General features: G+C 40.4%; 1 protein-coding gene across 2 annotated transcripts; it reads left to right on the forward strand.

The window, feature by feature from the left end:
* Positions 1–4,734: 4,734 nt before the first annotated feature.
* On the forward strand, positions 4,735–68,114 carry NCEH1 (neutral cholesterol ester hydrolase 1; the record flags this gene model as incomplete). 2 transcript variants are annotated; one of them, XM_079704136.1, is made up of 5 exons in its annotated part: positions 4,735–4,968; positions 49,422–49,650; positions 51,823–51,892; positions 65,401–65,572; positions 67,497–68,114. In XM_079704136.1, the coding sequence occupies 5 exons, from the start codon at positions 4,831–4,833 to the stop codon at positions 68,112–68,114; spliced, it is 1,227 nt and encodes a 408-aa protein (XP_079560262.1). The 2 variants fall into 2 exon arrangements, with proteins under 2 accessions (XP_079560262.1, XP_079560263.1); XM_079704137.1 differs by having other exon boundaries at positions 4,831–4,968; positions 49,422–49,671.
* Positions 68,115–144,179: the final 76,065 nt, after the last annotated feature.

Genomic DNA, 144,179 nt, shown 5'->3' on the forward strand with positions numbered 1-144,179 from the left:
TGATGCTCCCGATCAAGGAGCATCACGGCTGTTTTTGTGAAGTTGCCATAGGCTGGTCCATGCTGGATTTTTTTGTGTGTGTGTGAAGATCTTTGGATGATACCATAATAGGATGGTTGCAAGAAAAAAGAAAAACTTCCTTTTGTTCTTTGAACACAAGGCAAGGTTTTCTGTCTTAAGTGAGTATAATGTCACAATTGGCAAGATCAAGGATGAGCTTCAAACCATAATCAGTAGAGGGATTATGAAAATTAGGCACATACAGTATAAATACAGTAATTCACAAACTAATTTTCTTCAACATATCATGTAGTGGCTTTGACCTTAATCAAATATTTAACACTGAATTTAGATCATATTGATAAGGATGTTGCTGAATATAATTCTTAGTACATCACAGCACTGAACTCATCATCTTACCCTCAAACCTGCTTTGCATTCAATATTTCTTATGTCAGTTGATGACATTACTCAAGCCAGAAACTTTGAAGTCATTATTGACTCCATCCTCTCTCTCCCCTTTCAAGAATCCAGTTAGGAAACTCCATAAATTTAACTTCTGAATGATTTTCTCTCACTTTCACTATCCATCATTACTCAGCTGTCTAGATCAGACAGTCCCCTTTCTGACCACTTCTTCTTGGCCTTTGTTGTCAGCTTGTCCTCTTCCTTCTCCTAATCAGTAAATGTCAAGGCCCTCAGGCCTGGCTTTCTTCCTCACACTTCCCAAGCTCTTAGCTTCTCTCTCTTCCACTGTCAGGGCTTCAGTTATAGGGTGAAGACTCCCACACTTACATCTCTAGCTTGGACCTCTCCATGAGCTCCTGACTTGTTTGTCTAGGAGTCTACTCAATATCTCTTCTTGGATGTTCCACAGAAACCTTAAACCCAAATACTCCCCAGTGAATTTGTCATTTTCCCTCAAATCTTTTACTCTTCCACCATTCTTTATCCAGTTGCTTCAACAAGAAATCTGGGAAATCACCTTTTCCTTCCCTCTCCAAGTCCTTTTGATTCTACCTCTTAGATCTCTTCGGACTCTTCAACCCCATTACCAACACTTCTTACGAGTCTGAACTACAATAGCATCATCTTTCTTGGACACCTTGGAAACAACACACTGTCAGCAGCTTCCCCTGCTCTCCTCCAGACCGCATACCCTCTCCATTGTCACTAGATCTAACGTGAATCATCCAGTGCCTCCCCACTGCCTAGAGGATAATGTTCAGACTCCTTGGCACAACCCACCAGGCCCTGCATCGCATGACCTCTGCCTAACTCTTCAGCTTAATCTCTCCACCTTCCTGCATTTGATGCCCGAGAAGTACCTGAACTGCTTGCATCTCATACCACATTTCGGGACTTTTGTGTATGCTCTCCTCTCTGCTTGGGATGATCTTACCTAATATCCACCTGCACACTCCTGTCCAACCTGCCCAGTCTGCTCAGTCATCACCTTTCTTGTAGGTCTTCTTACTCCTCACTCTTCTAGAACAGATCTACTCCTGATTTCCTCCTCTCTATAGCTCTGGAATTTGTATATTTCAAATAATAAAAAGTTTATCTGACTGTCTCTCTGACTAGGGTGGACATTGTTTTGTGGGAAAGGGACCATTTTTATCACGACAGCACCTACCACAGTGCTTTGTAGACAGCAGGACTCAGTAAGTGTTTGCTGAACTAAAGTTCTGCTTGTCCTTAGGTGAAGAAGCCCACTTCACATGGAGTAGTATATGGCATTTTGGGTAAATTATTTCAAGTAATAAAAGTAAAAATTCTGTTAAGCCATGATATTACTATGTCATATAATTAGGAGATCTTAATAAAAACTAATTTAAGATATTCTGTATAAATAGAAACGTCAATTGCCTAAACATCAAATCACACATTATTTCCTTAGAAGCAGAGCATTTTATTGACTCTTCTCCTTTTATCACCCTTCACCATCTGTGAGTATGTCCTGTCTCCCCTATCTCTAAAATGTATTCTAAATCTGCCCCTTCTCTCTGTCCTACCGTTAACACTGCCCATCCAGGCCACCATCATCTCCAATCTGGATGACTGAAAAAGCCTCCTGTTCTCTACACTGCAGCTGGAGTGCTTCTTTTCAAATACAGATCAAATTCTCTTGCTCCCATGCTGCAAAGTCTTCAATGGCTTCCCATGCCACCTCCTTACCATGACCCACACAGTCCTAGACGATCCACCCTTCTGCATCCGTGCTACCTCTCTGACTGTGCCTGCTCTCCCGCCCCTTGCACATGACCCCTACCCCTCCAGCGCTGTCTCTGTTCCCTGACCTCATAACACCTCAGGGCCTCTGCACTTGTTCCCCACCCTCTAGATTCCTGCATGGCTGTCTCCTTAGTCATTCAGCTGTCAGCTCAAATGGCATCTCCTTAAAGAAGTCCCCTTCATCACCCAGTTTAAAGCAGCCACAAGGTATCACACTACCCTGTTCTTTTTTCTTCCCAATCCTAACCACTTGGCAGCAGAGTTGAGCAGTAAAGCACATGAGCACAAGGGTCAGACTCCATGGGCTCAAGTCCCAGCTGTACTTCCCACTACCTAGGTGACTTGGGGCAAGCACTTCATCCTTCGGTGCCTCTGTTTTCAGAATAAGAAGAGCACATACTTCATAGGAATTGTTGTGAAGACTAAATGAGTTAATACATTCAAAGTGTTAACCACAGAACCTGGCTTGTGGTTAGCATTCCATGCCTGTTAATTGTTATCATTTATCTATTATTTGGCTCTCCTTTCTCTACTTTCCTTACTCTCACCTCACAACTTTCATCACTACCAAGCACACAAAATCAAAAAGAGCAGAGACCTTACTGCCTTGCCCCCACTCCTTTATTTCCTAGTGTGGACCAGGTATATTTGTGGAATGAATGAAGTATTAGAAACAAGTGATGAAGCTGTTTAAATTTATCTCAGATTGGTTTCATTTTATAAAGACTCTCAGATCTACAGAAGGAGCACTGAGAAGCATAGTGGTTTCTTTGTTTTTCCTTGGTTTCTATCTCTTAGTGCACTGCTGAAGGGAAGCTACAGAGCACTGAAAGGCAGGAGAAATGAATATTGGTTCTATCACTTACCAACTAGAAGACTATGAACAAGCTGCTCTGGGCCTCAAAAGACTCATCTATAAACCAAGCTTGTAACTACTGGCTGAAGATGGAAGGATGGGTCAGGTGTGGGGTTGTTGTTGTTTGTTTGTTTTGTCATCAGCTCTGAGATCTATGATTTTATGAATATAATCAAAATCCAGGAAGAAAATATTAAAGTCTACAAGGTAAAGCTTTGAATTATTTTACAGATTACCTGAAAGAAAATTATGTGAATCAATCCAGTTGTCAATTCGGTTGGTAGCTCTGGGATTGTTTGTAATCACCCGTAGAGATTAGCTTCTAACTTTATGCACACATTCACTCACATACGTTCACTCACAAACTTATATATCTCTTTCTGTTTAGACTTATATGCTTAACTAGTAACTGCAAAGAAAGATAAAATGATGATCTCAAACTTGAATGCTTGAAACATCATTGAAGTGTACCCTTCATATAAATGTTTTATTCCAAACTTTGAATAGGAAGCCAACTTTCTCCCAAGAATCTCATTTTCAGTCCCAAATTTATGATTATTTCATTACTTTGGATTAGGTTAAGTTTCAATTACTATATTAAGTTGCAAAAGTATATGTACCAGGTGTTTTAAGGCCTCGATCAATAAGTTTGGAGTTATTCTCTAACCATCTCCTTAAATCAGTTCTTCCAATTTTTTTCTTCTGGATCTCTGGTTGTAATTCTGCTGGTGAAGTTTCTCTCACTCCCTCTCTCTATCTCTCTCTCTCTTTATCTCTCTCATTCTATATCCCCTTCCCTACCCCATCTTTAATAGGAAATCTGGATTCAAATGCCTTTTCTGCTACCACCGACCCACTTGAAAGAATTTTTTTCACGTGGTGTTTCCCTATTTATTTATATTAGTATAGACTCCTAGATATTTATTTTATTCAATGGTTTGTAATCCATTATTATTTATTTTGATGCTAAAATTATCCCAGCTTTAGCCACGGGGAGACCCTTCAAGCTGCCACCTGTGTCCTTTTGACCAGTTCCCATCATTTTTTAGCACTTCCTTATCTTACAGAACAACAGGTTCATCCTGTACTTTACCTGTCCCAGCCCTATAATCAGGCTTTTCTCCACGGTGCCATGGCAAAGAGTCATGGTTCCTTTTATTGGAGAATGAGATCTGGAAACCAAGATTTGAGTGCTAGATATACTACTGGCTTAGCATTGCTTCAGCTATAAGAATTTGTTACCTTCTCTCACCACATAACAGCTAGAATTTACATTCCATTGCAAATCTGGCTGAAGACAGTGGATTTTTATCATTATCATTTTACTATCTTTCTCACATCGGACTCCATTTTGAGTCAGACTGGCCCACGTAGTTTGGACAGACAGAAACTCATCACACCGAAACTATTCCGGGCGTGTTTCCGTTTGGGAACCTTCAGGAGGGAGCCCTTGGTCACAAGGGTGCAATACACACCTGTGTCCTCCGGAGTGCGCTGTTCTGCGCCCAGCGCAGCCCCAGAGCTTTCTCAAACCTGAAGTGTCTGCAACACTTGCAAGGACACAGTGGAGGGGGCACGTCAGCGCTCCGACTTCCTCCCGACGCCGCCTCTGATTGGCTCCTGGACATGTAAGAAACCGGTGAATGAGCGCCTGGCCCTTGCAGAAACTTGCTTGAGGTCTTTGGTGGCATTGCCCTTTCCTCCTCGTCAACCCGGCAGGCCAGCCGATCCGGGGGAGGATGAGGTCGTCGTGTGTCCTGCTTACCGCCCTGGTGGCGCTGGCCGCTTATTACATCTACATCCCCCTTCCAAGCTCCGTGTCCGACCCCTGGAAGCTGATGCTGCTGGACGCCACTTTCCGGAGCGCACAGCAAGTGGTGAGACGTAGCCCAGTGATGATTCTCTCTCCCTTCTCTTAAGCAATGTTTAAAGAGGGAAACAGAATTTCCGGACCTTGTCCCACGAGAATACAAATTTTTCTAACGCAATGAGGCGATCGCTTTTTAAGGTGGTTCAGGCTGACGTTTTCAGGGTGTCGCATTCGCCTCTTTGCTAGCAGAGGGTTAGGTCTATGTGTGTCTCTTAGTCTGTGTTGGTAATGGAGAAGGTGAAGTTCTTGAATAGAATTTGACGACTGTTTAATCCTTCGTCTTTCCTAAATGTCCCCCTCTTTCTTGGTTTGCAGCGCCAGAAACGGATCTTCCAGCCTTTTATAAACCACCCCTCCTCCATTTTTGTTCTCCTATAGAGGGCGGCAGAGAGTGAGTTAAATGTTTTAGGAAGGCTCTGGGAAAAACGGGTTCTGGTTCCTGGGAGTGCAGCCACCTTAAAAGCAGACTGGGGCGCGGGTGACCTCCCAATGTCCCCGACAGTGGAGCCCCCCATTCCCGGGGGCAGCAGGCTGGGCTCCTCCAAGTACTTGGGGAACAGCACAGATCTCGCATTTCATGCGTGGCACTCATCAGCTCAGCCCAAGAAGAGAGTCCAGGAGACCTGGCTGGCTGGAGAGGCAGTGGCAGCCGGTGTTTGCATGATCCATTTCTTTCCTGCCTGCCCTGCAGAATTTAGTTTGTCTTTAACTGCCGCGGAGATAACCTTTGCCTGAGCCAGGATACCCTGGCTTACCCTGGCAGGGTGACAGTTCTCTCTACTGTGTCACGGGTGTGTATTTCTTTAACACCGTAGACAGGAAAATGTAACTTTCTGGTTTATTCTATGTAAGAGGCGTTATTTTCAGTGCCAGACAATCTAATATCTAAACTACAATCTGTAGTCAAGGCTGAGCCCTATGACTGAACAGTATTTCTAAGCATCCTGCTCTATCTAAAATCCTAACCCTCCTCCAAAACCGAGTCTCCTTCCTTCCCCCAATCTTGAGCTTTAATCTCGGATTATTTTGGTAAACTCCTTTCAAGAATGACAACGAGGGAGAAAAAAAAAACCCATGATTTTCCTAGAGGGTCGATGTTCCTTTTCTATGTCCGTTCTAATTGTGTGTAGGATTACACAGTCTCTGAAGCTTTGTCCTATCAAAAAGTCCCTTGGGCTTCCCTGGTGGCGCAGTGGTTGAGAGTCCGCCTGCCCATGCAGGGAACACGGGTTCGTGCCCCGGTCCGCGAAGATCCCACATGCCGTGGAGCGGCTGGGCCCGTGAGCCATGGCCGCTGAGCCTGCGCGTCCGGAGCCTGTGCTCTGCAACGGGAGAGGCCACAACAGTGAGAGGCCCGCGTACCGAAAAAAAAAAAAAAAAAAAATGTCCCTTAACTAGGGTATTGTAGCACATTCCTAGGACTTTGCTTTTCTTGAATCCAGCATCGTTCTCCACCCCTAAGTCCCCTATTGTCTCTTAGGTAGGGTCCATTGAGGCTATAGAGCCTCTTCCTTCCCTCCTGCTTACTTACTACAGTGTTGACGTGGTGAAAGAATTACCATTCCCTTCTCTAGCATTGGCTCCAAGAAAGGCACTTTTTGTACAGGAAGCCCTACAATCACTCTCTTCCTCCAGAAGTTATGTAGCTGAGGAGTAAAACCCTTTAAAGATTCTCGGGTACAATGTATTTACCTGGGTGGCTTAAATGACCCTCTACAATAAAAAGAATAATGACTAATAATAAGAAGAAAAACAGAAAAAAAAAAAGAGTCAAACTACTATGGTGGCCACAGAAATTATTCTTCCTTTTCTGGTCACCAAGGAAATCTTCCCTATCATAAGTAATTTGGGAAAAGCCAGGTTTGGAAAAAAGCTTTTCTTCCCCAACGAAGCAGCCAACCCATTAACGACTTTGGATCTTAGAGTCCTCTGCAGAGTATGCTCTCAGCTGGTGTTTGGGAATGATAATGTTTGTAATGCCAGGTCACAGAGATAGATAAGGTAACAGAGTGTCCTTACTTGACACTGTGGCCGGAGGTGGGTTAGCACAGAAGTGGCTCTCATCACTTGTCCTCTGAATTGTAAAATATCAGAAAGATCATTCAAACCGCAAGGAAGCATATTCTACCCAGGAAAGCAATTTACCAATGTCACTTCAAATTGTCCTGGGGAAAAGGAAACATGGCTTGACGCTTGGTAGTAAATAGAATATCACTGTTAAAGTTAAGAGTCCTGCTTTCCTGAATCCCACCTCAGCCAGGCCACTTGCTGGCTCTGAGGCTAGCCCATTTACTAACCTTCTCTGATCCTCAGCTTTGCTTGTAAAATAGGGCTAATAGCTACTTTGTAAGAGTGCTATAATGTATTTAAATGGCTAGAACTGGTTGTAGTTATTCTTCTAAGAGTTGTCCCAAAGGGCCACTATGGGTTGTGGGGAAAATCTGTGGTACTGCCCAACTTTGTTGAAACAATAAAGCAAATGCAAACTGGAAGTAGTTTACCTCCTGGAATGAAACCTGGAATGCTGTCACTAAATTGCATGGCATAACATTTGTTACCCAAATCATTTTAGTTTGAGTTGATTAGCTTAACTACAAAGGCTATCAATACTTCAAACACAAGGCTTGGCCTACTTCCTAACACAGCAGGCACCTGCCTAGCATCAAGAAATGTGACTGTTTAGGACTTCCCTGGTGGTCCAGTGGTTAAGACTCTGCCCTTCCACTGCAGGGGGTGCGGGTTTGGTCCCTGGTCTGGGAACTAAGATGCCACGCGGCCAAGAAAGTGAATGCTACTCTTATCCTGTTGTCATTGGCAAATGATTCACCCCTAGCTGCCCCTTCTAATCTCCTTTATCTTCTGCAGATGAGTCAGATTATTGAGATTATGTTCCTTGTACTTTTTCTTCCTTGGCATCCTCCAGTATTACATAAGAAGAAACTACTTAGGATCTTTCTTAAGCCATCTCAAACACAGATGCTACATTAGAGTCACCTAGGGAGGCTTCAAAAATCCTAAAGCCTAAGTCACACAATATACCAAATTTATTCAGAATCTTTGGGAGATGAGTCCCAGGCAGCAGTATTTTTAACAGTTCCCAAGGTGATTTCAATGTGCAGCAAAATTGAGAACCACTGCCCTGTAAGTTAAATAAAATGCACTGCTGATGTAGATAATATATTTTTGTTAAACTGCTCGAGTTACATTTCACACATGTGGCTGGAAACAAACCCCTTAACATTAGCATGGATTAGTTTGTCAGATTTGTTGGTTGATACTTTGGCTGTAAGAGTCTAAGGGGATAAAATACTAGCTAGGCAACTTTCAGTGTTATAGCAAAGCCATTGTAAGACTTGAGCAGTGGAAAAGCACAAACAAAAATAGATCTGGGAAGGACAGTGGAGAGAGGTTTAGATGAAGATTGGGCAGCAGGAGACTAGAAGAACAAAAGGAGGGAGTTTGAGGGAGGTTCTGAAGACATTTCAAAATGCTGTGCAAGCAAAGATTTTTTAAAAGTGGTAATCCCAGTACAGGGAGAGATATTGAGAAGTATACACTGCTGGAGAAAATGTAAATTTTAACAACTTTTTTGAGGGCAGTTTGGCAATATCCATCAGAAGCTGTAGAAGCATTTATTCTTTGACCCAGAAATCCTTCTGGATGAATTTATTTTAAATAATTGTACATATAGTCAAAGCTGTAGCTATAAAGATAGAAACATTTCACAGGTACAGAAATCTTTTTAAACTAGTCCAAAAGCACTGCCATTTATGAGAAATATGAGGGAACATTCAGCAACCTTTCTCTTCTTTTTTTTGCAGTTATTTAAAAGAATTTAAGAACAATAAGAGTTTAAGTAAATATGGTAAACCCATATTTTGGAAACTATGCAGTAAAAAAATTTAAGTTGTAAAAATAAAGTTTAATGGTCTACAAATGATTTGTACTGTGTGTTAAGTGGGAAAATGCTACAAAACAGCATATATGCTGTTATCCCATTTAAAATATCTATTTATCAAAACATACAGTTTTATATATCTATATATAGATGTATAGAAAGAGCTAAAGGATATAATTTAAAGTATAGTGTTTTTTTTCTGGGCCATAAGATTATATCTTCAGTTTTCCTATCTGTATAGTCTAGTTTTTCTACAATGAAATGGAATAAGAAATTAATTTAAAACTTTTTTGTAGTAAGTTTTCTACTTCTAAAGCAAAATTAATGTGCAATGCATATCAATGTGATTAATATTTTAGTAATTGTTCTATGAAGAAAATAGATTTCTTTCTTTGTTTTTTTTTTTTTTTTTTTGTGCTGCATGGCTTGTGGGATCTTAGTTCCCTGACCAGGAACTGAACCCCGGCCAAGGCAGTGAAAGCACCGAGTCCTAACCACTGGACTGCCAGGGAATTCCCAAAAATATTGGGGAAAAGTTCCTTAGGTTTTTAAGTAAAACTAAAAGACACATTTTTCATTTTCACCAAGAACTTTATTGAACAATGTATTCACTGTTTTGTTCCACTACCTTCTGTCATTTTTCAGGCAACTTCATAATTCCATCTTCCCAAAACTTTTAATCTTTATTGAGCAAAGAACTGTTCCAGGTGCCTTTTACAGTCTTCCAGGGAATTTTCCATTAAGAGAATTTTGGGGCTTCCCTGGTGGGGCAGTGGTTAAGAATCCGCCTGCCAATGCAGGGGACATGGGTTCGAGCCCTGGTCCGGGAAGATCCCACATGCTGCAGAGCAACTTAGCCCGTGAGCCACAGCTACTGAGCCTGCGTGCCACAACTACTGAAGCCCAAGCACCTAGAGCCTGTGCTCCACAACAAGAGAAGCCACCGCGATGAGAAGCCCACACACCACAATGAAGAATAGCCCCTGCTCGACGCAACTAGAGAAAGCCTGCACGCAGCAACAAAGACCCAATGCAGCCAAAAATAAATAAATAAAAAATAAATTTATTAGAAAAAAGAATTGTGTAAAGACCAAAATAAATGGAAATCCGAAGGTATAATGTCTGGTGAATATGGGGGATGAATCTGAACTTCCCAGCCAAGCTGTAACAGTTTTTGCCTGGTCATAAAAGAAACATACAGTCTTGCTTTATCCTGATGGAAGATTATGTGTTTTCTGTTGACTAATTCTGGATGCTTTTCGTCCAGTGCTGCTTTCAGTTGGTCTAATTGGGAGCAGTACTTGTTGGAATTAATTGTTTGGTTTTCCGTAAGGAGCTCATAATAGAGGACTCCTTTCCAATCCCACCATATACACAACATCACCTTCTTTGGATGAAGACCAGCCTTTGATGTGCTTGGTAGTGGTTCATTTCGCTTGCCCCACGATCTCTTCCATCCCACATTATTGTACAGTATCCACTTTTCATCGCCCATCACAATTTGTTTTAAAAATGGAACGTTTTCATTAGGTTTAAGTAGAGAATTGCACGCAGAAGTATGGTCAAGAAGGTTCTTTTTCACTTAACTTATGTGGAACCCAAACATCAAAGCAATTAAAGCCAAGCTGGTGCAAATGATTTTCAGTGCTTGATTTGGATATTTTGAGTATGTCAGCTGTCTCCCATGTGGTATAACATTGATTGTTTTCAATTAATGTCTCGACTTGATTGTTATCAACTTCAACTGGTCTACCTAACCGTGGAGCATCATCCAGTGAGAAATCTCCACCACGAAACTTTGAAAACCACTTTTGACGTGTTTGATCAGTCACAGCACCTTCTCCATACACTGCACAGATCTTTTTTTGTGTTTCAGTTGCATATTTACCTTTCTTGAAATAATAAAGCATAATATGCTGAAAGTGTTGCTTTTCTTCTTCCATCTTCAATATTAAAATGAAAATTCACCAATCTTGATAAGTTTTTTCAAAATTCACGCTGATATGACAGCTGTCACAATACAGTCTAACAAAATTGTTTCGAGTGAAGTTAAAGACAACTTAGCGCTACTAGAGCCATCTTATGGAAAAGCTGAACAAAAGAACCTTTTGGCCAACCCTATATATACATTTCTTTTAAAAACACATCCTGGATCCTTTGACAGCTATCACGATAGCAGGCTTCACGCTCAGTCACTTAGATGTAACACAGATTGAAAGCTTACTGTTTGAGTCTGACCTACAAGAAATTGCAGCCTAGTACGATGAGAAGCCATGTTAATATACAGCTATTAAAAAGGCAAGGGACTTCCCTGGTAGTCCAGTGGTTAAGAGCCCACCTTCCAATGCAGGGGACTCGGGTTCGATCCCTGGTTGGGGATCTAAGATCCCACATGCTGCGGGGCAACTAAGCTCGTGCGCTGCAACTACTGAGCCCATCCCTCAACTAGAGAGCCTGTGTGCCACAAACTACAGAGCCCATGCGCTCTGGAGCCCTTGCACCACAACTGGAGAGAAGTCCGCGTGCTGCAATGAAAGATCCTGCGTGTTGCATTGAAGATCCCATGTACCACAACTAAGACTCAACACAACCAAAATAAATAAATAAATAAATAAAATGTAAAAAAAAGCAAGAGCTGACAAGTTTTTCAGAAGCTCATAGGAGGGAGTGGTTATGTACAGTTCAGAGGGGTGATAAACATGGTGACTAAATGTAATAATGGTATCTCAAAAGAATTCAGAGCCAGAGTGTGGCTTGTCTTACCTCGATCATTTCCTAGCTTTCTAGTTCTTACCCTACGTATCTTTTTGATGACATAATATAAAAGAGAGATTATTGAACCTAGCATTTCTGCTGACTTTATTTATTTCTTATAAATGGCAGTGCTTTTGGACTAGTTGAGCAAGGTTTTTCATCCTGTAAAATATCTCCAAACTTGTTGAAATCTAATGTGACCTCACCTGAATTCTCTGTGCATGGGCCTTTGGACTGTGTGGGTATGGTTTAAATGACAGCTCAGCTGGATGCCATGCAGAATTCCAACTTGGTAACCTTTTTTATAACCATTCATGAATTGGAATGTTTACTATTGTCACGTAAATTTAACTTTAAAACATTAGTAAATAATAACTTTTGCCTACTGCCTTCTATATTTGCCTTGATACATATTTCTTCATGTAAATTAGAGGTTTCACTAAGCACAATTTTTAGCTGATTTAATGGGATTTTCTTTAAACACCTGGCAGCAGAATGGCTTTAAGAATAGCTTGAGGGCACAGTATTTAATCAGCATTAGTTCTGACAGGTGCTCAGTATGAGTTGGTCTCGGTAGACAGTGCCTGCTGGTGAATCCAATCAAATATCAAGGTCAGATTGAATCAGCTACAAGTGTGTAAGACAATACCTAATTTATAATTCTCCTTTTTATTTTTCCCAGAACTCTACAAATATGGCCCTGAGCACAGAAATGCCATCATTATTACTTTATTTTAATGGGACATCCTATTTGTAACATGTGGCTTGAGCTTGATATGAAAACATTTCTGTGAGGTGTGAAAGTGTAATAATTGTTCTTAAACATTCTATTAATGCACAATTACTTCTTTTAAATTAGTGAGCATATTTTTACTTTTACTGCCAAGTGAAACTATATGGGAACTATCACTTATTTTCTTCTTCATTTATATTTATAAAGAATTAAGACATATAATTAAATTTCCAAGTGGCAAACCTAGCTATATTCCCTACCTAATCTGTCTTATTATGAAATTTTAACAATCTATCTTTCAGTGTTTCCAAAATGAAATTAAAATCCTACTTTAATATCCTATCCTTAACAAAATTAAAATTCAGAAGTCATCATTAATTCAATGAATATTAACTGAACCCTAATGCTAGGAGTTGGTGAAACAGAGTAAGACACACACCTAATCTGGAGAAGTTTATAGTCCAATGAAGGGAGATAAACCTACTGACAGTTACAGATTGTGCACTGGACTGACAGAGGAAGAGTTATGATGGAGGCATTTGGGGGTTGCTATAGGAGCTTTAAAAAGGACATCTAATGTTGACCTGGGCATTAGGAACAGATGTCTCCCTTTCACATTGATATCTACTGTGAATTATCAAGGTTGAGCATTTATGGTAAAAATAACATCTATTAAGGATATAACTCAGCATTTACTCTGTGCCAGATACTGTGCTATGTGCTTTACATGCAATTCATTTAATCTATGCTATAATTCTATGAGATGGACGTTCTTATTTTCCTTATCTTACAAGGGAGGGAACTGAACTGTAAAGAAAAGTAACTTGCTCATGATAACAAAGCTTATAAGAGGTGGAGTCACAATACAACTCGAGCCTGTCATACTGTGAGTTCAAGAGTTCAACCATTGTGCTAGGTTGACTTTCCGTAAGAGCTAGCTGAGTGGAAGAGGTGGGGAAGAGAAGAGGGAGAGAAAGGAGGGTGAAAAAGGCAGTCCAACCAAAGGGATTGTTCCAATGGGAGAGGATGGTACAAGCTAAGTCTCTAAAAGTGGTTCAGAGTTGCTGGAGCATAAAACTCAGAAGTCAGAGAGATAAGGTAGGAAGGAAGCACCAGCCAGGTAATGAAGGGCTTTGTGGGCCAAGAAAGGAGCCACTGAAAAAGATTTTTAGCAGGGAAATCACATGCTCAGATCTGTGTTTGAGAACAGTCTTTCTCAGTGGCAGTATAGAGACTAGAGTTTAAGAAACCAAATGAGGGCAAAAGACCACTTGGAAGCAATTATCCAGGTAAGAGGGGAGGGCATGAACTAATAAAATGGGACTGGTTTGGAGTGAGGCTGACCAGAGTTGCTGATGGAGGGAGTGTGGGAGGCTAATATGGAGTGAAGGAGAGAAAGGAGTCAAAGATGACTCTTGGGACAGACTCTGGAGTAACTGGGTGAATGGTGATGATGACCCTGATTAGGAAAAGGAGCATATCTGAGGGTGAAGGTAATAGAGTTTGGCACCTTGCTTTGAAGTGTCCATGGGACTGGTTTAAGGATAGCTGTTCATAAATAGTTTGCATATACAAGACCAGAGCTTGGGAGTGAGAGAGAGAGAGACAGCTGGGCTCGAAACATGGATTTGGCAGAGGTCAGTGAACGGGTGGTGGTGGGACTGGTGGGAATGAATGTGTGTGGGGTGAGAGGAGGATTGGTGATCCTACCAAGGAAACCCCACAGGCTCACCGGTAAGAGGAGGAGGAGGCTAACCCTAATAGAAATGAGACCCTAAAGAACATAATTTTTTGTTATACCTTATATGTATATAGCACTCCAGGTTTTACAAAGGGTTTCCCTTACATAATCTCATTTTATTTTTACAATGAATAACTGGCTGGCATTCGTTATTTCCATTTGTCAAGTGAGGAAACAGGTTCAGGAAGGGTCGATGATATCCCCAAGGTCAAATGATTAGTTATAGTGGCAAAACAGAACTAGAATAAAAATTCTTGGACTCTTTTTTTCTTTTTGCGGTACGCGGGCCTCTCACTGTTGTGGCCTCTCCCGTTGCGGAGCACAGGCTCCGGACGCACAGGCTCAGTGGCCATGGCTCACGGGCCCAGCCGCTCCGCGGCATGTGGGATCCTCCTGGGCCGGGGCACGAACCCGTGTCCCTGGCATCGGCAGGCGAACTCTCAACCACTACACCACCAGGGAAGCCCAAAAATTCCTAGACTCTTAATTTCATGTTCTCACTGCTGGACCAGGGTGACCTGAAAACAAAGTCCTCCATGATGGATTTGCCCATTTTTGTCCCTGGTGCTTGTTCTCTGACAGGCCCCTCATAGCTGTGGCCATGCACTTGGGAATGCTCATGATAACTTTACCACAACTACACTGTATCTTGACTTTTTTTTGAGCTCCTACCATTAACTTAATCTACACTGGTGTTTCCCAATCTTTTTTCCTGTCAGAGACTTGATGACTTTTGTATGCCAGGAAAAAGTGGAGGAAATACCAGGGGAATCTATAAGGGCTTGAATGACAGAATTCACAAGATTCAGAAAGAAAATTATACAAATGGCTCTCAAAGAGAATGCCAACTCTGATAAATTTTGAATAGTTATAAAAAATGGCTTTAAGTTTTTACCTTTGTGAAACACCTAACCATCAATATCTTATAGCCCACCTGTAACCCATTAGCAGCCTACCTGTTAGGAAGTTCTCTTCCTTAGTTTGTAACTATTTAAATACACGTTTATTATTACTGCTATTAAACACAAAGATATAGTCCCCGAGTTGCATATACCTAGGTAGCCACATAATTTATTGTCCAAACCATGACATTTTTGAGAGTGATAGGGGCTGCTGTTAGTAATCATGCCAGGACAACCGTTTTAAACCAGAACTATTCCCAGACAAATCTGGACATATGCTCAGCCTGCATTTATGTGACTTGCATTGATCAGCATAATCAGCACAAAGTTATGGAGTGATTCCTGTGCTCCCTGTTCTGCCCAGATTCGACTGTTAACCCTCCAGGGAACCAGCTCCCATCCATCACCCCCAGGCGGAATTCCTGTTCCCTAGGATAGTGGCCGAATAAAAGTGCTAAGTTCCTTAGCTGGCACTTAGGGTCTGCTCCAACCTGGTACCACGCTGCTGAATCTAGCCTCACAGTGTTCCCATGATAATCCTGACAGTTTTCCTCCTGTTGTCACCTCTGCCTCACATGCCCTCCCACCCTCTTACTTTAGCCAACATCCCACATGTCCTTCAACACCTACTCAAAAATCATTTCTTTTGGAAACTTCCTCTTTTTCCCCAGTCAACCCTAATTTCTCTCTCCGTTATACTCTGCTAGCGTTTCGTTTTTCTTTTATGGCCCTTGTATGTTTCTTTCCTAATGTTGATATTTCTTTACGTACAAGCTCCCCACCAAATCATAAGCTTTCTCACCTATGATAGACATAATTTTTCTCTTACTATTTTAGGGCTTTTGTTTTTTGGGTTTTTGAGAGGGGAGGCTTGAAGATCATTCATGATAGAGGAAATAGGAATTCATAGTTCTGCTTTCTTTCAATCCTCTGTGTTACTCCATTTGTGCCAAAGGGCAGACCTGGTGCTTTCTTGTGCTTCTGACTCTGAATTTATCCCCAAATGGCTTTTTGTTGTCCTTTGCAACTTTTTTTTTTGCAAGCCTTGCTGTTTTCTGGGTTTCTAACTTCCTCATAATATTTTTGTAGATTTATGGTTGTTTTTGAATTTGTAATGAATCAAGTGTTTCTAGCTAAACATTAGTTATCATTACAGGCCATCTCCTTAAAGATCACTAGCCAATTCCCACATTCATTTGGTATCATTCTACTTTTCTCTTTTCCTCCAGAATGGATAATTGATGATTGCCCCCTGAGAAATTAATTTGACCAACACTCTTCTGTGCTTCCTGTCCCATAATATTTTCTCTGCCCTAGGACACAAATTACCTTTTCCTTGACCATTCTAAAGTCTACTTTTCTAAAATGCAAGATGTTTATTTCACTATTCCTACTTTATGCCATTTCATGGCATAGTTCTTCCCTGTTAGAAGCAAGTCCAGAGCAGCAATAATCCCTGCTTCCTTGACTTTCTTAGCAAGACAAATCAATTTTGCTTTTAAAAGATGATCTGCTTTTAATAGAATAAGATTACTGGCAGATATCTGCATAATAATGGATCCATTTATTGAATAATAAACACAACCATCTTGTGAAATAGCAGTTAATGTCCTCACTTAACGAGAAGGGAAACAAGCTCAGCAAGGTTGGGTGACTGGTTCACAAACACATGACTGACTGCCTGGGAGGCTGGCCGTGAACCAGGTCTGCTGGACTCCACAGCCCTTTCAACTGTATTCCACAGCTTCCTGTTATGACTGTTCAGTCTCCCTTCCTCTCCTTGTCACTTGCCCACTCCATTCTAAAATCTTTTGTGTAATCCACATTGAACAAGCATCACGAAGGCAAAGAGTGTGTTATGTACTACTTACAAATTTTAGTCCTGGAGGGTTTTAGTATATGTTACACATTGAAAAGTGTTCCATGATTAAATAAGACTAGGAAATGCTGAGTTAAAGAAATCAGGATTTCTTTTTTAACTGTGAAACATTTCAGAATTCCTACCATACTAACATGTATTTTGAATTTTAAAGAGAGAATATTTAGTGAGTCCCATATTTAATTGACTATAGATCCTTATTTGAACCTCATGATACTGATGGTATATTTGCTAAATTTGGGGGTCCAGTTTCATAGTGTTTAAGAGCATGGATTTTGGGGTTAAGAAGACCTGTGCTCAAATCCAGGCTTGAGCTATACTAGCTGTGTGCCCTTGAAGAGTATATTTAACCTATGCGTGTTTCCTGATTTAGTAAGTGGTCACGATACTTAGCCCATAAAGTTATGATGAAGATTGCATGTGATAATGTGTACAGAGCTTTATCGTTTGTCATCATCATCACACAGTAGTTAATACGTAAAACACTTGGAACAGTACCTGTCACATAAGAAATATATTTGGTCCAAGTCTGATTTTTGGCAATTGTCTACAGTATACTCCAATAGTAATATGCAGTTTTTTTATTTTTAATTTTCACCATCATTCTTGTCAATCAGCTACTGCTCTCAGGTTCGTGGATTTCTATACAGCTGTAGATCTTTTTCACCTGGACTGCTGTTGGCTATGGCTACTGGGCTTAAATCGTGACTTTAGCACTTCCTAGTCGTGAGACTAATTGGGCAAGTTATTTAAACTCTCTAAGCTTTAGTTTCCTTATCTATAAAAGTGGGATAATGACAGTGCCTCCCTCAACGCTTGCTATATGGATTAAATGTAATTGTGTATATAAAATTCTTAGCACAGTGACTGGTATACAGCAAGAACTAAAAACCTCTTCCTGCAGTTAAAAGTTTGGAGTCCATGGGCTTAGTTTGCTGATGTTCTAACTGGATAGATGAGTCATCGTCATCATAGCTAACTCATACAGTCTAACCATTTCACATATATATTAATTCAATCTTTATAACAACCCTGTGAGGTAAGTACTATTATTCCTATATTAGGAATGAAGAAACTGAGGCACAGAGGGGTTAAGTAACTTGCCCAGATCATACTCCCAGAGCTAGAACGCTAATTCAAGCAGTCTGGCTTTGAAGTTAGTGCTCTAAAAGCTGAAGAAATTGAATGTCTTTTAGACTATCATTGTCTTATGTCAAAGATCTTCATCAGACTCTGCCAAGGTATCAATTCATTTTAGAATAATATGTGTCACCTGAAAAGGGTTCTTTAGACTTTAGGTACCTAAGGTACAGTTGGTGACATGACATTTTGTTATATAAATTAAAGTGCTTTACTTGAATTCTGCCCTGATGGTGAGCTGTATGCCACAATGTGAAGGTAGTAAAGAAGCACTTTACTTAAGGGTTAATACTTTCCTAAACAAAGGGCTTTGGATTTGCTCAAATGATTGCCATCTGTTGGGCCCAGAGATCTGGCCTATAACCTTAGAAAATATGACATTGACCTCTAAGGATACTAAAGGCAGGTGTCTTCAGCTGACCACCATAATAGAAAAAATTCACCATGGCCTCTATCACCTGTTTAATTGAGCAATCATTAGGTGCTGGGCACTGGGGTTATAGCAATTCACACAACAAATAGCACTTGGCCTTCCTGGAGCTACAACACTGAGCCAAAAATATGTGGCAAATAATTATATAATGGAAAGTCCAGGAAATATGGAGAAATTTGTTGGCAGGTCACTGGTAACTGAAATCCCCTAAAGACATGAAAGTCCCCTAAGGAAACAGTGTTGAATAAATTTTAGAGTTGAGGAGAAGAGGCGGAGCCAGCAGAGGAAATGGAGCAATCAGAGAACAAAGGAAAACTGGGGAAACAAGAGTGTCAAAGAAACCAAAAACCACTGAAGAGCTCCCCTAGGAGCGGGTTGTCATCTGTGTCAAATTCTCATGAGAAATGAGGAATCTGAGGATGGAATCAAGCCCATCCGCTCTGCTTCCTGACCTCTCAGTGGATCAGCCACAAAATGTGCTTCCAGGCAACAGTGGCTTTTACATTTCAGTGTCTCAACCTGTAGCCTCTTCATTGGAATGATTTCAAGGATGTCTGCCAAAACTAATGTTTGCCTTTGGCAATGTTGTTATTGAGCTATCACTTATGACAGGAGATAGCCAGAATATCCTTTATAACTTGCGATTAAAAAACCTGAGATGGAAGTTACTGATAGATATTACTGAGGTACTAAATAGGTTTATCTATAAATATATATGATAATTATAAGTATATAACTACTTAGTACATTAAAGAAGTAAATATATATTAAAAAATAAAAATGTATATTTAAAAAATAAAAAACAAGGGGAAAGAAAAAGTCAAGAAACACCCCGTCCCCAAATAACTATGTCTAAATTTGTGTTGTTGGTTCATCTATGTGGAAACATATTTTAAAATCTAGACTCTTACAGGCTAAGTAGCTTTTCCTGTCTGCTTGCCAATGAGGTTCACATCAGATGAATATTAAACTTGCTCCCTTGCAGGTTGATGCCTATTAATCCTATAGTTAGCAGTGTACCTTTTAAATGCATGTGCTATACTTTTGTCAAGGATAGTGGGCCAGTATTTTATGGGACACACGGTGTGCCAGATTCAGGGCTTACTGGCCCACTACTGACCAAAACCAATAACTTCTCAGTCTTATTGCCTCACATAGCTAATCCAAATGGCACCATCCTGCAACTTAAATGAAGATATATCTTGGATGAAACGAAGAACATTGTTATTGATGTCTACAGAAGGAACCTGTTTGGAAGTGATTTTCAGTTACTCTAAAAAGAGTAACATGATTTCCTGACTCCATAAAAGCATATTTTGGGGCAAACCATAGAATTTAAACTGCTTAAAAAGTTGGACTTTCATTTAGGTGTTGTCAGTGGTTAAATGTCTTCTGCCGTTATCTCCCCCACCCTCCTTTTTTGTTTTTGTTTTGTTTCATTTCCATTTTCAGATTTCAGAGAGTGGCAAGCAACCATGGGTAGCATTTTTTTTTTTTTTTTTTTTTTGTGTGTGTGTTACGAGGGCCTCTCACTGTTGTGGCCTCTCCCATTGTGGAGCACAGGCTCCGGACGTGCAGGCTCAGCGGCCATGGCTCACGGGCCCAGCCGCTCCGCGGCATGTGGGATCTTCCCAGACCGGGGCACGAACCCGTATCCCCTGCATCGGCAGGCGGACTCTCAACCACTGTGCCACCAGGGAAGCCCGGTAGCATTTTTTAAGTTCTATACACCTGTGATCCTTAAAGTTGCTGCACTACAGATTGATTCCTGTGTTTTTTGTGCATGTGGGAGAGCCAGGTTTCCTTAGGGTCTTTTTGTAACTATTGAAATTATGCTTAATGTATAGTGTCAGGCTGTTTCACCTCTTTCTTTTTCTGTTCATGGAGGAAAATGGTGCATTGTTCATTCTCTAAAGTGCCAATATACTTTCAGCAATTTATTGAAAGGTGTCAGACACTGCAGAGACATTGAGGTGCTCACATTCTAGTTTGGAAAAGCCAAGGAGACACATCCAACAAAACCTAGTAAGTGCTGTGGTTCATGGTACATAGTGGGTGCTGTGGGAACCCAGCAGAAGAAGCTTCTGTGTGTCTGGGGAACTCAGGTAGAGGATCCCAGAGGAAGTGCTGGCTCAGCTGAGTCTGGAAGGATGAGAAGAAACACATCACACAGGTGTAGAAGGAAGGGCATTGCAGGAAGAGAAGAACAGCAGGTGCATATCCCTGAGGTGGGACAGCATGACACATACAGGGAGTTATTTCTGTTGCATTTCTGAAAGGTATAAAATGTTTGAAGGAGATCTTTGCATAACTGGGCCATGGGTGGAACTAGTCTCAGTCTTGTGTTGTTAAGATACATTTCACTGTTTTAATTATGGTAACTTTAAGTAAGCTAATATGATTATGAAAACACACAACCAATATATGATTCTTCAAGAATAAGTACTACTTGATGAAATAAGCTTTAATCTACATATTAAAAATATTCTCTGTTATAAACCAGTAGAATAGCATTAAATTCTGGTGCCCAAATACATTTTTTTAAATTAATTTATTTTTGGCTGTGTTGGGTCTTCGTTGCTGTGCACGAGCTTTCTTTAGTTGCAGCGAGCGAGGGCTACTCTTGGTTGCGGTCCGAGGGCTTCTCATTGTGGTGGCTTCTCTTGTTGCGGAGCAAGGGCTCTAGGCGCACAGGCTTCAGTAGTTGTGGTGCGTGGGCTCAGTAGTTGTGGCACGTGGGCTCTAGAGCTCAGGCTCAGTAGTTGTGGTGCACGGGCTTAGTTGCTCTGTGGCCTGTGGGATCTTCCCAGGCCAGGGCTCGAACCCGTGTCCCTTGCATTGGCAGGCAGATTCTTAACCACTGCGCCACCAGGGAGCCCCCAAATACATAATTTGATTGGAAATAAATTATCTTTCTACTGTTGTTTGGTTTTAGTAGCTTTTTGTCTTAGACTGACTTAACAAAATTGTTTTTCTTGTGTTTCTACTGTGCTGCTTCAGAAAGTCTTTCTTTGTTTAAAGTTTGAAATAGACACTGCAGTTGTTGGCAGCTATGGTGCCTTAATTGAGACAAAAACTTCTTGCGTGTTCATCAAAGGAGTTAGGTGTCTGGTTAGAGATCTCTTGTTTTAACCACCCAGTCTAGTTTCTGTCTCACCCCTATTTTCCTCTCTCACTCTACCCTGACTTTTCCCTCCATAGACTCTTCCCTCTATTGGTGATTGTTTCTTTAATTACTCCTAAGTAATTTGTCTCTCTAAGTAATCCTGTCTCCGCTGCTAGGTTGGAAGCTCTGTGAGGGGAAGGAGCAGGTCTGTGGGCTTCGCTGCTGTGTACCCAGCTCCTAAAAGTACCTGGCAGAAAGTAAACGCTCCCATAATTGCTGAGTGAATCGATGATGAGTGATTCAAAATCCCTGGACAGCTTCCATAGTAAAGAGGGTTGGTGATAACAACCGGCCAGGAAGTTTTCCCTGTACATCCTACTTCTCAAATAAGGCATCATCATCAGTAGGGCCAAACAGCAAAATGTGTTTGCTTTTACCCTGGATTCCTGTTTCCTTTCCTTGAAGAGCCCAAGTAGGAAATGATAAGGGGTAAGCTGCCTGCTTTTTCAGAAAGCAGGAACTTAGAAGCAACAGTGAAAGAAAGCATAGTCAGCAATATAAGCCATTCATTCAGCAATTATACTGAGCACTAATTATGTACCAGGCAGTGTGATAGACCAAGGAGGACAAAAGTGAAGGAGATAGCTCTACAAATTCATAATGACAATACAGCAAGTATCAAAAAATAGAAACTTGAACCAAGTCCTAGAGAGCACTGAGGCAGGAGCAACTGTCTGAGGAGTGAGTTGGACAGGGTGTCACAGAGGAGGGTGCATTTGAGATGGACACTGAAGGAGGAACTGGAATTTGGTCAAGCGGGAGAAATTCCATTAGCAAATGGAGCCCTGCAGTTCAGCCTTCTGTTATCTTTGAGGAAAGTAAATACTTCATGGGCAAGAAGACAAGGTTTATAGGCAAAGGTGTGTACAGGGAAGTAGTGTGTAGGAATATGAGTAGGTATAGGGTGTGTTTGAGCAGTAGGTGGATGTCAGAGAGTGGAGAGTGTTCTTTAAGTTCTGTAATCTCTGGCTATCAGAGCCACTTAAAAATTTTTTCCCATAGAAGCATATTTCCTTTAGTAAATTAGAGGACTGGATTATTTTATATACTATAACAGGTACATAATTATGCTATAGAAAATTTAGAAAATAGAAAAATTCACCTACTCTAACACAGCCACCATTTGCTTTTTGTTTTATTTCCTTTCAGTCTCTCTTTTTGTGTATATGTTGTCTTTTGGTAGATGCTGTCATATTATACAACTGTATGCACAACTTAATTTACTTGTCATTATACCAGAAGGATATACCACATTATTACTGCATAGCATTCCTTTCTCTTTGTAATGGACGTATCAAACAGCAGGTGCCATTTTTAATATAACTATTTCCCTATTACCAGAAACTTAGACTGTTTAGTTTCTTGCTACTATAAGTAATGTTAGAGTGAACATATTTGTGTCTATAATCTTTTTTGCTTTTAGGATTTTTCCTCAAGAGATTCCCCCAAATTAGAACTACTAGATCAAAGAGTATAAATATTTTTGCAGGTCCTCCTTCTTATTTCCAAGTTATTTTCCTATTTATATGATTAATAGCAATGTGAGAAAATGCCAGTTGTGCTATATTCTTTCCAGCGTGAAGTGTTGTAATTGATTTTTTAAAAAACTTGTTAATTTAATAGCTTGCATGGATACCTTGTTTAATTGTAATTTCTTTGAAAACAGTTGATATTAGAATTTTTGTTCATTCCTTCAATGACTATTTATTGCATATGTATTTTGTATCAGCTCTACTCTGGGGAAAAAGTGGTAAACAAGTGTAATTCCTGCTGTCACCCTATATATTCTTACATTTAAAGAAACTTTCATTTAAAAAAAATACTTGAGAGGTAAAATAGTTTTTAAAAACTCATACAGCTGGTAAGCGACTAAGAAGGAATTTTAACCTAGTCTCTTATTTCAATTCCTTTGTCTTTCCAATCTGCTACGCTACCCTTCAAAGGGAAATATAGTGACTTGTTAGTAGAGTGCCTATTCCTCCAGGTATCTTCCTCTAAGCTTTAATTCAATGATGATGCCATCGCTAATACTCAGAACTTGTCTAAAATATATATGTTTTTAAATTTTATTTTTATTTATTTATTTTTGGCTGCGTTGGGTCTTTGTTGCTTCGTGTGGGCTTTCTCTAGTTGCAGCGAGCGGGGGCTACTCTTCGTTGCAGTGCGGGGGCTTCTCATTGCGGTGGCTTCTCTTGTGGAGCACGGGCTCTAGGCGCGTGGGCTCTAGAGTGCAGGCTCAGTAGTTGTGGCACACGGGCTTAGTTGCTCTGCGACATGTGGGATCATCCCGGACCAGGGCTCAAACCCGTGTCCCCTGCATTGGCAGGTGGATTCTCAACCACTGCACCACCAGGGAAGCCCTAAAATATTTTTAAAGAAATTTCATTCCAAGCCATTTCATGTGGTGCATGTCAACGTCATTCTCATTACTTTATAGTCTCATCTTGTTTATGAACGAAATGTGATCCTCAGCTTCATCACACACCTTGTTATCTAGAGGAACTTTGGCTTTTCCAGAAATCAAATCCAACTTCAGGGAAAGAGGGTTTGTCCCCATTAAGGGTATACAGAGGAGTGAACCAAGGTCTCTGAAAGCAGTTCTAAAAAAATACTTTAGTCAGTATTCTTAGTCAGTTGGATCACACATGTGAACTCCCTACTACTTTGCATGGGTTAACATTTACATGCTATAGAAGCTGCTTTGGTTTTTGGTTTGTGTGAGGACTGTCAGCTTCCACTCCTGCTGGAGTTACAGGGCCCTGCATGTCCAGAGCACCTGTGGGTTATCACCAAGTGTTTAACATGTCTGTCAACTTCAAGGAAAAGGGCCAGTGACTCTTAGCACAGTACTGGGCACCTATCATTGTAACACCCAGTTTTAAATAGCCCACTTCCTCGCATCCTTGGGGTGGAGGAGAGAAGAAGGAGGTAACATTTAGGCAGCTTGGACCTCCTTTCATACTCATATCATATGTCATATCATATTCTAGTCTCTTTAACATATTTTCCTTTTATCTTCTTACTCTAACCCAGCTAATTGTCTCAGAAAAATTAGCCTCTACCCCCCATTTCTTTTGTGATCTCTCAAGAATGACCATAATTACCTCTAACAAGACTATAATCAAATCAAGGAAAAGGAAATCTGTGTGGTTTTAAAGGAAAATATTTTTTTTATTAAAGTATAGTTGATTTACAACACTGTATTAGTTTCAGGTGTACAGCAAAGTGATTCAGTTATATATCTACTATATATATTTTTCAGATTATTTTCCATTATAAGTTATTACAAGAGATTGAATATAGTTCCTTGTGTTATATAGTAAATCCTTGTTGCTTATCTATTTTACATATAGTAGTTTGTATCTGTTATTCCCATATTCCTATTTTATCCTTCCCCCCGCCCTTTCCCCTTTGGTAACCATAAGTTTGTTTGCTATGTCTGTGAGTCTGTTTCTGTTTTGTATATACCTTCATTTGTGTTAGTTTTTGGATTCCATATATAAGGGATATCATATATTTGTCCAACTTACTTCACTTAGTATGATAATCTCTACGTCCCTCCATGTTGCTGCAAATGGCAATATTTCATTCTTTTTTATGGCTGAGTAATATTCCATTGTACGTATGTATTACATCTTCTTAAACCAATCATCTGTTGATGGGCACTTGGGTTGTCTCCATGTCTTGGCTATTATAAACAGTGCTGCTATGAACATTGGGGTGCATGTATCTTTTTGAATTAGAGTTTTTATCTTTTCTGGATATATGCCCAGGAGTGGGATTAGTGGGATCTCAATTCCCTGACTGGGGATTGAACCTGGGCTACGGCAGTGAAAGCCCAGAATCCTAACTGCTAGGCCACTAGGGAACTCCCTATTTTTAGTTTTTTAAGGAACCTTCATACTGTTCTCCATAGTGGCTGCACCAATTTACATTCCCACCAACAGTGTAAGAGGATTCCCTTTTCTCCACACCCTCTCCAGCATTTATTATTTGTAGACATTTTGGTGATAGCCATTCTGATTTGTGTGAGGTGATACCTCATTGTGGTTTTGATTTACATTTCTCTAATAATTAATGACATTGAGCATCTTTTCATGTGCCTGTTGGCAATTTGTATGTCTTCTCTGGAGAAATGTCTATTCAGGTCTTCTGCCTATTTTTTGATTGGGTGGTTTGTTTTTTTGATATTGAGTTGTATGAATGCTTTGTACATTTTAGATATTAACCCCTTGTTGGTTGCATCATTTGCAAATAAATTTCTCCCATTCTGTAGGTTGTCTTTTTGTTTTGTTGATTGTCTCCTCTGTTGTGCAAAAGTGTGTAAGTTTGATTAGGTCCCATTTGTTTCTTGTTTGCTTTTATTTCTTTTTCCTTGGGAGACTCATCTAAGAAAATATTGCTATGATTTATGTCTGAGAATATTTTGTCTATGTTCTCTTCTAGGAGTTTTATGGTGTCATGCCTTATATTCTTGCCTTCTTTGTCATAGATTAACTGACTGTAGGTGTGTGGGTTTATTTCTGGGCTCTCTATTCATTCCATTGATCTATATGTCTGTTTTTGTGCCAATACCATGCTGGTTTTTCTTTTTGTTTTTGTTTTGCGGTATGCGGGCCTCTCACTGATGTGGCCTCTCCTGTTGCAGAGCACAGGCTCTGGACGCACAGGCTCAGCGGCCATGGCTCACGGGCCCAGCCGCTCCATGGCATGTGGGATCTTCCTGGACCGGGGCATGAACCCGTGTCCCCTGCATCGGCAGGTGGACTCTCAACCACTGCGCCACCAGGGAAGCCCCACCATGCTGTTTTGATTACTGTAGCTTTGTAATATTGTCTGAAGTCTGGGAGGGTTGTGCCTCCAGCTTCGTTCTTTTTCCTCAGGATTGCTTTGGCAATTCTGGGTCTTTTGTCGTTCCATATAAATTTTAGGATTATTTGTTCTAGTTCTGTGAAAAATGTCATGGGTATTTTGATAAGGATCACACTTAATCTGTAGGTTGCTTTGGACAGTATGGACATTTTAACAACTTTAATTCTTCCAATGTAAGAGCATGAGATACCTTTAAGGGAAAATAATTTTTAAAAAGAAACAATGCATCAACCTGTGCAGTCCTTGGGAGGACCCATAACTCCCATTCAGAGTCTCTATAATCCCCATTGCCATCACCTTCTAATTAAACTGCTTCTGTGCATCACTGTAATTTAAAATGTAAAATGAAAACAAAAAAAGCCAAATATTTCTAATTTTTTGCCTTAGTTTTGTTATTATTGTCCAGGTTTGGGGATAGAACATTGTCAATTACACACATTATCTGTCTAAAAAAGTGATCTGACTCTCTCAAACAGCAAGCGTGAGAGCTACAGATTGACATGCAGATATTATTTTTGGTCCACAATGCTTATTAAACATTTAAAAATTCATTGCCAACATCTAAAATTCAAAATATCTCACACAATAATCTGGACTTCCTATTTTTTTAAAAATCAGATCATCTGACAGCACTGGGCCAGACTTTCCACATCACAGAATCACCTGGGGAGCCCCACAGCTTCTTCCTTATTCAAGGCATTGTTTTTCCAGTTTGCCGCAAGCCTCCCCACTCCCTGATGTTTACACCTGTTTTACTCATTTGCATGAGCTGCCCTGGCCCCTGAAGGCATGAGTTTATGACCTATGTTCTACAGTTAACACTCATTTAATGTTTCATATAATTAACAAGTATGTTTCATTTTGCACAAGTGTTCCAAAACGTTCCTATGCTTGAATGGTTCAGAATCTATTTGGGGAAACAAGACATAATTGCATAGCCAATAAAGTCATAACAAGAGCATAAACCTAGAGATGTCAGGACTCAGTAAATACATGGGTAATTTTCAAATGGGCAGTGGAGTCAACAAGGGCTGTAAGCTCCAAGAGTGACTGGAATGACCTTGGGAGTGTTAAGATCAAAACTGTACCTTAAAGAGTGGGTCAGAATAGCATTGCAGGGAGGCTAGGGGAAGGGGATGGGGGGAAGAAAAGAATAAAATATGTACAAAAGCAAGTTGGTAAGAATGAGCATTTGGGGGAACTGTAAGCAGGCCTGTGAGTTTAGTTGGATAAAGGAGCTGTTTAGCAGAGTATGGGCTGCCCCTCATCAGTGAATACTATCTGACATCCATCCTTTAATTCTTCCCATCATTATCTATTCACTTTACAGTTGTTCTGGAAATGCCCACACCAAAGGCAGCAAGCAATTTGTGCAAACACTTGGCCCACCACTCTTTATGCAAAGCATGTTATCCACTCTCTTAAAACTCCTCCTTTGTGTTATTACTTCCTAGCTCTCCCTCCCTCAAGAAAATATGGAGAGGAGACCTTGATTCCTGGCCTAGTAAGGTCTCTAGAATCAACTAGGAAAACTTGGAGAAAATGAAAAGGAAGCACAGAGGGGAAGGAAGGGCAGTTTGACACGCACCAGCAACTTTTTGGAGAGGCTCACGTTCACCTAACTCTTTTACCTAGAGACTAAGGCCCCCATCTGGAGAGTCTTACCCTCAAATTGCCTTCCTGACATTTTGCTCGGGACTTGTTCCTCTAATCCCCTAGAAACCCCTGAGAAAGATCCTTAGGATGGCTTTGCGTGCCTGTGTCCCAATGTTTATTGTTGCACAGAAGTTGTATAACTGAGGAAACCCAGCACAGTCCTATGTTGAATGGATGTAGGATCAAGCTGAAATAATATGATCAAGCACCCACCCTTCTCATCTCCCCCCACAGGCATACACTACATGAACATTTGTAGTCCATCCCGGGACAAAGGTTTGGATCCTGAGTGTGCTGAAGACCAGAAAGAATTGGATCCAGCAGAGGGGAAATAATACTTAAAGAGTAGGCCCTGGCCTGAGACTCAGAGCTGGATTGGAGCCCTGGCTCTGGCTCCAAAATAGAGTAGGACCCTGGTCAGTCATTCAAATGTAGATTCAGTTTTGATTGTAAAACAAGGGGAGGTGGACTAGGCAAGGCCTTCCCCAATCAGTTTTAAGGGAATTTAATAGGTGGAAAAGATGAATGACTCAGCAGAGTTAAATAAATGTCTCATTTTCTTTTGGGACTTGTCAGTGTCTTTAAAAACCTGATGTGCACTGTGAATCTCTGAGAAAAGAATTGATATGCAGCATATCCTAAGCTTAGTTGATCACAGGATCACAGAACCCTTCACTCTTTGTCCCCTGTGTAAAATCATCACCTCAAAACTGCTGCTTCATAGAACTCAGTTTGGGGAAACGTGCTCTGTAGTTTTCCTTTCAGATCTCACATGCTAATATTCTAAGTATGTAAAGAGGCAACAAAAGCCTAGAAAGCCAGAGGTATCAAAGAGAGCTCAAGAATCATGTCTTTGGACAGTTCTGTAAAGATTGCAGATGGTGAGGATTTAGGAGGATGCTATTGAAACAGGGATGCTCTAGCTGTAGTTCTGGGAGGCAGATGGAATGGTAAAGTGGGAGGGTGGAATTAAAACAACAAAAATAAGTGTAGAGTTAAGCAATTTTACTAAGAAGAGAAAGCAAAAAAAAGGGTTAGGGTCTCAGAAACTTTGAGGTAAACTGAAACTTTTTTCCGTAGAGATGTAGTGAAAGAACCTGGGACTAGGACTCTGTTGACCTGAGTTGTGGTCCAAACACGTCAGTAACTGGATGATTTGGAACTTGTTACCCCACCTCTCTTGCATCAGTTTCCTCAGTTTTCAAAGAAGACAGTCTGTATGCATAGGCCCTTTAGATTTTAAAATTATATGACTTTATTGGCATCTAGTTTAAGTTAGTAAGGATTAAGCCCTTCAGAAAGGGATTTGTCGAGAAAGATGTATGAGTAAATGAGAGCAGAGACCTAGATTAGAGAGAATTAGGTCAACAGAGGCCCTTTACAAGTTCCACAGGGATGGATCTTTAATGGTACACTGTGAAACAGTGTGTTCCAAGTACTGGCACTTCTCTGCAGCATTGCACATAGACTAGATGGTATCTGTTCTGTTGGCTTTTTAATGTTAATGTGGTTTAATTTCCCAGCTAAACCCACCAGACGTTTGAACTAGATGAGTTGTCATTAACTCTGCTGAAGAATTGATTTACTTGATTAACTTTCACCCTGATTTATTGAGTTGGTCAAAAAGTTCGTTGGGGTTTTCCGTTCGGGAAAAACCCGAACGAACTTTTTGGCCAACCCAATATGTTTTTTCTGTTAGTAGAGTTTCTGGATAATGACAGGTTAGTTGAGCCATTGCCAATTTTCATTGTTTGTAGTCTTGTGACATTTTCTACATTTGATTTTCTTGGGTGTTTGCTAAGGTAAAATTAGTTTTAGTAATTTCATAATTATGAGACATGATAATGCATATCTTGGTAAATAGTTTAGATAAATGAGAAGTACCAGTGTATTTCTTTTTCAAGCATTAAACACATACTTCTAAGTGTGGTTATGGACACCCATTTGTTCCACAAGTGTTTGTTGCACATGTACTGAATGCCACACAATGTACTAGAGATGAAGCAGTGCACAAATGCATTGTTATTATCCTCACAGCCTGTGTTGATAGGTATCTAGCTTCAAAGAACTGTTGCCTATGCAAATATTCACTCCCTAATTCAATTTTATTTAATGATTCTATTCATTTTGTGTTATAAAAGAATGATAAAGTGGCAACTTTCAGCAAAGCATTGATGGAAAGAAAATATGCTTGGTCACCTTATTTATCCAATACTCAGTAAGACAGGAAGAACATGTTTGACAATACTAGGTTTTATTAATACCACAGTGGTAAATAACCTTATGTTTATGTTTTTTTAAAATAAATTTCTGAGTCACTCACAATTCAAAACCCACAAAGAAGCTGAGTCTTTTTTTTTTTTTTTTTTTTTTGCAGTACGCAGGCCTCTCACTGCTGTGGCCTCTCCTGTTGCGGAGCACAGGCTCCGGATGCGCAGGCCCAGCGGCCATGGCTCACGGGCCCAGCCGCTCTGTGGCATGTGGGATCTTCCCGGACCAGGGCATGAACCCGTGTCCCCTGCCATTGGCAGGCGGACTCTCAACCACTGTGCCACCAGGGAAGCCCAGAAGCTGAGTCTTTAAGTTAAATGCACTCTTCCTGAAAGTTCTTAGCTGCTGTGTCTGTCCTTGAACAGTAACATTTTATTATCTACCATTCAGTATCTACACAGCAAAATAATGAGGGCGCAGCTAATGCAAGCAAACTTAAATCTTTTCTGCTTCTGATCTGGGGGCGTGGGCACACACTTGGATTGGTGGTTTTCCTGGACTCGTTAACAATAATGTCCTGATCTCCATCCAACACAACCTTCTTCGAAACCATCACTGTCTTCTGAAGTGTAAAGCTGATGATCTCTGGGTTACAAAAGACAACATTTTTCTTGGATTCTGCTCTTTCTGCACTAGGAAATTTCAGGGCTGAAGGCGTTGAAGAATTAAGCATCAAAAACATGTTCAGTTTTGTCTTGGTGTTCCATGTGTAGCATGCTGTTATGATGAATGGGTTTCAAAATGAAAATCTTTACCTTGTACCTACTTGGCAACCTTTATAAGCCTCAATTTCCAGTCCTCCCAGAAGAGATCACGAAAAGGTCATCTCAAGGGTAAATCTTCTCCCACACCTTTGGATATATTTATTGTGTTCAAATGAAAGTCAAATTTAAAACTAAGGGCCTGGCCAGGATCTGACTGCTTCCATTTCATGTATTTTAGGAATGTCAGACTGGGTTCACATTGTATTTTAATGAAAAACCTGGGCGTTTCTTAAGTTCACCAATATTTTTAAATGCTTTAGTGTTTTTTTTTTTTTTTCCCTTAGTTTTCTTTCTCCTCTTCAAGCTCTGCCCTTTCTTATTTCTCTGGGTCATCAGACACTTCAGAGTGGGGATCCTGACCATTAAATACACCTCGTTATCACCTTCTTCATCTTCCTCCTCCCACCTCTTCGTCCCCTAGTCCTCAGCCTCTAAGGGTTCACCCCTGTCCCTCCATTTCGCCTGTGGGCTCGTGGATCTTGGCAAATGAGACCTTAGAGATGTCATTGTACTTGTTTCCCAGGGACTGAAATTCCTTCAAATATGGCTTCTATCTGATCTTGGCGCTTCTGCAGCTTTTTGAGGGCAAGGACTGGGCTCTTCACAGAGCGCATCAAGCTCTCACGGAAGCCATTTTTAGGCCTGGTACATTCTCCTCCGGGGCCTGGGGCTCCTCTTCCAGGTGACCAGTGCACCCTGAGTCCCCACTGTGCTCCGGCTGTTGTGCCACCGCCTCTTCCACCGTCTGGCTCGGCTCCGGGGGTCCCTTGTTCCCTGAGTCTGGGTTGTTAGAGAAGTGGCAAAGGGGAGGGGTGGCATTTGTGAGGGCCCAGCTGCAGGGAGAGAAACTGGGCCGTGCCTGGGAGGGGCTGGAGGAGGTGGGAGGGGGCAGGCCTGTGACCGGAGCTCCTGCACAAAAGGAGGCTGGGGAGTAGAAGCCTCCCCTGTCCGGCAGCTTTGAGGCACATCTAACTCCGCCTCTGTATCCATTCATCTCGGCACACCAGCTGCTTGGATATGCAGATTTCTTCAAATGGGTTCCTACTCTCGAAGAGTTGACGGGAGAGCAGGACACAAACCAACCCTCACACTGAGAAAGGAGAGGTGCAGAAATGGAGATACGTTCAAGCCACATGTTGACACACAGAGTGTGACATATAGAACACAAAGAGATCCGTTCTGTGCCGAGGAGGGTACAGTCAGGGGGTCCTTTACAGAGGAGGTGTCTTGAAGGATAAGGGGGAGTTCAGAGAAGGGATCATTCAAGCCTGAAGGAAGCCAGTGTGGTCATTCAGACGTTCCACTGCGGCTTGTCATTGCAAGCCCCGCCCTTAGCAGCATTGTCCCAGGACTTTGACCCATTGCTGTTGCAAAGAAAATCAGTCACAACAAAAACTGCCTAATGAGAGACTGTTTCACACTCTGAAGAGTATAGGCCAGTGTTTCTCAACTCTAATGTGCAAAAGAACCACCTGGAGAGATTCCTGGGTCCCACTCCCAGAGATTCTAATTCAGCAGGCAGAGGTAGGGCACAAGAATTTGTACTCAGATGCTGCCAGTCTGGGGAACACCCTTTGAATAATCTTGGACTGGACAACTTGCCAGATTGTGTAATGGGGATAATAGAAATAAGAGACAAAAGAACTAGTTCTCAATGACCTTCTCTTAAAAACAGGTGAAATTTTAAACCGAATAACTTACTAACCTATTGTTTTGCCAAACTCCTTTAGTGTCTTCATTTGGGATTTATATATTTTAGTGGAACCAGACTTTTGCTTCCCTAGGTTTTGTCCCTGGGATTGAAAGGGAGGGGTGCATGGAGAGGAAGAATAGATGTTCTTAAAAAGTATCATGAGGGAGATGATTCAAAGTCATATCATAGATATGGACCATTTTCCTTATGATGGGATATCTAACCTATAAGTTCACCTTAGGACAGCAATACAGTCAGTCCTCGGTTTCCACCGTTCCTCATCTGGATAGATATTCTATGCTTCAAGCCCTGGATGTAGAGAGCCTACTGCATTACGCCACTTTATATAAGGGGCTTGAGCATCCACGGATTTTTGTGTATGCTGGGGGTGGTGGTGCTGGAATCAATCCCCCGCTGGTACCAAGGGACCACTGTATAGTTAGCTCATCTGTTATACAGATATTTTGACTTAATATGTTATGCATTAAACACATTAGATTGTTGTGGATCATGATTAAACGTTTGTGAGCAGTAAATTGTTTCCATTTCCTGGATCTGTTAAATCGAGAAGCCTCTCCTGGGGTAAAAGTAAAACCTCCATCATTGGGGACTCCAGATTCTATCAAAACAGCCCTGCCTTCTGCTTTCCTTCTTGAGCCTGGTGGTCCAGCCTGTCTCCTAATGCCTCAGGCCAAGGAGTGACTGAGCTGTATTAACTTGACACTGCTGGCTGTAGAAATTCTAATTGCTGTAAACACTGGTTTTTGCACTGATGCCAATTTTCTTAGTCATTGTTTACATAGGCAAACTGGTCCTGCAATCCAGCCCAGCAGATCTCCTGGCAAAGAGAGTATGTAGCCGGTAGGGTAGAGTTTGGGATACATTTCATGACCTTCTCCCCCTCTCTACCCTGATTTTACACTTTTTACTCCTAAGTGTTCAAAACCTGTGTGATGGGAGAAACTCAGCTTTAAACAGTGGTTTGGTTGTTGATTTTCTTCTGAACTCTGAGTAATAACATTCAGAGTGATGGGGCAGTCAGTTGGGCTTTTGGGTACCTGTACTCACTTTGTAACTTGGAGCTTTACGATCCTGGGCAAGGCATTTAACTTCTCTAAGCCTCAAATGAGCAAAAACTGCGTGTTATACCTGTTCTTCCTATTTCACAGGTCCTTGTGAAATTCAAACAAGTGAAGGCTCATATGGTCATAAACTGTAAAGCACTGTACAAAAGAGTAATTATTATAAATATTGTAATTTATTATGTATTTTATATAGTATGTATTAATTTATTATAATCACATTCTGAATGTGCCAAAGGGGTCTTAATTTATTATAATTATCATCTGAATGTGTCTCTTCAGACATGAGTAGATATCTATAAAAATCACTTGCCTTTTATCTTTTGGGTTTATATACCATTTAATAAACAGTTTTTCAAAGAGACATCTAATTTGCTGCTTTCTCCACTTTACATAGAGCAGAAGATTAACTCAGCTCCTGGAGTATCCTGTGTAACACACTTGTGAAGTCAGGCAGAGGGCATGAGTGGGCAAGCACTGAAATGCCATATAGCAGAAGGGAGTTAGGAGGTTTTGTTTAGAAGTTTAATTCTTTTGTGCTGCCTTGATTCAGCTTTTATTTGGAACACTCAGATGAAGACAAATGCTGCTTGTCCTGACAGTGGAGGCTTTTTGCAGCTTCAGTAGCCTCATAAAGGACATTTGTTTATGACCATGTACATGGGACACTGGAAAAACATTGGATCTCCAAGCCTCAGACCTTGCCCCAAGGAGCTCACAGTCTAGTTATTGCTATTGTAGGTAACAGAGATGTGAGTACAAAAGAACTCTGATTTTTTTAATCAGCTCTCGTGTGTGTGTGTATGGAAGGTAAAGCGGAGTAAGATAGGAACAGGACTGAGAAAGGTGTTAGCAGAGAAGGCTTGAGAGAGAAATGTGCTGGTGAGGAAGAGCTGGAGGACAGGGGCAGAGAGGAGTGCCTTCTCAGCCCCGAGCAGTCAAGGCTAAGCTGCTGATCCTGGGAGAATCACGTATCCATTCTGGGCCTCAGTTTCCCTTTGTGTAATATGGGAGACTAAAGGGTCATTCCAGATGTAAAAATCTTCCAGTTTTCTGAAGTAGGTTTGAGAATCAATTGACTAGTGAATGGCTATAGAGGATGATGGCTGAAGGTTCTGGAGCCAGAGGGGGTTCAAATCCAGCCCACCACTTTATGCCTATGTGACCTTGGGTGATTTACTGGAGCACTCTTGGTCTGAGGCTCCAGACTAAGAACAGTGACTGGCAGAGAGCAAATGTCAGTACATGTGAGCTCTTATCCCCCTTGAACATAGGAGGCTTTTGGAGCTAAGCAAGTACATTGACAATACAGAAACTGTTGTCTGTGTGATAGTAAAAAAATAAACAAAAATGTTTAGGGACTGGAAAGAGACAAGCCTGTCCTTTTTGTGTTCCCCCAGTTTGAATTGCAGTGAGAGAACAAACCGAAGGCTTTAGGGTGAAGGGGTTAGGGTGTCAGATCCCTTTGAGAGCTCTTGCCTTTCTCTCTTCTAGATTACCTTATTAGTGAGTGGTGGTGAGGTTCTCGTCAGGTTTGCTTTGTAACTTATAATAAAAGCTTCCGTAGAGGACTAAGCAAGTATGAAGTTGTAATAGAGCATTCTCGTCAGAGAGCCCTACTGTTACATAATCATATTTGTGCTTCACAGCTTGGCTTCATAATTCCCTCCAGTGCTTTGCTCTATGGAGAGAGTGCCCTGCACAGAACTCTTTCAGTCCCTGACTATTCTCAGAGTGTGAGCCAAAAGGTTTACTTTACAAAAATAATGCTGACTAAAGGAAATAAGGGAGAAAGGTCAGCTATAGGAAGGGTCCTTAACTGGATGGGGATCTACCAAAGGGCTGAGCAAGAATCCTGCCAATTCTGGGCCTCTGGAGAGAGGGGACAACGATAGATAACATGGATTTACTCCTCACGTGCACTCTTTTTTACTCCTTTATTTGGGAAACTTGGGCCCAGACAACTGGGGAAGCTTGCCCAGGTCACGTAGCTAATAAATGATGGAGCCAGGACTTGGCCTTGGGCTCTGTCCAAATTCTGTGCTCTTGTCTCTCTATCATATTTTGTTAAGCCTTTCTGCCCTTGCTCAAAGAATCTCAAGGCAGGATAATGAAAAGTGATTCTTCACAACCTTTTCTTCTGAGGAAGCCTTGAAGATGGGGTTTACGTCACTTAAAGGGCTCTGCTACCCAGAAGTCCTTATATAGCTCTCAGTTTAGGAACATGCAGCTGATGATTCATCCTGGCTCCAAGCTACTGTGAGACTTTGTGAGTTACCAGAGCTGAGCTAAGGTAGCAAGACTTCATTACAGGACAGACTGAAGCGTATGAAGCCCTGACATAAGCAAATAAAAAGAGGTAACATTATGAGAACTTATGTACTAAGTTCTATGCCAGGTATCCTTTAAAAATCACTATAAAATATAGGTATTATGATCACCCCAATTTTACAGATGAAGAAACTGAGGCATAGAGAAGTTTGTGACTTGCCCAGAACTACCCAACTAGCAAGTATCAGAGCCAGGATTGAACCTTGGCTGACTGCCTTTATCATCCACACCCTAAAGTGCTATGCTATGCTCTGGATGAGTTGGGGATGAAGTAGAGGCAGTGGAGTGCTCTCTGGGGGTGCGGCGTGGGGAAACGCTGATTTGGAGCTATTGCTGATTTCCATGATATAAATACCCACCCTACTCCCATGGTCACTTTCAAGCTACTGACCTGATGTCAACTGACTTGTACATTTAACAGTTGGTTTTCATGACATGGCAAGAGCTGGCTCCAGCACAGAACTGAAGGGTATTGCCAAAGAGAATAGCAGGTACTGAAAAAAATTGCGTTATGCAAGTTATGCCTGGGTACGTTTGACTCTAGAGAACTAGAAAGTACAAGGGGTGGGGTAGTGAGAAATGGAGCTGGAATGTAGAGAGGGACCAGACTGGAATGTCAAGTTCAGATTTTTTTTTTCTGTAGGAAACTGGAAGTCAGTGAAAGTTTTTAAGCAGCCAGGTATTGTGATCAGTCTTTTAGGATAAGAACTCTGACAGCAGTATGGAGCAGGTTATAGAGAAAGAAAGTGCTATCTAGAATTCAAGTTAGTAGGCAAATAATGGAAATAATGAGCATCTAATCAAGGCAACTATGGGAGTTGGGGTAGAGTCTTAGGGTAGAACTAGATTCAGAAAATGTTGGCAGGTAGAGTTGACATGAATGATGATTGATTAGATATCATGTGAGAGAAGGAAGAAGCTGAAGAAAATATTAAGATTTCTAGCTTGGAAGCTAGATTTATGGTCAGTTCATTAATTGAGAATTTAATAGAGTGAGTTGCTGAGTCAGGAGTGGAGAAGCAAGAGTGGAACATGTTCATTTTGAAGAGCATATAGGCTATAATCCTGGAGATGGTTGGAAAAGTGAACCCAGAGCTTAAGAAAGACAGATCATGGATGGGAGATGTGGAAGTCATCAGCATATGGATAGAGATCATAGCCATTTAATTTATCAGGCTGCTAGTAAGCACTTCCTATTTGCCAGGCATTATGGCATGGTGGCACATTGGTCTGCTCAGGGAAAGCAGGAATTATGTAGCTGAATAAAATAAAAAATGGAACCTTGGGGGAAACCATCATTTACAGGGCCAAGGGACAGGAAAGGAAGAAACAAGCAATTAAAAACCCAAAAGAAAAAAAGGAGGAATGAATTATTAGCATGGCAAGAGACTAGAGAAGTTCAGGAGGAAGAGAGCTTCAAGAAAGAGCAAGTTGGGCTTCCCTGGTGGCACAGTGGTTGAGAGTCCGCCTGCCGATGCAGGGGACACGGGTTCATTCCCCGGTCCGGGAAGATCCCACATGCCGTGGAGCGGCTAGGCCCGTGAGCCATGGCCGCTGAGCCTGTGCGTCCGGAGCCTGTGCTCCGCAACGGGAGAGGCCACAGCAGTGAGAGGCCCACGTACCGCCAAAAAAAAAAAAAAAAAAAAAAGAGCAAGTTATTAAATGCTCGCCAAGTAGGTCATTGTTGTTGGCAGTGGGGGTCATGGTGTCATTGGTGAACCTAATAAGTCCAGTTTCATCAGAGATATGGGGCTGGAAGCCAGACTGTAATGGGTTGCCTCCAAAGAGGGTAGTCTTTGAAAAGTCACTGTCTTCTCTAGGGTAAAGGCAGAACTGACTCAACAGAAATCAAGTTCTATTTAGAGGCAGATCTTCTCTGCTTTCCTCCCTGCTTCCTATACACTCCCCTCTTACAGCTTCCTCCAAGTCTAACCCTTCCTTCTGTTTTCTATATCCTATCTCCCCTTCATCCTCCAGGATCTTAATTCACACATCATTTCTTTTCTCCTCTGTAACCTTTGTTTCTCCTTGTTCACAGGCTCTTTCCCTAGAAGTGTGCTTAAGTGTCTCTCATCTTGGGAAAAGAAAAAAAAAGGTTTTTCTTTACTGTTTCCCTCAGGCTGTTGTCCTATTGCCTTCTTTATCTCTACAGTGAAAGTACTGCCTACATTCACCATATCTATTTCTTCACTCCTATGTACTTTGCAACCCGTTACAATCTGGCTTCCAGGCCCACACCTCTGACTAAACTGTACTTGTTGGGTTCACCAAGGTCCCATGACCCCATTGCCAACACCGTTGACCTACTTTTCCTCTCTGCTGGCATTTTTTTTTTTTTTGCGGTACGTGGGCCTCTCACTGTTGTGGCCTCTCCCGTTGCGGAGCACAGGCTCCGGACGCGCAGGCTCAGCGGCCATGGCTCACGGGCCTAGCCGCTCCACGGCATGTGGGATCTTCCCGGACCGGGGCACGAACCCGTGTCCCCTGCATCGGCAGGCGGACTCTCAACAACTGCGCCACCAGGGAAGCCCATGGCATTCAAAAAATAATAATAAAGTTATTTATTTATTTATTTAGGCTGCATTGGGTCTTCGTTGCTGTGCATGGGCTTTCTCTAGTTGCGGTGAGCGGGGTGGGCTACTCTTTGTTTTGGTGCATGTGCTTCTCATTGCGGTGGCTTCTCTTGTTACAGAGCACGGCCTCTAGGTGCATGGGCTTCAGTAGTTGCAGCACGCAGGCTCAGTAGTTGCGGCCAGGAGGCTCTAGGGCGCAGGCTCAGTAGTTGTGGTGCATGGGCTTAGTTGCTCTGCGGCATGTAGGATCTTCCTGGACCAGGGCTGGAACCTGTGTCCCCTGCATTGGCAGGCGGATTCTTAACCACTGCACCACCAGGGAAGTCCCTCTGCTGGCATTTAACAGCTTGCTCTTTCTTGAAACTCTCTGCCCTGCTGAACTTCTCCAGTCTTTTTTTTTTCTTGCCATGATAATAATTACTTCCTCCTCTTTTGAGGGTGGAGGAGAGATCTTTTAATGATCGATTCTTCTCTCCTGCATGCTATCCCTCTAAAGGATGGTGTTCCCTAAGGTTTCTTTTTTTTTTTTTTTTTTTTTTGTGGTATGCGGGCCTCTCACTGTTGTGGCCTCTCCCGTTGCGGAGCACAGGCTCCGGATGCGCAGGCTCAGCAGCCATGGCTCACGGGCCCAGCCGCTCCGCGGCATATGGGATCCTCCCAGACCGGGGCACGAACCTGTATCCCCTGCATCGGCAGGCGGACTCTCAACCACTGCGCCACCAGGGAGGCCCCTAAGGTTTCATTTTTATTTTATTCAACTTTACGATTCCTCCTTTCCCTGAGCAAATGGACTTTCCCTCTTTGGTGCAATTTACCATGTGGCCTAAAGCCTGCCAGCAGAGCCCCATCCTTTCGTCAGAGTTGAGTTAGATTAGAGATCCAACCCCCAGCAAATAAAAGGATGTTTTTATCCTTGTAATCTGGGTGGGACTAGGAAAGAGGACTTTGATGCCTTCTTATCCTTACTGGATGAGGGTGATACTGAACACTTGCAAAGCAAAGTAAGATTGACGGGCAGAAGACTGAAGTGTAGCCCACATGCCCCACAACCACAGACATCTGTGTGCCTTTGCCCACCCTCCTCTCCTTCACCAGCCTACTGATTGCTCATTAAACTCATTTCAATCAGCTGCTACTATCTCCAGGCAACCAGATGAGGCCGACTCTCTCTTCTCTCCTAAGCTGCTCATACTGATACATACCTTTGTACTTTAAGGTACATATCTCTACTTTTTAAGTTTCTACATCATATCATAATCATCTATTATGTCTAGGATGTTCCCATCTATTATGTCTAGGATGTTTATATGTTCCTCAAAAATAGGCCATTGTGCTTTGTTCATCCTTGTACCCCCAATGCGTAGAACAGTCATGACCAAATAGGTTCTTAAATGTTGGTCGAATGAATTTGTTGATTTACATAGTGATTCTCAACTTTGCTATGTATGCAAGGAATTCCTCTAGGAATTTACCTAGAGAGCTGAAAACAATACCCATGCCTTAGGTCACATTCCCAGAGATCATTATTTAATAGGTGTGGAATGGGACTCAGGCACTGGTAATTTTTAAAAGTTTCCAGGTGATTCTAATATGCTTCCAGCTTTGAGAACCACTGGCTTAAAGGAATAAAGTAAGATACACCAATGCCTGCTATGTGCCCGATGTTTTAATTACATTCTCACAATAACCAAATGAAAGGGGATAAGATTTGATTTTGTTAACACATGGGGAAAAAACTGAGGCTGAAAATGACATAATAACTTTGCATAAACCACAAAGTTGGTAAGAGGCAGGGCTAGGACCTGATTCTGTTACCTTGCATTACCTTTCCAGCTTCCCAGGCAGCTTCCCTCCAGTGGTGAGGAATCCATTCAATCTCTTATCCATTCTCTCAGAGGTGGAGCACTGGCCAGCTGGCTGAATTGTGTAACATTAGAAGAAATGTGTGATTAGCTCTATTCGACCTCCAAAAGTGAGGTTGGATTGGAATCAGCCCATGTAAGAACTTGTCTGTGTCACAACTTCATGTCCTTCACATTTGTAGGATAGTTTTGCCTTTTTTTTCTTTTTGCCCTGGGCTGGGCACTCAGTCTTGCCTCTGGGTCTTTTTCTCTGAAGGATGGCCATTCCAGTAGCTTCTTCTTTTTTTTTTTTTTTAAATTAATTAATTAATTAATTTTTTTTTGGCTGTGTTGGGTCTTCGTTTCTATACGAGGGCTTTCTCTAGTTGTGGCAAGCGGGGGCCACTCTTCATCGCGGTGTGCGGGCCTCTCACTATCGCGGCCTCTCCTGCTGCGGAGCACAGGCTCCAGATGCGCAGGCTCAGCAGCTGTGGCTCACGGGCTCAGTTGCTCCGCGGCATGTGGGATCCTCCCAGAGCAGGGCTCGAACCCACGTCCCCCGCATTAGCAGGCAGACTCTCAACCACTGCGCCACCAGGGAAACCCCCCAGTAGCTTCTTGGTCAACCCTTTACACACCCCCTCTTACCCCTTCCATCTCTGAAATGAGCCTATAAATCTAATTTTTCTTTCCAGGTCACTTGCAATTTCTTTAAGGTTCTGATGCTAACAGTGTTTCTCCTTCTACAAGTTCTATATGATATATATTTATTACAAAGAGCACTAAAAAAATCACTTAGAGTTTTTGGAGAACTTTATAATATCTCAAATTCATTAGAAGATATGCTGGGATCTTACAAGTTAACCATAAATTACAAGTTAACATAAAAATTACTGATGGCCAAAAGCAAGTCAAGTTGTTCTAAACATTTAATTTGTAAATTTTAATAAATTAAGTAAACATTCTCTAAATACTCTAGTTAGTCTTAATTAACAGTAAGTTAGACCTAAATATTGTCAAGTTTGTTCTGTGGGATAAAAACTAAGTAACACTTTCACAATGTTAATTATGAGTTGGTAATCATCATCATTAATAGTTACGTAGTGTTTGCTATGTGGCAGGCACTGTTCTAAGTGCTTTCTACATGTTACCTCATTTAATCTTCAGAAAAACTCTGTTAAGTACTATTATTCCCATTTTATTTTTATTCTATAGATGAGGAAATTAAGGCATAGGAACATTAACTAAGACATACAACCAGTATGTAGTAAAAATAAGATTCAAACCTAGGCAGTCAAGCTTCCTAGTCTTTGCTCCTAACCAGTTTTCTAGATTTGCCTAACACAAAGCTTGGGAATTAGACCAGTTTTGCACATGAGTGAGGAAGACTGATACGATGCTGTAATTCCTGAGTATCACTTAGCCTGGCCTGACACTTTTACCACTTGGCTTGAGCAACCATGAACACGGGAATTCTCTGCAGGTTGGAATGGGAGGCATGAGAAGATCTTGACAAAGCCAGAAGGTTGGTACAGCCATTAAATCTTTAAGGGAGCAGTAGTCGGAATGCAGAGCTAGCAATGACGAGGCTGTTGAAATCATTGGATTATGCCTCCGCAATGTGCCTAAAACTTCTCCTGGCTAGTAGTGATGACTTCCTAATTAGGTTAATGGCCATTTTTTTAGTCCTTAGCTCCCTCAAATTGCCAAATAATCAGTCTTTTTAAAAAATTCTTCCAAATTTGACTTTTACTTTCTGATTCACTCTCAGTTTTCCTCTTGCCACTCTCTGGATTTCTCCCTCTAGATTCTTCTTTTCAGCCCGTCAAAGAATGTTTTCCTCCCTGGTCTCTTTCTTTTTCACTGTGTTCTGTCTCTTCACTAAATCTCCTGAGTCTTACTACTGTCTGAGTTGTTAACAGTTACCTCTGAGCTCTTCCTCCAGGCCTGACCTCCTTGAATCTCTGACCCTGCATTTGCTATCTGTCTTTTGGACCTGTCTACCTAGATGTCCCATTGGCTTTAAATGGAATAATTTTAAAATGGAACTTTTCTTACTTTCCCTGACTGTTCTGCCTGTGTTCTCTGTTTCTCATACTTCAAGTGAGGACCCTCCACGATCTTTCATTCCTTTCTCTATGTCCTACCAGCCTGCCTACCTGATCCCATATACTACTCTGTGAGCAGTTACCAAGGCCTACCAACTCCGTCTCAGTGATCTCTCTTGAATATATTCCCTCCTCTATATTCTCCTGGGGCAGACCTTCATTTCTCTCCTGTGGACAATTGCCAAACTATTATAGCTGTTGCCCTCTAGTCTCTTCTCCCACCAGTCTACTGTGTACACCTCAGCTGCATAATTTTTCCCAGAATATAGTCTCATTAAAGAGTGTCCACTGTATAGCACAGGGAATTCTGCTCAGTATTCTGTAACAACCTAATTGAGAAAAGAATTTGAAAAAGAATAAATACATTTATATGTATAACTGAATCACTTTGTTGTACATCTGAAACTAACACAACATTGTTAATCAAATATACTCCAATATAAAATAAAAAGTTAAAAAGAATGTCCAAAATCTTTGTTGTTTAACCATTAACAACTAAGAGCATTTCATCTGCCACCACCTTTCCAGCTGCACCTGCAGTAAGACTGGATCATCCTCTACATCAGAAGTTGCAGCTTGTGGCCCTTAGTCCAGATTTGGCCTGCAGGCAAGTTTTGTTTGGTCTGCAACTTAAAAAAAAATTAATCTGAATCAATGCTTTAAAACCAGAGGATTTCCCTTAAAAGTTAAAGTCTTAGAGAAAGTTCGGAGAACTGTGAAAACTTAAGGACAGATGGAAATTTGCGGGAGTCAGTCAAGATTTAAATTCTTAGCTACTTAAGTTCTCAGTCCATCTTTCACCCATCTTTGTATTCTTGTAACATGTAGCAGAATCTTTACATACAGTAGGTGCCTAATTAACACTTGTTGAATTATAGTTACTTGACTTTTGATAGTTTCTTGGCACAAACATTGAGGTTGTTTGTAGAACAAAAGTGCTGCCTTAGTGAATCACAGGTGATCTGTACAGTGGTCTTAAGTGAAAGTCATATAATTTGTGCACCAATAGAAAAAAAATAAATCTGCATTTTAAGGTATACTCAAACTTTACAATGTTTAAAAAAATGTGACCATAAATTTTCTTACAGGTAAGTGTTCTATGAAATTCTTTTCCTGTAATAGGCAGGAATAGAGCAGAATCTGGAGGGGAGAATTTAAAAGCTGCTTGACAGAATGAAATGGCCGTCACTGGAAAAGTTGGGAAACCACTGGCATGGAATACAAAACTTTGAATGTGAGAAACGAAGCAGGTAGTGAGTTATAATAGATGCTCTAACTATTTAATGTGGTTGGTTCGTGTTGAAATTTGACCACATGCTAAGTTATTGATGTGTATGGAATATCAGTGTACTATGGCTTTTCCCCACCTCTCCCTCCCACTTTGACATGAGCATACAGATGAACGTTTTAGAAATAACTATTTGACATCGTTTTCACCTGTAGTAATTTCAGAGTTTGGTGATCATTGGGGTCCTAATAACAAATGTACACAATGGGAGAAAATGATAGTCTCAGCTTCCCTGGAAACATCGAGCTATCTGTCCCGGGGCTCCCATTTCTTCATGCAGTGATCTTCCAGATCAGAGGTGTGACAGTAACGATAACCAACTCATAGAAGGCTTGCTATGTACCAGGCACTGTTCTAGGGGATTTTACTTTTTTAAGCTTCACAACAGTATTCTGAACCAATTAGTATGTCATTTCTGTTTTATAGATGAGAAATTGAGGCACAGAGAGGGTGAGGAACGTGCCCAAGACCCCACTGCTGGAAAGCGGGGGAGCTGGGCTTTTAACCAGGTATTCAGTCTGCAGTCTGTGCTGCTGACTTTGGCTTCCTACCTGCCTCCTAGACTGAGCCTTTTATTGCCGGCTCTCCCTGCCTACACTTGCCTTACTTAGCTTTTCTTCCCATAGGCATTTGAATTATAACACTTGCCCGACACATTGGCATCTTGGATTCCTATCCTTTTCCTTGCTACTCGCACTTCGTCTTCTATTAAGGCACAATTCAGAATAGATGCCTTATCGGATTTCATCCCAGAACGAACAGACACAAGTAATTCCTTCCTTCTCTGGGCTTGTGCAACCCTTTATCTAGGCTTCTCTTACTAAGCTTGTATTGCTTAACTAACATCAGCTATTCATTTACAAGTCTTGGCTCTCCTCTGTTTCCCTGAGCTCCAGAAGATGGTCTTTTTCTCCCCCTTAAGTTTCCCTGCCCATTGAATAGATTTTCTAATTTGTATGGTGAATGAATTAGCAGAGAACAACCCCGTTCATAAACTAAAAACGAACATATTTTAATAAGCAGAGTATAGATTCTGCTTGGCTGCCTTTGATATTTGCTTGTCCTCTGACCTTTGGTCATCAGACCTGGGTAGGGAGCCAGTGGCCACCTATTTTGCTGTATCTGGTTCTACTGAGGTGTAATGAGTACCCTTCATCCCTTCCACCTCCTCAGGTAGAATTCCCTTCTAGAGCCTGAAATGGTTATGGGGCAAGTTTTAAGACCTCTAGTACTGCCCTGGAGTACTTCCTCTAGCCAAGACTGGGTCATTTCACAACCTGCGAAATTCTTAACACTTGGCTACTGGAGTTTTCCAGCTACTTCTAAATAGGTTTCAGGAAACTTTGTTAACTAGAGAATGTTTCTTGGGTGGATCTGAATCTCATTTCACAAACTCAAGCATGCAATAAATATAACTTGATCTATATTTTGAGCCTTCATTCTTTAGGTAGAACTTAATTCCAGTGAATTTAGGTATTCCCCCATCACTGTTTTCTTTTAGGTTTTGAAATGTCTCATGTGATGTTGATGAATAATGCATGGGGGGGGGCATCTGGGTACTCATCCTTAGCCCACATTCATGTTCCACCTGGTCCATGGTGTTTGGTTCCTACAACTTGCCCTGGAATATCCTTTGTTCTTATTTATAAGAGCCCTTCAGGTCCATTAGTGCTCTCTTCTATTCCTGTTAGACCCTTGAGAACATGTAGTGGGCCATGGATAATGGAGAAGTTATCTCAGACCCATCTGCAAGACACTCATGCAGCCTTCCTATTTTTATGCCTTTTCGGACACATGGAGTCATTCTGCTGCTCCTGCACAAGCTGTAGCCTGAGGGGCTCTCTGAGGCCATTTGAGGCACCACCTTCCTAAACATACCTTGTGGTCACTCTTCCCTAGAGTCTTGCCTTTTTCCACGGTTCTGTCTGGGCATGGGGCACATGTCTGTTGCTCTCCGATTCCATAGATGTATCTGAGGGTTGCTGTGTCCCAAGGACCTTTTTTCATTGGATCTCAGATATCAATCCGTTCATTCCTCATTTCATCTCTAATAATTTCTCCTTCCCTCTTCCACCACCTAGCTCGGAGAATCACTTTCTATTCTAGGAGACTTCTTACTCATGTAATCTCCTAAATCAATGTCTTTTTTAATTCTCCAAAGGATATAGGCTTTTGAAAATCAAAAGCAGGAAGACACTTCTGTTTCTTTGCTATTTGTCCTCATATCCCTTCCCTGAAGTAACAACTACATAAAGGCTTGGCTACTGATTTTACCTGTTGGACAGTAAGGATGGGAGGGGAGTAGTGAGAGGAGCTAAGAGAAACAGATGTTAGGGAAAAAAGTTAGATACCATTCACAGTTTTATCATGCCACATGACAGCACATGCACATATGAATGTCATCCTATCCTGGATAGGACTCAGAGCAGCTTCCTGGGCCCACACTGTTCTCAACCAGCATCTCTAGGGTAGTTCTGTATGTCCTGCAGCCCTCTCGTGGTTCCAGGAATCCAGCTTCTATACTGGTTACTTAGTCTCTAAGCTTCTCATCTCCCTTCTTCACAAGGAGGAAAATAACAGAATTGTAGCCAGAATTCAACAACCTCTCCTCATACTGTAGGCACTCAGGCAGTGATAACTATTATTATTAATAATAGTAACGATAGATTGGTTAATGACAGATTACTGCTTGATTCTCTTCATTTTCAAATTTTGAAACAAAGTCAGTATTGTCTGTAGTATAATGATTTTTCATTCTCTAATTTATCAATACAATTCCAAACATTAGCACAACTTTATTTTAACACCTTTCTGGATTCCTCTTTTCCCACCCATCCAGCCTTTCTTACACCCATCTGCTTATCTTTTTCTCCTTCATAAACAAACTATCCCTCCTCCAATCAGCACTTCTGCTCCCACACCACCCTGTCAATGTTGTGAACAATGCAGATAGTTGTTCAGAAATTCTATTAATGCAAGTGCTCATCAGCTAATATAGCAGAGGTGCTTCTGGAAAGGTATGGGCAGATTGAGGCAAGTCTGCATGCACTCAGAGCATGCAATACACATAGAGGAAACCAGGGGTGGATTCTGTGAAAATGAATACTCTTCTCTAATCTGCCTTATAAAGACAACTCACTTGTTTTACAGCTTTCCTTTAATTGAAGAAACTCATATGATTTGTCTTATATATTCAATGAAGTCTTCATTGAACTAAAAAAAAAAAATGTAGTTCAGAAAGTAACAGAGCCAAGCCTGCCATTTCTTTGTTCATAGTTTATTATTTGATGCCTGTCAAGCTACTTGGCCTGTGAGAAATGGAATAGATCTTGCGTGTACTCTGTTAATTGACAAGGGTTTATTGTGTGAACTCTAGAAATCTTAGTGAATACATTCTCAGCCATGCCCTGGCAGATCTCCATATTCCCCAAGTTAGACTGACGTGCTACCACAAAACTTAAGTGATGATTGCTTTTTCCCAATTTGCCAAAGACCTTAAACCCTTAATTGTGGTTAGATTCCTCTGTATGTGTGTGCGTGCACACACTCACATTTGTTTGTTTCATATCAAGAACGTTAACAGTTGTTTTAACTTTTTCAATAAATTGGTCAATTGTACATAAAGAAATTGAATTATTTTCTTAATATTCATTTGCTTTCCTGTTGCTTATTTTTCCAACAAATGAATATTAGTAGAATTATTGGAAAAGCTGTTCATGGTTAGATAAACTGCCTCTTGTTCTTGTTTTTCATGAACACTCGCTAATGGTTTTATAATGCAGTCTTTCCAACTCTTTTCACAGCAGGGTGTATGTATACAATTTTATATGGGACATAGGGGTAAACAGCTCAGGAACTTGGCTGCCCAGGGGCTGAGGGGATCAGTGTCACAGCACATCTGTATCCTCTTCAAGGCATACCAGTGTGCCCCATGTACATGCTGGGAAGCTGTATTGTGGTGTATTGCAGACTGCATACAGTTCTCATTTCTATTAGTAACACTGTTTTCTTGATCTTATGAAGGCATTAAATATTTCACTAATCATCAGTGTTCTGTTTCATATTCTACAGAAGGGCACTGTTACTCTCCAGCTGCTCCCCTTCAAGGTTTGAGAGCCACTAGGCGATACAGTATCTGAGTTCACGCACCTGTGCCGGGAAGGTTTCTAATCACTCTGTGACACTTCTGGGCCTCTCTGCCTTAACTTGTCACCAGCTTCCAGATGGCTTCTAATTCTCTGACTTTGAAACATGGCCAGTAGGTCTCGCAGGGAGGTCAGTTTTATAAGTGTACTCAATAGGAAGAGCTTGTATAAGAAGTAGAAAGAGGGAATACACTCCACAGGGTCTTTGCTGGGTGGATGGCCTGGGTCTCCTCTCCAACCAGATAACTTCCTGTGAACACTTAATGCAGAGCTCAATGCCCTCAGGGCTCGGAAGGGAAGAGACAACAGTCTGCATGTTCTTTGTACATTTCTGCAAAGCTTCTGCTTGTGTCTGAGCTGGTCTGTCAGGACTGCAGTTCACTCTGCTCCTTCCCTCTCACACACTCATTCCTTTCTCTTACTCTCAAAACAACCACACACACTTAAATATATAAGCTTAAAAACACTTTAAAAATACTTAAGTATAAAACTCTCCTCTCTTCTATTTGTATTCAAATAAAGTATTCTTCCTAGTTCCTAGTATGTTATTGCAACTGTGATGTGCTGATTTAGGGTGGGCAAGGGTAGGGGGAAGGGACTGAATCCTGGAATTCACAGTTTCTAGGTTTGAGTCGCAGAACTGCCATTTATCCAGCGAAATGGGCAAGTTCAGCTAATTTCTAAACCTTCTTGATAAAATGAGACTGATGACACATTTCCCTCTCAGAGACTATCTGAAGATCAAAGGCGATTTACTCTGATATTTTCAGATGAAAATACTCTCTCGAAGCTCTGAAAACGAAGGGTAAATATGATTTGTTATTGTATTAAAAGTAGCCAGTGAGGGCTTCCCTGGTGGCGCAGTGGTTGAGAGTCCGCCTGCTGATGCAGGGGACGCGGGTTCTTGCCCCGGTCCGGGAAGATCCCACATGCCGCAGAGCCATGGCCGCTGAGCCTGCGCGTCCGGAGCCTGTGCTCCGCAACGGGAGAGGCCACAGCAGTGAGAGGCCCGCGTACGGCAAAAAAACACAAAAAACCAAACCAAACAAACAAACAAAAAAAGTAGCCAGTGAGTCCTCAAGGGCAGCGGCAATTGCTTGTAAGAATTGGAATACTGAAGGGTTGGTAAGTGTGGCTCAGGTGATAACTCAGCTGACACACACTCTCCCTCATTCCCCCTCATCCTGCAGAGTAACCTGATACACTACCTGGGCCTCAGCCATCATCTGCTCGCGCTGAACTTCATCATCATTTCTTTTGGCAAGAAAAGCGCATGGTCGTCTGCTCAGGTGAAAGTAACAGACACTGACTTTGACGGTGTGGAAGTCAGAGTGTTTGAAGGCTCTGCAAAGCCAGAAGAGCCGCTGAAACGCAGCGTTGTTTACATTCACGGAGGAGGCTGGGCCTTGGCAAGTGCAAGTATGTCCTGGTCGCGTTCAGGTTGTTTGGGGTTGTAGCTGGCCCACAGAGATGTGTGACTGAATTGACTTTCTTCCTGGGTAAGGAGAAGGGGGCCATTGGACCTGGTTCCCCTGGCAGTCCCGTGTATCCCTATTGTCTCAGCAAAATTATTCATAGTGCCCCCCCTTTCTGTTCTTGAAAGGGTCCTGGTTTGGATGATTGATTATATAGCTACCCTACATGATTATATAGCTACCTTACATCAAGGGTTTTGCCTGTGTGTTTGTTAATTCAGGCAGACTGTTTTGAAAATATTTCCTGTAACCTAAATCCTAGACTAACTTATTGTGAAGTACTGAAGTTGCTTTCTGCACCAAAACAAGGTAAAGTTTCCCTGGGCCAGAATATGAGGCAATTATCTGTAGCTCTGTGCCAACTTGTGTTTTGAAGACACCTTTCTATGAAATAGAACAAGTATTTCTGAATACACGTTAACTCATCAACATTTCATCTGCTTGTGAAAACAAAGATGAAAATATAAAACATATGCCACAGTTAAAAGGAAATGGCCTTGCAAAGTTCAAGAACATTCTCTTTAGTATTGGAAAACTTTCATGAGCAGAACACACATTAAAAATGTCAGCTCCCTGGTGGCGCAGTGGTTGAGAGTCCGCCTGCCGATGCAGGGGATACGGGTTCGTGCCCCGGTCTGGGAGGATCCCATATGCCGCGGAGCAGCTGGGCCCGTGAGCCATGGCTGCTGAGCCTGCGCATCCGGAGCCTGTGCTCCACAACGGGAGAGGCCACAACAGTGAGAGGCCCGCGTACCACAAAAAAAAAAAAAAAAAAAAAAAAAAATGTCAGGCAGCCAAGGGGGGCAGCCTAGTGAAAAGCATACTAAGGAGGAAATAGGGCCTTATCTCTGCTTGTAATTATTATGGCGCTACTTCCTCATCTTCAGCCCAGAGCTTTTGGCATCCCCTAAGTTTAAAGGCGATGGCAACTTGTTCTAGTTTGTCTTTTTTTTTTTTTTTAATGCAGCAAAGGCCAAAAAGTATAACTTTTTCTAGTAATCTCATTTCATTTAACTCCATATTCATCATTTATTCTTTTATTCATTGATTTGTTCACATTTCCATAAGATGATTACTGAATATGTAGGTCTGCCCAGGACTGAGTAGTTTCCCAGGGTGCAGCACTTTCAGTACAAAAACTCAAAGAGTTGTATGCAAACCTGGACCTCTGGTCACCCTAATGTGTGCTTGGTGATGGGGATACAAAAGAGTAAGACAGAGTCTCTGTCCTAGAAAAGGTTGCATCTGTAGCACTGGACACTTGCCAGGTGAGATAGTATCAATACATCAGAGACCAGGAAGTATAAGTGCCAGGAATGGTATGGATTATGAGTCAGCCTGGCCTTTTCCACATAATTTTGACTGATCACTTCTGCCAGAGGAAGAGCCGGAAGTAGGTATGCAGGTGTTTATGTAGTTATTGAACTTCTGGTTCTTAGACTGCCTTGGAAAACCTATAAATAAGGTAGTATTTGGCTTTCTGTTGACGCAATTCAGCTCTTAATATATTATAAAAACATTAATATATTAAAAGAACAGCCCAAGGGATTAAATTTTTACATATTAAAATTGCTTCTGTCACTACAAACCTTTGGATTCTCTTTCTAAGAAATGCTAAGACTTCCTAAAATTCTATTTGTTCTGTGTTGGTTTAAACAGAATACCATATTCTTCAGATTGGTGACTTTTCTGAATCACAGCAAATGATGGTGTTAAGAGAAAAATTTTTTGGTTCTAAGGAGGAAACTGCTTATTTTCTGTGATTTCTGGAAAGGCATACATTTGAAGAACTACAAAATCAGAATGAATCTGATGCACTTCATATAGTCCATTATGAAATAAATTTTTGGTTAGTTAAAAACACATTCAAAGGTAATCTAATATGGATTTCCTGTTATTTTATAGTAATTGCATTTTATGAGAAACCAGATTAATTTTTTACATTTGTACATGTAACTCTGTTAATGAGGTATATGTTCATATTTACTTTTTATTGTTTTTATTATTAATAACTTAAGTCCAAGTCTAAAAACAATCCATAGTTAGCAGAATTTAAGAACGGACAGTATTAAATAAACTGCTTTATAGTGAGTATTTGCTCCTTTGTCTCTTTCAGAAATCAGGTATTATGATGAACTGTGTAAAGCAATGGCTGAGGAATTGAATGCTGTCATTGTCTCCATTGAGTAAGTAATAATAGTCATAGAAAAACATTTAAGAAGGAATCCTAGGTAACCATCTAGTTATTTTATTTTACAAGTGCTAGATTGTAAAATGAAAGTCCAGAGAGGTGAAGTGATTTTCCCAAAGTCACAGAAAATGATTTCTGATGTAACTTAGAATTTCTTGAACTAGCTTTATAATGCCTCAAACTATCTTTTTATTTTAGTTTTGGAACCTTCTGGAAATGGAATTAGCTTAAAATGAGAGAAATATATAATCAGTTATTTATAGTATATAGTTTGATTACTGCCTTTTTTTTTTTTACTTTAGTATAGCTCTGTATTATTAGACTATTGACGTGTAAGAAAGCCATGCAATGCCTTTCAAGAGGAATTAAAGTATAGCTAACTAACTTTAATAAGATATAGTTGAGGGCTCCCCTGGTGGCGCGGTGGTTGAGAGCCCGCCTGCCAATGCAAGGGACACGGGTTCGTGCCCCGGTCCGGGAAGATCCCACATGCCGCGGAGCGGAGTGAGCCATGGCCACTGAGCCTGCGCGTCTGGAGCCTGTGCTCTGCAACGGGAGAGGCCACAACAGTGAGAGGCCCGCGTACCGCAAAAAGAAAAAAAAAAAGTTATAGTTGAATCATTAACCTTGTGAACTGCAAGGTCAGACAGTGCTCATGGAATTTCAGGAGAAAAACCCTAAAGGGAAAGATTATTTTGTTATGCTGTTATGTGGAAATAAACTATGATAAGAGAGAAGGGATTTTTTCCATCAGGTTTTTTCTTAGACAGCCAAGTAAAAGCATATTCTAAAAATTACCACTATAAATTTCAACTAATGTTGAAGTTAAAAAAATTCCTGTATAGTGTGACTGTTTTCTGTGTTAATTCTCTCACTTTACCTTCACAAGTGCTGAGAAAGCAAAGGAAGTTTGGACATACCAGATAATTCCTACTATTCCATCAGATCCACTCATTTAAAATTAAGTGTAAATACAGTTAAGTCCCCTACAGTAAGTCTCAGAACGAACAAGTTCTGTTCTGAGAGCGCATTCCTGAGTCCAATTTGTTCGTAAGTCCAACAAACACAATCGTTATCACTTGGTGCTTCTTAGCAGTGTACCAGCTACTTCACCGCTGCTTTTACACTTGCTTCCGGACACCCTGGGCTTGAAATAAAGATACTGTACTACTGTACTCCAGACAGTACTATACATGATTACTGCCTTTTTAAATCTAAAAACCAATCAGCATTTTAAGAGAATCTATCCTACACCAAGAGTTGGAGAAGTTATTCTCCTGGAGTTAGGTTCTATAATTCAGACCTTGTAAATAATAGTGTGTTCAACCAATCTTAGTTAATGTAGCTATTATTATCATTATTAGTGTTAATATTAATATCAGTGTCTTGTTTCTACCAGTTCTATATTAGCTATTTTTCTGGGACACTAAGAAGAAAGTGAATAATAATTATAATGATTACAGTGATGGTAATACAAAAATCATGGTACCTATTCCATGGCAGGCATTGTGCAGGTGCTATGTATATATTGTTTCTCCTCCTTCAGATCTTTGTTCAAGTATCATCCTTTCAGCAAGGCCTTCCTTGACACCCCTAAAATTGCAGTCCACTTTTCTTCTGCTTTATTTTTCTCCAAAATTATCATCAACATCTGACAGACCATATATATAACTTATTATGTATTTATTGTATTGAATATAAATAGACAATGTAAGTTTTATGAAGGCAGAGATTTTAGGGATTTTTGTTTGTTTTGTTCATTGCTGATCATTAGTGTCTGGAAACGTCCCTGGCAGATAGTGGAAATTTATGATATTGTGATTTGTAAGAAATATATATTTGGTCATTCAGATGACCAAAGTGTATTTTTCACATGTACTTGGTCTTCGTGCAAAGTTCCTGGCTCACAGCTCCCCAAATCCTTCAGATTTCCTAAGTGTTCAGAGAGTTAAAGGAGTCTTTTGTGGGACTTCCCTGGTAGTCCAGTGGTTAAGACTTCACCCTTCCACTTCAGGGGGCAAGGGTTCCATCCCTGGTCAGGGAACTGTCCCACCCCTGCCCCCCTTGCATGGCCAAAAAAAAAAGGTGTCTTTTGTTATGTGAATGAGGTGACTTTTGGAAGCACCTAAGGATGGGGGCTGGTTGCCAGGAGAACCAACCATGTGATTAGAGGGTTGGGACTTTCCCACCCCGCTGGCCTCTGGGGAGGGGAGATGGGCTGGAGGTTTTATCAATCACCAATGGCCAATGATTTAATCAATCATAACTAGGTAATGAAGCCTCCATAAAAACCCAAAGGACAGAGTTCAGAAAGCTTCCAGTTGGTGAACACACATAGATTTGGGGAGAGTAGTGCACCTCCAGAAGGCAAGGAAGCTCTGCACCCCTTCCCACCTACCCTGACTTTCGCATCTTCCCATCTCGCTGTTCCTGAGTTGTATTCTTTTTATAATAAATCAGTAATCTAGTAAGTAAAATATTTCTCTGAATTCTTTGAGCCACTCTAGCAAATTAATTGAACCAGAGGAGGAGGTTGTGGGAACCTCTGATTTATAGCCAGGTGTTCAGAAGTACAGTAACAACCATTGGTATCCTGAGTTGGAGGGGATTGTTGGAACCTCCAGTCTATAGCTTGGGGAAAAGCATAGGTGACAACCTGGGTTTGCGTCTGGTGTCTGAGGTTGGGGGTGATCCTACAGTTTTGCAGGACTGAACCCTTAATCTGTGGAATCTGCTGCTATCTCCATGTAGATATTGTCAGAATTGAGTTGAACTGTAGGACACCCAGCTGGTGTCCAGAGCATTGCTTGTTGGAGGTGCGGGGCAACTCCCCCATCACATACACATGTTGAAAATTAGTCACAGAACACCAAAAGAACATTTAATACGTATTTATGGAATGAATGAATAAAGAGTCTTGCTTAACTTTCGTATAAGTCATCCAAAGTAAGTATTTTGATATTTTCCTCATAGATGAGGAAATGGAGGTCCAAAAAGTTAAGTAACCTGCAAGAGGTCACATAGCTACTTAGTCACATATGTGGAGTGGGGAATTGAGCCAGGTGGAATCACTCCCCAGGCTCCTATGCTTCTTTGACCCAGTATCAAACTAATACTGAAGGAAGCTGATGATGCTGAGTGACAGGGTTATGGCAACATCAGCCACTTTCCATGCCCTGAGCTTATGTAGCTCTCCCCTTCCCTCTGCCTCTCTCTGCCAGCTGCACTCCCATTCATAACTCATCTCCTTCTTGCCCCTGCTCCAGATTGCAGACCTAAGAGAATCCTTGCTTCTCCAGTTCCTTGGAAGGGTTGGTCTCCTAAGTCATTTAGGCAGCTCTGACCCTGTGAATGGGAGCCTTAGAATCAGAGTGATGCTGTGGCTTCCTCCTCTGCAAATGTGGCACTGGACAACTCTGGACAGCTCCCCGGCCTCCCTGGATCCTCAGCTGGGCCTCCCAGATCACTCAAGGGCCCTTGATGCAGTTTTATAATGCAGGAACCTTCAAGTAAACGATTGTATCATCTGGCCTGGGTAGCTGGCCAGAGAAAGGCAGGGCTGTTTAAGCAGCTGAACCCCATTATGGAGCAAGGCCCTGCAGCTTGGTGCTGGTGAGCTGGCCTCAGGGACTCTTCAGTGGTTTCCTGTGTAGCTCCAGCTCCTCAAAGGCCTGAGGAAAGGAGAGAAGGTGGACTTGTTTTACTGGGTACCTGAAGGATTCTCCACACAAGCCTTATCCTCCAGGGCTAATGTAAGCAACTGGCAACATGCCTAAGCTCTTCCTACATGCCCTTCTCCTGTTAGCATCTGTCTCCAGTGAAACAGGTGTTCTTTTAAGTCTGTGCTTATCATAAAACAAAGAAGGATGGATAAGGTGTTTTTTTTTTTTTAATAAATTTATTTATTTTTGGCTGCATTGGGTCTTCGTTGTGGCACGCGGGCTTTTCGTTGTGGTGGCTTCTCTTGTTGCGGAGCATGGGCTCTAGGCACGTGGGCTTCAGTAGTTGTGGCTCGTGGGCTCTAGAGCGTAGGCTCAGTAGTTGTGGCACGGGCTTAGTTGCTCTGCAGCATGTAGGATCTTCCCGGACCAGGGCTTGAACCTGTGTCCCCTGCATTGGCAGGCGGATTCTTAACCACTGCTCCACTGGATAGGGTGTTTTTAAGAAGATTTTTTTAAAAAAAAGAACTAAAATATAGAAGTGCCCTGCTTTCATCTTCACCTTCCACTGTGCCAAATCTATTCAATGTAGCATCCGGGTTATCAGCAGATAAACATCACAGCAGTGGGCAAGTACCATTACTCAAGGCTGTGTAATCGCAGGCAAGTCACTTAACCTCACCTGAAAAATGGGGTTAGGAATCTTTCCTGTGTATGTAGAACGTGAGCTACTGGGAACAAGAATCACGTCCTCTTTCCTTTGGGCCCACCGCACCCAGTACGTGGCTTAAACATGTATGCTAATAAGTAGATACACTTTGAGTTGGGTTAATGATTTCAGAGAGTTGTTATGAGAATCAGTTTGGACATTTGAGGTAAAAGGGCTTCTGATACTCTAAATCACTAGACAAGTCTGAAAAGTTAGTGCTCTAGCCCATAGGACAGAAAGGTCCAACTTAACTAATTTATTTGTCAATGTGTTTGGAACTCACAGCACTTTTCTTTGCAGAAATAATGAGCTAAGGTGATTAGGATCCATCCAGGCGAGCCAACCCACAAAGAGCCACATAACCTATGCTCTAGTTGAGGTATAGCCAACATCATATGATCGTGATGTTTCTCTTGGAAAGTATGTTCAGAGGTCTAACATGGGACCATATTTCTTCTCACTGCTCACCTCTTTCTTTTATTCCATAAACACCTATTGAATTCCAGTTATGTGCCAGCTACTTTGTTAAATTCTGGTGGCATAACAGTGTGAGTAAGACAGGCATAATTTCTGTCCTCATGGAGTTTACAATCTAGATGAGAAATCAAACCTTGAACAAGTAATATTAAATGTGATAAGTGATGTAAAGTAGTAATGGAGGCATCAAGTAGGTAAGATCTTACCTAGTTTGAAGGGTTTGAATCGAGCTCCTAGGGATGAGCAGAACCTAGTTAGACAGAATGACTTGGTCATGGAAGTCCAAAGTGTTGTAATGAGAGGGCTTGGGAGGACTGGAGGAGGCAGAGAGCATTAAGGGAATGAAATATGAGAGAAGACAGATGAGGGGACTTATGCTTCTGGCAATGACTAAGGAAAATAAGAAATAAGGGTGGATGATCCTGAGAGCCTTCAGAAGGATGATGAACTCTTGGTTCTCTTGGAATTCCTTCTCCTAGAAGGGAGGTGGTCTGGAGACAGCTGCTCCTTATCCTTGAGGCCAACAGGAGGGGGTAGTGGTGTCATGGCTTTACTTCATGTAGGGAGTGGCCTTGTTGAAGGTTAGATATAATCTGAGGAAGCTGGTAGGCAAGGGTTGGGGGCAGCCCTGGTGATGGAATCACTTCACATGAAGCAACACCAGGAGCTTCTGAGTTTACATCACTGCTATTGGCTCAAGATTCTGGGAACAGATCCAACAACTGAGGTAGACAAAGATCTCAAGGTATAAAAATAGGCCATGACTTCTATTTAGTAGCTTCTACAACACTATGCTATTTTTACACATAATTGCACAGTAAGTATTTGTGAAATAAATGGAAGAGTTCATCTTATCATACCCAAGATACATGGATGTATCCTCATTTACATAATCTGGGAAGGAAGTTTATATTCATAAGCTTATTTTCATAAACTTCATTGCAGTTTAACTATAATATGGTACCTTTTTACCTGTAGTTTATATAATAAAACACGATACTAGAACCATAAGACATCAGGAAAAAGGAAGATTTAACTTTTCTTCTTTTTTTTTAAATTAATTAATTTATTTTTATTTTTTTGTCTGTGTCGGGTCTTAGTTGCAGCATGCCAGATCTTCGTTGAGGCATGAGGGATCTTTTGTTGCGGCGTGAGGGCTCTTCGTTGTGGCGCGCAGGTTTTCTCTTCTCTGGTTGTGGCATGTAGGCTCCAGAACGTGTGGGCTCTGTAGTTTGCCGCCCGTGGCCTCTCTAGTTGAGGCCTGTGGGCAAAGTAGTTGCGACGTGCAGGCTTAGTTGCCCTGCAGCATGTGGGATCTTAATTCCCCAACCAGGGATCAAACCCACGTCCCCCTCATTGGAAGGCTGATTCTTTACCACTGGACCACCAGGGAAGTCCCTAATTTCTTTTTTTTTGCGGTACACGGGCCTCTCACTGTTGTGGCCTCTCCCGTTGAGGAGCACAGGCTCCGGATGCGCAGGCTCAGCGGCCATGGCTCACGGGCCCAGCCACTCTGCGGCATGTGGGATCTTCCCAGACCAGGGCACGAACCCGTGTCCCCTGCATCGGCAGGCGGACTCTCAACCACTGCGCCACCAGGGAAGCCCTCTTTTCTTTTTTTTTTTTAACTTATTTATTTTATTTATTTATTTTTGGCTGTGTTGGGTCTTTGTTGCTGTGCGCTGGCTTTCTCTAGTTGAGGCGAGCGGGGACTACTCTTTGTTGCGGTGCTCAGGCTTCTCATTGCGGTGGCTTCTCTTGTTTTGGAGCACGGGCTCTAGGTGCACGGGATTCAGTAGTTGTGTCACATGGGCTCAGTAGTTGTGGCTCGCGGGCTCTAGAGCGCAGGTTCAGTAGCTGTGGCGCACGGGCTTAGTTGCTCCATGGCATGTGGGATCTTCCCGAAGCAGGGCTTGAACCCATGTCCTCTGCATTAGCAGGCGGATTCTTCACCACTGCGCCAGCGGGGAAGCCCCCTAATTTCTTTTTTTTTAAGATAAAATGCTAATGTACAGCATGGGGAGTATAGTTAGTAATATTGTAATAACTATGTATGGTGACAAATGGTAACGACTTATTGTGGCGATCATGTCATAATGTAACATAATGCCACAGATCATGGCACTATGTTGTGCCCCTGAAACTAATATAATATTGTATGGCAATTATACTTCAATTACAAAAAGATAAAATGTGAGATAATAACAAAGTAGGCATGTCAGATATTATTAAATTCTACAAGGCATTTACATTGCTTTTTTTGGTTGTCAAAAACAGTTTCAAGTTGTGTTTTGCTTTTAACTAAGTCTGTACGACACTAAAACTCTCTGTTTCGTGTCAGTGGAGACCTGTTCCCATCCACCAAATATCAGGCGGCACTATTCACAGAGAACTTAAAACTTGACAGAGCTGTAAAGAAGAACGTTGCTCACGTAGGCAGAATAGAAGCTGGACCACGTATCTTAGTCTGCTGCTAACAGAATTATAAGCAATGGGACTTTTATGACTCTGTCCTGCTCATCCATAAAATTAGATGAGTACAAGCTAACAAAATCACAGAGCTTCTAGAGGCACAATACAACACACATCTCGATAAATAGTTGTTCAGACAAGATACTCTGAAAGACACGAGCCACAGTGACCTAGCTGTGACTCTCCCTCTGCTCCTTTTCCCGCTCTTCTTCCCAGACCTGCATGCAGAAATCCTCATGCCTCACCCCAACCTGGGCAGCCCTGGGAGATGGGCAGACTGAATTCCTCAGGGTTCCCCTCCAAGAAAGGGAAGATTTGTCCAAAACTTTCCTTTCACTCAGTCCAGGCTACCTTATTAGCAAACCCAAAGACCAGTGCTACAAATAATTTATTAATGCTACAGAAAGACAATATTGAGGCTTCTTTTAAGAAGTAGGTTGGGGCTTCCCTAGTGGCGCAGTGGTTAAGAATCCGCCTGCCAATGCCGGGGACACGGGTTCGAGCCCTGGTCCGGGAAGTTCCCACATGCCGCGGAGCAACTAAGCCCGTGCGCCACAACTACTGAGCCTGAGCTCTAGAGCTGGTGAGCCACAACTACTGAAGCCCACACACCTGGAGCCTGTGCTCCGCAACAAGAGGAGCCACTGCACTGAGAAGCCCGCGCACCACAATGAAGAGTAGCCGCTGCTCATTGCAACTAGAGAAAGCCCGCGCATAGCAACGAACACCCAACACAGCCAAAAATAAAATTATTTATAAAAAAAAAAAAAAAAGAAGTAGGTTGTTTTAGTTCCTTCACTATCATTAACTAATGAATCTCCTTTTTAGACATATTAAGCTAATGTCTTCTTGGCTCTGTTTTCTACTAACATTAAAAAAAAATCCACTGGGGCTTCCCTGGTGGTGCAGTGGTTGGGAGTCCGCCTGCCGATGCAGGGGACACGGGTTCGAGCCCTGGTCTGGGGAGGTCCCTCATGCCGCGGAGCGGCTGGGCCCGTGAGCCGTAGCCGCTGGGCCTGCACGTCCAGAGCCTGTGCTCTGCAACGGGAGAGGCCACGACACTGAGAGGCCCGCGTATGGCAAAAAAAAAAAAAAAAAAAAAAAAATCCACTGGTTTCTCTCTTGTGGTTTAGGTCTTTTAGAATTTGGGGGGAGGGGGGCTTGGAGTTGTACAGAAAGCCTGTGCTGAACACTGCAGCGAGGTTGGGAAACCTAGTTCCACCCACACCTGAGCCCAGAGCTCTGTTTAGCTTCTGAAATCACACAGAGAAAGGAGGTCCGAGGGACTTGGCCCCAAGCCTGCTTGGGCTTCTGTAGCCACCTGAGGGAATGTTTGGCTCTCTATTCCCCCTTGAGGTTAAAGGCGAAGTTTATATCTGAATTGGGGAGGGGAGGCCTGGGGAGCTCCCTGCCGTATCCATAGAGACGTCTCTGGAAGTCTAAACTCGTAAACAGCGTCAGAGCATCATATAATTTAAACGGATCACAATTCTAGGTTCAATCACTCCTAGGATTTGGGTGACACATCCTGACATCTGTCAGTTCTTTTGAATGTACTTATTATCCAATCAGCCAAGCCTTTGTTAAGCTCGGCTCTGCCTTGATGAATGACTGGTAGTCAAAGCTATCTCGAGAGCCAATTTTGAGAGTAGAAACAGAAAGGAAGACCCTTCCTCAATCTTTATGCACAAACCTCATTGCACAAATGGAAAGAGAAACAATTATCCATTCACAGTCTTTCCACTTCTATGTAATTTTATTATATATTCTTTTAATGGAAAGGAAGCTTCTACCTATTAGAGGAATAAATAGATTCTTCCCCTGGAGTTGTCCCCCTCAGATAACACAATATGACTGTAATTGTTGATTTGTTTCAGATAACCCCTACTGATATGGGTTTTTTAAGACTGAGGAGAATGTTAACCTTTTTATGTTCTCAAGATGAATCTACTGAGCTCTTCTTGGGAGACAGTGAAAAAAGAAAAAGAAAAAATAAAAGGTGGCCAAAATGGAATGTGATTTTGTCTCACTCCTGAATCAAATAGGAGTATAATTTCATTCTGGAATATCACATGTACCTTTCACCTAACTGGCACTACATGAAGAGAACTCAGTGTCCTTGCCCGCTGCAGAAGACTGTCTCAGTGTTTCCAGGCTAGGTTATTTTGAGGGAGAATGCACTTTACAGCACTCTTAGAACACTAGTATTATTCAGGGCTTCCACATCCATAGTCTTGGAAGCAACTCACATTTCCCTTCAACTCTGGGCTTGTGTATCTGCCTTTGACTTAAGGAAGAATTTGTCAGTCTTTCTGAGCATTACTCCATCTCCCTGGTCACTAACAAAGTAGGTAATAAAGTAATAGATTGTAGAAATGGTGCTGCTTATTTCAGGTGGGTATACATTGAACTCTAGTATGTAGCTGTGACTTTCCATCTACTCCTAGAGGAAGTTGACATGTCTGTTATGACCTATTGTAAGAGATACTTTGAGGGCTTCAAGAAAGGAGAGTTACTTTTGGCTGGGCTCTTAGAAGATTTCATGGAGGAAGTGGCATTTGAGGTGAGACTTAAAGAATGGCAACATTTGATGAGGAATTGCTGGGGGAAGGGCATAGGGGATGGAGAGAAGGACCAATGCATTGGGAACAGGAACAGGGAGTTGTGTTCGGAGGAGCGTGACAGTATGGTTGGATTCAGTAATATTTCTAAACCCTGGCTGCACATTAGAATTACTTGGGGGAATTTTTCTTCAAATATAGATATGCTGGGCCCCACCGCAGATCAAATAAATTGGAATGTTTTGTAGAGGAGCTCAAACCACAGTGTTTGTTTTATAAAGTTCCCAAGATTATCCTAAGGTGCATATAGAGTTGAGAAACTCTGAGCTATGCAGAGCATACAGGCAGTCCTTGGAGATGTGCCCGAAGAGTAGGTAAGTTAGGAACAATTTCTTTTTTTTAATGTTTTTTAAAGGCATATAGCTTATTACTTTTCCCACCATAATAGTATGTAATAAAATATGACATATTTTATATGTAAAAAGTATAAAATAAATCTCTAAACTTTTGTTTGGGACAAATAAAAATATCTTATTAAAGATGTACCATGTGCCAGGTACTCTGCCAGGTGGTTTGTTTTGAGAATATTGCAAAAACATTGAAATCATGAGAGAAGTTCTGGGATGTCAGAAATCTACAGTTTTGAGAACTTACTGCTTTGGTGAGGTAGTGAGAACACACACACGTACATTTAAAGGCTGTGGGTTTGGAAGAATGAGAATATTTTAAAAGGGGGAGGCATGTGGATTTTGAAGTCAGCTGTGAATTCAGATCACAGCTTTGCCACTTACTAGCTGTTGTAGACTAGTTATGCATCCCCTTGAGCCTCATGTTCTCATCCTTAAACCCACAGGTTTGCTCTGAGATTTGAGTGAAACATCTGTAGAGTACCTGGTGAGGTACCTCACCTAGCAGGAAAAAGATAATTTTTATAGAGTGTACATATTTATTAAATTGAGTAAACCTCATTCCTGAATTTACACCAAATTTTGTTCTTCTAGTGGGAGGCACGTGCAGTAATAGGTAGGTAGAAGCTGACACTGCAGAGTCATGTATCCTGCACCGAGTTGGGCAAATTGAGACTGTATGTGCCACAAATTCATCAGGTGCTTTCACTCAAGATCTACAATTTAAAAAAAAAAAGGCGGAATCCTCTTTCAGTACTTTGCAGGGACACAGCCTTGAACAAAAGCAGCAGATAAATGTATTTATGCATGCTTTCTTTGACTATACCACTCATAAATCTCCTCCTGACTCTCAGTTTTCTGTGTCTATAATATTACAGAATTTTCGTGATACTTCTCAGGTCAATTTCAAGCTACTTTGAAGGCTCATCTTAAAAATACCTAGGGCTTCCCTGGTGGCGCAGTGGTTGAGAGTCCGCCTGCTGATGCAGGGGACACGGGTTCGTGCCCCGGTCTGAGAAGATCCCACATGCCGCGGAGCAGCTGGGCCCGTGAGCCACGGCCACTGAGCCTGCGCGTCCGGAGCCTGTGCTCCACAACGGGAGAGGCCACAACAGTGAGAGGCCTGCGTGCTGCCAAAAAAAAAAAAAAAAAAAAAAAAAATCTAGTTTCACTACATCCTTCAGTCCATGAAAATAGTATCCCTTCTTAATGTATAAAACTAGAGAATGTTTCCAGAATGAACAAAGATAAGGGGAGGAGGGCTTCAAGGGCACCAGGAGGACTAAGATGTTTGCTCTGTTATCTGAGCCAGTTATTAATCAACTCATAAGATTTGAAGCAGTAGCATATGTTTTAGATTACCAGTTCCTCTTGATTCAAACTCATTAAGACCTTTTGTGAAACAACATCTGAAAATTTGATTCACGTATGTGTTCTAGCAAAATATTTTCTGACCTCTTGGGCCACTAGGAAGATAGTCTATCATGCTATCTGGAATCTTCCTGAGACAAAATAGCCTTTATTTTCACACCTTGAGTCATGAAGTGCATTTGTTCTTATTTCATTGAAAGAATTAAGAATTCAGCTTGGTAATATTGAAAGTAACAAATTGAGACCTCATCCCAGAACTGAGGTTAAATAGAATCATATGACTCCACCTATTGGACAAAATGGTGTACTCCTACTCCTTTTACCCATTATTAATGAATGAAATAAAGTAGCAGCAGCTTCACTAAGACATTGTGAAAGTCAGCTGGAGAAAAAATATTTCAGATGATTACTTGATCATCACAGATGGAAAAAAAAAGAAATTAGAAAACTTATTTTATCTGTTATAGGACAACCGCTAAGGGAATTTCTTATTGCACTTTGTGTTTTAAAAATGTAGTAATTCCTGAAAGAGTAGATCTACATTCACTGCTTATCAAAGTATTTCACAAATATTTGTCGATTTGATCGTGTCTGCACAGAATGTCAAGATTTTTTCTTTTTTGGCTGCACTGTGCAGCTTTTGGGATCTTAGCTCCCCAACCAGGGATCGAGCCCGTGCCCCCTGCATTGGAAGCATGGCATCCTAACCACCGGACCGCCAGGGAATTCCCAGAATGTGAAGATATTTAATTAACTCTCTGGAATTTAGATGGGGGAAATGAATGACCTTATATAGAGTAGTAGAGAAAAAACTAGTTTCTGAGAATAAATATGCTTATTACAAATTGGAAATCAAAGGACTTGAGTATTAGCTGACTATTATTAGGTTTTAATTAATTAGTTCCTATCCTACCTTGTTTTGATTTGTGTTTGGTTTATTTTACAAATCAAGTAGTTTTTCTATGCCTCAGTTTCTTCACTTGCAAAATGAAGGTACGTTAATACTCAGCAAAGTTTTACTAGATGCATGATTATGTGCTCAGCACATTGATAGATATACACTGGAAACACATAGTCCCTGATATTGGAGAACACACTCTTAAGAGGAAATACGGAAAGAAATCATGTTACTATGAGGCAATATGAACAATATACCCCAGCACATAGAAGTATCAAGGAATGGTAGCCAGCTGAGCCCCAGAAACAAGTGGAGTTGTAGTCAATGAGAGCTTCCTGGAGAAGGCAAACCCTCAAGTAAAGTTTAAAGGATGAGTGAGAAATAAGGAGCATGGAGGCTGAGAGGGCACCTCAAGCCAAGACTACCAATGGATTTGTAAGGTGATATTATATATACGTGGGGCATTTGACAATACCAGGGCTCTTGGGGGTCTTAAGGGAATCTGAATCCTACTAAGTATACAGAGCAGGATCCCAGAGGGATTCTAATCTTGCAAAGTGGGGCGGTAGGAGAAGCCCCAGAAGTGTCCCAGCAGGCCTGCCATGGGCCATCTGGAAACTTGGTTTCCCTTTTGCTGGTTGACAGCTGACGTTTTAGTTCCAGCCTTCCAGGGAGCAAATACATTGCTTGGGTTTAATGTCGGGCTGGCATGACCTCTTCAATGGAGTACAGTTTTACTATATTTATCAAGTAAATCATGAAGAATGACAAAATCATGACTTTTTAAAAGTAAGTATTTGAATTGCAAGAAAATGGTTTATTTTTATATTTATTATAATTCCTTACCTGTTTGTTTCTGGCTTCAAAAGAACCAGTTTCCCCTTAACCTTTAAATGGCCTCTAAAGACTTGGTGAAGTTCTTAAATGAATATATCTTTTGTCTTCACAGATACAGGCTAGTTCCAAAGGTTTATTTTCCTGAGCAAATTCATGATGTTATACGTGCCACAAAGTACTTCCTGCAGCCAGAAGTCTTACACAAGTATTCAGTTGACCCAGGCAGAATCGGCGTTTCTGGTGACAGTGCTGGTGGGAATTTGGCAGCTGCCCTGGGCCAACAGGTAACAGAGAGCCCTGAGGGGCTGGTGGAAGGAGAGCATGTGGTAATATTCAACAAACCAACAGATCGTCCACTACGCATGGTAAAGGCCTAACTGGGTGGGCTGGTCACTTGGGGGCCAAGTAATTCAGATGACTGCACTTGGCAAGCTCTCAGAGATCTTTTGAAGTAGGAAGAGGGGTCATTGAAAGAATTGTAATCTCTGAGTCCTTGGAAGGGCCCTGATTACAATGAAGGTGAGTAATGTGAGAGGAGGGCTAACATTTTAGAGGGCTCCCTTACTCCTCAGGGATATGCATGGAAATTAAGTATCTTCTGCTCCTTTTCCATGTTGGACTTACAAGATAATTTTGCTTAAATTCCAATTGCTAAGATTGTTTCCTTAAACTCTGAGCCAAATTTAAAAATTTAAAAGTGTTTCCCAAAGTTTTTTTTTTTTTTAATATAAAAGAAAGAGTTAAATGGTTCATCCACTTTAAATGTTACAAAACAAGTTAGTCTGAGCTTTAGCTGGTTAAATTCTTTGAAAACTGTCTAGCTCTAGTAGCATCCCCAATTTTGGGCAGCTGTGTACTCAAAGATAAGTACATTTTCTTCCTTTTCTGGGTTAAACAATTTAAGAATAGCATCTCTGTCTTCTTACCTCCAAATTTCTTTTGGCATTCCCAAATAGCATCTGCCTTTTCATTTGTGGCATGTCCTGATTTCTTCTCTTTTGCTATAAATAAAGAACTTTGTCCTCCGCTTGGCATCGGTGGGTTTGCTATCCACACATCCAAAGCGGTAAGAAGAAAGTCCTGGTACAGTGGGGAGAGCCTCATGGGCTTTAAAACTGGACACAACCAGGATGGAATCCAGGCCCCGCTGTGAGAGCTGTGGGGCTTTGGCAAGTCCTCTCACCTCTCTGAGCCTCAGGAAAATGAGGCTCATGCCATTTGATTGCAGGGCTGTTGCCAGGATTTAGTGATATGAGGTATATACAGTTCTTGGCACACATTAATAATACTATTAACTGATCATTTCCTCCTGCTTTTACAGAGCAGTTACATCTTCCCTTGGGATGGGTTCTAAAGTGCGGTGTGAAACAAAATTGTATGGCTGATGTTACCTTGAAGATTGTTTAGCTGCTTGTGAAGCACAGTGACCTAGTTAGCTGCCTTTTAGATGTTATATAAAAAATATATCATTTTAGTCACTAGAATTACACAATGAGGCAATATGTTTGCCTTTTGGGGAGGCCAGGGGGAATGGAGTTCTGTGGGGTGGGGTGATTCATTCACATTCCATCTCAACTGCACTCTCAGGCACATGCTCATTATGTAGAATGGAGGGTGCACTGCCAGCACGATTTAAATTCTCACCCTCTCACCAACCATGGGGACTAACGACTCATGAGAGGAGATACCCTGAGGTCCTATTAAAACACTTCGGAGTCCCATCACCTGTTCATTTAGCTTTTCCTACCCATCTACTCTGGAAGAGTCAGACTAGTTTTTTCTCCTTAGTAAGCCATTGCCTTTTAGGGCCTTTCAGGGAATACAAAACTAAATAAGATTCACCCATTATCCATCTATAATACCCAGCCGGGTGAGTATTATGCCAAAGGATAGATACAAGTAAAGTGTTGATGGAGGTTTAAGGACCTAAGAGATCATGTACCTTTGAAGTATTCACTCCGAACTATGAGTTGCAAACATCACACCTTTCTCAGTAAATATCCAGCAGCTTGAAGGGTGGTGGTAGTTGTGGCGATGGGGAAGTATTTATTTTTTAAACTACATTCCTTAATACCATGCCTGGTAGAAATGTAACACTTACACCCCTTTGATTGAGTCAAGGTAAAGCACTGGGCTACTTTAAAAGGTATGGTTTCTGTAAAAGAAGCCACTCAAAATGAAATAATGTGTTCGCTTTTTCTTCTCCAGTTTAATCAAGATGCCAACCTAAAAAACAAGCTCAAAGTGCAAGCTTTAATTTATCCAGTTCTTCAAGCTTTAGATTTTAACACACCCTCTTATCAGCAAAATGTGAACACCCCCATCCTGCCCCGTTATGTCATGGTGAAGTACTGGGTAGACTACTTCAACGGCAATTATGACTTTGTCCAGGCAATGATAGTTAACAATCACACTTCACTTGATGTGGAAGAGGCTGCTGCCCTCAGGGCCCATCTAAACTGGACATCCCTCTTGCCCGCATCCATCACAAAGAACTACAAGCCTGTCATGCAGACCACTGGCAACACCAGGATCGTCCAGGAGATCCCTCAGCTGCTGGATGCCCGCTCAGCCCCACTCATCGCAGACCAGGAAGTCCTGCAGCAACTCCCAAAGACCTATATTCTAACCTGTGAGCATGATGTCCTAAGAGACGATGGAATCATGTATGCAAAGCGTTTGGAGAGTGCAGGTGTGGAGGTGACCCTTGATCACTTTGAGGATGGCTTCCACGGATGCATGATATTCACCAGCTGGCCTACCAACTTCTCAGTGGGAATTCGGACTAGGAATAGTTACATCAAGTGGCTGAATCAAAACCTATAAAGGAGTGAAATTTCTAAAAGGCTTGAGCCCCTCTTGATCTCCTGCACCTGCTCTGGAAAGACATTCACTCTTTAGTTGACTAATTTCCCCTCGTTACTTGAGTTATGGAATCTCTATTCCCTGCAGACTTTATGTTAATTTAATTTTAAAAAATGCTTTTGAGTAATGTAAGTGCAAAAGCATCTGAATCTGGTTCTCTAAGTGAGCCAGTCTCTCTGTTCTGGTTTTAACCAAGTTACTACTAACACCCACAGCTGCAGAAAGCAGGGCTAGGAGCTGGAAATAGCTTTGGGTCTTGGCTCAGTCAAGAAGTTCTTTTTAGAAGAAATTCTACCAGCTGCGGATGACCTTCAATGAGTAAAAAGAAAATGTGGGCTCTTCAACTTGCTAGAGTTTACTTTGAGTTAAGAGCAGTGTTAAATGTGTTCACTTCAAGGTCAGTGCTGGCTACCAAGTGCCCTCTGTTCTTTATGGATGGATGGCTTTGTTTCCTATGGGAATTTTGGCAGAGCTCTTCTAGCAAGGACAAGTTTCTCAAATGACTTTCCTCCTTTAGAGTGTTAATTTTATGTGATAGCTGTCTCTAAGTCCAGTTGGATTATGATAATACTTGAAAGTTACTTTCTACCACTATTATTAGAAAATATGAGGCTGCATGCACTGGATATCTGTACATCGTTAAGTTTTTTGGTTATGCCATCTCCCTGGGGGAGATCTTTTGGGAGCAAATTAATTTAGATTTAGAATAAATTTTCCTTTACAGAACAAGTAAAAACAGACAAATGAACCAACCTATTGTTTTCATAATGAATACTTCTCACGTAAATTACGAAGAGTGGTGTGTATATATTTGGCATAGTCAGAAAAGAAGATACATTTAATATTAAAATTATGAAAAATACCTTTAGAGGGTCTAGTTTATTCTTGAAAACGCAACTTTTTCACTTACATGGCTTTAAAATGGGGCTATTTTGGTATATATAATGTACTGTATTGTTTATTTTTTTAAATTATTTAATGTTAATATATATAGCTAGACAAGATTTTTCAGAATAAAGTCAGTAATGAATATTAAAAATAATGATTTTTTTAAAAAACTACCTTAGGGTTTAAAAAAAACAACTTTAGAATTATATCCACATGTAATTTTATGGAAAGAGGTAAAATACCTATTAATATTACTATATATAAGGCCTAAATATTTTGATGTTTATATGCATATACAAATCACAATAATTAGAAACTATGACTACACCTAGTAAAGTCATCTAAGTTTATAGTTCAATAGCTTAGACAAGACACACATTTGTCATTTCTGCTCTCTGTGGTCGGAGGAACTACTTCATACTCTTCTGGGTGAGACCCTTCATTATCGCCTTCCAGGTAGGTCTAAAGTTACAATAGACCAGGCTTAATTTCATGTGAAGACTTCACTGCCTGTGGGACATCTTTGGCACAGGAGGAAACTCCAATTCTGATCTGACTTGTGTATCTTCGCCCTCCCTCCTACCACTCTTTGTACTGCTGCAATCTGTGCTACTTTCAGGGACTGCAGAGAGCAGCTACAAAGCTAAGTCATGATACAATAAATTTATCAGTGGAAAGAAAGTAGAGCCTTTTCACTCATTTGAAAGATGGGTATTTCCTACTTATGAGGATGAAATAACAAATGAAAATCTACATGTTTATTTTTCATTTATTATTTAAGTCAGGAGCATTTTATGTACAAGACAGAAGTAAATGCAACAGTGAGTATCTGTCTGTGTGCCTGTGTGTGTATAAAAATAATCATACAAATTAACATGCTAATGGACTCAGGCAAGTCACTTACCGTCTCTGGGCCTGTTTTCCCTCTCCTCTAAAATCAGAGAATTGAATTACTTAATCTATGAGGTGTCTTCCAACTATAAATTCCAACCATTTTGTCAGACTGGAAAATTGTATTGGCCTCTTCAACAGTGTTTTGTGTGTGTGTGTGTGTGTTTTTGTAGGTCATTATTCCATATACACAGACAGGTACATGATCAATTTTTTCCCCTAAAAACATGGGATTTTAGTTCTTACTCTATGACAGCTACCCTCCTCATTTAATACTATTCTTTTTGATGCTATTTGAAGGAACCAATGTTTTGACCTTATTTTGAGGTTACCCACCTCTAGGAAAGCAAAGAAATATAATACATGCACAGAATTCCTTAAAATGGCATTTCACCCCCCCCCAGAATTGTGAGCCAAATCTTGTACTAACTACAGACAATGAATGATTCTAGGTCTCCAAAGGGCTCTCTCAGATGAAAAGAGGGGGTGAAAGAAAAAAGGGGTCAAACACTGTTTCTGATGAAGCATCTAAGTTTCATTAAAGCTTTTATTGGGAATTCCCTGGTGGCCCAGTGTTTAGGACCCAGCGTTTTCACTGCTGTGGCCTGGGTTCTATCCCTGGTCGGGGAACTAAGATCCCACATGCCGCACAGCATGGCCATAAATAAATAAATAAATAAATAAATAAAGCTTTTATATATGTGAAAATGACTTGCACTATATCCCACCTCAGACCTTTCTTGAAGGTCTTCCTTGAAATTTTCCTTGGTATAATAATTGGGAATCATGATACACAAAAACCACTAGATACAAGAGAGGCTAAACCAACCAAAAATCTGAGTGCTAAGAATTCCTCTGGGAAGCATACAGAGTTTATATTGAAGATATTTTGGCTTGGAATCAGTTTATTTTGTTTTAATTTTTGTTCTTATAAAAAATGTTTATGCTCTGCAGACTGATTTTTTTAAAGTGTCATGGCTTTGTTTTGTTTTCCTATTTTAAGAAAAAATGGATAGTCATTTTATAATATCGTTGTTGTTTGTGAAATGTGACCATAAATATATGACGAAAAAATCTTGAAGTGCTACAAAATATAGTGAAGTGTAAATTAGTTACTGTTTTATCATTGATTTGTGAAGAAGTTAAGACTGTTGTATATCTTGGTGGATATAATATTTTATGCATGACCTTTTAACCTTTGACTTTTTGCTTATTTCTCACTGCAAAGGGGAAGGCAGATTTTATGAAGGATTTCGGTTGCCAGTCTATTTTGTAAGATGAAAACCCACTGTAGAGGTAGGAAAGTATAAATCTGTTTTGATTCATGTTTGTAAATAAAATGTCTCCATCTGGAAATGTGCCTCTTTCACTTCCCCTCATCTCATTTTCTGGTTCCCCCCTCTCTTTCTCTTGGTATCTTAGATCCCTAGCCACAATTCAGCCCAAATCTTCTGCCCCCTGGAGTCCTCCAGCTGCCTTTCAATTACTGAGAGGTGACTCAGTGGCCTCTCTGATGACATCCATTTCCTGTCTGGATACAGTATGTGCTGCTCGTACTGGAAACCTGCCTTGGACTGGCTAGAATATTCATAAAAGTTAGGCAGGCCATGAGACAATTTGGGGACTTTCCATACACATATTAGGAAGGGTTGATCACAGTGCAAATGAATTTGGATTTGAACTAGTTCAGGCAAAGAAGTTTTGATACCACTGAAAGCAAGTTTTCACATTGACTCTGTCATTACAAGCAAAGCTAATTTCACGCTTGAGTTCATTATACTTAGTTCACTTCAATATCAGGAATTTGCAAAACTTTTTTTTTCAAAGTAAATTGTTTGTGTTGGTTCTAAATGGTCACATATGTGTGGGTAAATTAGATTTTCCTCTTCAATTAGAGTTATTTTCATCTTCTCCAACAAAACCTCTGGTGCGTGGCTATATTTTGCTGAAGGGATGCACTAATGGTTCCAACAATTCTTTAGGGCATTTAAAATGTACTCTATGTGTTTTAATATTGTTTTTTTTTTGTGATTTTCATTCTTTTTTAATCCCCCATTAAAAAAAAAAAATATCTCATATTTTCCAATGGATCCCCTATTTAAACATCTAGAAGATACTGATATCAGCACCATATTCCCCAAATTTCAGACATTGAAAATGTAAATATGATTTCCAGTAGGCATAATATATGTACTGTTCAGCCCTGTCACTCAGCATTTTGTGTCATTAGAGAGAGAAGTTGGTGACATTTTGTGTCTTGTTATAAATGTCCCTACCAGATTTTCTCACCACTGGTATTTCAGATTGAGAGCTCCATCTTCTCACATAGGCTGCCTACCCAGACTAGCTATTTGTTACTGTTTTTCTGTTGTAAGTATAGAGTGGAGTTTTCCACCTGCTACTTGACATGTGGCGTTGTAGTAGGTGGGCTGTAGAGGCAGATATGAGAATCCAGATGGCTCCTGTTAAGCCAGACATTAAAGAGTTGCAAACATGTAAAACAATGCCACACTTCTCACTCGTTTGTGTTTGGAAAATTTAGTGATTTTTTTCCCCCATAGAATATAGCTTAAGGTAACATGTAATTAAGTACATGAATAACTATGTTTACAATTTCTCAGTTTTAATTCCCAATACAGTAAACATCAATAAAGTTCATATGAACAGAAGCTATTTGGGGTCCTCAATAATTTTTAAGAATGTAAGGTCCTGAGACCAAAATGGTCAAGAAGTGCTGTTGTACAGCATCATCTATGGCAAGCCCTGTATTCTGTGCTAGGCTATATAGCCAGCCAATGCTGACCTTATCATCATGGAAGACACAAGCCATATTTCTCTTACCTAATACTCTTCCCTCCACCCAGATGCCCTTTCTTTGCCCTTCCTTGTCTTCCTTTGCCAGCCTGCTCCAGGAAGCCTTTCCTAACTCCTCCCTCCTCAGGATATTTAGGTGTCCCTCCTCTGGTCCCACATTGCACTCAACACGTGGCACGTAATTGGCTATTAGTGGGTCTGACTCCCTCACAAGACGGCGGGATCCTTGATGTGGGGTCATGTCAGCATCACTTTTGTGACCCCAGTGCCTGACACAGTGCCTCTCACAGAATAATCGCTCAATAAGTCTTTGCTGAACAAATGTTCTTATGTTGATACAATTAAAGCATAGTGTTCTTTTCAATGGTATGTAAAACTATGCCTGGTGCTATTGTATATATCTGCTTATTTATATTCTTAAGACACAAATCTCTGTTTGTTTTTATTTTTTTCCCCCAGCAGATGTTTTCTTTCTACTCATGCATTAAAGACTTACTTGGTCAACAAATGAAATCCTGGAGCCCACAGAGTATTTTTAAAATTCAAGGCAACTGCCAGCAGAGGGCACTCTTGAAAGTAGATGGCATTAGCCATCCTCCACGCTGCTGCTTATGTTTCACCTGGAATTTAAAAAGAAGATTTCCCAACAGCTTATAAAAGGTAAATAAAAAGGCATGCTATATTTAATCACAGAATAAATTAAACTGAGTATTTTTTTTAAATAGAGAGACTTTAAAATCCTCATAAGTACCTAGAGAAAAAGACTGCATTTTCAAAACAAAGAAAAACAAAACTAAAAAGCACTCACATTGATTCTTTGTTAAAGCATGACTCACCTCTCTGCCCACCAAAGTGTTTTGTCTTTTTTTTTTAACATGTTTTTATTCAAGATAGGTATTTGCCATCCATTTGGAAAAAGGCTGACAGAAAAATGGTGTTCTACATTTTTGAAGGACCATTTAGTACAGCGGAAAATATAGGACCTTCATCTTTTGTTGTGCACACTGGCCAAACCCAGCACCCAGCACCAGATGAATCCTTAGTTGGGAAGAAACTACCTTTGAAAACAATAAGTAAGGTAGAACTAGATGGCCTTCAAAAACTAAAGCACATTTTCAATTCAAACAACATTCAGCAGTGACATTTTCAGTATTGCCATACTTTTTAAAATTTTTAAATTTTATTTATTTTTTTATACATCAGGTTCTTATTAGTTATCCATTTTATACATATTAGTGTATATATGTCAATCCCAATCTAGTATTGCCATACTTTTAAAAACAGATATAATATGTTCCATGGTTAAGGGAAAAAACCTTGCCACTCAGCTCACATGGAACAGAGTAAATGGCATGAACTAGAATTTAGGAAACCACAATTCCAGTTCCAGCTCTGCCAGAAATTTCTCAGTGAATTTAGGTAAGTCTTTATTGGTACCTTGGTTTCCCCATTTTAAATTTATATTTATCTAAACTTTTTTTTAACCTCTTTATTGGAGTATAATTGCTTTACAATGGTGTGTTAGTTTCTGCTGTATAACAAAGTGAATCAGCTATACGTATACATATATCCCATATCCCCTTCCTCTTGCATCTTCCTCCCACCCTCCCTATCCCACCCCTCTAGGTGGTCACACAGCACCGAGCTGATCTCCCTGTGCGATGCAGCTGCTTGCCACTAGCTATCTATTTTACATTTGGTATCTAAACTTTCTTACTCCATGAAAATACTTGAAGCAGCTTATAATGTAAAAATACAATGAAATAGAGATATAGAAATAGGAGCTTATAGCCAAGGAAAAGAACAAAAATATGCCAAATAGAAAAATCAGTTGTGGTTAACTTCTGATTTGGCTCTGAGTCCCCTGGCAGTTGAGGAAAAAAGTAAAAAACATGATTAGTGATTTGGCATTTCTGTCAGTGTTTCTGAGGCATTCCAGTTTCTTGGGGTTGATGGTCTTTCCCTAAGACTGAATTCTAAAAGAAAATCCCTCCATGTGACTTAATGGAAAATCTCTTCAATTATTTTAAAGCAAATACAATAGGAACTCTTACATAGCTATTTATTTAGTCAATTTTGATGAAAACTGAGGACATGATTTTAAACCTCAGTGTATCCATATGTTCACTCAATGAAAGTTAATAGTGCTTACCTTACTGCCTGCCTCAAAGAACTATTTAAAAAATAAAGCAAAAGAAGGACATTTTTTTTTTAAGTCATGAGTTTGTTAACCTGAAACAAATAGGCTGCCAGATATTTCTCCAGCAATGATGGGTTTATTCGGGATCAGCAGAGAATTGCAGTTCAGGGTCTGCGGCTATGGTGATCCACATGCAAGTCCCAGTATGGCAGGGAAAGGAGAATACTTCTACGGAGAGGAAAAGGAAACTTGGGAGGACTATTTAGTAAACAACGAGTCCAGTGGCTTTTCACTGGTTGAGTCCTTGTGGGGAAGAAAAGGAGGCTGTCTTCTTTTTGGGCTCTACTATCGCCACAGGGCACAAGAGCGCCCCCTTCTGGTCTCCCAACTCTATTTGATTGGGGTTTCTGTTCATTCATTTTTTACAAGTTAAATGTTAGATATTATTAAATGTATCCCTCTAGGTATAGTAATAATAAGATGATCAGCTTTCTGTTCTTTTATTGATGCCAAGAGGGGAAAAAATCAGGGGGCATTATAGGTAAGGTATGTAGGAAAATGATTAAAGGTTATACAAGACACTTAACTGGTTACCTCTGGGGAGTGAAGATAAGGGTCCTAGGGGAAGATCTTTTTCTCTACCTTGCTTCCCTCTGAAATTTTTGAAATTTTTATAATGACTATGCATTATTTAATATTTAAAAAGCATAAAAGAAAAGGCAATCTACTCATAAATAATATCTATACAATCTAGGGTATGCAAAATAATGCCAAATATCTATTTATATTTCCTTTTAGTGGTGATTTAGTTCATCTCTTTGCAAGTCATCTCTTGCAAGAAACAGATACTCATTCAAGCTAGCTTAAGTAAAAAGAGGGAGGTTTATTATAAGGATACAACCAGAAATCTTCTGTACATCCAAGATAAGAAATGAAAGAAAGACTGCTCTCATGGAGCTTGGTACAGAAAATTCAAGGAGCCAGTCTTCTTCCTCTGTCTCTCAGTGTATCTAATTTCTGCTTCTTTCTTCTTATCTTTTTAAATAACTAACTTCTCTCAGCAGATAGGCTTTCTTGGCTTGCTTTATGAATCCATCATAACTTTGTATGATCAAAAGTGACCATCAATTCTGGATAGGGTTAAAGCACCCACTACTGACTTTCTAAAATGTTTATGCCTCTTAAGCCAGCACTTGTCAAATGTTAATCTGCATTGGAATCACCTGAGGATCTTGTTACAACACAGATCCTAATTCAGTAGGTCTATGTGGGTCCTGAGAACCCTAGGTGATCCCCTGATGCTGCTGGTAGGCAGACCACAATTTGAGTAGCAAGGCCTACTAAAAATAGCAAGTGCACATTTCTTTTTTTTTTTTTTTTTTTGCGGTACGCGGGCCTCTCACTGCTGTGGCCTCTCCCGTTGCGGAGCACAGGCTCTGGACGCGCAGGTTCAGCAGCCATGGCTCACGGACCCAGCCGCTCCGCGGCATGTGGGATCTTCCCGGACCGGGGCACGAACCCGTGTCCCCTGCATCGGCAGGCTGACTCTCAACCACTGCGCCACCAGGGAAGCCCACAAGTGCACATTTCTGAGAGAAGGAATCTGGTTGGTGGCTAGCCAGCCAATGCTTTGGGTTGGATGCAATCATCTGGCCTGGGATAACTATATGACATGCCTGCTTAGCATGAGCTATGGATGGAAGTAGAGCCTCAGAGAAAGTGGGGAGGCACCTCAAAACATAGACATTTTACTCTTGTCTGCATCTAAAGTTGCCACAAACATGACCCAGCTACATACAATAGAAAAATCCTCTCTCCCTGTTCCCAGTAGGTAGCAATCTAAATAAAGTCAGGTCCAAAGGTAACTCTGGTTTCTTCAGAGCTCACAACTTCATGATGAACATTCTTCCTTCAGGTTTGTTGCTGTCGGTTCCAGCAACAAAATGGTGGTTTCTCACCATTTTGAACTGATGGCATGATCAGTGGTTCCCAAACTTGAGATTCTGATTCAGTGAATCCGGTGTGGGTCCTGGGCATTGGGATTTTGAACAAGCTTCACGGGTCATTCTGTTGCATCATTGCACTCCAGTCTGAGACCACTAAACTGAAAAAAAAAGTCCTTTCCAGTGGAGTGGTGGGTGGGGGAGTGGAGGATAGTGTCCCTAACATTAAAATGTATGGGTAACCATATGTTACATCAGTGGTTTTCAAACCTTATCATGTATTAGAATCCTTTGGAAGGCTTGTTAAAACACAGACTGTTGCCCAGATTGCTGGCTCCTAAATTTCTGATTCAGTAGGTCTGGGACTAAACCCAATAATTTGTATTTTTACAAGGTCCCAGGTGACACGGTTGCTGTTGAAGCTGCACACATTGTGAGGGTCTCTGTGTTATATGATACCACTACTGATGATCACCTACCTCACAATCCTGTGAGTATAGGATTGGTGGAAAGAGTGCATGTAAAAATTTACAGAATAATTTAGAGCTATAAAAATGTCCCTCAGTTGTCAGTGAATAACAGAGGAATGGATAGAAGATGGTTTCCATTCAGCTACTGGCTAATTTTTAAGGACCTAAGATAGAAAGGCCAAACTCACAGATGCATTATATTCTCTCTGCACACGAGGTGTATCAGTCAGAGTCCTGGCACGTGAGAGATAGCACATTTAAATTGGTTCATTTGAGAAGCATTTAACAAAGTGACTCTATACAAAGATGTGGGTAGGGTTTAAGGAAACCAACAAGAGACAGGCAGTACTCTGGGGCTGGTAGCAACAGGGAGCTGTTATCTAGCCCTAGTAACACAAAGGAAGGAAGTAATCCCCCATTCTAAGAGAGGGTGGCTGTGTGAAGAAAGCCTGGCATCCACTGTGTCTTTTTTTTTTTTTTTGCGGTACGCGGGCCTCTCACTGTTGTGGCCTCTCCCATTGCGGAGCACAGGCTCCGGACGCGCAGGCTCAGCGGCCATGGCTCACGGGCCCAGCTGCTCCGTGGCATGTGGGATCTTCCAGGACCGGGACACGAACCCGCGTCCCCTGCATCGGCAGGTGGACTCTCAACCACTGCACCACCAGGGAAGCCGTCCACTGTGTCTTTTGGTGGACCATCAGAGAAGGAACCAGGGGAATAAATTCCCAAAACGTCATTCTTCTTCTGCCCTCCGTTCTCCTGCCTGTGCCTTCCCCGTTCTAAACTGGAAGTGAGGGAGCCCATTCACGCAGTCCATATCAGTCAGACTCTGTGGGCCCCCAGCAGGATAGAGAAGGGTAGAGAATGGATCTGCAAATAGAAGACACCCAACACACAGGTTCTGTAGGCTGAACCCCACATCTAGTGCTTTTGTAGCCCAGGCTTTAGTAGCAGAGATAAAAAGGAGAGGTAGATGTTTTCCATGTCAATTTCACACAGGCAGATTTTAGCTCTTTATGCTCTCTGAAGTAATTATACTTAAAAAAATAGTAGAAATGATATTTAATTTAGGATGGCACTTAGCAGAAGTAATAGGTGTAGCTGTATTATGACATCTAGCCCTAGTGGTTACCCTGGCTCAAAATTTGTAAGCACAGTAACTAACAAAAAATACACTACTAGCCTTTCCTTTTAAGTATGAGTTTTAGGATCAAATGATTTTTCCTGCCTACTTCAGAGACATAGCTTTGGCTTATAGTAGGCAACAAAAGGACCTCATAAACTGTAATTCCAACATTTATAGGGATGAAGACTTCACTTAAACTGTCAGTTTACTGGTCAGTCAAGAAAGAGAATTGTGCTTCTCTTCTATGGCTAATGAGGACTGTTCAGGCACAGAAGAGACACAAGGATGGTACATTCAGCAAAATATTGGGTCTCAAAATACCCTCTTCTCCCGTGGTCTCTCATTGATTCATTCATTCATTTAATAACAGCTGTTGCATCCCTCCTAAATGCCTGGCCCAGTTCCAATCTCTAGGGATCACTGGTAAACAAAGCATCTCCAGGCTTTCGAGGAACTTGCAATCCTGTGACAGAAATGCAAAAGTTAATGATATTCATCTAATTATGAAAATAACTAGACATGTTCATAATAATCCATGGTTTACCAAAGCAGTTTTTTTACACATGTTATCTTACTTAATCCTCATTCAACTTGGGAAGTAATTTTAATTGTCCTGATTTTACAGGTAAATAACTGAGACTCTGAAAAGATGGGTACTGACCAGTGATTGGTGGAGATGGAACTGAATCCCAAGTCGTAGGACATACACCTCTGTGCTGGGCATTGCTCTGTAATTGCCATCTTTGTTTAAAAGCCAAATACACAGGAAGGGTAAAGTATCAAGACAATTCCAAAATATAAGTCAACTTTAAGCGTGACAGGAATAGAACACCTTGAGAGAACACAGAAAAGAAAGTAAGTATGTAATGAAAGTTGGCCTGGAAAAGAGGAAAACAGCATAAAAATAGAAGATGAAGGTCACCAACAGGCAACAGTCTCTGCGTTATAACTTCACTCAGCTCTGGCCCTGTTACCTACACAGTCTCCATGACTGCTGCCCCCAAGATTCATTTCCAGGCTTGAGTCTATAACCAGGTCAATTATAATTAAGCTGAATTATTTGTCTAGCTTTGCTGAGAGGGAGTGGGATACCAGGTTAGTGTGATAAACAATGTTCTATCTGTCCTTGTGGTCAGCATTTGTTCTTTTCCTTGGGGCCATAATGAATTTGTGCCCCAAACAGCACATGAAGTTCTACGTAGCCAATTGAAATGCCCTGTAAGTAGTCCCAACAGCATGTTTTGTTTTGTTTTTTTTCCAGTTTCCAAATTGGCATGGCCTAAAAGGGAAAGAGTTTTGCAAACAAGTGGGAACACTTTGTTGTCCACCAATGGAGACATGCTCTATTTCCTCCTTGGCTTACCTTGCCAAATTTGGTACATCAGACACCCAGTGAGGATTCAGGATGTATCAAAATCAAAGCACATGATAGAGGAACATGGAACATACTAAGTATTAAACATCATGGTCTGGTTTGATTTTCAAGACTTTACTAAAAGTTGTGGATATACTTTGGTGATTTTAAAAGAGCACTGAACATACCTTAAGAAATACTACATTCAAGGGCTTCCCTGGTGGCGCAGTGGTTGAGAGTCTGCCTGCTGATGCAGGGGACACGGGTTCGTGCCCCGGTCTGGGAAGATGCCACATGCCACGGAGCGGCTGGGCCCATGAGCCATGGCCACTGAGCCTGCGCGTCCGGAGCCTGTGCTCCGCAGTGGGAGAGGCCACAACAGTGAGAGAGAGGCCCGCATACCGCAAAAAAAAAAAAGAAAAAAAAAGAAATACTACATTCAAGCTACTCTGATTCATCTTCCATCTACAAACTATTTAATATTTTACCTAAAGTACCAAGTGCAGAATAATTATTTTTTGGAACAATGCTATATAAATCCTGAGGGAAACACTAATGATAATAGATACGATGTACTGAATGCTTACGTATTTGGTAAGCACATCGCAATATTTTTCCCTAACAATCTGCAATATCTTGGGCTTTGGGGATGAGGAAATTGAGAGGTTAATTAGCTTTTCCAAGATCACATAGCTACAAAGTGGCTGAGATCAGGGATTTGAATCCAGATCAATTTAACTCTAAATCTGTGCTCTTTCATCACATCACTCTACCCCAAGGAGGCAAGTTTCTGATCCCAAGCTCCGACTTTAAAGTCTTAAGACCTCCATTGATTGTTTCGGGCAGTGGGGGAGATCCTGTTAGAACAACTCATGATGGTTAATTTTATGTGTCAACTTGACTGGGCCACGAGGTGCCCAGAAATTTGGTCCAATATTACTCTGAGTGTGTTTGTGAGGGTGTTCTTGGATGATATTAACATTTGAATTGGTAGACTGAGTAAAGCAGATTGCCCTCCCTAATGCGGGTGGGCCTCATCTAAACAACTGAAGGCCTGAATAGAACCAAAAGGCTGACAGCCTGTGAATAAAAAGGAACTTCCGTCTGCCTGACTGTCTTTGAGCTGGGACATTGGTCTTCTCTGCTTTTGAACTTGAACTTGGACTAGAACTTACTCCATTGGCTTTCCTGGTTCTCAGGCCTTTGAAATTGAACTAGAACTATACCACCAGCTCTCCTGGGTCTCAGCTTGCAGACTGCAGATCTTGGGAGGCCTCAGCATCCATAATGACATGAGCCCATTCCTTATTATAAATATCTGAATATATATATATATATATTCAGTTGACCCTTGAACAACACGAATTTGGACTGTGCAGGTCCACTTATAAGATACGTGGATTTTTTTCAATAAATATAGTGCCTGTATTTTCATTTTACAGATCTTTAACAAAGTGTGGAGGAAAATTTGTGTTCGATTAAAGAGAACAATATGTGGAATCAACAGAACTAAGGTTTGAGTCCTGATTTTATTCAAACTGTTTCAGCTTCCTGTCCTTGGGTGTCACTGATCAATTCCTTGTTTTTGAGGAAGAGATAGCAGTACACAGATTTTTGATTGGGGGGGCGGGGGTTGGCACTCCTAACTGCCCCGCATTGTTCAAGGGTCAGCTGCATATATGTGTTTGTGTGTGTGTGCGTGCATATATGCATATATATCTCCTATCTCCTATTGGTTTTGTTTCTCTGGAGGACTCAGACTAATACACTACTCTCCTCATCATATATTCTGAGGTCAGCCAGTTGGCCAGCTGATATTTAAGCTTCGTTTGGTCCATCTCCAAGCCTCTGATGCATTCATCTCTGGTAATATTCTAGAAATTCCCACTACACTTCCCTGATGGCAAAATTCACACCCACTTACCCTTGATGTTACTGAGATTTTCAGGAGATAAAAGTGACTCACCATCCAAAAAGAACTAAAACCTTCTATCTTTTAAATTAAAATTTTAAACGTAAAATTTATTTTTTAAAAGGCCAAGTTCTTTGGTTCAAAGTAGAAATTTATTTTATATTGAAGGTTGCATATTCAGTTCAACATTCTTTTTTTTTTTTTTGGCTGCGTTGGGTCTTTGTTGCTGTGTGTGGGCTTTCTCTAGTTGCGGCGAGCAGGGGCTACTCTTCATTGCGGTGCGCGGGCTTCTCATTGCAGTGGCTTCTCTTGTTGCGGAGCTTGCGCTCTAGGCACACAGGCTTCAGTAGTTGTGGCACGTGGGCTCAGTAGTTGTGGCTCACAGGCTCTAGAGTGCAGGCTCTGTAGTCTTGGTGCACGGGCTTAGTTGCTCCACTGCATGTGAGACCTTCCTGGACCAGGTCTCGAACCCATGTCCCCTGCACTGGCAGGTGGATTCTCAACCACTGTGCCACCAGGGAAAGCCCCTCAACATTCGTAATAGATAAAATATACTGCCTAAACTACTTCAAGTATATCTCAAGCCGTATGAAACCCATCTTTGGGTCAGAAAGGGGGACATTAAAAACTTGAAATGCATAAAAATCAAAATGGATAATTCACCCAATTTCTAAGACCACATTTTGAATTAGATAGTATAATCAACTGTGCCATACCTAAGAGGGTTTTCCAACCAGTCACCTAAATTGTACTGAGGAGTCTGTGAAACAAACCAGTTGAATAGGATGTTGCCCTGGGCAGGAGCATCCTGACCCACCTGGGAAAATGTTGGCTGCCTATCTGCCACCAAGGGGCCCTGGCCTCGGCTCTCTGACCTGTTTGACATTCAGGGGATTTTCTGTGACTGCCCTATCTCTGTGGCTGTAAGAGTAAATGTGCCCACAAAGGAGAGCAAATTCATTTCCAGGATATTAAAGAGATCTCACCCAAGGACAAGTGAGAAAGAATCCTATTTTTAAAACCTCAAAAAATTGTTCATGAGTGAAATGCAAACTGAATCTGCAAGTCACTGGCTACATTCAAATATCCCAACAAGGGGAGGTGTTTCCGTGCATTATGATGTATTCCCCCAAGCTCATTTTGTAAATATATATTTAAAATGTGCACCTATTTGCCTGCTACATCATTAACTCATTTATTTATTATTCATTTATTCAATACACATCCATTAGGTATCTTCCATTTTTAAGCCATTATGCTGGGTACTATAAGAGGTTTTAAGATAAATAATAGAAGCATAGGGGGAAGACAATTAGCCAAATAACTGAAATGCAAAACAGCTTTATATGTATAGGCATATGAGGGAGAACAAATGGTTATCAGGATTCAAAACAGGCTAAAATTTAAACAGCATACTGCATGAAGTAAATTAAGATATACTATATGAAAGATGAAGAATGTGATTTTAGCATTGAAGGTTGGCAGACACTTCAGCAAAGGGCCACTATGAGCACACATGTGTAAGTGGGAAAGTTCACTGACCAGCACAGTTGGTTGATGGGAAAAGCATGGGCGATTGGAATGGGATGATGGACCCAGCCCTGATCAAAGGAGAAACCAGAGAAGCATATAGGAATTAAAGGTTAAATTCGACCAGAAAGAAATTGCCCTGTGCATACCATGGCCAGTATGAAACAGTGGAACAGGTGCTGCCAGGTCTGTGAGTCAGAAAATCTTGACTCTGGGCTATTCCTTGTCTTCTGGGGGCTCATTTCCCCTCTTTGGGTCTCAGTGTCAATATATGTGAAATGGGAGTACTACTCTGCCTACCTCACAGAGTCCTTATGAGGATTAGACAATGCAGATGATTACTGATTTCCAGTGTAGAGTGGAAGATCAGTTGGTTAGCACTATGCTATTCAATTTTTGAGAGCTCAGAACACTAATTCATTTTTAATGTACAAACATCCCTCAGAATTCTGCTTGGGGGCTTCCGTGGTGGCACAGTGGTTGAGAATCTGCCTGCGAATGCAGGGACACAGGTTCGGGCCCTGGTCTGGAAGGATCACACATGCCGCGGAGCAACTAGGCCCATGAGCCACAACTGCCGAGCCTGCACGTCTGTAGCCTGTGCTCCGCAACAAGAGAGGCCGCAATAGTGAGAGGCCCGCGTACCGCGATGAAGAGTGACCCCTGCTTGCCACAACTAGAGAAAGCCCTCGCACAGAAACGAAGACCCAACACAGCAAAAATAAATTAATTAATTAATAAACTCCTACCCCCAACATCTTCTTTAAAAAAAAAAAAAAGTCTGCTTAAACAATATAACTACTAGATGTAGAGCAAAAACAATCTAATCATATTATAGCAATGATGATAAAATTTACTTTGATTTTTTAAATAAGCCTCTTGATATGGATACTATTATCACCCCTAATTCAGAGGAAACTGAAAATTAAAGGGAGTAAACCAGTTGCCTACAGTCAATGGACTAGAAAATGGCAGGGTAGAGTCTACAAACTCAAGCAGTCAGTCATGAGCCCACACCAAGCTATACTACTTTCACATAAAGCAAGAAAAACACAACCTTGCACGTGGTTTTAATAAAAGAAAAAGTATATACCTTCAGTGTCTATTGTCCAAATGAGTATTAGCCCAAAGAGACCTAATATTCAATTCTCTCCTTTATTAAAAAAAGTACACAAAAGAACCTTATTTAATGTTAATACTATAACTCAATGAATTGAAATTAAATGAGATACTACTTCAGTTAACATAGCAGATTCTTTAAAAATCATTTGCATATATTTTTCTGATTTTAAATTGACAGGCTCATCATAGAAAATTGAAAAAATATTGAAAAGTATAAAGAAGACCATAAAAATAACACACAATCCCATTATTAACATTTTCTTTTGTTTTTTTGTTTTTTTTTGGCCGTGCCGCACGGCTTGTGGGATCTTAGTTCCCCGACCAGGGATTGAACCTGAGCCCTCTGCAGCAAAAGCATGAAGTCCTAACCACTGGACTGCCAGGGAATTCCCTAACATTTTGTTAAATGTCTTTTCAGCCTTTTTTAAATCCAAAGATAATATTTTTAGGCTTTTCTGTCCCTAGTGAAATATAGATACTTTGTTACAAATTTAAAATATTTGCATCTGAAGGTCTAGGTTCCTCAGCAACAGAATTTTCACTCACTGCTAGCTTTTTCCTTTATTATATATAGTTATATGTATACGTAAAATATAACATGTATAACATATAAATTACACCTATATGTTTAATTTACACACAAAGTGTATACATCTTAAGAGTCTAGATCAGTTAATTTTTACATACACCCATGTAACCACCACCCATGTCAAAATATAAAACATTTCCAACATTCCAGGAGGCTCACTTTTGTCACCTCCCTGTCAATACTGTCCCCCAACCTGGGATAACTATTGTTCTCATCTCTCAACCTTCCCAGCTTGGCTTGAATGACTATCCTTGATCAACCAATCAAAATTTTACAGTCTGTCTCTTACTTATTATATAACATCTTATAAACATCAGACAATGCAAAGCAACTAGGTGGCAAAATGAAATTGCAGTTCTTGCAAAAGCAGAATTTCATGACATTGATAAAAGTGAAGTTGGAGAACTGTTCCAATCTCATGTACATTCACGTATCAAGAGACTAGGTAAAAACTGAAGAATAAAAGAAGAGAAAATGGGTAAGGATGATGACACAATAAATGATTCCAAAAGGTACTGGCTTAAATACCAAAGAATTTTTTAAAATCTCTTTGGAAGATTGATTAAAACCTTTGATTTTAAAAAATTCTTAATTTTAAATTATTTTGGAGAAATGATCCCCTTTAATAGTGTTGCACAGGGTAACACGAACTAAAGGATATTGCATTGTGCCATTCTACAATTTTGTCCAAGAAAATGTGTCTTCTTTCTCCATGCCAAATCAGCTCCCTAACATTCTTTGGACTAAGAATTTGTGCATTGTCGCAATTAATCATAAATTCTGTTAACTTTAAGATAATTATTTTTATTATATACTTTGAAATTTGCCCCTTATTATAAGAGAGTTAATTCACTTTGACCCTTTGCTGCTACCATTTATCCTTGGATGACAAGTGTTTCTTGTAACTCTGGTCTCTGTGATGAAGCTTAGAGATGTAATTTATTTATTGCATCCACACTGTCCTCACTTGGCCAACAGAATAGAAGCATAGAGCAGATAAGTGATCTGCAAGGGCCACAGTGATGGTGTTTGCATCCATGTCTGTCTGACTCCAGAGGCTATTCTCTTTAGGTCAGAATTCCTCCCAGGACCTCAAAAGTGGAGGCAGCCGGAAACCCAGGGTGATTCCTTTTACTTTCCAATCCTCAGTCCTTTGAATGAGAAAATGATGTCTGTATTCTTACTCATTACTAATACGAATGCTTTATCACTGCAAGGGCAAACCACCTCCATACACATCTCATTTGGTCCTTACTACCACCCAAGAGGTGGCAGAGAAACAGGCGAGCAGGAAGCTGAATGACTCGCCCCAGGACCCCCAGCTCACAAGCAGCAGTGCTGTAACTGGGATTAACACCTTTAGACTTAGAGAAGAGCAGTACTCTTTTCTCTTTACAGCTGTCTCCTGGCATGAAAAGAGGTCTGGGGAAGTTAGAAAAGAAGTTCACTGACCAACTTAACATCTAAGTAACATCTCTACCTAATACATGGCCTTCTATTGTGACATTTTCCAGGTGAACAACCATGCTGTCTCCTCCTAAGGGTGGTGTCTGCAACCCCAGCAAGAGGGAGGCTTTGAAGTCACAATTCTTACCTTGGAGGCTCAAGAAGTTTCTAGCATTTGAATTCTGTACCAGTAAGAAAACCAACAAAAGGACCCCTCAGGGTCTCTGTCCCACCCAGTGCACTATCCAGGGGAGCCGACAGAGGGCAGTGACCCAACACAGATCCTGTGAAAATCAACCCCCGAGTCATTTTCTTTCAAACAGCTTTAACAGTTTTACTTTCTATTTCTTGAACTAACTTCTCAATTTCCATTCTTGTCAGGGGAAGGCTGAAGACCACAGCAGCAACACACCAGGATTTATAAATCCTGTCTAGCCCTTATTTCCCGTAGAACTCTCGGCTCTTCAGACCTATAAGATTTATTCTAAAAAGCCCTGATCAACGTACACTCCCGCCCCTCTGGATATAACTGGTAATAACATAAAAAGCAACAGGGTCAAATTTGGGGACCCAACATTGCAGGGCGGGGAAAAAGCACAAAACCAACCGTTTGGTACTGCACAGCCTATGAGAGGAAGCAGCAGCTTGAAATAGAAACACATTTTGAAATAAAAAAAAACATACACATTCTGAGCTCATCTACATCTAAAGCTAGTTTTAAAAAGTTATTATTCCTTTTTCCTTCTCTATCAAGTTTATCAGGATTTTCTCTCTATCTAGGGAAATTTTTTTTTTCTTTTTTAGATTAGTAAAGCTTTTGCTCAGTTTTCCAGTCGAAAAAGAACATGAACTTTCATATCATCTTGGAGTTCTTATCTAAGAACTCCACCCAGTCCTTGCCAAATTCCAGATTAACTTCCCCTAGTTCTAGTTAATCAGTTAAGCAGTGTGTTAGCTACTCAGGGAAGCAGTTTCTAGATGATTGAACCTGCTTAGCTGAATTCAAATGTCTTCATGTCCGCTGAACTGGCACACACATTCTCCACCTGAGGAATAAAGTGTAAGGGTCAAAATGAATTAACTCTCTTATAATAAGGAGCAAGTTTCAAAGTATATAATAATTATCTTAAAGTTAACAGAATTTATGATTAATTGCAACAATGCACAAATTCTTAGTCCAAAGAATGTTAGGGAGCTGATTTGGCATGGAGAGAGAAGACACATTTTCTTGGACAAAATTGTAGAATGGCACAATGCAATATCCTTTAGTTCATGTTACCCTGTGCAACACTATCAAAGGGGATCATTTCTCCAAAATAATTTAAAATTAAGAATTTTAGAAAATCAAGGGTTTTAATCAATCTTCCAAAGAGATTTTTAAAATTCTTTGGTATTTAAGCCAGTACCTTTTGGAATCATTTATTGTGTCATGATCCTTACCACAAGATAGACAAGACATTTCAACAGCTCTCAGGATATATATGTGCAAACTATATATATTCATTTGATATATATGAATATAGACAATATGCAACATCTATCTGTCTGTTTATCTATCTATCGTCTATATTGGTAGCTAGTTGTTTAAGTAATAATAATTCTTTACCTCTGGAGAACTCAGTGTAATTACAGCTATTATTCTCCTGTCTGCATTGTCTTTGGGAGGGAGGGAGGGAGGGAAGGCAGGAACGAGAGAGGGAAAGAGGGAGGGAGAAATCAAAACTGAGATTCCCTTCTCTAGAGCTGCTCAACTTCTAGACCCCCTACGGCTACTCCTGAGAGGAGCACCAATGTGTCCTGAGGACCAGCCAGCCGGCCACGGTGTACCCAGTCCGGGAAAGGACAGTTACGCATGGAGCCTCCCTCTGACTGGCTCCCAAGACCAAGGCAGGAGCCTGAGGCCGAGGGAGGCTCCCGCTGTGGTCAGATGCCCAGGACTCAGGGCAGTTGCATCCCCTTAACCACATTTAAAACATCATATTACCAAAAAAAAAAGTTGAGCAGCTCTGGAGAAGGGACCCTAGGGAAACGGTATATGGTTCCCTGGCTCCTTCCTCCAGGGCTTCTCTAGGCTTTGGTGGCTGCCACGTCCCCATTCACATAATCGGGCTCCCCGCCGTCCTCCTTTGGGCTTCCTACAAGGGAGGAAGGTGCTTCCCTCGGGACTGGCTCCACGACTCTCACTGTTGGATGTAAGCCGAGTTCTGATAATCCTCAGAGCCCTCGTTCCCTCGGGGAATTTGGCCGAGTTTGAACAAACAGGAACACCTGCCTGTTAGACTTTGACGCTTGTGGGAAAACTTCCAATGCACATACACACTGGTCTTGATTGCCTTAAGTGGCTTAGAGTGGATTTGCCTGGGTTGAGTTCTGGAGTCTCCAGAATTTTAAGGAAAACAATAAATTATTTCTTGGTCTTTGCTGTGTTTACAACAAAGCCAGCATGACAGTCACATCCTCAGGGACATGTGGAGGAAGCTTTTTTAGGACTCTGAAGCTCTGCTTCTACCCCAGCACACATCACCATACACACATTATGGCTCAGAACTGTGTCTTCAAGGGGCCTAAAATTGCTGGGCAGGAAAGGGAACAAAACAGCCTATCTCTGGCCTCTGGACCTCTGCCACCCTAAACTAGGAGAGGCAAAAGCTTTAAGGAAAGTTCATCAGTGGAGATCCCAGTGTTAAAGAAAATCCACTGGGATATTTTGGACTGAACTGACGTTTCCTTTCCTTTCATACAATTGTATGGCTGGAAGTCCAAGAGTCTCAGAGAAGCCTTATCAAAGGTGAGTGAGAGAGAGGCAGCTGGGCCCAGGAAAGGTATTGACTAACTCTTCCCTCATCCTATCCTAGCAAATGCAAAAAACCAAATTAAATCTTCTTTTAACTGAATGCCTCACCTGTCAAGATTTAGCTTATCCTGCTTTTTGAAAGAAAAAAAAGTCACAATAATAAGGATCTGGCATCTTGGCTCTGTGTAAAAGCTGATGTTCTTAAACCCCGAGGGTCTCTCCGAAGAATTATCATTATTTCAAAGAAAAAAAATGCATTGGGGAAAATAAACATACATACTTGTATATTTAATTTGTAAAGAAGAATACGTTTTCCTCCTCTTTTCTTTAGGAAATGACTCCACTGATTCTTTGTAATATTTCTTTTTATAGTAAACACATTAAAGGATATTTTTCTTATGCTCAGACCTAAAGCCTTTTCCTGTGTTTTCTTTTTTTCTCTCTTCTTCCTTTCTCTACTCTCTTTTTCTGATCTCTACTCTCTTTAATTTTCTTCTGTTTCTGAAGATAAAATCAGGAGAAGAAGGAAAAAAGGCAAGACTTCCATATGTATTTGTACTGGAGTAAACAAAGAGATGAGCCTGAGTATACCTAGATTAGCTGGCAAAATTTGCCTTCAGTATTCTCAGTTCAGTCTGAGAAGGACCAGTGTACTATAGTTCCATATCCCAGAAGTAAATAAATGCCTGTAACACTATCTCATGAATCCACTCAAGCGTTTTTTGAGTTTAAATAAAATAAGGTGCTTTCATGAGATGCTTTTTTCATAGCTTGTATCTGGGTGTTCATGTGGAAGAGTGACTGTAGGTATGTGTTTGAATGTGTAGGTGTTTATTCATGTCAAGTGTTCTTGCCAGATTTTGAGCTGATGCCTTATTTCCTAGAATTAGCCCATTTATAAATATGTTTCTTTTTGCTTAGCTTTCACTTTTGCTTATGCTTACCTCAGATGAACTGTAGAGGCTTTTGGTTTCTTAGAAAATAAGCTTGGAGTTTCTCTTCTATTAGCCTCTGTTAATTTACATTTGTTCAGTTCCACAGATCTTGATGAATTACGGTTCTGGAATCAAGAGCTAAATCTGAGGCATTCTGTCATACAGGAACAGGTTCTAGAGCTTCCTCCATTCTGTAAGTTTTCAGCATTTAACCTGGCAGTGGAAAACTATAGCCCTGTAGCCTGGCTTGGAGAAGAACAGTTCACCTTCCCCTTACCCCACATTCCATGTCATGGAATGGTTTTTACAGTGGGTGTAATTGTCATCTTTGTCAATATAAAGAACCCAAAAAGATGTGTTAGGAGCTGAAGAATCAGACTCTTCCAGGTCTCAATTTTATGTCCAACCACATCCCCCTTTATTTGCTTTCCCTGACTTTAGTTTGGTGCAAAGAATCCAGCTTTTTAACTCTGCAAAGCTCAAGTCTATCCATCATTCAACCATATTGGATTTATGGTCATAGGCAAAATGTATCTTTCCTAGAAAATCTGTATTTCCTTCTTCTCTGCCTTTCAGGGAGGCCACACTTGATAGAAGCTTCTCACTTGTATGATTTTACTGAAGTTTTCAGGATGTAGTCAACACATCCTAACATCCTGATATTGTCCCATCAAGCCCCCCAAATCAAGGCTTGGTACCAGGCTGTGCTATGATTTTATTTTTAAAAAACAGGTGGGGAGAAAATATTTGCAAAAGGTATATCTGATAAAAGATTGTTATCCAAATTTTATAAAGAACTCTTAAAACTCAACATAAGAAAACAAACAACCTGTTTGGAAAATGGGCAAAGGACCTGAACAGACACCTCATCAAAGAAGATATATGGATAGCAAATAAGCATATGAAAAGATGTTTAATGTCACATGTCATTAGGAAATTGAAAATTAAAATAACAAGGAGATACCACTGCACACTTATTAGAATGACCAAAATCCAAAATACTGAAAGCACCACATGTTGAGGAGGATGTGGAGCGACAGGAACTCTCATTCATTGCTGGCGGGAATGCAAAGTGGTGCAGCCATTTTGGAAGTCAGCTTGGCAATTCCTTACAATACTAAACATACTCTTACCATATGATCCAGCAATTCCACTACTTGTTATTTACCCAAGTGAATTGAAAATGTATGTCCACAAAAATCCTGCACACAGATGTTCATAGCAGCTTTATTCATAATTGCCAAAAGTTGAAAGCCACCAAGATGTCCTTCAGTAGGTGAGCGAATAAACTGTGGTATATCCAGACAATGGAATATTTCAGCACTAAAAGGAATGAGATATCAAGCCATGAAAAAACATAGAGGAAACTTAAATGCATATTACTAAGTGAAAGAAGTCAATCTGAAAAGGCTACATACAGTATGATTCCAAATATTATGACATTCTGGAAGAGGCAAAGCTACAGAGACAGTTCAGTGGTTGCCAAGGGTTAGAGAGGAGGGAGGGATGAATAGGCAGAGCACAGAGGATTTTTAGGGCAGTGAAAGTACTTTGTTTGATGCTATAATGGTGGGCACACATCATTATACATTTGTCAAAACCCACACAATGTCCAACACCAAACATTACATATACCCTAATGTAAACTATGGACTTTGAGTGATAAGGATGTGTCAGTGTAGGTTTGTCAATTGTAGCAAATGTACCACTGTAGTGTGGGATATTGATAGTGGTGGAATTTGTGCATGTATGGGAGTAGGAGGTATATGGAAATTCTCTCCACTTTCTTTTTTCGGCCATTGAGTCGTACAGAAACCCAACTTAAACTGGCTTATTCAAAAATGAGAATGTATCATCTATATAACTGAAAAGTGCAGGGATGAGACTGGATTCAGGTTTAACTAAATCCAAGTGGTTAAAAGATACAGTCAGATTCCCCTCACCTCCCCCGCTGCCACACAGTCCAATGAGGGCTGGCTCTCTCCATGTGGTGGCCATATGGATACCAGCACCTCTGGACTCATGTTACACTGGTTAATCCATAGTTAGAAGAAAGAATGCTCCTTTCTCAGTAAAATTTAAGCTGCTATCTCATTGGAAAGCTACTTGCTGAAACAACTTTAGTCCACTCTTTCCAAAAGTGTGTATGCATGTCGCTAGTGCTCTATGAGATGATTCAGTGGTAAGCAATCATTTGTCTTAACTTCAAGAATTACATTAATTTTCATGTATATAAAAAATAACTAGTACAACGAAATTTCTTTTATGCTTTGGGTGAAGCTGAAATATTATGGAAAGGAAGGTAGTAAGCCACTTTTCGTGGCTAGGATGAGTGTCAAGTAAGATGTTCAGGCATGTTCATGAACATTTCAAACCGTTGGTAATCTGAATCACTCACCAAGTCTTCATCTTTTTCATGAAGGCAAAGAGTTGCACAGGCAGAAAAATCTAGGCATGTTGTATATTGAGGGGAAAAGTTTAGGATAATTTAAGTCAAGGATTCTGGAAAGATCCTTGTGATTCATGCAATTATTCATCAGGCAACTTTTGAAATGAAGTCAATAGGCCACAAATATTTAGTATTCGATGGTTTCACATTCCATATTACAGTTGATAAATGATTTACTTCTGTGGAATGTCATAATATCATGTATGACCTACGGGAGTTTGAATTAATGAGGTATGTCGGTCCATAAGTGTACCTTTGAAAATTTTTACCCCACTTGAGAATAGTGTCATTTTAGTGTAAAGCAAAATTAATTATGTGATTGACTCACCCATAGTTAAGTTCCTTATCAACCAACATTACATAACTGGTTTTTGTTCCTTCTGATTTATTTTCATGCAGTTTGATTTCCAAGATAAAGCAAGCTTCCTTCTTAAGTTTAATTTGAATTCTATTCCAGGAACAAACACAAGCTGTTTCTTTTTACATTTTCTTTTAAGGTATCACTTTTGTTTCTCTGTTGTTTCACTATGAGAAGTAACCCAAGGAGGAAGAAGGCTGTTATAATATGTTCGTATTTCTATACGTGAGTGAGTTCTTAAAAATTCCTTCAGGTAAGTAGAGTATGTAGTTAAAATGTAATTTTCATGAATTTACAATAATAAAAATTTATAAGGATTCATCCACCACAAAAATACAAAATAAGCTTTCATTGCTCTATATAAATGATTACTCTACATGATGACCAATATACCAAACCTAAATTGTCTATATCCTTCCTATGGTCATTGTTTCTTTTTATTCATTTTGTCACGAAAGAACTCATTGAACACATACCCACAATCAGGGCAAAACAAAACTGAGGATACATCTAAACAATGGTCAAAACAGAAACAGGAAAGAAGTGAAAATTAAAAAGAAGCACTTGTAAACTAAGGAATGGAAGGAAATAGATATTTACTAAGCACTTTATTACACGTTATTTATATAGTACTCACATGTGGAATATTATTTCTGTATATATACACACACATATATATATACATATTTTTTAAGAAGTTAAATAATTTTCTCCAGTTCATCTGGCTTGTAAGTGGTATTTTGTTTGACTCCAAAGACGTTGCTTTACCATTCAGCCTCAGGAGGAAAATCTCACAGGCAAAATTAATGTAACTTATTTAAAACTCTTTGGAATTTCTTTTGTGCATTCTAATATTTCCTGCCACATTAGAAGGTGATTTCTCTAATAAAATAGATTGGAGGCCAGAAAAACCACTATTTGGCTAACCTGCTTCTTGAGCACAGCAAGGGTGAAAGGTCTTGCTCAATAGTAGGAGAGGCAGACACCTGAGAACCCATAAGGATCACTCAAAGCATGGGGGAAGCAGCTCAGAAAACTGTAAAGGCCTTGCAAATACCATTATCCATGTACAATTTGCTCTTGCCCAAGTACCCTCTAAGCAACAAGTAGTGAAATCCCACGTTTCCAGTGTGGGGGAGGGGAGGGGACATTCTGAGGCCTTCTGTCTTAAGTGGAGAGTAAAAAGCAACTACCAGTTGAAATTCTACAGTGAAGCCAGGCCCACACGGACAGGCCATAGTAACAAGGAGTAGCCAGTGAACCAGGAAACAAAGAGGGACTCTTTAAAACCTAGGTGTGGCCTTATTGCCAGTCATAGGAGCCACACAGATCTACCACACTCTGCTATTGTGGTAATAACAGTAACAGTAATATATATTTTTTAAATGTACTTATTTTATTTATTTTTATTTTTGTTTGCATTGGGTCTACGTTGCTGCTCACGGGCTTTCTCTAGTTGCGGGGAGCGGCGGCCGCTCTTTGTTGTGTGTGCGGGCTTCTCATTGCGATGGCTTCCCTTGTTGCGGAGCACAGGCTCTAGGCATGCGCACTTCAGTAGTTGTGGCCCATGGGCTTAGTTGCTCCACGGCATGTGGGATCTTCCCGGGCCAGGGCTCGGACCCATGTTCCCTTCATTGGCAGGCGGATTCTTAACCACTGCACCACCAGGGAAGTCCCAATAGTAACAGTAATATTAGTAATACTTTATCATAGGTGCTTTAGATATATTATTTCTTATTCTCAAAACAGCACTGCAAGGTTAGCATTAGCATTTTGCTGTGAGGTACAATGAAGTTCAGAAATGCAAACCCACCCAGCAAGGGTGGAGCTGGAACCCTCCCAGGTCCTGGGCTACTTGATTTCTCCAAGTTCCTGCTTGTTACACAGTCATACCAAGCAGAACACATGTGTTAAATGTGTAGGCTTTCACTTAGTACATGCTAGGGCACTTAATAAATTTTAGCTCTCTTCTTCTTGCCTGTTGGAAAGAAACTTCTGGTCTTGTTTCATCTTTGGGTCTGATTGTTGGCTGTCTTTATTAAACATCCTATTGCTGCTACAAATATAATGTCTTTAAACAACACAAATTTATTATCTTATATTTCTGGAGGTCAGAAGTTCAAAATCAATCTCACTGGCCTAAAATCAAGATGGTGGCAGGACCAGTTCTTTCTTGAGGCTACAGGAGGGAATATGTTGCCTTTTCCAGCAGCCAGAGGCTACCTGCATTCCTTGACTTGTGGCTTCTCATCACATCTCCTTTTCCTCTCTGTGCCTGTCATGACATCTTCACAACTCTCACCCTTTTGCCTCTCTCTTGTTAAACCTGTGATTGCAGTGGACCCACCTGGATAATCCAGTAGCATCTCCTTAACTCAAGATCCTTTATTTAATCCCACAGCAAAGTCCCTTTTACCGTGTAAAGCAACATAGTCACAGTTTCTGGGGATTAGGGCGTGAATATCATTGAAGGGCCATTATTCAGGCTATCACACCATGTGGGTGACCACTGGGTGGTCAGGCTGTGCTACAGGATAGAGTGTAACATGAATGGGGCCCAGACTAAAGGGCAGACATGTCACCCAGGGAAGAAACCAGTACATGATTTGAGGTCACTGAGAACAAACAACGCACACACCAAACTCAAGTGGCACAGCATTTATTTATAGCAAGAGGAGAGAAAGCGTGCATAAGATCCAGCTCCTTGCAAAGCGGGGCCCCCAGGGCCAGCTGATCCACTTAACCACCAATTCAGGTAGCGTGGTTGCACGTACTCTATTTTGTGCTGCAGTAAAACGACCCAGACTCCAACCCCACACCTGTGGGCTCTGACTTACAGAAAGCTGGGAGTGTGCCTGAGGGCACTGACACATGCACACGGTCCAGTCATGTGCATGCACACGGTCGTGCACAGTCCTAAGCAAAACAAAGGAGCACACGGTGAGTCTGAAACAGGGAAAGCTATTCCCACACAAGACGATAAACCCAGCACAGGTGTGTGGGCTCCCTATCTCTAGCGAAAGCCCATTTTTTTTTTTTTTTTTTTTTTTTTTTTTTTTTGCGGTACGCGGGCCTCTCACAGTTGCGGCCCCTCCCGTTGCAGAGCACAGGCTCCGAACGCGCAGGCTCAGCAGCCATGGCTCACGGGCCCAGCCGCTCCGCGGCATGTGGGATCTTCCCGGACCGGGGCACGAGCCCGCGTCCCCTGCATAGGCAGGCAGACTCTCAACTACTGCGCCACCAGGGAAGCCTGGAAAGCCCATTCTTATGTGGCTGAAAGACTGCATGCTTGAGACTGCCTTTCCCAACACTTTTTTTTATCCCCTTCACTGGGAGCTGGTTTGGGAACTGCAACCGGGAAGTATACGAAGAGGGGAGGCCAAGATGGCGGGGTAGGAAGACCCTGAGCTCTCCTGCTCCCACGGGAACACCCAAGTCACAACTATTTACAGAGCAACTATGGATGAGAATGACCTGAAGACTAGCAGAAAAGATCTACAACTAAAGATATAAAGAAGGAGCCACAATAAGATGGTAGGAGGAGCAAAGGCACAATGTAGTCAAGACTCACACCCCCAGGTAGGTGACCCGCAAACAGGAGGATAATCACAATTGTAAATGTCCTCCCGAAGGAGCCAGGGGTCCGAGCCCCACATTGGGCTCCCCAGCCCAGGGGTCCTGCACTGGGAAGACGAGCCCGCAGAACACCTGGCTTTGAAGGCCAGGAGGGCGTACTTTCAGGAGGGCCAGGGGGCCGCAGGAAACAGAGACTTCACTCTGAAAAGGAGCTCACACGCTCTGAGACCCAGGGCAGAAGCAGTCATTTAAGAGGAACCTGGTCAGACCCACCTGCTGTTCTTGGAGAGCCTCCTGGAGAGGCAGGGGGCTATTAAAACTCACCCTGGGGACATAGATGCTGGCAGCAGCCTTTTGCGGAGCTCGGAGCTCATTCTACCATAAGGATAGGTGCTGGCTGGCACCATTTTGGAGTCCTTCCTCCAGCTTTTCAGCAGCTGGGACCCATCCCCATCCACCAGCTGGTCTGCACCAGTTCTGGGAAGCCCCCAGGCCAAGCAGCCAGCAGGCTGTCAGCTGCCATAGGTCCCTGTGAGCCCACCTAGGGACCCCGCCTTGCCCACCACCGAGCCAACACTAGCCGCAGACCAGCCTCACCCACCAGCAGGTGGGCAACAGCCCCAGGACCCAGCCAGGGCCCTGCCTACCTGGGGGTGCCATTCACACAGCACACATTGTAGATCTGTATATTTATTGCATCAGTTTTCCAACATAGAAATACAGTGTCTTGAGAAAAGATTTCTTTTATTAATCTGCACAATGGTGTAGCGCTGGCAAGCACTGGTCCTGTTCTGCCCTGAGAAGAAGAAAAAGCAACTCTGGGGCTGGGGGGAAGGGGAAAGAAAGGATTATCACAAAGAAGGCTGGTTCTCATGAAGAGTTCCTTAACCACCTGCTCAAGGAACTCAGCTTAAGGATGTTTAAAAGAACAGTTATCACTTGAAGATACCAAGTAGACTAGCAAATTAAGTCACCCCCTTATTCTGAAATTTGACTTGATGGTCTTAATTTCCACAACATTTTACAATTTGTTTTAGTCTTGGGAGATTTGGAGCAATTCCTATGAAAATCCAGCTGAAGTAATTGCCGGATGAGAAACAGTGACAAGGTAAAGTCCTTTTTTTTTTTTTAAATAAATTTAATTAATTAATTAATTAATTATATTTTTGGCTGCGTTGGGTCTTTGTTGCTGCATGCGGGCTTTCTCTAGTTGCGGCGAGTGGGGGCTACTCTTCATTGCGGTGCGCAGGCTTCTCATTGCGGTGGCTTCTCTTGTTGCAGAGCACGGGCTCTAGGCACGTGGGCTTCAGTAGTTGCAGCACACGGGCTCTAGAGCGCAGGCTCAGTAGTTGTGGTGCACGGGCTTAGTTGCTCTGCGGCATATGGGATCTTCCTGGACCAGGGCTCGAACACGTTTCCCCTGCATTGGCAGGTGGGTTCTTAACCACTGTGCCACCAGGGAAGCCCCAAGGTAAAGTCTTGCTTGTGTTTTCTGCTTCCTTTCCACCCTCCAGGGCTGACTTAGATGGGCTCAAATCCTGAACCATATTCAGGAAAAAGTTCTGTTATGTACAGGAGGGGAAAAAATGGCTGCCCATCCATTTAACCTCTATATTACTCCGCCTCATGTGTGTTCTGTAAGATCTGTAAAAAGAATGGTGTCCAGCTTGCACCTCTGGAGTAAAACTACTTACTGTGGACATACCCAGTGCACAAATTACACAGGGAACTATACTCAATATCTTGAAATAATGTATAATGGAAAAGAAGCTGAAAAAGAATACATATGTTCACTTTGTTGTACATTTGAAACTAACACAATATTCTAAATTAACTACACTTCAATAGAAAAAATTTAAAAAGGGAGCCCTACCTATGCTCATCTATGCTGGATGATTATGGTCTCCAATATGTGAAATATTTTAAAATTTGGTATAGATAAACAGAAATACTCTCAAACTGTAGTTTTCCTTCGATAGATCTTGAAACATCTAAGGAAAATCATGGAATGGAATCATGCCTTTTTTGCCTATATGGATTGATGGTGTGTGTGTGTGTAGTTGGGAGAGATGAAACTTACTACCAAATACCCAAGATCTCATTGAGGACCTCAAGGAAAAAATCTCAGTGGACACCTCCTCAAGTAATTGTAAAATCCTTCTGGAAAATGGCCCCCAAGACTGTCCTCTGGTCTCCACCCCACCCTGCACTTGACAGGAGTATAAGTCTGCTCAGTTAGCCTTCTCTCTTCCTCTGCTCCCCAAGTCCCCTAGATCCTTTCTGTTCTGAATCCTCAGGAGCCTCCCAGTAAACCATCCCCTGAGACTCTGTGATCCCATACATCAGGTTGCGTCAGAATAAGGTTAAGCCTTCAAAGCATTATCTCTAAAATCTTGAAACAGGAAGATCCACTCTGGAAATAATGGACTCAGTATCTGGGACATTTGATCTTCATAGTTGGAAACTGGAAAGAGCCAACGTGAAGTAGCTCTATCCTCAGAGTAAGCCTAGATTGCAAAAGGCAGAGGATAGAGCAATGGCTTGTATCAAAGAATCTGAATCTAGCAAGCAGCATTGATCCTGAGATTTGAATAAGTATAACTGGAAGCAACTTGGCCTCTACATGTGAAGTAATTTTTGTTTTACAGATTTAAAAAATATTTCCACAGGAGCTTAGATATAATATTAACATACCTTATAATTATAGGATATTAAAGGCAGAATTGGTTTGCCCAGCAGGGACTCATGCATTTGAATCTTACACATACCATTCATTTAGTTACTGATGATGAACCAAATGGTGGCTTAAATGAAATTTATACACAGAACTTTGGCGATTCAGTGGCTGACTTTTTCCCTCCTATCTGTTAAGGGACTTTTGTTTTCCTCTGAAGTAAAACTTAAAATCTTCTAAAACCTGAGAATGGTCACCATAAGAATATGAACAACCTCAAATTGAAAAAGAACAAACAATCGCACATTAGGTAAGTGTTTCTATAACATGTAGAAATGAAGGATCGTGAATGACTGTAGACCAAAATGAATTGACAATACATCCATAGTGAGATGTATTCTAAGGACAAAAACAAGTGAAAGAAAATCTCGAACTTCATCCTATCATCTTATAGTTTGTATTAATGGTGTTACTGTTTTGGAGTTATTTTCTTTTTATTGTTAGGTAAAAACTAATCAGCAATAATATTTATTTTGTTAAAAATCAAGATTTTTTTCAGCATAAAAGAAGTGGAGGTACAATTATAGAAAATAATTTAAGTAATAGCACAATAGTATTAGAACTGAATGAGAAAAATCAATATAAACTCACGCGTTAAGAGGAAAAAAATGTGTCTTTACTAGAACTATCCACTAAAATTGTTTTCTAACAATGGCACCCCAGGTGGAATACAATGACTATGTATGTTTAGTATACATTTTATGGTTTGTAATACCATATTTCCACAAAAACAAACCAGGACTCCTTGGAAAAATAGCCAATTCCATGTCTGGATCTAGAAAGGTGTAAGGCAGAAGACAGGAAAACTTCCCAAGAACAATCTGCATAGGTGCTTTAAAAAATTTTTTTTTCATTTTGAGAGAATTTCTGTCTTACAGAGAAGTTGCAATGTTATTACAAAGAATTCCTGAATGCTCTTCATTCAAATTTCCCAAATGTTAACATTTTAGTGCATTTGTTTCATTTTTTTCTCCCTCAATATATATTCTGAAATATTTGAAAATAAATTGCAGGCATGCTAGCCATTACCACTAAATACCTTAGTACATTCATTTATATAATCACACAACAATAAGCAAAATCAGGAAATTAACACTGATATAATTCTTATCTAATACCAGATCTTATTCCAATACAGCAAATTATTCCAATAATGTCTTTTATAACAAGTGAAAATCTTGGATCATGCATTGCATTCAATTATCATGTCTTTTAAGTCTCCATTAATCTGAAATAGTTCCTCAGATCTCCTGTTTTATGACACTAACATTTTTGAAGCACACAGGCCAGCTGTTTTGTAGAATATCTTTCAGTTTGGATTTGTCTGACATTGTCTAACCATTAGATTAGGGTTATTTGTCTTTGTCAGGAATATCACTCAGGTGTTGCTGTGTTCTCACTGCCTCACACCAGGAGATACATGATGTTGATTTGTCCCTTTACTAATGATGTTGACTTTGGCCAGTTGCTTATAGTGGTGTGATAAAGGTTCTTTTCTGTATATTTCTTCTATATGTTTCAGTTTGCTTTGTTGAGGGTTATAAAGGAGACAACTAAGTCATATTTGTTAGCGACTAAAAGTAAAAAAATCAGAAAGTATTTCAGCAGAGATTATATTTGAGAAACTATTATATCAGTATACACTGGGAAAGCACTTAAATGAGTATAAAGGAGTGTTATTATTTTTAATAATTATTCTACTTTTAACATTTCCCAAGAAAAATGTTATTTAATATGTGAAAGGGTAAGCCACTCAGCTTTTTTATCTGGATTTTGTCAAGTAAAACAATCACATGAAAGTAGTATCAATCCAAAGTCAAATGCCCTAGAACTCTTGATGAAGGATGACTTCTATGTTTCTCAAAGTCTTATGATCTCAGCTCATTCACCTACACTTGGATAAATTACCTAGAATCTCTGAGTTTTAATTACTTCTTTTATAAAAGAGAGGTTGGGGGGGGGGGAGAGAGAGAGAGATAGAGAGAAACCCTTAGTTTCCAGAATAGTTGGGAGGAACATATATAAAGTACAAGGCACTTAGAGTAATGCATAATGCTTGGCAAGTCACTGTGAAAAAGAAGACATATTATTGTGGAAGTTGTCCCTATCCTTATGCCCTGTGGGTCTCCATAAGATAGGTAGGATAAGCATTTGTTATTATCTCCATTTTAGATGTGGTAACTGTCTCCAAGATGACCTAAATCAAACTAGATGTGGGGCTGGTGCCTGCTTTTGGGTTACTATTATATTGTTGTTTCTTCTACATTATGGCCATGACCTTGTGTTGTGCTTAAAGAATTTGTTTCACGTTTAATGCATATACAGTTTTGCTTACACTTTTCATAGATTTCATGCAGATCAAAAAGTGATCATGCAGGGAATTCCTTGGCTGTCCAGTGGTTAGGACTTGGTGCTTTCACTGCTGTGGCCCAGGTTCAATCCCTGGTTGGGGAACTAAGATCCCACAAGCTACGCAGTGCGGCCAAAAAAAATGATCATGCAAAAGATAATAATAGCCTCTATTTAATATCAATTAAATCATTTTGTTCACTTATCTCTTGTGTTGAAAAGAAAGTTCTCAATAGAATGAAAGGTGACCCGAGTATGACTGCAAAACCAAGTCATATATCAGTGTTGGAGGCAACAGCTGTAAACATTTCTCTAATCTGAATTCAGGGGCATTCTCACTAATCATGCTGGCAGAAAGCAAAGTAACATTGCTTTTACCCAGAGCAACCTTACATCTGACTAGTAACCATAAAAACATGTGATACATTCTGCTGAAAATATATTACTTTGAAACCTCATCCAGGAAAGACCAATAAGTCTGTTTCTGTGGCATTCAGTTTTCTAATTGCAACTTTGCTTTTATCAAACTGTTTCTCAGATCTAGAACTTTAGCTAATAAATACAGTTGCCAAAATGTGAAGAAAAAATTATTAGTTTTCTTTGGTTGGCCATATTCTTTGGTTTGGTGTTATATAATCCAGAAATGAAAGAGAATCAGAACACTGCTAAATAGTTAAACAACTTCAATTGCTTAATAATTTGAAAAAGGTCCAATTAGTAGGAAAAAATGCTAATAGGAGGCTCCCAAGACAGTGTCTATTCCTGGAACTTTCCCCACCTCAGGGAACCCAGGAGCAGGGTAGCAAATCCACCCAAGCATAACCATCTCATTCCTATCCCCCAGATCATATTCTCCCCCTTACCCACCCACCACCACTCTCTCTCTCTCTCTCTCTCTTTCTCTCTCCCTCCCTCCCTCCCCCTCTCCCTCTCCCTCTCCCTCTCTTTCTCCTTTCTGTTTCCCGACTCATACCTTTTTTGTGAAAACAATCTAACATTAATTTAAAAAGGAAAGGTTGGATGCTGACAATCTTAAAACAAATTTTGCGAGAGAACCTCTTTGGTCTTTTTCTTATATAGTAAATGCAGATAATACTGTGATGGTTTTTTTCTTCTTTACCAAATTGTAAAATGGGTAACGTTTTGTTTCATTTCCCCCCTCTCAAAAATAGGTTTTCCATTTGTCCTTGATGATTATGGGTATTCAGGTTGTGTAGATGTTTTTAGTCAATTGTGAAAGCACTCAGACAAACCCATTCCAGATCCGGGAAGCCTAGAGAGTTCCAAATAAGATGACTAAGAGGAATCCAAAGAAATCTACACTGAGACACATTATAATTAAATTGTCAAAAGTTAAAGACAAGGAGAGAATCTTAAAAGCAGCAAGAGAAAGACAGCTCGTATGTAGAAGGGAATCAAGTTTTTTAGCAGAAACTTTGCAGTCCAGAAGGTAGTGGCACACTATATTCAGAGTGTTGAAAAAAAGAAACTGCCAACCAAGAATACTATAATCAGCAAAATGTTTTCCATGCTTTTTTCAAAAATGCAGAAGAGATAGACTTTCCCAGATAAACAAAAGCTGAGGAAGTTCATCACCATTAGACCTGCCTTACAAGAAATACTAAAGGGAGTTCTTCAAGTTGAAATAAAAAGATGTTAAACAGCAACATGATAGCATAAGAAAGTGTAAAATTTTTGATAAAGATAAATATATGGATAAATATAGAATATTGTAATGATGGTGGGCAAGTCACTTCTAATTCAGCAGAAAAGTTAAAAGACAAAAGTATTAAAAATAATTATAACTTTAAAGATGTTAATGGGTACCCAGTACAAATAGATATAAATTGTGACATCATAATAAAGTGCATGTGGTAGAGGGAGAAGTAAAAGTGTAGAGTTTTTATATGTGATTGAAAATAAGTTCTCATCAGCTTAAAATAGACTTATAACTATAGGAAAATTTATGTAAGCCCTATGGTAACTACAAAGAAAATACCTATAGAAGTTACAAAAGAGAAAAAGAGAAAGAAATCAAAGCATATTAATATAAAAAATAAATGAAACATGAAGACAGCAAGAGAAAAAAAGAGATGAATGAAGTACAATACAAACAGAAAACAGCAAAATGGCGATATTAAATCCTTCCCTAACAATAACTACGTTAAATGTAAGTGAATTAAACTCCCTAATCAAAAGACACAGAGTGGCTGAATGGATTTAAAAAACAAGGTCCAACTCTGTACTATCAACAAGGAGCTCACTTTGGATTGAAAGACACACATAGACTGAAAGTGAAGAGTTGCGAAAAGATAGTCTACGAAAATTGTAACCAGAAAACAGCATGAGTGGCTATACTTTTTTTTTTTTGCGGTATGCGGGCCTCTCACTGTTGTGGCCTCTCCCGTTGCGGAGCACAGGCTCTGGACACGCAGGCTCAGCGGCCATGGCTCACGGGCCCAGCCGCTCCACGGCATGTGGGATCTTCCCAGACCGGGGCACGAACCCGTGTCCCCTGCATCGGCAGGCGGACTCTCAACCACTGCGCCACCAGGGAAGCCCAAGTGGCTATACTTTTATCAGACAAAATAGACACTAAGTCAAAAACTGTCACAAGAGACAAAGAAGGATGTTATATAATGATAAAAGATCAATTCAACAGGAAGACACAACAATGATAAATATATATCCATTCAACATCAGAGCACCTATATATATGAAGCAAACATTGACAGAACTAGAGAAGAAATAGACAGCAATACAATAATATTAGGAGATTCAATACCTCACTTTTAATAATGGCTAGAACAGCTAGACAGAAAATCAACAAAGAAACAGTGGACTTGAAGGACACTACAGAGCAAATAGACTTAACAGATGGATATAGAACATCCCACCCAACAGCAGCAGCATATGCATTCTTCTCAAGTGTTCACAAAACATTCTCAAGAATAAATCCCATATTAGTCACAAAACAAGCAGACAACTTATCTGATTCCACAGGTTCACAGCTCGAGAGGAATTTTGCTTCAGGATGAATCATACCTCGTCTCACCCATACTTAATTTAGATATTTAGATGAGATTTGGGACTTAGAGTCAAGACTTTGGGGCTATTGGGACTGGGGGGTTGGGGGTGAATGTATTTTGCATGTAAAAGAACATGAATTGAAGGAGACAGGATATTATGAGCTGGATTGTGTGCCCCCCAAATTCATATGTTGAAGTCCTAACACCTAGTGCCTCAGAATGCAACTGTATTTGGAGATAGGGCTTTTAAAGATTAAGTTAAAATGAGACCATCAGACTGTGCCCTAATTCAGTCTGACTGGTGTCACTATGAGAAGAGAAAATTTAGACGCATAGAGACACCAGAGATGTGTATGCACAGAGGAAAGATCATGTGAGGACATAGCAAAAAGGCGGCCATCTGCAAACCCAGGAGAGAAGCCTCAGAAAAAAATCAAACCTGCCAACATCTTGATCTTTGAGTTCTAGTCTCCAGAACTGTGAGAAAATAAATTTCTATTGTTTAAGCCATCCAGGCCATGGTGTTTTGTTAAGGTAGCCCTGGTGGACTAATACAGGAGTCCACTGTTGACCACTGTCTCACCAGCTGACCTTAGCAGGACCCTCCTGCTCTCTGGGCTCTGGATTCCACATCCGAAAATGAGAGTTCAGATTAGATGGTATATGAAGGTCGCATATGTTTTTATCGTCAACCATTCCAGAATTATCATTGATTTTGATCTGACAGATTTTACTGTGAGAGGATAATCACTAGAACAAGTGTGCTTTTGTTTTTTAACTTCCCATTGTTCCTCATCTCTAAAGCCGGGAGGTTATAATTAGGCACAGGTGTCTGAAATTCCTCAGCATCTGTACTAGTTTGCCAGGGCTGCTACAACAGAGTATCACAAAGTAGGTAGCAAAAACAACAGACATTTTTTGTCTCACAGTTCTGGAGGCTGGCTCCTTCTGAGAGCTGTGAGAAAGAATCTGCTGCTGCCTCTCCCCTAGCTTCTGGTATTTTGCTGGCCATCTTTGGCATTCCTTGGTGTACAGAAACATCATGCCGATCTCTGGTCTCTGCCTTTGTCTTCATATGGCACTCTTCTGTGTGCATGTCTGTGACCAAATGCCCTGAGCACTAGTCATATTGGATTAGGGCCCACTCTAGTGACCTTATATTAACTTAATTACCTCTGTAGAGACCCTGTCTCCAAATAAGGTCACATTCTGAGGTGCTGGGTATTAGGACTCCCCCATAGGAATTTGTGAGGGACACAATTCAACCCATAAATAACAGCATCCCTAAAGGCTCACCTCCCACCTTCCAAAGAAACAATCACAGAAATCTTCCAGGTCAGCCTCCTGTCGTAGTTTGTCTCACACCCACATGCTCATCCTGGGTTCTCTTGCCTGCTGCTTGTGTCTGTTACCTGGTTCTCTCTCTCTGGAAGCCCCAGAGCTGACAACAACTTAGAGAATCTGTTTGGTAATCACCTTCACCTTCCATTGGAGGTTACAACAGTATAGGTGTATATTTTCCCAGCCTCCCTTAGATCCATATTCTCAAGCCCATGGACACGCCCATTTTCAAAAACCCATGTGGGCCCAAAATCCCCACCTGAGTCAAAACCCTAGATCCCGCCCCCCAACCCTACAGTCATCTGAGAGGGGAGTGTGAACAAGAAAACTCACAGATCCTGAGATGGTAGATTAAAAATGATCTCTAAAACGATAAGCAAAAGAAGAAAGAGGGCAATAGGGCAAGGAGTACCACCCCAATTTGTAAAAACATTTATTTTGCCACAGCCCATCTCCTTCCTAGCGGACTGCTTTAATGTTCTCAGAACTTGGATGTGGAGAGTTCTGCAGGTCAACAGCAGCCTCCCTGCTTTCATGAACAGTAAGAAGTGTCACCCAGGACCAGGCAAGAAGACCAATTCACATGCTCTCAACCCTTTGGAAACCCTGGTTTAAGAATTAATTCACTCCACTGGGAAAGCACAATTATCATTTGTCACTTAAGGATGTTGGTACGCTGAAGGAGAGTAGTTAAATAACATATGTTAAAAAGATGATTCCTGGGCTTCCCTGGTGGCGCCGTGGTTGAGAGTCCGCCTGCCGATGCAGGGGACACGGGTTCGTGCCCCGGTCCGGGAAGATCCCACATGCCGCGGAGCGGCTGGGCCCGTGAGCCATGGCCACTGAGCCTGCACGTCCAGAACCTGTGCTCCGCAACGGGAGAGGCCACAGCAGTGAGAGGCCCACGTACCGCAAAAAAAAAAAAAAAAAAAAAGATTCCTTAAAAAAAATTGATCCCTACAGAAATGTTCCTTGAGCCTCAGCATACAAAACACAATTAGAAATGGCGTTTTCCACAGCCAGCATTGAGGTTGCCATGGTAAGAACAATTTTTTAGAGCTACCTAGGGGGAAAAAAAATCAGAAACATGTACAGTTTGTTATGTTCTAAACACTAGCATAGAGATGTTTTTCTAAAAAGGCGAATTTAATGGAAGATAAAACTTTCTATTCTAGAAACTTTCTATTCTATTCTAGACCATGATTCCCCACAAAGCTTCCTATTTCAAGGAGAACTGTAAACATATTTGAATGCTAGCTGTTTGAAGCAGCTAGCTTCCTTGAGTATGTCCTGAGGTTCTGGAGAAAACACCACCTCCCTGTCAGGGTTGTTCCAGACACGTGCAGTCATCGGCTATCTCCTTTTCCCTTGGCCCTTGCATCTGTTATGTGTTATCTCTATTTCATGCTGGGCCAAGCTGGTCTCACAGTTTAATGCCTCTCAACACTTTGAAATTGCTAAAGAGAATTCACTTACACAAAAGTATGTAGACTTTCTGAAAATGTCAAAGGGTAAATGAAGAAGACAGTTTCGCATTGCACAACTCCCCTCTCTCCCCATCCCAATTTTTAAAAAAAAATCTCTATTTGGTATTTTTTTCTCTAATGTTTCTTCTTTGGCTGTTTTAGCCACTAAAAACGGGCTACCTACACACACTGCTCACTGGCCCAGGCTTACCATCCACACTTTCTGTTTCTCCCGAATCCCTCCTCACCATTGTCCCTCCTCCCTTCTATTTTGCTGAAGAATTCAGTCTGTCTTTACTCCTAAATCCAGAGTTGCACAATCCAAACCATTACGAGATTCAGGAAAAGTCCTCTGTTACGTAAGGATAGAAATACCCCGTGTTAGGGACTATGCACCCTCCCCAGCCCATGGTAGGCCCTCAAAAGCCTAGGGTTAGTATAACTCTCCTCTTGTCCTTGAAATTCAGCCTCTTCTCACTTCTTCAGCTGTTTTCCTTCCCTACAATGTTCCCTGCAGCTCCTGGAATGAAAAACTCCTAAAAGCTTAAAGCTGAAAAAGACTTCAGAAGCAAATTTCACGCTCTCACTTGACAGAGAAGATCAGTAAAACCCAGAGAAGGAAGGAGATTTACTTGCCCAGGTCACAGGGGAATGACAGTGACAGAACTGTGATTATAGCCCAGATCTCCAGGTTCCTCACATCTCCCAACACTCTTTCCACAGCATCAGTGACATTCAAAATATTTTTGACCACAATCTGCAGTCACAAATACATTTTACATTAGATCCCTGAATATCCATATGTGTGTAAATATATGATGTAAGATGCTTAGTCTTACTACATGTGATGCATGTCAATATTTTCTATTTTGTTCTATTGAATCTCACTTTTTACTTTTTTGTCTTTTCTTTTTCTTTTTTTTTTAACGTCCAGTATAATTGCTTTACAACAGTGTGTTAGTTTCTGCTGTATTACAAAGTGAATCAGCTATACATATACATGTATCCCCATATCCCCTCCCTCTTGCATCCCCATCCCACCCTCCCTATCCCACCCCTCTAGGTGGTTGCAAAGCACCGAGCTGACCTCCCTGTGCTATGTGGCTGCTTCCCACTAGCTATCTATTTTACATTTGATAGTGTATATATGTCCATGCTACTCTCTCACTTCGTCCCAGCTTACCCTTCCCCCTCCCCATGTCCTCAAGTCCATTCTCTATGTCTGCATCTTTATTCCTGTCCTCCCCCTACGTTCTTCAGAACCTTTTTTGTTTTTTTAGATTCCATGTGTATGTGTTAGCATACAGTATTTGTTTTTCTCTTTCTGACTTATTTCACTCTGTATTACAGACTCTAGGTCCATCCACCTCACTACAAATAAGTCAATTTCATTTCTTTATATGGCTGAGTAATATTCCATTGTATATATGTGCCACATCTTCTTTATCCATTCATCTGTCAGTGGACGCTGAGGTTGCTTCCATGTCCTGGCTATTGTAAATAGAGCTGCAATGAACATTGTGGTACATGACCCTTTTGAATTATGCTTTTCTCCAGGTATATGCCCAATAGTGGGATTGCTGGGTCATATGGTAGTTCTATTTTTAGTTTTTTACTGTTCTCCATAGTGGCTCTATCAATTTACATTCCCACCAACAGTGCAAGAGGGTTCCCTTTTCTCCACACCCTCTCCGGCATTTATTGTTTGTAGACTTCTTGATGATGGCCATTCTGACCGTTGTGAGGTGATACCTCATTGTAGTTTTGATTTGCATTTCTCTAATGATTAGTGATGTTGAGCATCCTTTCATGTGTTTGTTGGAAAGCTGTATATCTTCTTTGGAGAAATGTTTATTTAGGTCTTCTGCCCATTTGGGGGTTGGGTTGTTTGTTTTTTTGATATGGAGCTCCATGAGCTGCTTGTATATTTGGGAGATTAATCCTTTGTCAGTTGCTTCATTTGCAAGTATTTTCTCCCATTCTGAGGGTTGTCTTTTGTCTTGTTTATGGTTTCCTTTGCTGTGCAAAAGCTTTCAAGTTTCATTATGTCCCATTTGTTTATTTTTGTTTTTATTTCCCTTTCTCTAGGAGGTGGGTCCAAAAGGATCTTGCTGTGATTTATGTCATAGAGTGTTCTGCCTATGTTTTCCTCTAAGAGTTTTATAGTGTTTGGCCTTATATTTAGGTCTTTAATCCATTTGGAGTTTATTCTTGTATATGGTGTTAGGGAGTGTTCTAATTTCCTCTTTTACATGTAGCGGTCCAGTTTTCCCACCACCACTTATTAAAGAGGCTGTCTTTTCTCCATTGTATATTCTTGCCTCCTTTATCAAAAATATGTTGACCATATGTGCATGGGTTTATCTCTGGGCTTTCTATCCTGTTCCATTGATCTATCTTTCTGTTTTTGTGCCAGTACCACACTGTCTTGATTACTGTAGCTTTGTAGTATAGTCTGAAGCCAGGGAGCCTGATTCCTCCAGCTCCATTTTTCTTTCCCAAGATTACTTTTGCTATTCGGGGTCTTTTGTGTTTCCATACAAATTGTGAAATTTTTTGTTCTAGTTCTGTGAAAAACGCCATTGGTAGTTTGATAGGGATTGCATTGAATCTGTGGATTGCTTTGGGTAGTATAGTCATTTTCACAATGTTGATACTTCCAATCCAAGAACATGGTATATCTATCTTTAGTTTCTTTCATCAGTGTCTTATAGTTTTCTGCATACATGTCTTTTGTCTCCTTAGGTAGGTTTATTCCTAGGTATTTTATTCTTTTTGTTGCAGTGGTAAATGGGAGAGTTTCCTTAATTTCTCTTTCAGATTTTTCATCATTAGTGTATAGGAATGCAAGAGATTACTGTGCATTAATTTTGTATCCTGCAACTTTACCAAATTCATTGATTAGATCTAGTAGTTTTCTGGTGGCATCTTTAGGATTCTCTATGTATAGTGTCATGTCATCTGCAAACAGTTACAGCTTTACTTCATCTTTTCTGATTTGGATTCCTTTTATTTCTTTTTCTTCCCTGATTGCTGTGGCTAAAACTTCCAAAACTATGTTGAATAATAGCGGTGAGAGTCAGCAACCTTGTCTTGTTCCTGATCTTAGTGGAAATGGTTTCAGTTTTTCACCATTGAGAACGATGTTGGCTGTGGGTTTGTCATATATGGCTTTTATTATGTTAAGGTTAAGTTCCCTCTGTGCCTACTTTCTGGAGGGTTTTTATCATAAACGGGTGTTGAATTTTGTTGAAAGATTTTTCTGCATCTATTGAGATGATCATATGGTTTTTCTCCTTCAGTTTGTTAATATGGTGTATCACATTGAATGATTTGTGCATATTGAAGAATCCTTGCATTCCTGGGATAAACCCCACTTGATCATGGTGTATGATTCTTTTAATGTGCTGTTGGATTCTGTTTGTTAGTATTTTGTTGAGGACTTTTGCATCTATGTTCATCAGTGATATTGGCCTGTAGTTTTCTTTTTTTGTGACATCTTTTTCTGGTTTTGGTATCAGGGTGATGGTGGCCTTGTAGAATGAGTTTGGGAGTGTTCCTCCCTCTGCTATATTTTGGAAGAGTTTGAGAAGGATAGGTGTTAGATCTTCTCTAAATGTTTGATAGAATTTGCCTGTGAAGCCGTCTGGTCCTGGGCTTTTGTTTATTGGAAGATATTTAATCACAGTCTCAATTTCAGTGCTTGTGCTTGGTCTGTTTATATTTTCTTTTTCTTCCTGGTTCAGTCTCAGAAGTTTGTGCTTTTCTAAGAATTTGTCCATTTCTTCCAGGTTGTCCATTTTATTGGCATATAGTTGCTTGTAGTAATCTCTCACAATCCTTTGTATTTCTGCAGTGTCAGTTGCTACTTCTCCTTTTTCATTTCTAATTCTATTGATTTGAGTCTTTTCCCTTTTTTTTCTTGATGAGTCTGGCTAATGGTTTATCAACTTTGTTTATCTTCTCAAAGAACCAACTTTTAGTTTTATTGATCTTTGCTTTCATTTCTTTTCATTTATTTCTGACCTGATCTTTATGATTTCTTTCCTTCTGCTAACTTTAGCGGTTTTTTGTTCTTCTTTCTCTAATTGCTTTAGGTGTAAGGTTAGGTTCTTTATTTGAGATTTTTCTTGTTTCTTGAGGTAGGATTGTATTGCTATAAACTTCCCTCTTAGAACTGCTTTTGCTGCATCCCATAGGTTTTTTGTTGTCGTGTTTTCATTGTCATTTGTTTCTAGGTATTTTTTGATTTCCTCCTTGATTTCTTCAGTGATTTCTTGGTTATTTAGAAGCGTATTTTTTAGCCTCCATTTGTTTGTATTTTTTACAGATTTTTTCCTTTAATTGATATCTAGTCTCATAGTGTTGTGGTTGGAAAAGATACTTGATACAATTTTAGTTTTCTTAAACTTACCATGGCTTGATTTGTGACTCAAGATATGATCTAGCCTGGAGAATGTTCCATGAGCACTTGAAAAGAAAGTGTATTCTGTTGTTTTTGGATGGAATGTCCTCTAAATATCAATTAAGTCCATCTTGTTTAATGTATCATTTAAAGCTTGTGTTTCCTTATTTATTTCCATTTTGGATGATCTGTCCACTGGTGAAAGTGGGGTGTTAAAGTCCCTTACTATGATTGTGTTACTGTTGATTTCCCCTTTTATGGCTGTTAGCATTTGCCTTATGTATTGAGGTGCTCCTATGTTTGGTGCATAAATATTTACAATTGTTATATCTTCTTCTTGGATTGATCCCTTGATCATTATGTAGTGTCCTTCTTTGTCTCTTCTGATAGTCTTTATTTTAAAGTCTATTTTGTCTGATATGAGAATTGCTACTCCAGCTTTGTTTTGATTTCCATTTGCATGGAATATCTTTTTCCATCCCCTCACTTTCAGTCTGTATGTGTCCCTAGGTCTGAAGTGGGTCTCTTGTAGACAGCATATGTACGGGTCTTGTTTTTGTATCCATTCAGCCAGTCTATGTCTTTTGGTTGGAGAATTTAATCCATTTACATTTAAGGTAATTATTGATATGTATGTCCTATTACCATTTTCTTAATTGTGTTGGTTTGTTATTGTGGGTCTTTTCTTTCTGTTGTGTTTCCTGCCCAGAGTAGTTCCTTTATTGTTGTAAAGCTGGTTTGGTGGTGCTGAATTCTCTTAGCTTTTGCTTGTCTGTAAAGGTTTTAATTTCTCCACTGAATGTGAATGAGATCCTTGCTGGGTAGAGTAATCTTGGTTGTAGGTTTTTCCCTTTCATCACTTTAAATATGTCCTGCCACTCCCTTCTGGCTTGCAGAGTTTCTGCTGAGAGATCAGCTGTTAACCTTATGGGGATTCCCTTGTATGTTATTTGTTGCTTTTCCCTTGCTGCTTTTAGTATTTTTCTTTGTATTTAATTTTTGACAGTTTGATTAATATGCGTCCTTGGATTTATCCTATATGGGACTCTCTGTGCTTCCTGGAGTTGATTGAGTGTTTCCTTTCCTATGTTAGGGAAGTTTTCAACTATAATCTCTTCAAATATTTTCTCAGTCCCTTTCTTTTTCTCTTCTTCTTCTGGGACTCCTATAATTCGAATGTTGGTGCGTTTAATGTTGTCCCAAATGTCTCTGAGACTGTTCTCAATTCTTTTCACTCTTTTTTCTTTATTCTGCTCTGTGGTAGTTATTTCCACTATTTTATCTTCCATGTCACTTATCCATTCTTCTGCCACAGTTATTCTGCTATTGATTCCTTCTAGAGAATTTTTAATTCCATTTATTGTGTTGTTCATCCTTGTTTGTTTACTCTTTAATTCTTCTAGATCTTTGTTAAACGTTTCTTGTGTTTTCTCCATTCTATTTTCAAGATTTTGGATCATCTTTACTATCATTACTCTGAATTCGTTTTCAGTAGACTGCCTACTTCCTCTTCATTTGTTTGGTTTGGTGGGTTTTTACCTTGCTCCTTCATCTGCTGTGTATTTTTCTTTCCTCTCATTTTGCTTACGTTACTGTGTTTGGTGTCTCCTTTTCACAGGCTGCAGGTTTGTAGTTCCCATTGTTTTTGGTGTCTGCCCCCAGTGGGTAAATTTGGTTGAATGGGTTGTGTAAGCTTCCTGGTGGAGGAGACTGGTGCCTGTGTTCTGATGGATGAGGCTGGATCTTGTCTTCCTGGGGCAGTTCCGCATCCAGTGGTGTGTTTTGGGGTGTCTGTGACCTTATTATGATTTTAGGCAGCCTCTCTGCTAATGGGTGTGGTTGTGTTCCTGTCTTGCTAGTTGTTTGGCATGGGGTATCCAGCACTGTAGCTTGCTGGTCATTGAGTGGAGCTGAGTCTTAGTATTGAGACAGACATCTCCGGGAGAGCTCTCGCTGATTAATATTACATGGGGCCAGGAGGTCTCCGTTGGACCAATGTCCTGAACTCAGCTCTCCCACCTCAGAGGCTCAGGCCTGACATCCGGTCAGAGCACCAAGACCCTGTCAGCCACACAGCAGATGAGTGGTTTATTACTGAGGATATTAAAGCACAGGAACCAACAGCCAGATGAAGAGATACATAGCGTGAGGTTGAGAAACTTCAGTCCCCTTGGAGTTTGGAGCCCAGCATGGTGGCATGTGGAGGCATTCTGCTTCACCAACCTGGAAGCTCTCTGAAATCCCTCCTTTTGGATTTTAATGGTCGAATCTCACTTTTTAAAATGTTGATCCTAACTCTCCAACTTGATTTCAGACTCCAGTAGTGGTTGTAACAAAGAGATTGAAAAGTGCTGTACTAAACCCACGACCAATGTCATTTGAAGTGAAGGAAGTTTCCATAGAAAAGTTAAGGCTTGTGTTGGAACTCAATATATGGACTGAATAAGTCGAGATGAGCAGATGAGATAGAACAAGGATGAGGAAATGTGGTGGCTAAATAGTACGTATGTAAATATCTCCTTAGATAAAACAATTTGAAGAAATGAAGAGAATAACTTAGGAAGCATCATGTAGTAAATTCTAGTAACAAGTCTATCAATGACAATTAATAAAAGATGGAGGGAATAGTTAGTTCAAAAATAAAACAATTTTATACTATAGAGAAAATCTTAGTTGTAAAAACTATGTACAACTGTATACAAATGAGATGAGTTACAACCACAGGATTTCATGTAATTCACAAACTTGTCATAGATTTAAAGCATGGAGCACTGCTTTACTGTCTTCACTGACCTTGCCTGCAAAAGCAGCCTCCATCTTCCTCTTTTCCTCCCTATTCTAGACGAAGCCAAGGTTTCTCTCAGCTGCCTGTATCTCTTCGGATTAGGGTTCTTTAATGACTAGGTCTCAGGAGGATCTTTCTTGGTTCAGAACTCTCTTTCTAGACATGTTTATCCCAGCACATGACTGCTGGACACTTCCCACAGAAATGCCCAGCCAAGCCTTACTCTTAGCTCCGCACCCTCAGCCTCTAACTCCTCCTCCTGTACGGAGCCTCCAATCTGCAGCTTCTTTCCTTCCCCGGTCTCTAAATATGTTCCTCTATTGTTCTTGATGGTTCCCAGTGGGCTGCATACACACCCTACTCCTCTTTTAATCCACTCATTTAACCCCTCTTGACTTTTGAGCTCCCAGAATTCATTAAAGGACTATGTTCCTTCACACCTCACTACCCCATTCTAGATCCCTTGCATCGACTGCTTAGTTCATCCTCCATTTTGGCCCATCTTCCTACCCCAACCCTCATTAGGAGGCCCCTGGAAGGCCCGAAGCTCACATCTGCAAGCTCAGATTTAAAACTCATTTGACTGCCTCAACCTGTGTTTGGATATTGCAGCATTAATCCTGCCCTTAAAATGGTAGTAGACACTCTACAGCTTAACTCTGCCCAAGACCTTTCTCCATCCTGATTAGAATTTAAGCCCCTTATAGAAGCAAGACAGAAGTCCTAAACTAAGGGCTGGGATATGAGGAAGCTCTGGTTTTGATAACTTTTCTCTTTATTGACAGACAAAGTCAATTCTGATCTAACTGTTTAGCCAGAGTTTCCTTCCTCCCTCCTTCTCACTATGCTCCAGGTGCATCCTTCCCAGAGCTTTGGGCTCCACAGAGGAAAACCTTCTGACATAGATCAAGGGGAAGTTGCTGCTGGTGGGGGGGTGGGGGGCATGGAATGGGAACAATTAAGAGACTTACTGGTGTCCGGGGGGCCCATAGAAGGACCTCTTCATGTCTTTCTGGGGACAGTGGCATAGAGATTCCTGCAGAAGCAAACCTAGGAGTTCTCAGAATGAAAGAATCCTAGAACCAGAATCAGGAGTAGAGAAGGAGCAGAGGGGACCACAGAACAAAAGCCCTAAGACTGTATAGCAGCCAGGTGGGAAAAATTCTGAACACATCTGTCTTTCCTTCATATGCCTTCCTTCTAATCTCACCCCATCACTCCAGCTGAAATTAATTGTTGCATTTCTGCAACATTACCTCTGTACTAAACCACTTCTTTCACTTAAATTTTAATTACAGATATTTAGGTTTATATCTCAATGCCTATATATGTCCCTATGGCCATCAGGGTCTGGCCCCATGCTATATACATAGCAGGGATGTAATCAATGACTGTCGAATTGCAGCTATGACCCCATACGCATCCTGGGTTGGTGCTACACTCTACTCAGTTTCCCTGATATAGTCTAACCCACATTTCCCTAGATAATGCTCTTTCCAAGATGAAAGGAGCCAAATTTCCCAAATAAGATTGATCAGTGGTCTCTTTCTGGACATTTTCCATGATACATAACTCAAGGAATATTCTACCAAATCCAGAAATGTGATCACTCTGCCTTTTAGGAAACTTTACCGCAACATAAGTTTGTTAGGTAATGAGGTGAAAAGAGAATGTCGGATAACTATGATATTAAATAGAATTTATACAGCTACTTAGACTATGCAAATGTTATTTCTAAGTGTACTTGCTTTACATTCTTCAATAGATAATGCCAATGCATTTGGTATACTATTTAGTGCTTATTGTTTTTCTTATGAGTTTTTAATTCTCAAGCATATTTATAATTACTATTTGAAAGTCCTTATATATTAATTTAATTTCACTATTATTATTTTTAATTTTAGATTTTTTTCCTCCTCATAGCTTATATTTTCCGTCTTTGCATGTCTAGTAAATCTTTTATTGTATGTTAGATATTGTCAGTAATATTGGTGAGGGGGTCAACTTTGTTTTTCCCTTTAAAGAGTTATTTTGTTCTTGTGAGCTCTTAGTATTCCTGCAGATCAGCCTGAATTTTTTGAGATTGTTTTTAAGCTTTGTTATGGAGGGTCCTGAGTTGCATTTACTCTAGAGCTCGATTAGCCCTATTCCTAGGGCATCACATTTCTAGGGTCTCCACTGAATGCCCAGAGGGTACAGATATCCTTTCATTCAGGGTAGTTGAAACAGAGACATTTTCCAGCCCTCTGGAAACTCTAGTAGCTGTTTAGCTCTCAGTTCCCTGGTAGTTTTTCTTTCCTCAGTAGTTCTTCTTTGTCTAGCCTCATGAAGTTGCATCCAGGGAATGAGCTGATTAGTAGTAGGCAGAGACCAAGGGACCACTGTGTTGGTTTTTCCATGCAGCTCCTTTCTCCCTGGTACTCAGCTCAGGAAGATGGCCATGCTGTGCTTGGGTTCTCCCTCCTTGTGCCACAGTCTCAAAAATGCCTCCAGGCAGAAAGCCGGGTGATCACCAAGCTCACCTTGTTTGTTCCCCTCTTTCAGGGATCACTACAACTGCCTGTTGTTCAATGTCTGAAAACAATCATGCATACATACATCCAGTTGTTTAATGGTGGGAAGACTGGTCCATGTCAAGTTACCCCATTGTGGTTGGAATAGAAAGTTATGTTAATTTAAATCTACACTCAATCTGAATTAAGAATACACTCCTGGGATTTATAGTAACATTTAAAAACCTACGACAGTTGGGTGGGATGGGGGCGGGAGAGAGGTCCAAGAGGGAGGGAATGTGTGTATGCGTATGGCTGATTCACTTTGCCGTGAGGCAGAAACTAACACAACGTTGTAAAGCAACTATACTCCAATAAATATATATATATATATATATATATATATATATATATATATATATATGTATACTCAAAAAAACAAAACAAAATAAAAACTTATGACCAGTTCTTCTGTCTCTCTTTTAGATTAAAAAAAGAGGCCCGGTTAAGTTGCCTAATTAACTTGTAGAAATAAATTTTTCTTTGGTGGAACAAGTGGTGGTCAAGATGTTCAGGCTCTCTGGGGATTTAGTACCTGCATTTCTGTGCCAGCCTGAACAAGGTCTAAATATTAATGAGGCCAGTAGTCCACACCCTTTGTAATGGCCCCTTAGGTTTAGGATCCCAGCGTACTCCTTGTTCAGTAGGTTTCCCTAAGGATTATTGTTAATTGGCTCTCACTAGGAAGTTAGCCTGAATTCTGTTGCTAGAATTTATTGCTTTTACCTGAAGTGAGCCTTTTATGAAAGATGTGGGTTGGGCACATGATAGAACAGAGTTTGGACTTCATCAAGCTAACAAGGGCAGGTACTATGACCATAGCTGATAAGTGTTTGTTTGCATAGCAGAATGCTAACTGACCCTTGACTTCATCGTTACCTGGAAGCCAGGTTATGAGAGGAGAAGAGTTCTAGCTCTTAACTCCTTCTAAATATGGGAAGTTCCCCAAAAGAATCTGATTTCTATAAGCAACCAAATACGCTTAAATCACTGCCATAATAAGCTACCATTACTGATAAGAGCATATTGTATTTCTCACTGTGATGAGAAAAAAAAGTTAATGACTAGTGATGTAGAAGACAAAGGAATACTGAGATAGTGAGAGCAAACTTTGTTTACTATGTTCAGTTACTACAGTGCTTTATGTATTGTTTCCCCTTTGTTTACTATGTTCAGTTACTACAGTGCTTTATGTATTGTTTCCCCTTTGTTTACTATGTTCAGTTACTACAGTGCTTTATGTATTTCAACTAATTTAGTTTTCACAATAATCCAACAAGGGGGTTATTTATTATTACTACTACCATTTTATAGAGAAACTGAGACACAGAGAGGTTAGGTAACTTGATTAGGTCACACAGCCAATGAATGGCCATGCTGGTATGCAAACCCAGGCAGCCTGGCTCTGAAGTTGGTGCTATTATTAGTTGCTGAGTACAGAAATTAGTAGTTAAAATGACACTCATTTATGTTATAATACCTGTCCACATGAACTACTTAGTAAATCACTTGTGTTTTTCTCTATTCCTTGTTTTATAAAACCGTAGGAAAAAACTTCGTTCATTATCATTGAAATAGGAATTCTGAAATCCTGGGTGGATCCAGCAGTTTATCTGGAGGGCCCTAGCAAAGAACTATCTTGTTTCAGTCTTGCCACATGAAGTAACTTGACAAATGACGAAGTAACTAAATTTATGCTTTGAGAGGTCACATGTATTGAAACAAGTATGGACCTATTCATATTTGTAATCATTTACCCTAATGTTTTGACATGTTTTTACTGTCTCCAGTGAATTATGGAATTTAGTCCAAATAGATTTCTCAACAACTGGATCTGAACATAAGTACTCAGGGGAATACCAAGATCTTTCTCTAATTCCCCCCTCATAACCCAAAACGAAGCACTATTAGAGACACATTGCTCTTGTTTTTTTTTTAAATTAATTTTATTGGAGTATAGTTGTTTTACAGTGTTGTGTTAGTTTCTATTGTACAGCAGAATGAATCAGCTATACGTATACATATATCCCCTCTTTTGGGGATTTCCTTCCCATTTAGGTCACCACAGAGCACTGAGTAGAGTTCCCTGTGCTATACAGTAGGTTCTCATTAGTTATCTATTTTATACATAGTATCAATTGTGTATATATGTCAATCCCAGTCTCCAAATTCATCCCACCACCCCCCTTCCCCCTTGGTATCCATACATTTGTTCTCTACGTCTGTGTCTCTATTTCTGCTTTGCAAATAAGATCATCTATACCATTTTTCTAGATTCCACATATATGCATTAATATACGATATTTGTTTTTCTCTTTCTGACTTCACTCTTCTTCTTTTTATCTTCTTATTTTTCTATTGCTCTTCTGTGATATAGAGCAGGTCTGCAGTGGCACCAACCTATTCTTTTTTTTTTTTAACACTTTTTAAAAAAAGTTAATTAATTAATTTATTTTTGGTTGTGTTGGGTATTTGTTGCTGCACGAGGGCTTTCTCTGGTTGCCACAAGCAGGGGCTACTCTTCGTTGAGGCACGCAGGCTCAGTAGTGTGGCCTGTGGGCTCTAGAGCACAGGCTCAGTAGTTATGGCACGCAGGCTTAGCTGCTCCACGGCATGTGGGATCTTCCCAGACCAGGGCTCAAACCCGTGTCACCTGCATTGGCAGGCAGAGTCTTAACCGCTGCACCACCAGGGAAGTCCCAGCACCAACCTATTCTTTCTTTAGTCTTCCCTGCCCTGCCCCATGTACTGCTCTCACATTGGCCTTGACTACTCAGCCATTATGCACCAGCTTCATGCCCTTCACCCAACCTAATGAGAATTTTACATCTCGGAGAAGAAGCCTGTCTTTTTGAAAACCTTTCCTCTGTTAAAGATATTTCAGCCATCTCAGAAGCACAGGGAATGCTTTTTTATGAAGGCACATCTCCCCTCTCTGAATTAACTGTCTAAACTGAAAGTCAACCTTGATTTAAGGGTAGATAATAAATTGTTTTACATCCATGATGGTCTGCCTAGTTGCAGATGAAAATGGACCGATGAAAAGAATTTTGGAAAACTGGGAGGGAAAGCAGAGTGCAGAGCTAAAATGACATGGAAATATACTGCCATCTTTTTTTACTGATTTGTATGTTTGTAGTATTTAGTGTATGTTTATGATTTCAAAAACAATACATAATTACCACAGCTATTTGGAAAACAAAGTCACAAAGGTGAATGTAAAATAATCCATAGTTCCACAGCCAGAGATAAATACATGTTAATCATGTTAATTCATAGATGTATATCAATCCAGTCACTAAAAGGACATGTCCTGTTCACAGTTTTGTTATGATTTTTTTCTCTAATCAGTATGTTGTGATGTTTTTCACATGATTAAGTGTTCTTTCACTACATGATTCTTTATTGATATATCTGGTCTAAAATCAGATCTAACATAGTATCTTTAATATATATTTAAGTTGAACTACATAAAATTGCCATTTTTGCAAGTCATAATAGTTGAATATCATCAACTTTATGTGTTTCAACCTAATATTTTACTCTTCCTGGATTCCTAGGTTATTTCCAATTTTTATTTAATAAATATTGATGCAATGGATATTTTGCAGATAAATCTTTTGCGAAATTATGACTGTTTTCTTAGGATAAGTTCCAAGTAATGAAATTGCTAGATCAAGATGGATGAATATTTTTTGGCCTTTTATAGGTGTTGCCAACTTTTCCTCTAGATAGTGCTGATTTTGTAATTTCTTTGGCATTCTCACTGCTTTTTTTTAAAGCTATTATGTTATTGTGTTCAGCTAATCCTCATACTAATACTGTGAAATCATGTGACTATTAGTCACCTTCCCAGCATAGTCTTCTAGTTTAAATTTTAGGAAACAATATTTTTCCCTGTCCAGAACCTTTGTAATTCCTTAGTTAATGTAGGTGTGAGGATAAAGCTTGCTCAAATCCAGTCACTCGGCTGTTTAGTTCATGAGAGCCTAGTTAACGAACTAGAAAACTGCCCTACCTTCCCTTCAAGTCACTTCCTGTAGACTGTATTACTGGGTATGATTCTAAGCACAGTGTCCAATGCTTAATTTATGGTTATCAGGTTAACCTGCACTGGAAGATGCAGAAGCCATACTTTTGGCTTGTTTCTTGGATGTCTTAAATGGAGAGTAATGATACAGTGAAGGAAGGCTGAGTGGGACATGGTGTGAGGACATGTGTGCCCATATATATGTGTATGAGTGTATATTAGGGAATCCTGAAGTTCATTCTTCTATAGGTAACAATTGATTGGGTATAAAGGAAAGATGTTATTCTCTCTGAAGTACCAAGTTCTAAAAAAATTTTTTTGAAGTGTGAACCTGCCACAGTTGGTCAAAAGCTTGGGTGACGAAACCTGTGTCTAAAAGGTTCTTGCTTTAAAATTTCATGGCAGTTTGGAAATTATAGTAAGAGACTTAAGGGACATGGTTGTACTTGACTTGAAAAATGTTATAAAAAACATTCTTACTGTGTGGACATCCAGACAATTTAGAATCAGCATCTTTGTAAAGAAAGGAAATCAAAAGCAATTTCTCTTCCACATGTTGTCTGGGTTAGTGGTACTTTAGTTGCCACTTGCGGAGATTTCTGAAATCCTTTTTTTCTACACCATTCACATAACTTATCAGCCCCAAACGTCTTATTTTGCCTGTGGACCTTATCTAGTAATTGCAAGTTTTATAGCTTTCAGTTGATTTGCAGGAAATTGCTTTTTGGAGACAAGAAAAACTGTTATGATATTTAGACTCAAATTAAACTACATAAGTTTGAAAGAGACACTTTACTGCAATAGACACTTTACAACCTGATACAATATTTATCTATATAATCTACTCATACAGAAAATAGACAATATGCACATGGAGTTACCCAGTCACACAAAGGAATTAGTCAACAGAGTCTTTCTCCTTTCCTAGAATAGGCTAACTCACATTAGATATTTTTCTGATAAAGAATATGTTTTTAACATCATCTGTATCTCTCTCCCAACAAGCTGTGCATTTGTAAATCTGAAATAAAAGATGAGTGACAGCTCTGATCACCAAAGCAGAAACAGAATTTATATCTTAAAGTTGGTTAAACCATCATTGAGATGATAACTATCAAGTCAGTAAAGGTTTTTAAAAACTGCAATATTGAGATTGGATTGGTACTCTTATGCCATGCTGGTGAGACTGTGAATTAGTATAACCTTTCTGAAAATAACTTGACAATATGTTTTAATAATATAACTTAAAATTTTTATATCTGTTAACGTAGTAGTTCTGCTATGAGGCAATTTGGTACAGGGGAAAGATTCATGAATAAATGAAACATTCACAATATTATTTTAGTTGTAGTATTTGGAAGCAATCCAAATGTTGTTAGAGAAATGTATAAAAAGTTAAATCATATGATAGAATATTATGTAATAAAAATGATGTCTTCAAATAGCTTTATAAAATGGAAAATAAAAATATTAAGTGGGTAAAACAAAATATACTCTATACATATTATTGTATATACATATATTGTATATACATAAATCTTTTCCTACATTGTTAATTCCTTATCACAATTTTGTTACTATAGACTTAAATGAATAGGAAAAAAGTCTTGAAGGAAATATACCAAAGAAACAAAAACAAAAGACCTATGGCAAGTACAGTTACTGATTATTGCTTTCTGTTTTACATTTTTTGCCTGTTCTAATTCCTTTAAAAAGAATATATATTAAATTTCATAAAATAAATGTTATAAAAGAAAAAATGAAGAATGAAAGGAATAAAGGGAGGAAGGGAGGGAGGGATGGAGGGATGGAAGGAGGGAGGAAGGAAATATTGATTTCAGAGTGGTTTGGAAGAAAATATCTTTTTAAAGAAAATTATATTCTGGAAAAGATGAACACATGAAAATTTTGGTTGAACTGCTAAATGTGGCAATGCAGATATGATTATTTCTCCTTTTCAAACTGTTTCACGGTATGAGGAGGAAAGGCACATGAATTTAAATGAAATGAGAACCAATAGATGGACTTTGGTCCCTGGAGTTTACAAACAAAAGATAATGGGGGCAAATATAGTGCCAGTGTTTTTTCTTAACTTCAGTAACAAGATATCAGCTACCTTGAACATAGTCACGTCTCTTCCCTTTAATGAGGCCCTTTCCTACCTGGTCAGGTTATGTGAATGCCTGTCACATGGATTCATCTACTTACACTATCTTGGCTTGGTATTTCTCTTTCTAAATGTCATGGTTTATATTTTTCTGTGTCTGTTACTTAACACTATCTACCTTACCAGTTGCTTCATTGATGTTAACAAAGGAGTGGATGTTAGTCCTGATTCTTGCAAAACCAGAAACTGATTCTGGATAACTTAGTAATAAAAGGGAATCACTGAAAGAGTCTGGGTTGCTGAGAGCATTGGAGAGAAGGCCAAAGATCAAGATCCCAGCAAAACCAAGGGAAGAAAGTACAGCCAAGACCTTTTCACAGGAACTGCCTCGTAGGACATCATCTCTATGGTTGTCGCTGTGGATACACACTGCTGGCCAACTCTGATCTCAGCATTGCTGCACTGCAGGACTCTTCCACCCCTGGCCTCTGGAATCTAGACTCCATGGCTATAACCACAGTGACTGATAGCTGTCTGAGCCTACCTTGAGAGTCAAGAACTGGTAGAGGCATCTGCTCAGCTGCTCTAGCTGCCAGGGCCAGGCTTCTGTAGCCAGAGTTGAAGCCTGAGCTCTCACTATTGTTGACAGCCCCCTCAAATTAGAAGGGTGCTTGGATAGTGGGCAGACAAAATATCAACCATCCATTGTGAACCGTGATGATGGTGAACACAGACCATAGCTTTTGCTTTTGTAAAATAATATTGTCTGACTTAAGATGGTATGAAAAAGATACACAAGGATGTGGTGGTTGGATCATCAGAGTATTAGAAAGAGAGTGGAGGGGGAACATCCTTCTGATGCGCAGGGATCCAGAACCCTTGCACCTGGTCACAAACGTTGTGTGAGGAGAAAAATGATGTGGATTAAGAATATACACAAACTGACTGGGAATATCAAATGGCTTAGCTAGTTGTTAGGAACCTGGAAGAAGCAAGAATGTAAAGTCAAGAATAAAGTCCAGAGAAGAAGCACGTGGATGGATCTGTGGGAGGATGAGGATTTTTGTGCCATGGGTTAATGTCCACCAGAGAGCAGCCACCACAGAAGAAGCACTAAACAAACAAGTGGACAAGATGACTGAGCCAGTAAATGTCAGCCAGCAACTCTCTCAGCCACCCCAGCTGTGCAATGGGCTCATGAAGGGAATAGCCATGACGGCAGAGAGGGAGTTATGCATGTGCCCAAATGCATGGACTCTCTTTCGTCAAACAGACCACTGCTGAATATCCTTCCTGTTAACACAGAGATGAATGCTGAGCCCCTGACCTGGCACCATTCCTTGAAGGGGACCACCAGTCACTTGGTGGCAAGTTGATCACATCATTTTTGCTTATGATATTTCAATCAGCACCACCACTCAAGGACTAATCTACCAACATGGGATCCCATATAATATCACCTCAGACCAAAGATCCTCATTATAGCACAGGGGGTGAATTGGGTGACCCTACCACATAATGCTCCATCTAGAAGATGCTGATCACTAACAGGGTGGTAGGATGGCTTCTTGAGCCATCAACCTGGAGGTGACACCCCCCACAATGATGAGGCACTAAACTTCAAGGTGCAATATATACCCTAAATCAATGGCCAGTATGTGATGCTGAACTCAACAAGTAGAATACACTAGTCTGGGAAACAAGAGGTAGAAGTAGGAAAGGTTCCACTTAGCATGACTTCCAGACTCACTTGGGAAATTTATACTTCCTATTCCTGCAACTTTAGTCTCTGTGGGTCTGAATGTCTTGGTTCCCAAAAGGAGGTCAATTATACCATTCACATAGTAAGAGTACCACTAAATTTAAAGCTACAGCTGGGCCCTGGTCGTTTTAGGCTTCTTTCACCAATGGGGCAGCTGGCACAAAAAGAGTTAGCACACTGGCAGGAGTAACTGACTGATACTCCTGAGGAGGCAGAGTTTATACTACATAGTGGGAATATATTTGGCTCTCAGGTGTTCCACTGAGGTGTTCCATATATTAGCACTCCATGCCCAGTTTTAGCTGTATGTGGGCAACGTCAGCAGCCACATCTTGTTTTGGCCATAGTCACCAGTGGCTGAGATCACCCCAGAGATGATGGTCTGGGACACTTAACCAGACCAGCCTAAGTACTAATAGACATGGATGGTAAGCTAAAATCAGTGGGGGAGGAAGGTAATTGAGCATCAGTTACTGCCCCGGGACCAACCGCAACAGTGGGTACTATAGTCCATCCTACCAAATCTTTTTGTAAATTTCCCCAGGAATTGTGATCAGTGAGGATCCTGAAGAATCTATTCCTAGACAGAGTGAACTTTTTATAGGATCAAGTGGATTTGACCAGTAAGTGGGGAGGACAGAGTGTGTGCTATTGATGTCTCATTCAGAGCCCCTCTGTGGAGCTGGTGTGCCAGTCACCACCCAGCTGCCTTATTGGCTGCTCAATCTTCAGAGCATTTTCTTTAGCCAATAAGAGCTGCCTCAAGAAGCTATGCCCTCCCACCCCTCCTCTCCATAGGAGCAGTGTGAAACCAGTGGCTGACCAATACACAGTACAAAAAGGCAGTCCCCTTGTCTTAGTGTGAGATAAACGATGTGGTGAAATTCATGTTCCAGAGCTCCTCTTGGGAACAGCTCAAAGCTAGGCCCCTGCTGAGGCCTCATCCTTGCCTAGCTTTCCTCTCCTGTTCTATCCTGCATGGTCAGGGGAACTTCCCTGCCCCAACCCCGAGAACACACCCTCAATAAATCCCTTGCCCAAGAATCCCCATCTCAAGCTCTGCTTCTAGGGTGACCCCAAACAGTCACCATTAAACATTACTTTAAAAAGACTTTCTTATTACAAAGAATTGGATGTCTCAGGTGGCACTTTAATTGTACTTCTATAAAAAGATGCTTGTCACCAATTAAAACTGGTATATTTGCATCATTTTTTCTCCATTTAAAAATTTTTCCAGGGTGTGCTTCATGGAAAACAAGTTTCTCAGGATAATTTGCCACTGAAGAAAGAAAAAAATTGGTAAAAGATTTTGTATTAAATGGCAGATTTGTGTTCAAATCCTAATTCAGCCACTAATCATTAGTTAGGATCATCACTTAACTTTTCTGATTCCAAGTTTCTTACACATAAAATTGATTAGCACATGACTCATAACTGCATTGCAAGAATTAAATGATAGAATGCATAAAAGTGCCAGGCACAAAGTAATCTTCAATCAGTCATAACAAGTACATAAATAAAAATAAGTGCCTTAAGTTGCAGGGGCAAGAGAGAGGACTGTTTACTATTCTTGACCACAGAAACCTTTTTCTTTTTATATATGACCCAGAGAAAATCCATGAGTTGCATTTTACAAAATGCTGATTTGGTGAAATTGAACCATGCTTACTCATCACCAAGTGGAGAGTATTATGTAAGGAATTGGAACTGGGTAAACAGTTAAGCAAGATAACTTCGGGCAAATATCCCTATTGACAATCCAGAGATCTCTGCATTAAAAAAAAAAAAGAGAGTCATTATTTTAATTCTAAGAAAATTAGCATCTGCCTTGCTAATATTTTCCAAATCAACATCAATTTTCCTCCTTGACCACATGATATTCTGGCAAAAAATACTCTTGACATTTGTTTACTTAATAACATGTTATGTGTTGACTTGAAAAACTGCAGTCCTCCTGCATCTCAGGTCTGGGTGACCCTACTTTTACAGCATCACTTGAACTCCTGAGAGGAATCCCAGAGGGAATGAGGACGTTCCACTCTCAGATGGAAGGGTTTGGCCCAAGATCCAACCTCGGGAAAAGCAGCTAGCCAGAACAAAAAACAGTCAGGTCAAGGTGCTTGTGCTTTGTTTAGTAGAGAAAGGAAACCTCAGACAGAATATTTTTACAGAATTAAGACAATAAAACATTTAGAAGAATTATTAGTAATTTTCAAAAAAGGAAATTCAATATACATTGTATTCATTTCTTAGGGCTGCCGTAACAAAACATCCCAGACTGGGTGGCTTAAACAACAGAATTTTATATTTATATGTAAATTTGTATTCTCATAGTTCTGGAGGCTAGACATCTAAGATATTAGCAGGCTTGGTTTCTCCTGAGGCCTCTCTCCTTGGCTTGCAGATGGCTGCCTTCTCATTGTGTCTTCACATGGCCTTTTCTCTGTGTGTGCCCATCCCTGGGGTTTCTTCCTTTTCTTTTAAGGACACCAGGCAAATTGGATTAGGGCTCCATTCTTATAAGCTTCATTTAACTTTAATTACCTCCTTAAAGCTCCCATCTCCAAAAATAGTCGCTTTCTAAGGTACTGGAGATTAGGTTTCAACATACGATTTTGGTGGGAACACAGTTCAGTCCATAACAGGTATTAATTTAGATCAAATGTATTTTTTGACATACTTCCAAAAATTCTAACTCCTGAAAAATATTTATTAACCTTGAACTCAGACTATGAATATTTACTTCTGTGGTGTACTGCAAGGCATGATTTCCCTCTCTGCACTCCAAGGAAAATGCTATCTGCATTTGGAATAATCATTTTAAAATGATTTAGAAGAGAGTGCATCTCCTCTCTCACAAAGCCTTCCCCAAAATGCTATATGGATCAGATTTATACATTTCTATGTGGAGGAAGAGCTGATCTGGAGTCTGGAAATCAGAATTCTAATCATGGTTTTACCTCTATCTAGTTGGATAATCTAAGGAAAATTACCTCGCCTCTTTAGGGCAAGACACATTCACCCTGCAGCATTCACTTGGGAAAGAGGTTCCCTTTCAGCCTTTTTTACTTAGGTTCAAAATATGTCAAAGATCATTTGTGCATTACTGTTTTCATGCAGTTCCTTTGTCATCATAGCTAACATTTGGATGGCATACAAAGTAGCAAACGGATCACTTTGGCAAGAGTCCAGAGTCCCTCATTAAACAAGATAAACAACTTAATATAGACTCTGATTTCAAGGGAGAGAAAAAGAGAACACAAAGATTTTTTTTTTAATTGGCACAAATGTTGTGGGTTATTTTTCCACTTCCTAACTAAACGTTTCTTTAAAGAAGAGAGTATCTCTTCCAAGTTTTATTTTGTTTTGTTTTGTTTTTTTCCCTGAACCAGTCACTTTGCAGATTATCTGGGGGTTTTTGTTGGTGGTGGTGGTGGTAGTGGGGTTTTTTTCTTTTGTTTTTTTGTTTTTTTAATCTTAAACAATGAACATTTATTTCTCACAGTTCTGGAGGCTGGGAAGTCCAAGATCAAGGGTCTGGCTGACTTGTTGTCTGGTGAGGGTGTTCTTCCTGGTTTGCAGACAGACATCCTCTTGCTGTGTCCTCACATAGTACAGAGAAAGATCATCTTTCTCATGCCTCTTCCTTTTTTTGGTTGCAGTATAGTTGATTTACAGTATTGTGTTTCAGGTGTACAGCAAAGTGATTCAGTTATATCAATACATATATATATTTCTGATTCTTTTCCATTATACATTATTATAAGATATTGAATATAGTTCCGTGTACTATACAGTAAATCCTTGTTGTATATCTATTTTGTATATAGTGGTGTGCATCTGTTAATCCCATACTCCTAATTTATCCCTACCCACCTCTTTCCCCTTTGGTAACCACAAGTTTGTTTTCTACATTTGTGAGTCTGTTTCTGTTTTGTATATTCACTTGTACAATTTTTTAGGTTCCACATATAAGTGATATCACACAATATTTGTCTTTCTCTATCTGACTTATTTCACTTAGTATGATAATCTCTAGGTCCATCTATGTTGCTGGAAATGGCATTATTTCGTTCTTTTTTATGGCTGAGTAATATTCCATTGTTTATATGTACCACATCTTCTTTAACCATTCTTCTGTTGATGGACACTTAGGTTGCTTCCATGTCTTGGCTATTGTGAATAGTGGTGCAGTGAACATTGGTGTGCATGTATCTTTTCAAATTAGAGTGCTCATCTTTTCTGGATATATGCCCAGGGGTGAGATTGCTGTATCATATGGTAACTCTTTTTAGTTTTTTAAGGAGCCTCCATGTTGTTCTGTATAGTGGCTGCACCAATTTACTTTCCCACCAACAGTGTAGGAAGGTTCCCTTTTCTCCACACCCTCTCCAGGATTCATTATTTGTAGACTGTTTAATGATGGTCATTCTGACTGGTGTGAGGTGGCACCTCATTGTAGTTTTGATTTGCATTTATCTAATAATTAGCAATGTTGAGCATCTTTTAATATGCCTGTTGGCCATCTGTATGTCTTCTTTGGAGAAATATCTATTTAGCTCTTCTGCCCATTTTTAATTGGGTTGTTTGTTTTTTTTTAACGTTAAGTTGTATGAGCTGTTTGTATATTTTGGAAATTAAGCCTTTGTTGTCTGCATCATTTTCTAATATTTTCTCTCATTCTGTAGATTTTCTTTTCATTTTGTTTATGGTTTCCTTTGCTGGAAACAATTTAAGATTTTTCTTATTTTTTGAGGAAGGCCTGTGTGGCTATGAACACCCCTCTTAGGACTGCTTTTACTGCATCCCATAGATTTTGTATGGGTGTGTTTTCATTGTTATTTGTCTTGAGGTGTCTTCTGATTTCCTCATTGACCCATTGGTTTTTTAGTAGCACGTTGTTTAATCTCCATGTAATCTTTTTTTTTTTTTTTTCATTTTTCCTTCTGTGGTGGATTTCTAGCTTCACACTGTTGTGGTCAGAAAAGATACTTGATATAATTTCTATCCTCTCAAATTTGTTGAGGCTTGTTTTGTGTCCTAGTATGTGGTCTCTCCTAGAGAATGTTCTATGTGTGCTTGAAAAGAATGTGTATTCTGAGTTTTTTGGATGTAGTGTCCTGTAGATATCAATTAAGTCCAACTGTTTTATTTTTCATTTAGGGTCTCTGTTGACTTACTGATTTTCTGTCTGGAAGCTCTTTCCATTGATGTCAGCAGGATATTAAAGTCTCCTTCTACTATTATTGTATTCATGTCAATTTCTCCTTTTATGTATGTTAGTAGTTGTTTTATGCAATTAGGTACTCCTATATTTGGTGCATATATGTTAGCGAGTATAATATCCTCTTCTTATATTGACCCCTTTATCATTATATGGTATCCTTCTTTATCCTTCTTTATGGCCTTTGTTTTAAAGTCTATTTTGTCTGATACAAGTATTGCTACCCCTTCTTTCTTGTCATTTCCATTTGCATGAAACATCTTTTTCCATCCTCTTTCAATCTATGTGTGTCTTTCACCCTAAAGAGGGTCTCTTGTAGGCACCATAGTGTAGGTTCTTGTTTTAGTATCCAATCTGCCACTCTGTCTTTTGATCAGAGCATTTAGTCCATTGACATTTCAAGTAATTATTGATAAGTATGTACTTATTACCATTTTAAATCTTGTTTTCCAGTTGATTTTGTAGTTCTTTGTTCCTTTCTTCTTTGTATTTTCCCTTTTGTAGTTTGATGGTTTTCTTTTGTATTATTCTTGAGTTCCTTTCTTTTTGATTTTTGTGAATCTATTGTATGTTTTTGATTTGTGGTTACCCTAGTTTTCAAGTATGTGAACCCATAACTATATCTACTTGCTTTAGACTGATAGTTGTATAAGTTCAAGCACATTCTCAGAGATCTACATTTTCTCACTCTCCTCTGCTACATTTTCTCACTCTCCTCCGCCACATTTTGTGATTTTGATGTCCTATTTTATATCTTCATGTTTATCCTTTTGCTGTTCATTGTAGTTATAATTGCTTTCAGAAAAAAATTTAATTGTTTTTTAATCTGTGTACTGGCTTATTTAAGTGATCTTCAATCCTTTTGTATATTTGCCTTTCCTATTGTGATTTGCCCTTTCCTATAGATTCTTGCTTCTTTTCTATTTAGAGAGGATCTTTCAATATTTCTTTTAGTTTAGGTTTAATATTGCTGTATTCTTTTAGTTTTTGCTTGTTTGAGAAATTATTTCTCTCTTTTTCTATTCTAAATGATAATCTTGCTGGGTAAAGTGTGCTAGATTGCATGTTTTTCCCTTTCAGTACTTTGACTATATATTGCCACTCCCTTCTGACCTTCAATGTTTCTGTAGAGAAATCAGCTGATAGCCTTATGGGAGTTCCCTTGTAATTAACTGTTTTTCTCTTACTGCCTTTAGCATCCTCTTTATATCTTTAACTTTTGACATTTTAATTATAATATATCTTGGTGTAGGTCTGTTTGGGTTCATCTTGTTTGGGACCCTCTGTGCTTCCTGTACCTGGGTATCTGTTTCCTTCTTTAGGTTTGGGAAGTTTTCAGCCATAATTTCTTCAAATAAATTTTTGATCCCCTTTTCTCTTCTCCTTCTGGAATCCCTATTATGTGTAGGTTGGCATGCTTTTTTAAAAATTGAGGCATAGTTGATATATAATATTATATTTATAAGTTTCAGGAGGTTATCTGTGTTTTGACAGCCTTCTTATGGGCAGGGTATAGAGAGAGGTGTTGTATGGCAATTCATCAAATATTAGAACCTAAAAAAGGGCCTTCATTTTTTATAAAGGACAAAAACACAAAAACCTGATGTCCTGAAAATTTGCTGACCAAATCCAGATATAGTCAAAGATAGTACTAGGTCATTGCCATGTCTCCCCAGCTAAAGTATGTGCTATTTCCCATCAGAGACAGTAATGCATGCTTCTTTACATTTCCTTTAAGCCCCAGGCAACTGCTGGGCACATGTAATGCTCTATAAATACTTGTATATCAACAGTGCCATTATTCTAAAATGGTGGTAGAGGCTAAGAGCATTAAAGTCCTCAAAAAAAAGACATATATTAATTAAATATCCCTCAGAACCATGTAAAATTATTTTTAAAAATTAATATAGTTTGGCAAAATAATTGCTAAATCCAGTGGTATCATGAAGAAAAGCAACCATGTTATTATACAATGTACTATGATATAGAATATAATAAATCTTTTAGATCTAGAGAGAACCATAGGGATGATCTAGTACCAACTTCTAATTTTGAAGTTAAGAAAACCAAGGAAAAGACAACAATATCCAAGACTCTGTTGAAGACGGTGAGAGGGCTTTTTATAGAAGACAGTGTAGCATTCCCATGGCAATAGGCAAATAGATCAGTGAACAAAACTGGGAACTCAAAAGACCTATGCATATATAGATGCTCAATATGTGACAGAGTTAGTATTTAAGATGGACAGGAAAAGGGTGGATTTATCAATAAAAGATTGTGGAACAGTTGGCTATCCATATGGAAGGGACTGGGATATCCTACCACACTCCATACCAAAAAAAAAGAAAAAAAAATCAATTCCAGGTGATTGAAAGCATAAGTGTTAAGACCTAAATAAATTGAGTTTTATACCATATTCATAACTTGGAGTAGGAAAGGATTTCTTAAACAAGACATAAAGCACAAGCCATAATGGAATAGATTAATAAATTTTACTATATAAAAATTGACTATCTGCTTATCAAAATACATCATTTAGAGAGTGCAAAGAAAATCCACAAAAATACCAGAAGATATCTGCAACATATACAAACAACAAAAGACATGAATCCTGAATACATGAAGATTTTTCATGAACTGTTAAGAGTAAAATAATCCAATAGAAAAAGAATGTTAAAAATATGTGAACAGTTACTGCATAGAAGATGGATCGCTAAATGAACAATAACATATCAAGAGATCCTAAGTGTTATTATAAGGAAATGCAAATTATGCCACAATAGCTTCCCATTATACACCAAACAGACTGATAAAATCTTCTACAATACCAAGTGTTGGTGAACATGCAGTTTGGCAGGAACTCTTTTACTGCAGATGGAATTACCAATTGGTACTAGCATTTGGAAACTTTCCCAATCAAAGAGAAATGAACATAACCTACAATCCAGGTAAATGGGTATGTGAATTAGGGCACATGTATAAGAACGTTCGTGGCAGCACTATCAAAAAAGTAAGAAACCACCCAAAAGCCTTTTAACAGTTAAGTGGATAAATTGTGGAATATTTATATAATGGAATATTTAAAAGCAATGAGAATTTTAACGAACTGCAGCTTCATATATCACCATGAATGAATCTTAAACATAAGATTGAGTGAAAGAAGCAAGTCACAAAAGAACATTTACTATATGATCCCATGTACATAGAATTCAGGCAGTAAAACTATATATTTTTTAAAGCAAGAAACTAAGGATCACAAAAGTCAAGATAGTTCTTTTCTCTGGGAGCAATGAGAGTACACAGGGAGTGTCCAAGTTACTAGACAAGGTAATTTATAGAAAAATGCTTAATACCCAGAAGACTTACTTATATAAGAAATAGTCTCCTACATCTTTCTACAAACTATCTGCACAATGGGAGAAAAGACAACATTTCTGGGAAAAAAACTAAGACGGGGAATCCATCCAGTTGTTTAAAACTACTGATCAAATCCAAATTGACAAACACTTTTTTAATAGAAACAATTTTGAAGTTAAAATATTATATTAAATGGAATAATAAACTAAAGGTATTTTGGGGAGAAATGCAAATAAGAAAAATTATTAATACCAAGTTGCTCTTTTTTCCTAACACCCTTCCGCAATGTTGCTGTCTCTCTCTCATTGCTGAGGGCAAAGCTGACATGGTCTTGGTTCATTCCTTTCCTTTATCCTCCTTCGTTTCTTATTTGGTCAACATATAAGATTACATTCAGTAAGTTTGGAAAGGACCCTAACACCACCAATAACCCTTGTCTTTGAAGAATGGAGAAACAAGCTGATTAGCTCAGTTATAAATACACTTTCCAACAAAAACAAATGTGTGTCCCATTTCTTGTTTAGCAGGAATTGTTTTTGTTTCATAAAACGTAGTTTTATGACATCCAATTTTTTCCAGCTTTATTGAGAAATAATTGACATACTTCACTGTATAAATTTAAGGCATACAGCATGATGGTTTGATTTACATATACTGTAAAATGACTACCATAATAGGTTCTGGTAACATACATCTTATCATAGAGATACAAAGAGAAGAAAAGAAGGGGAAAAAGAAAAAAGGAAAAAAATTTTCTCCTTGTGATGAGAACTCTTAGGATTTACTCTCTTGACAATTTTCCAATTTATCATACAGCAGTGTTAGCTGTAGTCATCATGTGGCACATTTCTTCCCTAGTAATTATTTATCCTATAACTGGAAGTTTATACTTTTTAACTACCTTCTCCCAATTCCCCCTCCCCACACCCTCCTCCTCTGGTAACCACAAATCTGATCTCAATTCTCTATGAGCTTTTTTTTTTTTTTAAGATTCCATATATATGTGAGATCATATAGTATTTTTCTTTCTATATATGACATTCAATTTTAATTAAAATAGAAATTTATTAAAGTGGACTGATCAGTTCTAAAAATAATGTGAATAAAATATAGACCCTTTATGTTGTTTTTAAAATAAATTGGCATTTATGCATTCATAAGTGAAACAAAATATAGTAATACCTTGGTATGTTTTACTCCTTGATACAGTTTGTATAGAACATGATTTTCTTCCACTAAACATGTAGGGTAAATTGACCATTTCTGTCTATATAAAGGTGAGAATATTGAATAATCTCCTCTGAACTGAGAAGGGACTTTGAGACTGAAATATGAAGCGGGCAACTACATAAAGTGTAATTATGAAGTTTATTGTGGGTAACTTACATACAGGCAGGATCAGGTGGAAGATGATCTAGAGGCATTCGAAGCTGCACTCCATGCCTCTGAAAGGGATACGGGGGGATTCAAAGGGGCCAAAGCTAAAGATAGAATCTACCAGTAGGAGTCAGAAGCACCAACATGAAATGGGGGGTTTTCCTCCCACCCTGAGGGGTCTCATAACCATTAATCATCTGCGTCAGCTATAGGTATTTTTCCAGTTTTCATACCAGATGAAAGCAAGGGTAAAAGTTGATAGGCAACTTCCCTGTGGGCGCATTCTTTATGACTAGGCTAAAGCTGTCATGCAAAGAGGGAGGGGGTAGGACTTTGGGCCTAATATGGAGCTAACAAAATGGGGTTGTCACCCATACATATCCCAGGGAGGTGAAAGGTCTCCGTTTTAACCTATTTCTAGTCTTGTTCCAAAACACCTGATGTTTGTCAAAGATGTTTATCAGTTACACCTCAAAGGAAACTCAAGAGTCAACTGCCCTGAATGGTTCCAACCTAACTGAAAGAGCAGTTCCTATGCAGAGGAAACCTACAAGTCTCCTCAAGGGGCCCTTGCTTCATTATCATGCTAAGATCTCTGACCAGAGTGGGGACTTGTACTTTTCTAGGCACAGTGAGTGCTGGGTGCAAGGGAGCCTGAGGGACTGAGATGCCCCCAGCTGTTCATGGAAACCTCTGCCCTTTTCCTCAGTTTCTGATGATGCATATGCCTCTCAACCCTTAGAAGTCCCCCACTTCCCTCCCTTCGGGGAGAATATGTCTAAGATGTCTTTAGAGCACAAGCTCTCCCTTCTCCATCCTTGATCAATGAATAAATTTTCCGCTCTGCTTTGTTGAAGCTGGTCTCGCTTAACTGGCATGAGCCGGGCAGGCAAGGGAAGGACCCAGCTAGGGTCCACATGATCCAAGAGGGTCGGTAACAGAGTCAGTGTGGTTCGGCCACATACTGTCTTTCCAGACAGTGCATTCTTCAGTAATGGCATAGTCTTGATATTGCCAAAAGAAATGGATTTTTCCTGTCTTTAGAGCTATTTTACTACTATACCTAGAAACTTTTTGATTTTACAGTCACTATATTATGTGCATGGGTGATATGTTCATCATATTCCAGCGGTACTGGAAATCAACATACTTCTTTTTAAAGGAACTCACTCATCTATTATTAAAAGAAGATGACTGAAAAGTAATAAAAATCACACTCAGCTATTACAGAAATTTACTCCAATTTCTTTCATTGAGAGATTAACTATTGGTTTGGCCGCAACGTTCTTTTGGTTTTCTTCCGTAAGCTGGCTCTAGTAGCGCTTAGCTGTCTTTAACTTCATTTGAACCAATTTTGTTAGATTGTATTGTGACAGCTGTCATATCAGCATGCAATTTTTAAAAACTTATCAAAATTGGTGAATTTTTGTGTAGCCATTTTAATATTGAAGATGGGAGGAAAAAAAGCAACATTTTTGGCATATTATGCTTTATTATTTTAGGAAAGGTAAAAACGCAACTGAAACACAAAAAAAGATTTGTGCAGTGTATGGAGAAGGTGCTGTGACTGATCAGATGTGTCAAAAGTGGTTTGCGAAGTTTCATGCTGGAGATTTCTCACTGGAAATCGATGTTCCACGGTCGGGTAGACCAGTTGAAGTTGATAGCAATCAAATTGAGACATTAACTGAGAACTATCAACGTTATACCAAGTGGGAAATAGCTGACATACTCAAAACATCCAAATCAAGCGTTGAAAATCATTTGCACCAGCTTGGTTATGTGAATCGCTTTGATGTTTGGGTTCCACATAAGTTAAGCGCAAAAAAACCTTCTTGATCATATTTCCACATGTAATTCTCTACTTAAACGTAATGAAAATGTTCCGTTTTTAAAACAAATTGTGACGGGCGATGAGAAGTCGATACTGTACAATAATGTGGCACAGAAGAGATTGTGGGGCAAGCGAAATGAACCACCACCAACCACACCAAACGCTGCTCTTCATCCAAAGAAGGTGATGTTGTGAATACGGTGGGATTGGAAGGGAGTCCTCTATTATGAGCTCCTTTCGGAAAACCAAACAATGAATTCCAAGTACTGCTCCCAATTAGACCAACTGAAAGCAGCACTTGACGAAAAGCATCCAGAATTAGTCAACAGAAAATGCAGAATCTTCCATCAGGATAATGCAAGACCACATGTTTCTTTGATGACCAGGCAAAAACTGTTACAGCTTGGCTGGGAAATTCTGATTCATCCACTGTATTCACCAGACATTGCACCTTCAGATTTCCGTTTATTTCGTCTTTACAAAATTCTCTTAATGGAAAAATTTTCAATTCCCTGGAAGACTGTAAAAGGTACCTGGAAAAGTTCTTTGCTCAAAAAGATAAAATGTTTTGGGAAGACGGAATTATGAAGTTGCCTGGAAAATGGCAGAAGGTAGTGGAACAAAATAGTGAATACATTGTTCAATAAAGTTCTTGGTGAAAATGAAAAATGTGTCTTTTATTTTTACTTGAAAACAGAAGGAACTTTTTTGGCCAACCCAATACACCTCGGTCTGGAAAGGACTCAGTCACAACCTTGCCATTTTGTTTTACCTCTACTTTACTGTGGAGCCTCCTGCTACTATCACAAATATGACCGCTAACCGCCTGACTTGCATTATGACTTTCCTGGGCCCCAGGTACTTTTCCTTTCCCAGGCTCCTTATTTTATTAAAAAAATATTATGGTTTATGACTATATTGGTAAAAAGACTATTATAAGCCAGGTTGGATTCATTATTATTATATTCATATTTTTCCTTCTGATTCTAAAAGAAATTAAAGTTAAAACATTTTCCTGGGCCCCTAAAAGTTTTGTGGTCTTTAGGCACTGTGCCTGCTGTGATTGGTAGCTAAGTCAGCCCTGCTAGAAGCAGCCATTCCTTGTAAGTGCAGCCATTGTGTTAACTCAGTTACATGCTTTGTCTTATTTAACCTCCACACAAATCATATGAAGTAAATGTTAGTGCTACTCCCACTTTACAGATGAGAAAACCACAGCCTAAAGAAGTCCCAGAGGAAGTAACCACAGTGCCCTGAATCAAATCCAGGCCCTCCTTTTTAGGAAGCCCAAGGCCTTTATCACTACACCAGAGGACCTTCCAGGGATTGAAAGCTCAATAGTTTACTAACCCAGAGAGTGACCTGGCTAGACCAAGAGTGAGACACCAAATAGGCTGTTTATTCACTTCTGAGATCAACCTCTATGCCAACTTCTTCACCAGCTATAAAACCCTGCAATAACAAAACACAGACTGACTACCAGTGATTCAGATACTGGATATGATTCAAGTGGGATCAACCTGGCTTTTCACACCCCAGAAGTCTTCTTTGAGAGACAAAGCCTAGAGTTGCTGGATTTTAAAATAATCTTAGAATTGTTACTATCTTACGAATAAATTCTCCTCAGGCATCCTAAATTAAATTCACTTTGGAAAACAAAAGACATTTTCAGTGTGTAGTCATCAGATTCCACGTATCCCTCTTCCCATCCCCCCATGGAAGTTCTCTGCCTCATTTTTTGCAAAGTGATCCAGGTCGAGAAGAGAAACTGATCCCTGTGCAGAGCTGTAGAGGTACCTGGCAGGAAACATCAGAGTGGTGTCCAGGAAAAAGAAAAGAAAAAGAAACCTATTAGGACATAATAAATTGGCTTCCATAACCCAAAGGAAATGAGACCATGATCCATTTCAATCAAGGGGCAAGCAAAATAACTCAGCCTGAATCTCCACAGGTACATCTGACAGAATGATTAACCTTGGTCCCAATCGGACATAGTGACCTCCATTAGTTAGATAATGGAGGTGCAAACAGATCATGCGCCTTTATTTCCTGGCCAATTACACAGCCCTATTTTCCTCTGTTCAGTAGAAGTGACCTAAAAGCCTTTGAGGCACCAGTCAACAAGGTGTCTGGATACAACAGCCCTTCAAAATGTACTCTATTCTCTGTGGAGAAAATATCCTACAGCCAAAGGCTGCCGTTTTACAGACCGGCAAAGATTGTTTATCTAGACTGTTGAATGCAGAGAGGAAGCCTATTTCCTTACTGGCATTTGCAGTGGAATTTCCTCTTTCAGACAACAATGGATGTAGTCCACTAGGCAGAATACGTTGTGGGTGGGACTCCTTCTATGGTGGACTCTGTATTTGCATTTCCATAGCTTTGTGAGTTTGAAAGTTAAACAGGACTTATAATTTGGTTACTTTTTAAGGTAAAATATTATTTTTTAGTTAAAATTCTATCTGTGAATGTCTGTGAAGACAAGAAAAAATTGGGACAGTGTAGTTCCTCACAGAAGACCAAGTGTTCTTTCCTGGAGAAAGAAGAATGTTTGCAAAGCCTGCTGAAACACAGCAAGAGCCTTGGTGAATGTGAAAAACATTATAAACAGTGCCAGCATTATACTCAGTGCCAGCTTAATGCTGAGATCAGCACCAAAGGTCTCTGCCCTCAAGCATCTCACAGCCTGTCTGGCAGGTGTTTGAGGCTTGGTTCTGCCTTACCATGACAGAACGGAAAAGGGGCAGGGACTAACTTATTGAGAAACCAGGCTAGCCCCAGACCTCCTTTCCCATACATATATGCTTATCGCCTGCTTAAAAACAGACTTCCTGGCCTTAGATTCTCCACCAACTTTGCCTGGGACACTGCCCAGTTGTGGTATCTGGGACCTGGTGTAGGCTGAACTGTCACATGGGATTCATTATGGAAACTCCTCACCCTCTCCAGAACCATTTGCTTTGCCTGATTGACCTTTTAGGGCTGCTCTGCAGGACCAGGGCCTGCCAACTAGGCACACCTCCTCCAGGAAGCCCTCTAGGCATCCACACATGCCCACTTCCTTCCAGCACCAATGCCGCAGCATGGGGCTCCTGCCAGTCCCTTTGTCTCTCTCTCTTCCTTTTCATCCCTTCATACAAACATGTACTGCTTACTTACTACGTGCTAAGAACTCATAGCACTGGGAACCAAAGACACTAGGATGGGCCTCTGACTATACAGGAGACAACCTTGTGAGGGAGTCCAACCCATAATAAATTTTAAATGCAATAAAGCAACACAGGTTCCTTGAAAACAAAGGGACAAAGAACAAAGCAAGGAAGTGTATATTCTACAAGTATGGGGAGGAGGATAGAAAACTGTTCCCCCAGCAGTATGGAGGTTCCTTAATAAACTAAAAACAGAGCTACCATATGATCCTGCAATCCCACTCCTGGGCATATATCAGGAGAAAAACATGACCTGAAAGGATACATGCTCCTCAATGTTCATGCAGCACTGTTTACAATAGCCAAGACATGGAAGCCACCTAAATGTCCATCGACAGAGGAATGGATAAAGGCGATGTTATATATATGTGTGTATATATATACATAAATATATATATAATGGAATATTACTCAGCCATTAAAAAGAATGAAATAATGCCATTTACAGCAACATGGATGGACCTACAGATTGTCATACTGAGTGAAGTAAGTCAGGCAGAGAAAGACAAATATGTATAATATCACTTATATGCAGAATCTAAAAGAAAGATGCAATGAACTTAATTACAAAACAGAAACAGACTCACAGACTTAGAGAATGAATTTATGGTTACGGGGTGGGGGTGGGAGCGGGGAGGGATAGTCAAGGAGTTCAGGTTTGACATGCACAAGCTGCTATATTTAAAATGGATAACCAACAAGGACCTACTGTATAGCACAGGGAACTCTGCTCAATATTATGTAACAACCTAAATGGGAAAAGAATTAGAAAAAAAACAGATACATGAATATGTCTAACTGAATCACTTTGCTGTACACCTGAAACTAACACAACACTGCTAATCACCTATACTCCAACGTAAAATAAAGAGTTAAAAAAAAAGAACTGTTCCCCCAGGAGTTTATACTTGCATTGCCTTCTCCCTCTTCCATCATGTAAACTTCCTGGTCCTTGTTTATCATCCTCTCATGATTAAATTTACTGACCCTGTCAGTCTTCTGGGCAGCAGGACTAATGGCAAAAAGCCCGAAGGAAGGAGAAGAAGCCACTCGTATCTCATTTGCATCCTCGGGCCTACCCTGAATACCACACAACTGTTAGAACCCCAGCTTTACAGAGAGAAATTTCAATCAGAGAGGTTAACTGGCCTGCCCAAGAGCACACAGATCTCCTTCTGAAATGCATGACCAAACACACCTCAACAGTCTCACAGGGCTACTTGCTCTTTTCCTACTCTCCAGTCTGTGTGGCTCTTCTGCTCTGAAATGGGGAAAGAAGACAGCTGCAGCCAGGGCAGCAGGGGCAAGGCCAGGTTCAACTTTCCGACAGGAGTGAGAACATAAGATCTAGGGCTGGGGCCTGCTCACCGTGTGGGTAGGGAAGGTCAAGCACAGAACTACTTCCTCAGGTCCTGGTGGTTTCACTTTCACACTGTTTCTGATTGTATCTCTTTAAACATACATTACTATTTAACAAGAGCACATTTCTTTTCTTTTTTTTTTTTTTTTTTTTGTGGTACACGGGCCTCTCACTGTTGTGGCCTCTCCCATTGCAGAGCACAGGCTCTGGATGCGCAGGCTCAGCGGCCATAGCTCACGGGCCCAGCCACTCTGCGGCATGTGGGATCCTCCCGGACCGGGGCACGAACCCGTGTCCCCTGCATCGGCAGGCGGACTCTCAACCACTGCACCACCAGGGAAGCCCCAAGAGCACATTTCTTTAAAATCAGTGTGAAGAGGCCGCTTCTGGTTGCTGTGCTCAGGGAGAGTCACTGTGCTTGCTGCTCCCTGATGCCCTCTCCTATCTGAGTTCATCTCCACTTCTGCTTTTTGCAGAGGAGCTGGAAGTCCTCACATCACCCAGCACAGCTAATGAGGGCTACCTGAAGGACTGAGTCATACCCTAACCCTCTACTGGCAGTAGCCCCCTTCTATCTGAGAAGGCCTTTCTTTCTGTTTGATATACCAGTTGGTGATGTTCACTTATTATTTCCACTTAAAAAGAAGCTGTCTTATTCATCTACCTACCTACTTACCCAAGATTCATTGCTAGGAAAACTATAGCTCCAGGTTGCCCAGAATGGTCCTGGTTTATGCTTCTGGTCCCAGCACAGTTATAAATGGTACCATCTTTTACCACCAAAAACAACCCAATGTGTTTGTTGATAAATTATTTGGTCACTCTATGTATTGAATATGTAATACGATCACTGTAATAGATCCTAATGGTGCAATGATACATAAAACAAGTTTTCTCCCTCCTGGGATCTCACAAACTCAAGAACCTGATCTCTAGCATGTACAGGGACCTCTGAGCGGGTATTGTCATTGATAGCTCACCCCAACCTTTCTTTCCTTCTTGGTGCCTCAGCCCCAGTTACTCAGTGTCTCTGTGGTATTCTCTCACCCACTTGGCTGCCAAGCCTTTCTCCCTCAGTGTCCCACAAGAACCCACACACCTTTTAGTGTCTCCTGGGGACATTCCTGTGTGGTCCTTCCATGTCCTACATGGGCCCGTGTGCCCATCCATTACCCACATGGGTGTCATTCTGTGCTCCACTAATGTCTCCTGTGAACAATTCCATGTGCCTCTTCAGTGTCCAACTGGACCAGTGTTTTCCTTTTTTCTCATGTGGTTGCCACTTTATACCCATCCATTATCCCATGTGGTTATTCCTGTGGGTCCTTCCAGAGTTGCATGTGGACCTATGAATACCCCTTCAGCAATGAAGACTCCGCTAGTGGTCCCCAACGTGAAGGCTGCAGGTCCTGGAGGGTAACAGAGTAGCAAGGGGTCCTTGGGTGTCTATGTGTGCATGGGAAATTTTGTGAATGGTTAACAATGGCTCCTCTTATTTAAAAAGATTCTGCCTCAGAGCCACCTGGTAAATCTGTTTAAAAAAAAAAAAAAGTAGGGGGCTTCCCTTGTGGTGCAGTGGTTGGGAGTCCGCCTGCCGATGCAGGGGACACGGGTTCGTGCCCCGGTCTGGGAAGATCCCACATGCCACGGAGCGGCTGGGCCCGTGGGCCATGGCTGCTGAGCCTGCACGTCCGGAGCCCGTGCTCCGCAACGGGAGAGGCCACAGCAGTGAGAGGCCCGCGTACCGCAAAAAAAAAAAAATTGTAGATTCCTAGAATTCATACTAGACCTACTGAATCTGGATTACTAAAATTGAGACCAGGGATTTTCATTTTAAACATGCTCCCTGGTGCCATGGTCTGAATGTTTGTGTGGCTCCCAAATTCATATGTTGAAGCCTAGTACCTAATGTCATGGTATTAGGTGTGCCTTTGAGAGGCCATTAGGTCATGAACACAGATTCTTCATGAATGGAATTAGCATTTTTATAAAAGAAGCTCAAAAGAACTCTCTCCCCAAGAGGGGGGCCACACAGAGAGCCCTTTGTTAGGGCAATACTCAGCAGAGTTATGGAAGTAGTGTCACGCCTGTGACCCCAAACAGGTAGAGGCACCATCACTGCAACGGGAGCTTCAGGCACACCACCCAGGCACAGAGATCCCCAGGGGCAGGACCACTCAGAGCCATGGGATCAGGGCCACCCAGAGCCTTGGCAGCCCAAGCTCTGCCCCAGTAGAGTCAGAAGATACTGGATTTTAATTGGTATTTTTTTTTGTTTGTTTTGTTTTCTTTTTTTTTTTATTAGTTTCTGCTTTATAACAAAGTGAATCAGTCATACATATATATCTGTTCCCACATCCCTTCCCTCATGCATCTCCCTCCCTCCCACCCTCCCCATCCCACCCCTCCAGGCGGTCACAAAGCATTAATTGGTATTTTTAAAAGGATGATTTGAAAAAAAAAAAAAAAAAGGATGCTTTTGATGTGCAGTTTGGGTTGAGAACCACCAGTTTGGCCCTCTTGTCTTCTATTACCTCTCCTCTCTATGAAATATCTTCTCTTTTTCTTCCTAACAAAATTCTGATTTTGTTCATTTATCTATCCTTATTCTCCATGCTCCATGCACTTCCCTTCCTCAGAAGAGGCTAATCCCACTCTTGACGGCAGGAGTTATTTCTCATTGTTAATTAATGCTTTTTGTTATAAGAAATCTCAGAATCTTGAGGAGAGAACATGTGGCCAAAATAATAAATACATACACCACAAAG

This window comes from Hyperoodon ampullatus (genome assembly GCF_949752795.1).
Source record: "Hyperoodon ampullatus genome assembly, chromosome: 5".
In the NCBI taxonomy this organism is placed as follows: domain Eukaryota; kingdom Metazoa; phylum Chordata; class Mammalia; order Artiodactyla; family Ziphiidae; genus Hyperoodon; species Hyperoodon ampullatus.